Source organism: Magallana gigas, chromosome 1 (assembly GCF_963853765.1).
Source record: "Magallana gigas chromosome 1, xbMagGiga1.1, whole genome shotgun sequence".
Classification (NCBI taxonomy): domain Eukaryota; kingdom Metazoa; phylum Mollusca; class Bivalvia; order Ostreida; family Ostreidae; genus Magallana; species Magallana gigas.
The window spans coordinates 53,320,703-53,464,881 of NC_088853.1; the positions used below are offsets into that span (position 1 = coordinate 53,320,703).

The following is a 144,179-nucleotide window of genomic DNA, read 5'->3' on the forward strand; positions in this document are numbered from 1 at the left end:
GTTTTAAGATGATTTAAAAAAAAAGCCTTTGGTTTTTGATTTCTTCTGATAATTGTTGTCCTTTTGTGGGTTATTTTGTTTGTTAGTGTGAGAGAGCAGTTTTCTGTAAATTTATTTTCTTGCAACAAATACTGTCAAATAAAGTTTACATTATTTCATATATGAAGCTTGTTTTCATTCAAAGATCGTTTTAACCATGGAAAGCAAAAAAGAAACATGAACTTTTTGCACATGTTTAACTAGCAACTAAAAGTGATGACAAAAGAATGCAAAATATCTGTGAAATAGTATTCATCTATCTTTTTGGAATGCCAGTGTTTGATAAAAAAGATTTACATATATACTTGCCTCTAATCAGACTTGAGAAAGAGTCAAGAAGACTTATTAAATGTCATAAATTTGGAGGTGTTGAGATCTGTTAATTAGGAGTAAGTACACTATGGAGAATGAGAGGGCTTGTTTTGTCTATTTCCTAAGAATTCTAGCTTTTTTTCTATTAATAAGGGGTCAAAATAAAATTATTTTTGAAATGATGGTCATGTTTGACTTGTGTGCTAAGAGCCCAGGAATTCAACATACCGTAGTGAATTAAACACTAGATATAATTAAAGAAAATTAATTTAGCCTAGTAAAGTTATTTTTAATAAAGATATCTCAGAAATGTCCTATAAGGGAATTTATAAGGAAAATGACAAAAAACAGATGAGTTTCAAAAATTTATTAGGAATTGTGTATTTGCATCAAAACCCAAATATATTAAAACACCTACCATTCAAGGCATCTTCCATTTGCTGATCCATAAACAAACTGAAAGATAATTGACAAATCAAGCTCATAATGGTATTGTAGCATCTTTGAGTCATGATTTCCAAAAATATTTCGCTCCTGAAATATTTCCTAATTCGTGATTAATGTTTACATGACACATATGCTTCTATTTATTTTGTCATTATATAGTGTGTGGTCTTGAGTAAATTAACTGAATTTGAACTTAGTCTGTTTATACCAATTGACAGGCTGAAAATTTAATAGAATTATGAATTTGTTATTAATCTTGGGAACTGTTAATCTTATAATGCTTGCATGTTGATCCGTCCTTTAATTAAGAGGTAATTTACAAATAAAGCTCATAAACTATGAATGTAAGAACAATTTTGAATTGGAAACTATAATTAAGAGCTCTGAAACTCTTAAATCCTTCAACTCCTAATGTTTGTATGTTGGTCCGTCCGTCTGTCTGTCTGTCCGTCTGTAAACTTTTTACATTTTGAACTTCTTCTCTAAAACCACTTGACCAAATTCAACCAAATTTGGCACAAAGCATCGTTATAAGAAGGTGAATATAAATTGCAAAAATAAAAGACCAGGTTATATTCAAAGCGGAGAAAACCTCGAAACTGTAAAAAAGGGGGGTGCATTTTAAAAAATCTTCTTCTCAAGAACCAATGAGTCAAATTCAACGTAATTTAGCAAACATAATCCTTATGGAATGGAAAATATAAATTGCAAAAATTATGGGCTAATTGCTAATTATGGGCTAATTGCTAACATATCACATGACACTATTTTTCATTTGAGTGTATTCATCGATCAAGTGAGTAAGGTCATATAAAACATCCTATGAGTTCACGCCAAGTAAACAATCGTATTACAAACTCATTAAGGTACAATTTTCTTCTTTCACATATAGGATTTTTTAAAAATAAAATACAATAACTAGTAAGAAGTTGAAGAAGAAAATTACCTATATGCTCTAATATTTTGATCGCTTTATAAAGTGGGGGGGGGGGGGGGGCAGAACTAAAATAAAGGAACTTGGAAGTTAATATCCTTTGAACACCCATATAAAGCCATTGTTGCTAAGGTGAGCGATGTGGCCCCATGTGCGTCTTGTTTTGATAATGCTCTATGTGCATTGAGGAAAGATTGTGGATGCCAAACTACACTACTGCATCTCCTTTAAGATTGGAAAATACCTCCTCATCAAAATTCACATGTGGCTGCTATTTTGATGGATCTTTCTAAGACTTTTCACTGTTTGCCACCTAATATATTATTAAGTAAGATCTCTGCTTATGGTCTTTCTCCAAATTTTATATCCATTCTGAGTAGCTACTTAACGGATCATTCTCAGCAAGTAAAACTCCAGGCAGTTGTCAGTAGTTGGCTGTGGTTGCTCACCATGGTCTATGTAATATTTATATGTCAAATGTATGCACATATATATGTGTGTCTTGTTCAGATATGTCTTTCTAATAAAACTACATCACAAATGGGCATTAATATTAATTTACTATTTTCAGTCATTTTTACACCCCCCCCCCCCCCAAAAAAAAAAAAAAAAAAGAAATGAAAAAAACCACTTGTTGCATTTTATATCAATTTAAAAACACTGTGTAAATCTAAAATATGAAAAAGACTGATATTAATTTTTTACCAGTAGTATATCTTTGTAAGCTACTCGTACAGATGCACCATGAATCTTGTTTATGATAAAGCTCTATATTGGTATAAGGAAAATAATAGAAAAATGTGCACTTAAGGAGGCTGGCACCTGAAATAATAGTAATGTCAATCATCCGAAAACCACTTGGATATAAGGATGGGGACCTATAATGTTCATTTATTTTATTTTTGACCCATGTCACAATGCCACTTTTTGGAAATATTGGGCCCCAAACAAAAATGATAATTTTCCTGAAATTTTTGCTAAAATTTGACATAGAAATTGATAATTTGAAGAAATCAAACAAATATTTATAGTTTGAACTATTATTTAGTTATGATTTTAATACAGTATGAAGTTGAACACATGTAGTGACTATAAAAGTAAAATCTAAGTCAAAGTTTAAAAATTCTTGCTTTACTGGTGGCTTCAAAGGCCAGTACATAATGAACACAACAACAGATGTTACATGTCAAATTATAACGCAAATAAAAAAAATCATAGTAATGTGATCTTTCAAAAACTTTGCATACAAATAAACATACATTTAATGTCTCATTTAAAAGTAAAACAAGTAGGGGTCACATCTCAAAAATTTGAGATATAGCATGAAATAAGCTAATTTTTCTTATATTCTATGAAATATAAGCTAAATATGGCAAAATATATCGATAGAAATATCAAAATATTGTTTAAATATGTTTTTTAGAACATCATGAATATATCATAATACACAAACTATCTAGAAGTTAGGTCTGCACTGAAAATTAGGAAGCTAAAGCAACAGTACTCTAAAACTAGTGAGTTATGAAAAATGTTCATTTCCTTCTTGAAAACCTTCCGCCACAAAATATAGTCCCTTACTAAACTCTGTAAAACTGTATCTTTTTAAAAACAATTTTATTCAATATAGTTTATTTTGGCATTGTAAAACATAAATATACTACTAGAATTGATAAGTGATGCAGAATTTTCAGACTATAGGTGACCCAAAATGGCTACCCAAAACCTAAGGAGCGAACCTCTTTAATAGCTTGAAATTTTTTTATTAGCTCACCTGAGCTGAGAGCTCAAGTGAGCTATTCTGATCACATTTTGTCTGTCGTCCGTCTGTAAACTTTTTACATTTTCAACATCTTCTCAAGAAGCATCCTTAGCCTAAGGGAATTCAAAGTTGTGAAAATTAAGGACCAAGCCCTCTTACAAGGGGAGATAATTAAGAATTAATGAAAATTGTGAAAATCATGACTCCCGAGGGTAGGGATTGGCCCACAATGGGTGGGTCGAATTTTTACATAGGAATATATAGAGTAAATCTTTAAAAATCTTCTAAGAAATCATTTGGCCAGGAAAGCTGAAACTTGTGTGGAAGCATCCTAAGGTAGTGTAGATTCAGAGTCGTAAAATTCATGACCCCCAGGGGTAGGGTGGGACCACAATGGGGGGGGGGGTCGACTTTTTACATAGGAGTATATAGAGTAAATCTTTAAAAATCTTCTTCTCAGAAACTAATCAGCCAGGAAAGCTGAAACTTGTGTGGAAGCATTCTCAAGTAGTTTAACCCCTCCCCCCCCCAGGGGTAGAAAGGGGCCACAATTGGGGATCAAATTTCTACATAGGAATATATAGAGTAAATCTTTAAAAATCATCTTCTTAGAAACTGATAAGCCAGGAAAGCTGAAACTTCTATGGAAGCATCCTCAGGTAGTGTAGATTCAAAGTTGTAAAAATCATGATTCCTGGGGGTGGGATTTTTACATAGGAATATTAAGAGTAAATCTTTTAAAATGTTCTTCTCAGAAACTAATCAGCCAGGTGATTATTTAATATTGTTTAGACGATGGGTTCTGGATGATTCCTGGACGATTGGGCCTCACAAGGGGTTCAGTGTAGCTTTATATCCCATATATAAACAATTGTTTAGGATCTTTTTGAGAGCTGCAATGCTCAACATGTGATATTACTATAAAATCATCCTGTTAGAAAAGGGACTAAAGATAATAAACATAAGAATATCCAGTGGAAAAATTGATTTTTATTTATATACAAGATCTACATGCATTATACTACACTGTCTAGATAGTTTGTATTATGACTCCTTTAAGCTGATTTTTTCATACTTATTGTTCCTTAGGTGAGCGATGTGGCCCATGGGCCTCTTGTTAATTATGTGAAAGAGCATAAAATCTAGGAATAAAGATGTGTATCTTTAAAACTGAACTATGTTAGAAACTTCCACAAACATTACTCATTACAGCTAGACTACTCTTTCAAAATTGAGAATATCATCTTTGCGGGCACAGAACTAAATATAGTCCTTTACATAAAAATCTCATTTAACTTTAAGGTCCTTGACAGAGTGGACACTAAAATTGCTGATTCAGAAATTGCAACATTCCTTAATCCACCAGTCCAAGAAATTGCTGCAGTGAAAACAAAAGAAAAAGGACAGAGAGTGTCCATTAAAGGAACTGTTGAAAGAGTAAGTGTAGATAAAATGAACCATCACATCACTAGTCTCAAAATACAATACGTATAGAATGATCCATATCAGAGTTTCCGAGAACTATCTGTCCTACCGGCAAAACCGATAGAAAATCGAAATGTCCGATAACATTTCATATATTACCGGTCCGTGTGATCGGAAAGTTTCCACTTTCACAATCCGGAAATTTTCTGTTTCTACGTACCTTTTTTGTCTTTTAGTAGTAATCTCTTAAACGCTTTAGGGAGTGTTTAAGTTTCTTCTTACCGCTTATCTTGTACTGATATAGCATTCTGTCGTGATCGCGGTTCATCACTTTTCTGTTTGTACGAGGCTAACAGCTATGCGAGGATTGAGAATAAAGAAAAGTATGAAGATACTGTAAACCAGAACAGCAGGAAATTGTTGAAATGTAGCGAGGTTAATGGCAGGACTTGTTCCGTATCATAGAGAAGGGTCAATCATGGCCGTTTCATCAATCAACTCTCACTTTTGATTCCATTAATTTTCGATTGTCTATGATCATGAAAAATTATGTGTTTGTTTAGATTTAATGAAATTTATCCAGTCCGGTACAGCGGCTAACAATCTCGAGTTTGTGGCACATACACTACTCATTTGTATATCTGACATGGAGCAGAATAAAAACAAGGAGAGAATAAAATAAATTGTAAAAAAGTAATCAATAGAAACAAAGCAAAAATTAATTAAAGACTGCATATTTTGGCGTTTTTTTTTAGAAACAGAACAGAAATTAATTCTAGATTATATAATTTGGAGTTTTTTTTAGTAATAATTGAAAGCTTTTAATATTTTGTTTAGTAGTTACATAACACTGAACAACTACTGTAGCACTAATTATATAATAGTGTTGTGTTGTGCATGTACTATGCCTAAATAGTAGTCAGGGTTTGATACATTGTGCACGAGCCGGAGGCGAGTGCACTATGTATCAAACCCTGACTACTATTTAGGCATAGTACATGCACAACACAACACTATTGTTATTATTATGCCGACTGTTAAATATACTGACGTGCTTTGCTATAAGTAGCTCTGACGTTCGAGTGTTGACAAGTCCCTTAAAATAATCACCGGAAAAGCAAGCGTTTGTTGTTGTTTTTCAAATTACGTGTAATCAATTGATTTGATTGTTTATTTAATCAACAAGTTGTTGTACAATAAAAAGTCAACAAAGATTTATGTTCTTTTCAAGAAATAGAGAGACGTTTGGCCTTACCGAGAAAACTCGAAATGTTTAGCAGACGAAATCTCAGTGAATTTTTTTTCTTGAACATTCTTTATCAAGCGTCATTTAAAAAAGCGTTTTTGTGATTCTCATGTAGAATTTCTTTGAAAAATGTTCAATCAATTTGTTCAAAAGTTTATAGGAAACTTTAACTTTAAAATTACCGTCAATAATGAAGTTTTTTTTTTTGAAAAATGAATAATTTTAATTGCTTGATGTCAGTCGTATATATCTACGTTTTATATACCTAAATACCGGTGGTCATATTAACGGCTAATTTAGCGTAGCGGTAACGCGTTGGGCTTCATGCTAGAAACAATGATGTTAGCGTCGTGATTTCGAATCCCGCTGTCGGCGCTTGACAGATTTTCGTTGAAAATATTCGCCGTGCTCTATTTGGGCATAGTATGCTTACGCTATATAAATCCTTTGATACTATGCGAAAATAGATGAGTATTGAATATATAGTGACAAACTGACAGAAGGCATAATAATATCTGTTTTATTCGGACTGATAAAATTTGCTTCGGACTGGCAGAACATGCTAAGTCATCAGTCCGAATGACTGATAGAATTTTCTGGTTTTCGGAAACTCTGCCATATTATTTAACATTTAAAGAAAAAAATATTAAATGAGTATTTTATATTTCATAATATTTAATTTATTACGTAACCATGTAATATTATTAATTGTTTATTACTTTTCTGTTATCATGATAATACTGTAACAAAATTCAGCTTGGCTGTAGTTGTAAAGCACTCCCTATACAAACCAAAAAAAAAGTTTCGAAAAAAATGCAAATTGTTATGCTCCTGTTAAAGTGTATTAAACACGCAGCTAATCTTGTAAATCTGATGATTCAGATTTTAAAGGAAAAAATATTGATTTCAAGATATTATCTTTTTACAGATGTCAAGTGTCCTTGAAACAGGAACCAGCAAAAGAAAGATCATCACAATTAAAGATCAATCGGGATCGATAGAGATAAAACTTTTGGGGAATATGGTCAACCTGGCCATGGATTGTGAACTTGACCAAACAGTTCTTCTTTCCTGTCTAACACTAGACCTTTACTTAAACCGTGCAAGTTTGAACTCGAACCCCTCAACAACTCTAGAGGTATAACCATACTTCATCTTTTTTAATATGGACATTATCCTGTTTTTGGGTAGTCTAAATTTATCATAAACTTTAAAGACTTTTCCACCATGCCTTGGCAATAAGAGCTAGACCTATGATAAGAGGGAATTCAAATTTAAAATTAACATGAAATCTACTAACCACAAAATGAATGCAATAAATATTCAATAATTTATACCCCTCATATAACACTTCAAACCTTACATTACCCACTTATTTAAAAAAATTACCCAGATGTAATTTTCAAAACTTATCCCCTGTCATGCACCTCTAAAGTTTTACAAACTAGTCAAAAAATTGAAAATTAGAATAGAATTTACTAGATGCTTTCAAAAACTTTGAATTGGAAAATGATGATGTGGTCACTATTTGGTAAGTATTACATCATTAAGAATTCTGCTGCAATTCTATATTTTATGATACTGAACTCTATTAGTTACAATATTATTTAAACATATGGACAATTGTAATTCTTCATGCTGATCCTTTGTAGAAAAGAGTGTATGCACATATTAAAAGATTAAGGGGACCAGTTCAATATCAATTAAGGACTCTGATCTTACAAACTTACTAGTCAGCTTAAATGTATACATGTCCTTATTTATTATACATTGTAGGTATTCGAGACATATCATATGAAGTTTAAGGCGAGATACAAAGTGTTATATATCTTTTATTTGCTGGGAAGCAAGTATATGGGACGAATGCTATCGTTAAAAAGACAGTACAGCTGAAAACACATGTGTGAATAACTTTAGATTTACCAATATACTATTAGGAAATAAGATATATCGTTTATTGTAATAGTTGAAATACATAAAAATCCCTTTCACATACCTAATTAACGTAATTATGAGCTTCTGGAAATTTAATGGTCATACAAACCTGAATAATATTATGTCATTTATTTGCACGTGGACTTTGATTGACAGTTATTGATTGATGGTAATTGCTAAACAATACAAGATCTTCGTTCGACTACGGTCATCATATATGAGGTTAAAGGGACTCTCTTAACGGAACATAATATCACTTTCTCAATAATTTATTAATGGATTACAAATATCGGTTCATTTTAAAATTAACAGACATAAATATCACAAATAACCTCTAAAGAGGTCTCATTTACAAAAATGAACTTAGGTTGTAGCAACCCGTATGATAAACACGCAAAATTCATGCTTACAAAACAATAATTGTGGTTATTTTTTTACACTTTGAACAACTATTACCTACATGTAGAAGAAGTAGAGAAGACAAATTTTTATCAACAAAAATGTCCACGAGCCCTGTATGTGTTTTGGTACTGTCAATACGCATGCCTAATAGTATAGAAGGCTGAACCCCTTAACGTGTTGCGATGCAAATATGTTTTGGTTACACGTAGTTATCAATTTTGATGAGTTTTTTCAAGTCGTTTTTTATAAGATGCGCTGTACTGTCTCTTTAAAGTGGGTCCGTAGGACATCTGTCATTTTACAATTAAACAGTTTATCTAAGTCACAAATGCATTAAACTTGCAATGGCAAAATGAAAGACAAATGGACATTCAATCATTACGATCAATTGCAGCCAATTTGACTTCGTAATTGTTAATTTGATAAAACGATGAGACTTATTTTAGAGTTAAAAAATGTTATCATGTACGGAAGGTGCTTTCATATCATCTACAAATGTAATTGAGTAGTGCAAACATTAGTATGATTCAAAGAATTAAATGTAAATTTTTATGAAGGTTAACTTATAAAATGAATCAATGTTGAAAAAAGGCAACAGAAGTGAGTTAAAATCTATGATACAAGCTTATATTTTAAAAAGATAGGTGAACTAGTGCTGTAGCAATTTTTATACACACAGAGGGAGGTTTCGTTATCAATTGAATTATTTTGTTAGCCTTTCTCACTTGAAACTATGATGTTTCTTAATTAACTTGAATTTTTTGTATGATATCCTGAAGCCAAATTGACCAATGAGAAATTATCTTTCTTTATGCTTTGAAGCCCCTGTGACGTAAAATTTTCCCGCTTAAATGTTGTGTCAGTGTTAATAACAATCAGGCTTTTCCATCAAAAAAGGAGAAAAAAAATATGTTATCATACTGGTGTGATACTGCATTATTTGTATCAATCGCTTCTAATGTCTTTCCAACATAGAGTACTATGAAAAGATATCCTGGGTGGATTTTTTTTTCATGAGCTTGCCGGAAGTATCTATGAAGGATCTGTCCCCTCCTTTAAAATTATGTATCCTCTTTTTTCTCAGAAAAAAATATTTCTGGAATTTATTAATTTATAAAAAGCTGCATTTCATCTTAGTTTTAAAGATTTATTTAATTTTTGCTTGTTACAGCTAACATGCGAAGAAAAGGGTAAATCCCTTTGAAGAATCCCAGCTTTAGGTAAAAACAGATCAACCAGGATTTGAAATTGATGTGTTTGAAAACAAAGGTTAGAATTATTCGATTTCTTAGAATGTGATGAAGATATATGCTGATAAAATTTACACTTATATACTGTATGTTTCATCTTGACTTTTACTTACACTAAATAGCAGTTATTTTATGATTTTGTGATTCAGATTATTGCATATTAACACAGTTGACTATATATCTCTATGACTAAGTACTTTCTAAATGAAGCAAGAAATCAAGATGAATGTGCCCATGGAGTTTCTAGCTGTCAATCTGCTAAAACTATGCTCCATATATTCTTGTCACGCATGATTGCAAGTGTTCTTAAATACTATGATAAAAAAAATTTCTATGTATGTACATGTATGTTGAGCTGTAGTAAAATGAATATTATGATAAACATTCATATAGGAAGAGGAGTTAGGAGTACTATTCCCAGACAAAGGGGACACTTTTTACTAGTGTATTCAGGACAAATTATATCCAAAAAAAGAAGGCGAGAGAAGAGAGAGAAAAAACCCATCAGGATACCGATATTTTTACAGAGATTTATGGTAAGATGTGTCAGGTAGACAGGTACTTTAGTTTTTTAAAAAGCTTAAGCCCAAGTGTTGTTTAAACAATTTAATCTTCGATGCAACATTAATATATAATTGTTTTAGCATTGATGCAACAAAAGACGATGGAAGATTATGCAGACTCATCAACCATGGGACTAAAAAAGAGATAAACTGCAAAATGAAACTCTGTGGGGATTGTCTTTGTCTTTTCATGTGTAGATAATTAAATATCATTTCAATTATTTTATAGAGACATCCAGCAAGGAGAAGAACTGTTGTACGATTATGGGTTAAAATCTTACCCATGGAATTCCAATTTGACTTTGGTAAGTTTTTATGCTTCACATACATGTACACAATTTGGCTATTTCATGTCAACATCTTTCAAAAATATATATTTCTAAAATGAACTTCTTGTATAGATGGGCAAAAGTTCTGGTAAGTAAAATAACATTTCAAATAATTGGTTTATCTTGGTTGCATAAAAGTCAATTTCAGGTTGTTAATACACATACTTCTTTTTGTTGCCATTCTTGAACTTAATCAAGATGGTTTTTTTTTTTTAAATTCTGTTACTTTGTGTACAGATGATATTTTACCTTTAAGGTTAGAAAAAAATATTGCTAACTTCTTTGTAATGTTATCAGTATTGGTGAGTTATCAAAGATTTTTAGGCAAATTAAATTAACCCTCTAATGCTTAAATATATATCGATTTGTTTGTTTAAAAAGTTGTTAGTTTTCTTTCAATATCTTGAGTCCAGAAAAAGCACATGGCAATATTCATTTAAAACATCAATTGATACATATATTTGATGGTCAAATCAACTTCTTGAAAAGAATTAGTTGTTCCCAAAGAAGCAATAAAAATTAAAACGTCCATTTAAAGTTTCTTTTCTCACTGGTTTTCTTATGTACAATTTTTTACCATTAAGCCTCACTGCACTTGTTATAAATATAAGTAAAACAGATTCATTTTGTTTGTATGTCTATAAACTGGAATGTCCCAAGCAAGATCAAATATATCACAACAAACTCTATGCTTAAAGAAAACTATGTTGGTTTTGATCATTGTAAAGAAAAAAGCCCAGGCATTTAGTTGTTTTTTTTTACAACAAAAAGGTAAAGAGGATATTCAGGTGGAAGACACTTCTTGCATTGACCCACCATTCCTCAATAGCGCTTCCTGTGGACAAGTTGCTGGTATGTACAATACCAGTTTATCAATAAAACTCTTGTGATACATGTACTTCTGTTAACCATATGAGACATTTTGTCCTTTTTTCTCATCAATAAAGCTGAAGATGATATTCAGATGGAAGACACTTCTCGAATTGACCCACCGTTCCTTAATAGCGCTTCTGGTGGACAAGTTGCTGGTATGTACAATATTAGTTTAAACCGGATTTCATATCTAGAACGTAGAAGAGAAGAACTTGTTTCCAGACAGATATTCAAAGATTTCATCTTTCCTAGGCAGTGAGTAGTTACACCTTACTGTCCTCAGATTCAGCTGTCTGCAATCGATGCAAATTCTCAATGAGCCATCATGTTTCTTTACAAAGACGACATTAGACGAGAATGGCGAGTGTGATGGCTTTTTAATTCCAGGAGCTACATGTAAGAGTTCCTGTATATGCTGCGTCCTCTATCAAAGCGTTATCTGGTTAAGAGCATGTCTACGAGAAAACCATGCAAATATGGAAAAAAGCTGCGGCAGCAAGTCTCAAGAATGAACAGAGTTTTATCATAGATTTAAAGGATACCCATCTAGGGTCAGATATATGATGTTTGTTTTTGCACTGGATGTTTCTATTTATAGTAACGGCCAGTATTGCATTCTGGTTAATTAGCCTCTAAAATCCAGAAAAATTAAGAGAAAAATTGTCAAATTCAGTAATTAATTACAAAATGTATAAACAATGTTTGAAAAAAATAAGACTATATTCTAAAAGAGGATGTTCAAACCTTTAATCGTTGCATATTTTTTTTCATATATCTATTTACACCATGAAGTCCCAAGGGTGTAAATGTTGGCAGGATGCCAAGAAATGATAATTATACTTTTTTGTCAATTTTTCAGAAAGAATTTCTCAGAAAATGGCACGTTATTTTTTGAAATTTTGTGTTAATAAGAAACTGTTTGATGTATTGTTACAAATATATAAAATCCATCTTTGGACTCTCAAGGACTAAAAAGTAATAAATTAACAAAAACATCCCATTTTCAAATAAAATAAAAATTTGTTGGTTTTTGAAATTTTATTTTACAAGCGATTTTAATCCACTGAAGTCAATATTTGTAATTAAACATGAAAAAACCCACCCTATTTTGCTTTTAATTAAAAAAAAATTAGTGGATATCATTGTTTCTCATAGAATTCTTATTCATTACATTTGCATTTCATTACTACTGTTAGAATTGTCTCCCTTGTTGCGCTCTTCTGTAGAGAAGGTAAACTAGTCAGAATGTTGACAAAGCTATACAAGTTCAAGTTCAGGCTACATGTGTAAGTATTGAGAAATGATGTGAGTGTTGTTAATATATGTTATGATATTGAATGATTTTAATTGCACAAAAATTGCCCCATCTTGTTAGTGTTATTCACTATATCAGATATTGAAGTTTGATGGTGGCTTGTATCTATAATAGTCTATAAACTGCTATTTATTAAGCAGCACATTTGGACGAAATTTTAATCAAAATATTCAAACTTGTGATAGAAGTACAATTAAAATAGATGAAGGGGAAATTTTCCAAGATAATCTCATTCACAGATTATTATATTTTACTCGAAAAAATCCACAAAAACAAGAACTGATTTCTTACAAATATTTAATTTATAATGGGGTATGACCTTAGCGTAGCCTGGTCACGATAAGATTATTCTTTCTATGTTGAAATAATTCGGAATTCACTAGGAATGCCTCGTGCAATTTTTCATCGTTATCATGGGAGTCTGTTGCAATAGACATCACATATCTATACGTGTACATTTCACTGGCCATCTAAAAACTACCCTTTAGATGTTAAGGTTAGACTTCATGGAATCTTGAAATGACGGGGAGGGGGCCAGGGTTTTTTAAGTTCTTGAGAATGTAACACAGTAAGTACATCTGAAATTAATAGAGAGGTCTACTCCCTACCTCTCTATTAGCAGTTGATCTCCTCAAGATTGGAAAAAATTAAAGTTTGTACAGTCGTTTTACCGGTAACGAATATTTGCCAGTATCGAATAATTTTTAGAAAAAATATTGCTAAAAGACGAAGGGAATCTTTTAAAAAACCCTAGCTAGGTAATTATAATACAGAAAATAATATTCTATCAGTGTGTGAAGTTGTTTGACATTTGCACAATTATTTACCGAATTGTTTACAAATTAAAAAGGTGACCCAGGTATGAGCTGCCGGAAATGCAAGGCAGAAAAAACGAAAGTGTGAAAACAAATAAACCTAACTATGAAAATAAGTTTGTCATTGACCCCTATTTGGTGGTTAATTAGTAATTATAATCCATTTGATAAGATAATGCATCATATTAAATAATAATGGGAACCACGTGTAGTTGTCCTAGTTTCGGTTCACTGCAATAGAGGCATTATTTCGCTGGATATATTGATAGATATACGGGCAAAACAAAGGCAAATGACAATTAATTATCATCAATTACTATTATAGAGTGTTTTCGTGAAAATTCAATTTCATAAAGTAACGCAAATGAAAACTGTTTAAGTCCAGTTTCAATTTGACGGGAAAACGGTATAATAAAAATAACGATCATATTATTTGTTTAAATGACGTATTCCCCCAATTATTTTTCTTTCTTCATTTATGAGTCTATTAACATGTACCTCTAGTACATTTTTGAAATTAACTCGCCTCAAAATATTCGGTCAGAAGTAATAGAGGACACTTGTTTCGATACTGGAAAACGAATTCGAAACTAGGAAAATGGAGGGGGTGTTGAAATTACTATCTCCGTAATTCATCCTTTATATTTTCAGAAGTTTGATACTACATTTTAGAAGGACAAAGAAATGTGATTTAAACAAAAATAAAAACATTTGGAATTCCTATAATAATAGTCGCATGCACGACGAAACCGCATACTGATTCGTTACCGGTAAAACGACTGTACCTTTTCTTAAAATTAAAATATAGTTGTAAAGTTAGGTTACCCTTTCCCCAGGGGATCTCAACCTGCGAAAACCACATATGAATATAAACATAAACTACCGGTATAAAAAAGTTATCCCAAATATTAAAAAAGACATCATAACTTGTTTTTGTGGGATTGTTATTAGGGATGTTATTTAATTATAACCCATCATAAGAAGACCTGGTCCCAAAGTTATGAAGCAGTCTAATAAAAAAGTCAAAATTTTTACACTCTCTTATTGTCTTGTGATTAAAAAAATTGAAAAAATGAAATGCTAATAAAATGTGTCTCTATATTATATTACGCTGATATTTACTAATTTTAAGCGTAATTTATGATGTATCATATTTTTTATTAACATTTTTTCAGTCTTGATATCGGGTCCCTCTACCCCTCAAACAATAAAAGTTCAATTCTTTATACTGTCGGACAAAAATAATTACCAAATCTACCTTATTCTATGATCATTTAATGTGATGGACATTTAGTGGCAATTGATACAACACCACTTCCACATTTTTAAAAATATTCTGTTAAATTCAACAAAGATATGTTTAATCATTTTTTTTCATGGAGGTGATCCTTTTGTTTGTTTGTTTTTGTTTGTTTGCTTGTTTTCGGTTTTTTTTTTTTTTTTGTTTTTTTTTTTTTGGGGGGGGGGGGGCTTTGAAATTTGGTCCTTCTTCCTGAATTAAAAAATCACTAGTTCAAGTATAAAGAAAATGAAAAGATCAATTATTAATACATGCAGAGAGAGAGAAAGAGAGAGAGAGGGGAGGAGAGATTGTCAATCTGTGGTAAACAATATGTAAAATTACACACCAAAAGAGCCCGGCTTTAAGTATTTCAGTACATTGAATTTTGTAGTTTTGCACCTGTAATTATTCATTCGTGTATCTAATGGGCACTCTGCTTGTCTTAATGTGTAGCACTGGCAAATAAGTCCACTTCAGCTTACATGTATATTCAAATTCCCATTTTCCCATGATTTCTTGTGTTTTAATGACATTGATTTAAAAAAAAAAACAACCTGAAACGTGTTGAAGCAATCCCTCAGTTCAGTAAAATATTGTTTGGCTCGCGAATATGTTTGGTTTTTTCCCCATAATATACATGTTACAATGTAAAGCTAATGCCAAACTACAGATTCTGGAGAGTTTTAAAAGTAGAAAAATGTCCAACTTAATAAGACAATATATTTGCAATATTATTGAGAGTCCAAAGACAGATTTTTGATATATTGTAAAGATAAATGTCCTTTTATAACTAGAAACAGATTTAGTGAATTTAAAGTGCCATTTTCTGACTTTTAAGCATTTAAAAAATGTATATTTTCACTATTTTACAAAAAGTTGGAAACATGCCAGATTCGTGACCTATCTGCACTTAACAGAAAGAATATATGGGAATTCTCACAAAATGAATTACACAAGTGTACCTTGTTAGTGTTAACTCTAAATGACTTTTTGAATTCATATTTAAACTAAACTCAGAATTATTAACAATAATTTGGTGAATTATACAAAATTTTATTCTTAAAAGGGTCAAAATGCTATTTTTAGTAACAGTGCTGCAGAACCAAGTTAAGACTGACCACATCAAAATTTTTTTTTATGGCAAATTAGTTCATATAGATGCACACTGTTACACACAAAATATGAAGTTGATCAGAGAACCTTGCTCCCACCACCTTTTGCTTGTTTTCTCGTAGACATGCTCTTAAAGGGACTCGGAGTACGATCTGTCAATTCAAAACAAAAGGTGCACTTTGAACGACCAATGTCAGTAGAACCTGTTGAGGAAATGTCTTGGTATCTTGCAAAAAGTTCTTGACATTATAATGCTTCAAGTTCGAAGCACCACAGTAAATGGTGATTAGCATAAATTAAAGACACGCGAACTTGCAGCAAGTTTATTTGACGGCAAACTTCCGACAGCCTACGTAAAACTGCACGGGATTACAAGAACAGGATTGGATTTAAACAAGATCACACATTATATAAAGGATTAGGGTAAACAGAGTTCCCTCTTAATCACATTGCCCCCTCCAGACTCCTTAAAGTTCCTTAAAATTCAAGCCAATAAGGTGAATTAATTTGTCGCCCTGCTCTAGTCCGCTGGAATCCACCTGGTGTTTCTTTACTGCCAAGGGTCAAATCTCGGTCAGGTGTCTTGACGCAAATAGGATTGGAATCTTTACCTTCTGTGGCTGGCGCTCCGTAAACTTCGCACACCGCTAGTTAGACCATGATATCTGATTTCTTTCGATTCGGCCATCATAGCTCAGTGGTTAAGGTATTGGGCTACTGAACCACAGATCATGAGTTCGAATCTGCCTGATTCTTTTTTATGTTTACTGAATTAAATTTTTAAAAAAGGAATGTTTCATCCAAAGTTGCATATTCTTTTGACTATTTGACGTAAATTCTTCTTATCCATTATGATATTTAGCATCATTTTATCAATGTAAAGTACTTCTTGGAATCAGTACAATGATGAAATGAAAGCGCCAACTCATAAGGAATCAAACCCTCTAGTAGTACATGTACGTGCATCTTTGTGCAAAGATACCATGTCTACCAACACCCTTTTTTCTTCTTCTTTGAAAGAGACAGCCGCTTTATGTTCAACAGTTTAGTTGAAATGTGGGTCATCTCTCCGAGTCTTTCAAAATAAGCTTTGGTGCATCAGCATTTAGAGACAAATTGCGTTCTAGTACATCAATTGGCGTATTCGACTGGTAACTTTTTGATGAGTAAAAATAGGCTCCGCCCACATGCGCAGCGATCAGAAGTTTCTCATCAGTCTAGTGCCAGTCGAATGTATTATATGACCTAGAGTACCAGGCGAATGAAATGAGAACGAAGTAAAATCACTTCCGGTTGTGAAATGGAAAACAGAAAATATATAGCACAAGGGGATTTTTTATCACTCTTTTTTGATGACAGCAGTGACAGTGATGATAGTGAGGAAGATGATCTTGTCGTATATACTGCCATTGGCTTCGTAAGTATAAATGCAGTTTAGCTTATAACAGTAGATAAAGGGGTAGAAACTACAAACATGTCTGGTTACGAAAGGTAGATTTTACGAACTTAAAAGGAAATTCCCTATGACAAATGAAAGGTATATAATCAACTTGTTGGTTAATAGTATCATAGAGTAAACGTATTTTCAACCCGGGTTAGCCTTAGGGTCTTGCTCCTTGTGCAATGGTGTATAAAATATGCACGCACCCCTCCCCGAACGCACACGCCTAATAACAGGTGAACGTGAATTGTATGTCTGTGAATCGATAAATAACAACAGAGGTTCGAAAACGGTGGGGTGTAATCTCTTGGTTATGGGTCTCCTTTTATTTTGATAATGACCACCACCGCGCACACAAAAACAATGAAAATAATAATTTAACATAACCAACCCCCCCCCCCTCCCCCCAATCATTCTACAACAGTTTTTAAACATTTTATTCCTTGTTGTAGGTCATCATTAAAATGGCAAAATATACCTAGAGAAAGACACAGACAAAAGAAATATACCAGAAACGTGGTTTCCCACTTTCACTTAGATGAATTTAAGACTTTTTTTTAGAGTCGACAGAGTGAGTGTTCAAGGTCTGAAAGAGAAAATTTCTTCAATATGCACCAAACAGAATATATGGGGAATATATGTCGTACATCTACAGGAGGTTCAGCCCAGACTCCACTTGAGGACCGCCTACTAATGTTTCTATGGTATATGGCCAGCTTGGACAAGTATGCTGCCATTGCAGATCGGTTTGGAACAAGTGAAAGCACAGCTTTATACGCAATACGCAATTTCATAACTTTTATTATTGACTATTTATTAGATACAGTTATTCTGTGGCCCACACCTCCAGAAATGCAAGAAATCAAGGATAGGTATTATGAACTTAAAGGTTTTCCTGGCATTATTGGATTCATTGATGGCACACATATTCCAATTACCATCAGAAAGGGGAATTGACTATTACAACCGTAAAGATTTCTATTCAATAGTACTGCAAGCTGTTGTACGAGAAGATCTTCGCTTTATTGACATTTTTGCTGGTTCCCAGGAAAGGTCCATGATGCGCGAGTTTTTCGCCATTCAAAATTGTTTGAAAATGGACCAGAGTTATGTGGAGATGGTCATTTGTTTGGTGACTAATTGTTCATGGTTGTTAACGCCTCTTAGATACAATGGGCATCTTACTGAAGTCCAAACACATTATAATTACACCCACAGCAGCATTTGCAGTACAGTCGAACGTGCGTTTGGTTTACTAAAAGGACGATTTACCAGATTAAAGTACCTTGATCAAAATGATACAAAATTAATGGTATAAAACTCTAGTGACAGGGTGTATATTACTCTATATATGCATCCTAAACAATGATGATTTCCAGGATATTATCATAACGGAAATTCTTTAGAAATTGGTTAAAGTACATGCGTTAGATAGATAGCGTATGTTTATTTATGTTCATGGAGAAATGTGTTATTAAGTCCAGTGATGAGCCTGTCGACGCCGGGTCAGAAATCTAAATAAAACTCTACTACTGACCACGGTGCGTCAGATCATTAGTATGCACTTGATCGCATTTACTTATTAGGAGGAGAATGTTGTAGCGCAGTGTCCGTGCGTATAAAATTGGGGTGCGGGAAACACGGCTCTCCAGTAGTCATCTGGAAGCTGTCTTTCTGCCTCCTCTTTTATACACTATAACAGGTAAGATAAATTATAACGCTTGCGCGCATTCTCAAAAGTAAAGTTAATAGATTCAGAGGGTTCAACTAATATTTTATTTTCAGAGATTTTTGTAATAAATATTAATGTTGATAAATTTCATTGTAATTAATATTGATATTTATTGTTAAAATGTCATATTAAATTAATAAAAGAGTAGTCATCTGGAAGCTGTCTTTCTGCCTCCTCTTTTATACAGACTGGGACACGGGCTACTCCCCATGTAGAGGAGGAGACATTCCGGAAACACCTTGGCTAGGGCACCCGCCAAGTGTGGGGATGTTGGAACAAAGATCTCGAGGATCTAAATAAATTAAATATCATAACAGTCCATATAACCCCAAGTCGACTTTTATAAAATAGACTGGAGGAATTATGATATAGAAATGGACGTTATGATAATATGATGACAGATGAACAAGTTCCTCAAGTCATGCCCAGTGCAGGTGAATACGACCAGGCCTTGATGAACAGAGGGTCACTCAAAAGACTTCAAATTGCAAGAGCATTATCACATATCTAGAGTCCGAATCCTTCACTTATGATGCCATGCAAGATTTGTGTTTATGAGAATTTTGTTTATTTTTTATGAATAATAAAAACAATTACATGTACGAGGGTTGTTCGGAAATTATTGAGACAACTCCTCTTTCTTTCCTAATTGACGAATTTTGGTAAAAATTGGCATAGACACTGAAGTTACGCCAACAAATAATAAAACAAAGTGATAAAAAGAGGATATCTAATATTTTGTTTACGACGATAGATAAACAAGTCGGTGGTCGGGGAACCCGGCGCAGCCATGAACTCGGAGATTTAATAACTTAAACATCTACTTTATAAGTGTCCGTAGAATTACAGTTAATGATAAAAGAAATCAAATTAAATATGTTCATTTTGCTATTCTTTGCGATTAACTTCTGATTAAGTTTCACTGATGTTTGAGTTGAAATACGGATATGGTACACATATATTTACCAAACAATAGAAATCTGACAACGACTTTACATTGAATTTTGACGTCAAGGTGGCGCATTAAAAACCGTCAAACTGGTGGAAATCTCGGAAGAAGACCTTTTAAGGCCAAGCAATTGCTTAAAAACCAAGAGGCCCATGGGCCACATCGCTCACCTGAGGAACAATAGGCATGATAAAGTCAGCTTAATGGAGTCATAATACAAACAATCTGGACAATGTACAATAATACATGTAGATCCTGTATAAATAAAATCAATTTTTCCGCCTTGGAACTCGGATAGCCCTGATTGCTGCCAATATTTACAAGAGCAGACTTTAATCACCGTTCCTGCATATATATAGGGACTCAAAGTTACGAAGGGAGGGATGACCGCACACCTACGCAACTCAACAGGTACCAACGTTAACGCAAGCAGGGATGACTGCACACTTGCGCCAACAGCTCAACCTAACGCAAGCAGGGAGTGCCGCACACTTGTGCTAGAAAGGCCTGAACACCAGCATGGATGACCATACACTAGTGCTCCGCCGCAACCACCACCAATACAAGCAGGTATGACTGCACACTTGTATTTATGCGATACAGGGCAGGAATGACCGCACACTCTGTATCAAAGGTTAGAAAACACGAAGATTATATAGAGCTGGGATGTCCACACTTTCAATCTATCCGTACCTGTTCAAGTTTAACCCCAAACAGTCACTCATTGCAATGCCATAGACACTGTCCCTATATATGTGCCGGCCTAAAATAATTCATAGTATCTAAAAATTGGAAATCAAAAATAAACAAACTAATCCGGCCTAACCCAAAACTTCTTATGCAGAACAACTTATATACATTGAATATTTATATTATTGTATAAACATAATCATCACAATAATTGGTTAACAGTGGATGCATTAATTAAAATAATCAAGAATCAATAAATCAAGGGCAATAACTCAATACAGTAATACAAAAAGATTCTAATGACAAAAATAGCTGCCTGCTTCAATTTTATAGTCATATCACATGTTGAGTATTGCAGTTCTCAAAAAGATCCTTTACAACTGTTTATATATGGGATATTTAGCTACATCAAACTCTGAACCTTCTTGTAAGGCCGAAGAATTGTCCTGGAGCCAAAGTCTTAACAATTATAAAGAACCATCTTCCTGATTAGTTTCTGAGAAGAAGATTTTTAAAGATTTACTCTATATATTCCTATGTAAAACTTTAACACCCCCCCCCCCATGTGGCCTCACCCTACCCCCAGGGATCATGATTTTCAAAACTAAAACTAAAACTTCGACCCCCCATTGTGGTCCCATCCTAACCCAAGGGGTCATGATTTTCACAACTTTGAATTTACACTACCTGAGGATGCTTCCACACAAGTTTCAGCTCTCCTGGCTGATTAGTTTCTGAGAAGAAGATTTTTAAAGATTTACTCTATATATTCCTATGTAAAATTTCGACCCCCCATTGTGGCCCCACCCTACCCCCGGGGGTCATGATTTTCACAGCTTTGAATCTACACTACCTGAGGATGCTTCCACACAAGTTTCAGCTTTCCTGGCTGTTTAGTTTCTGAGAAGAAGATTTTTAAAGATTTACTCTATATATTCCTATGTAAAATTTCGACCCCCCCCCCCCATTGTGGCCCCACTCTAACCCCGGGGGGTCATGATTTTCACAACTTTGAATCTACACTACCTGAGGATGCTTCAACACAAGTTTCAGCTTTCCTGGCTGATTAGTTTCTGAGAAGAAGATTTTTAAAGTTTTACTCTATATATTCCTATGTAAAATTTCGACCCCCCATTGTGGCCCCACCCTACCCCCGGGGTTCATGAATTTCACAACTTTGAATCTACACTACCCGAGGATGCTACCACACAAGTTTCAGCTTTCCTGGTTGTTTAGTTTCTGAGGAGAAGATTTTTAAAGTTTTACTCTATATTTTTCTATGTAAAACTTCGACCCCCCCCCCCCCCCATTGTGGCCCAAACCTACCTCCAGGGGTCATGATTTTCACAACTTTGAATCTACACTACCTGAGGATGCTTTCACACAAGTTTCGGCTTTCCTGGCTGTTTAGTTTCTGAGAAGAAGATTTTTAAAGATTTACTCTATATATTCCTATGTAAAACTTCGACCCCCCATTGTGGCCCCATCCTACCTCTGGGGGTCATGAATTTCACAACTTTGAATCTACACTACCTGAGGATGCTTCCACACAAGTTTCAGCTTTCCTGGCTTTCTGGTTCTTGAGAAGAAGATTTTTGAAAATTTCTCGAAATTTTTCATTAATTTCTAATTATCTCCCCTTGAAAACGGGTGTGATCCTTAATTTTCACAACTTTGAATCCCCTTTGCCTAAGGATGATTTGTGCCAAGTTTAGTTGAAATTGGCTTAGTAGTTCTTGAGATGATGTTGAAAATGTGAAAAGTTTACGGACAGACAGACAGACGGACGACAGACAAAATGTGATCAGAATAGCTCACTTGAGCTTTCAGCTCAGGTGAGCTAAAAACAATACGATGACAAGACACGGTACAGAGCTTTAGTTCATCATATTTTTTTCACTGATTGTTTAACTAGAATTAGGCCAAAGGGATTAATTATCAAGTACTTTTGACACACTAACTGTTGTCAACAGTTCTAAAATATATAAAAAATAACTGCTGGAGACATTCGCAGTAATTAGACTTTCGGGAAAAATAACTCGATTTTCCCCCTGAAAATAACAAGAATGGCAGAAAATGTAAATGATGACATCTTGAAATGAAAACAAAAGATGATAAATAAAGAATAATTCTTATGTCCGTTCGTTTGTAAGGTGTTTAAAACGCAGGAGCAATAAGAAGAATAAGAATGCATGGGGTTGCATTGAGTGAAGTTTTCTGAATTTTACGTAAACAAATATTATTTGTGTAAAATATTCATTTCATAATGCATCATTCCCGGAAAAAAAAAATTGGTGCAGAGGATTGCAATGAAATATTATCACTGGTTTTTTAAGTTAATATTGTTGCATAAATTATTTATTTCATGACGTATTATTCCAAGTATGAAATAAACACACAGTAAACCAATCTAAATAAATTATAAAGTCTTCTGGGGACTGCATTAAGAGAATTCTCTGAATGATACTTGAACAAATATCATTGTGTAAAATATTCATTTTTATTGCACCATTTTCAGTATAAAATAAATATACAGTAAATCAATCTAATCAGATATTCAGGGGAGTGCAATTAGAGAATTCGCTGGACTTAAAGTAAAATACTGTGTTCTCTGTATAAAAATCGTAAATCAATCGCCAAAAAAAAACGCATATCGTGCCAAAGACTGTAAATAAAGAAATATCGAAAGTTTAAAACCAATTGATATGCTCCCTTTTTGTAAAATATTACTACCAATAATTAAAAGAATTCTTTAGGTTAATATTTTGGATTTCTTTTCTTTTTTTTAATTTGATGGTTCCTTATATAATGAATAAAGGTAGACAAATTATTAATAGCTTCGCGGTTTATAATGCGGAAACTGCCCAACCCAGTTTACTGATTCATACTAGTATAAAAGAATTTTGCAAATGTACCTGTAGTTATACGTCATTGAAATTTTTCAATTATGGAAGGTATATCGTTATTAGAACCATTTCATGGTGTTGAATTGTACTTTTTTTTTTTTAGTTTTTTTAGCTCTAAACTTTATCATTATTTGTTAATGCAATTATTTACGAAAACGGTTATGAAAATGTTTACATATAATAGTAGTAAAGGTTAACATCATTGAAACTTTACTTACTTGATTCTGGTGGTAATGCGATTTCCAACTAGCTAACAAAGTTATTTTATATCGTATAAATATAACCTGAAACAAAATGATGCCTTCTTCGTAATCACAGTTTTCTACTAAATTATTCAATGAATTTGTGATCCCCTTAAAGGAATTGTTATAGGGGGTAAAAAAGGGAAAAAAAGGTCAATAATTACCTTTAGTCTGTTTATTGTGTTGTATTTTCAAATTCGTACAAATAATTTAAGTTCAATTTAGAGAACAATGTTGTATATCTCATGAAATAATTCACCTATACTAGTATATTTTGTGTTTCACTAGGTTTTACATATTACTAGTACATGCATGCAATAATTTGTGATTTGAAGTTTTAGGGTTTGTTTTTTTTTTTGCTTAAATATCTATAATATAACATTTTCTCCAGAGAAAAGGAAGTCAATGAAAATGACATAAGGTAATAACTATAGTGGATGCTTGATCAAATAAATACATATACAAAGATGTATTGATTGCCTGACGTCAGGGGTTTTAAAGTTAAATTCTCCGAAACAGTGCAGACAATGGGATCAAGCAATATCATATTTCACAGAAAAGATTAACCGATGCATGTTTAAAGTGTCGGCATTTACATTCACAATTGATGAAAACGTTATATTGGATGTAATATAACAACATCAAGCAAGAGTTTTCAAGTAAAAGGGATGCTCACCATGCAGTGCACGTGTGTAATCCTGATTTAAAAATAGATCAGCATTCCACCATATTAGAACGGTGAAAAAGGGGGAGGGGGTCATCGCAACAAGTTGTGACATATTGCCTATTACGATTCAATGTAAGTAATACTTGGTGTTGGATTATCATTATTACAAGTGTGTCATCAGTCTGGATTAAAACAAATATATATTTATACAGCAGGAATGTTTACTGTAGGAACTAAATCACCAAAAACGGGTTGTGACCCGATTTCCGTTCAGTTGGGCGATTTCATTAATCTTGAAAAGGGGTTATAACTCGCGGGTCTTACTTAATGTACATTACTCCATTTAACAACTACTAATCAAGTGTGTTTAATTATTTGACAGATCTCTTCCAAAACATCCGATCCAAAGTATAATATACATGTATGTAGCTGTTACAAAACAAATGTCAAAAATTCATCTGACCCCCTCCCCATGGATCTCTGCCAATGGATGAGTTCATCAAGATCTCAGCCGTTGCGTGAATGGTAAAGCAGGACTTCGCGCCAAAATGTCTCATTCATAGTTTTTGCGCGCCGATTAGTGGACCAGTACGTTGGGATCATGCGAATACCACAGAGCACATCGTGCTTTGTAAATATCACAGGCACGTAGCATCGGGGGTTGGGTTGGGAGTGGGGGACTGCTTTCCCCCTCCCCTCTTTTTTTGCAGCAGGCACTTTTCTTAACTTTTATATAATAAATTGAAATATCATGGATTTGCCCCCCCCCCTTCACTTTTATAGAAGCATGTATTAAATAAAACTGCAAATAAGGAATTGAAGTTACAGTTAGGTTTCTTTTTCATGAATTTGAGAATTCACCCTTTTTTTAATTGCTTGTCAAGATGATTTTGATAAAGCTGCCTTACACACATTCAAAAAACAAAACGTGTTTGTGTACTCTTTCATATTTTATATGGTTGGAAATTTCAAAAAACGCCTTTCAGTTGATTTTACATCTTAATATAACAAATACAATTTTAAAATAAAAATGACTATTTAATCTCCAGCTTTCAAGCTGCACGTATATGATATGTGTACATTCCTTAAAAAAATAATGAATAAAACAATTGAATTTCAAGCGATACTAGTGTATATGTACATGATTGTACATGTTCTTGATCGAAAAAAGACTGACATTTCGTCTTTAATTTGCACGTTCCGTTTATAAATTTATGATCAGCAGCGAAAATTGAAATTCATTACTGATAAGGTAGCCTAATTGATACATGCATGCTTCCATTGAATAATTTTGTTTAATCAGGCAAGCTTTTTGGAAAGCTATTACTTGTATAATTCTATACAAATGTACGACTAAGTGATAAGGTTGACATTTTTACGTTATTGATTTTTCCTATAATTATTATATCCGCTTGCGTCCAACAGTATGTACGTTATACATTTGATTCGTAATGTTATCACAGAAAAAGGCACTTGGAAATTGTCAATATTTAAACATATCAATGTGAATAGGGCAAACATTTACTGACTGATTGGTCCTGAAGGATAAAGGAAGGTACTCCGGGATATAATCAAAGTTTAAGTCAGAATATAGTTGAAACGTGGTTATGTATTAAGGACCTGTAGATGGAAAGAATCTAAAATGAATTTCTGGGCAGCGGTCTTTTTTTTAAATGGTTTTATGATAGTACATTCTTATGAACAATTCTTCATTAAACGAGGCCATGTTTTGAAAACTAAGGATCTAAGTGTTTTTGCTGTCCACACCCTAGAAATCAAGTCTATTGTAGAATGTACATTGCATTGTGCCATGAATGTACTTTGTAACGTTTTTTACCTTTGCTTTCTTGACGGTTTGTACACTTGCCGCAGTGGACACACAAACCTTTCCAATACCACTACACAATGTGAACATTTTGAAATCAGAGCTGTAAGTATTATTCTCTTATTACGACCGTAATCTTTGAACAAATATACATTGTAGATGCTATTGAGATGGAGTTCAATTCACCTCATTATTTGAACTTGGCCTAATATTGTGTATCAAATTATATGTAGACTGTACCTTAAAGACTTCAATTGAAAGACTTAACTTTGACAGCACGGATAAATTATACCGAGTTAGGAAGAATGCCGATGAACTGGAATTATTTACCTCTAGAAAAAAGACAATCAAGTACTGTTAGTTTGTTTAGAGCGAATTTACTTGTACATGTCCTAATGGCGAACGTTGTTAGAATGTACTCCATACTGGACTTAATGAAATTGTGCTCTGTAAAAGACATTAAATTATGTTGTTTAAAATAGGGTATTACTATATTCAGTTTCAGATCCGCTCTTAAGTTTTCATAGGATGACGTAAATAAAATCGATGAAGGTCAACTGCATTTTCTAAGGCCTTTCTGGTTTTTTATGATCACCCCAATTCATAAATCAAGAAGGAATATTCATGATAGTCTTATAGTGATATAAAAAATATGTTCGCATTTCGAGTTTTGAATTAAATTTAAAATTTAGCCAAAACAAACCACAGAAAAGACAATGAAGACTAGGAAATGTTTGTATTTCATATATATGATAACCAGAGCTGCCAATATGAAATGATGAAGTAGTACATGAAAGGCGGTGGGGAATTTAAGAAAATGGGCGAGCGATCAGAATAATTTGAAGCAAATTTCTGGTTCTTATTAAACTCATAAATATTCCTACTGTACATCAATTTAATCAGATGTAATTTTTCATCAATTATTGCACATATTTATATGACTTAAATCTTTTTATTCATTATGACATTTATGTTAATCAAGTAAATTTTTGCTGATTTGAAAATATTTCAAGTGTAGTGAGCCACCTTAATATAAACCCACTTTTAGCATAATGCCTTCATTTCAACCATAGTAACCGGTTGACAAAATTGTAGTAAAATATTTCTCTGAATGTTTAGTAAAACAGTTTGTTTTCTGAATAGAATATTTATTTCATAAACCACCATTCCCTGTATATCAATTAATTTAAATAACCGATGAGGCATGGAAATGGTTGGAAGTCAATATGTCCCTGAATGGTAAATGAAGCTATCACGTTTCTTTATTGACTATTAACCATTACGTGTACATAAATCAAAATACATCTCACATTTTGCAAACATGTATTTGTTTGTCTTTATAAAGCAATGATTTTATTATGCAACATTCCATGTATATCAAAATTATTAGAGTTTTGCTTTAAAGGGGCATGGTTAGGAATTTTATTTTTTTTTTTGTTTAAAATACTTTAGAAATGTATTTCTAAAGATCAACCAAAGTTTGAGAGTCAGCCGTAAAGTCAAAAGCAAGATACAGAGCTCATAATAATGTGTTAAGTAAAAAAGGTGTGTGCCATGTTTGGTCCTCTAATTGCAAAACAAAACAAAAAAATGAGCCGAGCTTTGTTAACATAACAAAGAACTGTGAGCTCTGTAACTCGCTTATAACTCGACGACGGACAGTCCAAATCTTTAAACACCTTACTGAATCTTTGTAAACAGTAAAAACAAAAAACAAAAACAAAATAATAAATTTTAATCAAAAACGTGATAATGACCCTTTCAAGTTTTGTGCAGAATTTTCTGAAATTGTTTGACTATCAAATATTCATTTTTAATTCAATATACAATTCCTTGAAGACCAATCGAAATAAATTCGGGAAAATGCAATGGAAAAAAAATTCAGAATTTTATTTTCAACAACACGTTTTTTAAGATAAAATATTTATTTCGTGATATATAAAATATACTGTTAATCAATAAAATAACTCAATTAAGATGCAGATAACTGCAATGAAAGAATTATCTGGATGTTAAAAAAGATATACTATACGATTTGAGTCTTAAATCTTACACTTGCTGTAGCATCCTGATAATCAAAATCACTCTTTTATTTGAAGATAGTTATGGGTCATTTAATGAGTTTAATCAACCAAAATTTAGAAGTTCGTAGTCAAGTTAGAAGAGGTATACAGAGGTAAGTATTCATTGTTATATAAACAAAGCTCGAGTCTTATATTTGTTAACAATTGCAAATAATGAAAGATGTTGAATTACCATTTCTTTGACAAAATGACTCATGGCAAACAAGGTAAACTGATTCAATTTGTTCATAAATAATATTATCAACAAAAGAAAGCACCATTTGATTGAAACTTATACCAATAAAACAAATATGTAAACAATAGCAAGACTAGAGTTTTGTTTACATAATACAGAATTCCAAACTCTATATCTTGCTTAAAACTCAATAATTGACTTTGAAATTTTGACAAAGCATTAAAAATACCCATATAAACCATTCTAAACATTAAAATGGGAAAACAAAAATTGCAAATTTTGAGCTCAAATCGTGTCTAAGACCTTTTAATATTATATTTTACCTTATTAGATTTATTCAATTGTTAAAAAAATATTCTTATAGTCGAAAAGAATTTAAAGTATACGTTTATCAATTAATCATCATTACAAAATAACGATGTGTTGAAAAAATTCGAGGCTGTATGTGTGTATGAATCAGAAGAAATCAATATATCAGTGATGCATTTTTCATAATCACAGTTTTCAACAAAATACATGTAATTCAAAGAATCTGTGACCCCGCTTAAAGAAAAAAAGTCTAGAACACTGGAAAAGCCTATCTGTAACCTTTCTTCTTCAATAAGTTCACTACAGTACATTTACATATAACATGCAATCTGTTTATTATTCGTCTATTTTTAATTAACTTGTACATAAGCAATTTTAATGTAGATCTAGAATACTGATTATGTTATCTCCGGAAATAATTTATCAATAAATTTATCTTATAACATGCATCAAAAACTTATGATTGTAACTGCTATGGTTTTTCTTGCTTTTAAAATCTAGAGAATAAAATTGATTTTTTTAAACCACAAATCAATATTAAGTCGATGTACCATCCCTTCCATATCATGAGTTATTTATCAACATATTATGATGAAAATGACAAATGTATACGGATTGGTTGATCTGGAATAATGACTGATCAAACTTTTGTATAAATTCTATGTTCAAGTCAAATATCGTTCAAAACTATGATGAAATAAGAAGCTGCACAATGAACTTCTTTGCAGCGAGATCATATTTACTTTGTTTTATCTTGATGTATAGTTATGGACAACTGTTACCTTTAACTTCGGACTTTATCAAGCAAGGCTATGTGTCCGAGAGCATGGATGAAGGTGTTTTTGCTGTACACACCCTGGAAATAAAGTCTCTTATAGAGTGTGCATTGCGTTGTGGCATGAATTTACTTTGTAACGCTGTGGACTTTTGCTTTCTTGATGGTTTATACACCTGCCGATTCCGTTCTGGACATGCTAACCTTTCAAACACCATTACACAGTGTGAGGCTTATGAAAACACAGCTGTAAGTACAATTATATTAAGGGTTTTAGAACATAGATAGATAATTTTTGAGATTAAGTACACCTTACTCACATTATTTGAATTTGGCGTAGTTTGTATCTATATGTTAATAATCTTCTGAAAACTTATTGTCTAAGCCATTAATTAAATTAAAAAAAATCATTCAACATAAAAATCTTCAGAAATAATTTAAACGTTTTTATTTTAATATATAATTAAGAAATAAAATAATTTCAGTCATAAGAGGAATTAAATCTGAGGAAAGAAATTCTGACTTAATAAAAATCGTCATTTTATTGCAGACCTCTCTCTCAAAAACTTTTAAAAAAGCAAACGTTGGATAGAAAAAAATGAAATTAGAATTTTCAGCGACAATGCACATCTAAATATGTTTTATTTTTTTTATCTTTATGTCTATTTGGTAGTGAAAGAAAAAATGTGCTGAAATTTTTTTTAGTATTTTATTTTTCCGTGTTAAACATTTTTGAAAGGGAATAGTGAATGGGGAGTGGAAACTTAAAGAATCAGAATTTTCGGTTGGGCCTTGTGTCCATAATAATGAAAATAAGAATGTAACCTGATTTGAAATGTTACTTTTTAAAAATTTTTAAGTACTAAAGGGTATATCGAATTGTCATAAATCCTGTTTGATCCTATTGGCGATAAATGTTTTTATTATTATTTTTTTTAAAATAAAGCAATCAAATGTTATTAGTTTGTTAAACTCAAATTTATATTTAAACTAAAATTTAGTATACATGTATCATTATTGTTCGCAGAGCGATCGCTAAGTGAATGTAGTCCATACTGGGCTTAACATACTTGAGCTTTGCTTGTGATTCTGGTATTTAAAAAAGGGGGTGGCTCTATATTACAAGCTCATGAACCGCTCCTGAATTTTCATTGTTTGTTTCAAGTTAAAATCGACCAGGGACAATTTCACTTTCTCGGGCCTTTCTGGTGGAGGCATTTATGACTACCGCTATTCGTAAATAATTTTATATATAATAGTATATTCTATATATATATATATATATATATATATACACAGTACAGCTCACGAGTATCCCCACAAAAACACCGACCACCGTGTGTGAAAGTCCACGCTGAGCGTGGAAGTGTCGGTCCCTTTGATCTATTGTTCTCTGTTACGGCCACAGAACGAGAAAAAACACGGTGCGACACGGTGCAACGCGATGCAACACGGACAATAACACGGTGTAACACGCGGTATTTACCTGTGAAAAAAGGAGGATTTAGGAATAAAACTTATAAAGAATAAAATATCTATTGATGTACGTAAGAGAATGAAAGAAAAAGACGAAGAAATAGAAATAAATAAAATTTTTAGGCACGCAATTTTCAGACGTATGTGATTGTTACGGTTGATTTTTGTTGATATTAAAAATCGATATCGCCCACATAAAGGTTTGATCAATTAAAACACTAACACTTTCTTTTCCTTTTTAACATTCAAATAAACGGTTCCATAAAGAATGTGGGCGCTTAAGACGTAGATTCGGCAGGAATTTGGGCGCACAAGGAGTGTGAAAATTTCATCAATTAATTATGAATATTTTTCGAATTATAACCGTTATTTGGTTTCTGTTGGATGTGGAATGAGTGGAAAAATATTTGAAATGCAAAAGGTTTTATTATAATATGGGTCTAAATATAGCAACACGATGCAATTCATGCAAAATCCTACTTATTTACAACTGTTTTTAAATGATTTTGTTGTCTCTGGGTCTTCTCTCAACTAATTTGAAACGTGTAAAGGTAACATATTTCAACATTAAAAATGTCGCATTTAAAAAAAAGATGGAGAGATGACCCAGAGATGACTAATTATGTACTTTTCAAATTATTTTTTGAAGGATAAAAAACAAAGTCCATTGATATGACAGTGGTGTTTCAAACAGTACTTTATAGAGCATATATTGACAAGTCCCCGTGGCTCAGTGGTTTCGTCCTGGATTAAGTGAATACATACACTCAGTGTTTTGGGTTCAAATCCAACTGGTGGTCTTTTTAAAAAAAATTAAACTTTTTTGTTTTAAATGTATGTTATTATAACATGATGTTGAATTATAATATACCGGTATATATTAAATTTGTTTTTATTGATTTCTAGATCTGCTGTATGAACACTATAAAAAAATTCTTTTCTTATTACTAGTTTTTTAGGATAACACAATATAACTTCATTAAATAATGTTTTCATTAACATTTCCAACTAGTTATCGGTTTACCTCTCATTGCCATTTTTTGAAAGCTTTGTGAGTTTTTTAATAACCGGAATAGCCATGTACTTCGACTCTCAACATAATATATTTTTGTTGAAACCTGTACATAGCCTTTCGAGGTTATAGACATTTAAATCCCAATTGATTCGTGTCGAGGATTCCTGCAAACTTACAATCTTGTGCGCTCACTTTCTTTTTGTTTCAGTCCGTTTTTAAACGTAGTAGTAATCGTAGTGACTGTAGTTTGGCAGTTTCAATAGTGCATAGAACCATAACTGTGATCTTTTCTCACTTATACTCTATTCAACGATAACAAATCTAACGGGTTGTCGAAAACAAATGTACTTTCTCTAAGTAATATAATTATACAACTTTATATCTAATATATTTTCAAATTTTCTTTCTTTTATACATATGTGTGATGTACTTGTCTATGTAGACTAAGTACCGCACGGTACATATTCATAGCGCTAAGAATCCGTGGATCGGTACTTGATATTTTTTTATTTCATCTTTATAGCAACTTGAGTTTAGAAATTATTTGTGTTCCAAGGAACTACAGTTTACTCAGTATTGCAATAATTACTGTTTGATTGTTTAATGATCGTCATATAAGAGAGAGAGAGAGAGAGAGAGAGAGAGAGAGAGAGAGAGAGAGAGAGAGAGAGAGAGAGAGAATACCCGTATGAGTTTGATTTAAGTACATTTTACTTGGAATTCAGTGTAATAAGTTAGATTAATAGTTTCCATTATTTCTAACCCTTTTTCTAAAATTGCAATAGAATATATGCAGTCAGGGTCAACGTGCTATCCCTGTCAATCAAATCAGGCCGCGAGATAGACCACGTGCTCTTTCCATGATATCGAAAAATGCCGTTCTAGTGTTTTTTTAAGTCCGCAAAATAGAAAAATGTTTAACAATGAAGTATTCAGTGTTTGAAATGTTTAGTTTCTTTATTCTTATACTGCATATATGAGGGTTGGAATATTACGTTGTAAAATCTCTCTCTCTCTCTCTCTCTCTCTCTCTCTCTCTCTGTACTTTTGTGCAATCATTTTAGAATTATCAGAGTTCTATTTGTATGAATTTAATTAATTTTTTTAGATTCATGGTTTTAGTAAATAACGATTTCAACACAATGACTAAAAGTCTGTAAAGTTCACGATGTAATAAGATTTTTCGTTAAAATTTCGACGCTATTTCACATCAATAAAGTTGTGTGTTCTAAATGCTTGCAAAAAGTGACCGGTATTATCTCATTCATCTTTTTAATCAATCAGGTTTTTTTCGTACATACATGTATGTGTACCCGGTCAATGATTTCTTATCGTAAGTTAATACTTTGAAATTTCCGCATTTATAGAGTTGCTGAATTGTTCCCCGGATCCACGCGCCGATAGTCTTACGTGTAGTGGTTTGTGTACATATCTACAGACAATTTTTTTTGTTTGTTAGAGATTAGGAAAAATCATTGAACTAACAAAGTAGAAGTAAGATATATTCAGACCATACACACGACGGGTTGTGATGAGTAACCAAACAGAGTAACGGAGATGAGTAACGGCATCTCGAGTACACCTGTTCAGACGTCCAAATATACACAAAGTTATTTGTAAATTCCAATGACACCTAACAAGACAGACAATAACACCTGTTGTGTATAGAACCCAAGATGAAAGACAATGCTGTGTATCTGATCAGCTTCCGTATATCGCACGAGTGATTTTTTTCATGTGAAATCACGAGGCCATTACCAGCTATACGGAAATAAAGTTGAAAAACATTTTATGAAATGCGGGTATATTTTTAATACATGTACAATGCTTGAATATAATTTAACAAGAGTTTGTTCATGTATTTATCTATAATTATAATATAAAAGTGATTTTTTGTTTATTTATTGCTACATAAATTGCTGAAGTCCAAATTATTCGAATCACCGGTAATATGGGGTTGTTATTTACAACAACACATCAACAGCACATGTTTTTAATTGGTTTAAAGTAAGGCTGTAAATTAATTGATAAATCAGAAAGTGTTTACAGATAACAGAAATAAGACGTTTAAGCTCCCGACATTTTAATAGGATCGTCAGTAACATCACGTGTGTTTAGAAAAAAAAACACAAGATGAATTAAATTGATTTTAATTTTGTTTATATATTAATTGATTATTAAATATTTTTGGTGAATTTATTTCAATTTATTTAAGTACAAATGAATTAAAAGGTACCCATTTACGTCGAGTTTTCAGATCACAAAAAAATTAATTTCACATTGACAGCCTCGACAATTTTCTGGGTCCGTGCAACTTAAGTCGACATTCTTTTTTTTTTAAATGTGAAAAGGATATATATGTTTCAACCCTTGTTTGGCCATAATTTCTTTATTTCTAAACATACGCTATTTCTATCAGCGTCTCAGGTAACGATATCCACGGATTAACACAGTGGCCACGGAGTTACACAGGCGGCCACGGTGCGACACGGTGCTTTTTCTTGAATTTTCCAATACACATACACGGTGTCACACCATGTGCACGGTGCGACACAGACCGTTTTCCACCGTGTTTTTTACACGGTGGGTGTCGGGATACTCGTGAGCTGTACTGTATATGAAATAAGGACAATATATTATCTAGGTGTTTGAACGAAACTCAATGATACAAGCTAAAACGGAATCATTAACGTCTCATTTCCTTTTTTGTACTTTCACACAACCACATAACGATCCTAAACCAATTATAAACATTCAAGACTGTCGAACCAGTTCTTAAAACGATAAGAAGCTACGCCATTTTGTATGATTTCTTGATATACCATGAGGTTAAAGTATTTGATGTGTTACATGTATCAGAGCTCTATCGGAAGTTCTGTAAAGGGTCGACGACTGGATCAAGGTTTTTTAATCATGGCGTACAAATTCAATTTGTGATGTTGTCATACGCAAAAATGACATTAACATTAATTATTCGTGATATTTTTTAATCAAGACAGATCTTACACATTTACAACCGCATTGTTTGATTTAATGTAATTAATGCTAAGCTATGAAATTTATTCATCATTTGCGCGATAAAATTCAGTCATTCGCTTAAGCAGTGGGATCCTATGGAGTTGAAGCCCCCTCAAAAAATTAAATGATTACAGCTGAAATGACATCTATTGTGGTGCTAGACTGAAAATATTTTCTTTAAATCGTTCATAGAATTAAATTTGGGGTGTTTGATAAATGTTTTGTACAATTAGAAAGCATTTAACAGAGTATTAAGTTGTAGTTTCATTCATTTATACTGTTTTAACGACTTTCTCAATCATTATACTTGATTATTAAATCCTACTTTTTGTGTCAGTTGCTGTAGTAGGGACGTTATATGTTTTCAGAACAAAATACACATGATAACAGCATCCTGACATAAAAAGGTATCTAAACTTGTAGCCACAGCAGGGTGTGTCGCGGATGTAGTACAATTGTAGTACAATACATAGGCCAACAACATTATACACTGTTATCTTTCTCCTTTTACTCTCTAAAATCAAGTTTTATAATACTTTTTTTTTTAAAGACATCCAAACAATATGTAACCAAAACAATTGCTGTCTGCAAAGTTTGTTTACCTGACATGAATCAGTTTTAATATCTAAACTCAATTTACATGTATATGACAAATAACTGTAATATATCTCAGTGATATATTTGATAACAATTACTTCAAAAAACAGTGCTTAAACGTTAACCTGTCATTAAATTTTGATTAATTAATTAGTATTTCATTCGTTTATATATCTATGTTTAATGTGTTGACATTGTTTCTATTTTTACAGAGCAAAGACTGTCCGGATGGATTATTCTTAAGAGCTCAAGGAATATGCAAAATCAGTAAGTGGATGCCACAAAGTAACAATACCATAATAAAAGTGATGTGTTTATCTTTATATAGTTAAGTAACAAGACCATAAAAAAAAACTATGTGTCTGTATTTCATATGGTTAAGATATATCTTAGCTCAATAATAAACTATCGGTGTTGCCGTTTCTGGTAAGACGAGGTTTAGCGGTTTATATTAGTGTCAGGTGTATGTATATATAATTTATATTTCACCTCTCTTTCATTTTGATATACCAGTATTATAGAAGCATACTATAGAAATGCCATAGGTGTTAATCTGGTTCTAGCATTTTTTAGTTTATAAGCAAAACGTCTTAATTTATAAGATTTACCAGTCATACTTTTTTAGCTCACCTGAGCCGAAACTCAACTGAGTTATTCTGATCACATTTTATCCATCGTTTGTTTTACATTTTGAAGTTCATTCTAAAACCGTTTGACCAATTTCAACCAAATTCAAAACAAAGGATCCTTAGGGAAAGACAAATATCAATTGCAGAAATAAAAGACCGATCTTTATTCAAAACTCGAAACTATTCTAATCACATTTTGTCTATCGTTCGTCTGTAAACTTTTTACATTTTGAACTTCATTCTAAAACCGTTTGGCCAATTTCAACCAAATTTAAAACAAAGCATCCTTAGGGAAAGACAAATATAAATTGCAGAAATAAAAGACCGAGCTTTATTCAAAACTCGAAACTGTGGAAAAAGGGGGGTATATTTTTTAAAAAATTCTTCTTAAGAACTACTGAGTCAAATTTAATGTAATTTAGCATAAATACTCCTTATGGAAAGGAAAATATAAATTTCAAAAATTATGGTCTAGTTCTGTTTCAAATCTGAGTTATGTGAAAAAAATAAAGGGCGTGTTGCAATCAGTTTATAGCTTAATTTTCGGTATTCATAAGTCTAGCTAAAATGGGTAGGCAAAACCGGGCCGGGGCAAAACAAAAAATGGCAGTTGGCCCGGGGAAAAACAAATGATTGGCAGTTATTAAGCTACCAATCTCATTTAAATTTTCAGGAAATTTTAAGAACCAGTATATTTGTTTTCGCTGTATATATTACTGCAAAACAAAGCGTATTTTGAAATTGACGATTGCCGATCTACCCCGGCTTTTTTTGCCCCGGCCCGGTTTTGCTTATCAATTTTACCAAGACTCGTATTCCATACTTCTAAAACGAGGTTCTTTGTTCAAAGCAGCCTTGACAATAAAGCGACAATGGTCGATCTGAAAATGATGAATTTGTTTGATATTGTTGAGCAACAGTTCGCGTACGAAAGGAATCTTTGAAACATGCAAAATACATTAGTGTCGATTTTGAAAAGTAAATTGAGGCTAAATATTTTAATGCGTTGACAGTTTTCACATATGACGGTGGTGTTAGCTTTTTTGATTTTCGTTCCGTTTTCACTATTTATGATATGTAACCTGGGAACTATCGCCTGTATTTTGTGATTTTTACGTATCAAATTAAATTTCGGTAAATCAGACAGCTAACTGTTTCCCTGCGCAAATTTAAGCAAAATCTGAAGTATTAAAAAGTACTAAACTACAATTCATTCTATCGATAAATCGGTATGCTCTTTTGTGTAATGGAAGACTAATGCAATATGTTTTGTTGAGATGCTTAGCATTTTCTCCAGTTCTGAGGCCATTCTTTTTTTCCCATTTTAAATGCTGAATAGGAAATACCAAGTTAAAAATCTTAAACTGAATGTAAACAACTCATGTAAACAAAATGACTCAGAATTGTGAGCTCTGTATCTTGCTTAATATTCTACGATTGACGCTGATATTTTGGTTGATCATAAGACATTTTATATGAATTATAGTATATTAAATACTTGTACAAAAAAAATAAAGGTTGATATGCTGTATATATAACTTCTCTTTGGGGCCCATCTTTATACAATGAATAATGTAAAATCTACAATATTTTTGATAGTTTTTCAGACACGAGTAAATAAAAACGACACCATTAAAACAGTTTCCATAGTTCTGACACATTTTTGTTGCGGGGATAAAGGAATTATCGTTATTCTTAAGAAAATATTACTGCGAAAAATTATCCTGGTTTGTAACCATTTGTTTTTTATGAAATAAGACGAAAATAATAGATGGGCCTCAGTAAATTAGAGTGATGTGCCTGTCAATACTGTAGTTCTTTTTATGTCACGTGTAAACTTTTTTCATTCCAATGTATTCATCAATCAAGTGTGAACAAAGTTATAAAAGTCACACGAGTTTACTCGAGGTAAACAACAGTCATTGAATTATAATAGAGAAGACAAATTAAATTTTTAAATGTTTTTAATTTGAGGAATTGAGTGAATTGATGTACAATTTTCTCTTTACATCTATAGGATTTTTTAAAAATGAAATACAATAACTATTATATTATATTTTTTTTTAAAAATGCAATAACTAGTAAGTAGTTGAGGAAGAAATGGTCACATTTGCATCTCGTATATTCTGATCGCTTTATTAAGTGTGGGGGGGGGGGAGCAAAACAAAAAAATGGGGAATATGAAGTTAACGGTGAACCCTTACTAAATGTTAAGTTTTATTTCTTGCGTAGGATTTTCTTATTCTATGTAAAAATGGTATTCATTGAAGGTACAATGTCAAAAATTACGTGTATGCAAAAATAAGTGTAAAATTCCAATACATTACAATATTTGTTTTGGTTATTCTATCGATGGGCTATATGGCGCAATATCTTTTAACGCCTATTGTTTCTCAGGTGAGCGATGTGGCCCCATGGGTCTCTTGATTTATTTATTTTTTCTTTTAAAATGGCCAAAATGATTATAATGAATCACGTCCAGTTAATTTTAACATTCATACATTTCAAGATACTGATGAGTGCCAGAATGACCCTTGTCTTAACGGAGCCACATGTACGAACACACCCGGCTCATTCAACTGTACATGTGACGCCGGATGGACCGGGATAGTTTGTGATGAAGGTAAACGACAATAAAATGCGTAAATTTTCACGTTTGTTTTTTAAAATCAAATGTAAAATAAGCATGTCTATAGTTGTGGAGGCAGCAAATGTTAAAATGTTCCTTCCGTTAAAATAAGGATAATTTTTTAAATCCAACTTAAAACCAAATTCTCCTTTGCAAAATTGTTATACGTTTAAGCTGATATGAATGCATAAAGCATTTGTTCGCCATACTAGTTTCGATCGCTCCTCTACTGCCACTGGGGTATCTACAGTAGTTGAGAAAGTTACGGTCGGTTGCTTTCCGATCGAGGCATGTAGGTTGCACGGACTTGTAAATGCATGAACTACACATTGTAGTAAAATGTTTGTGATAAAGAATAAAGGAAACAACAGTCAATAAAATACAAGTTTTATTTATTCTTCAAAAGAATTTTCCAGGTATCAAGGTATCATTTTGCACAGATTGCGCTCCCTTATGCATATCGAACATGTCTGCCGTTCATACGAATGCATAACGTATGCGTCTTTTTGAAACCCCTGGCGGAACTACATCCAACTCAGTAGCTAAATAATAGTAAATCCATGAAAGTAACACGTAACATCGTTCCATCGATTTCTACTAAAAGCTCAGTTTCTAAAATCCATCCTGTTATTGACATTGCTCGATCTGCCATAGTGTGTGGTTTGCGCATATGCGATGTTTAAACAGAAACAACACAGGAAGCGGTCTACAATTATCGAGGATTTTTTAAGTATCTGTACCTTGGTTTCAGTCTGTCTACTTCGTTGTTCGCTTAGATATACCTTGCAAGTTTAGTGGTTGTCATATTATTTTTGTTCAATACGTTTTTCTACACGTCTTTTCGTCCAAGGTTCGGGTGTATGGAATGCCTGAATGCAGTTATATAGGGGGTGTGTATCGATGAGACACAACTAATATGGCGGTAGTCGGAGATAAAAGAGAAATAATGCGTATTTATGAATTCATGTCAGCTTTAAATACGAGGACTATTACATGCATTTTAATGTATTAATTGATGTTGCTGTGTTGTATTTTTTTATTGAAAGTTTTGATGTAATATTGTTTTTCTAGGGACATAGAAATGCCGGGCGTCCGTCCGTGTGTCCGTGGGTCCGTGTGTCCATGGGTCTGTGTGTCCGTGGGTCCGTGCGTCCGTGTGTCCGTCCGTCACACTTTTTTGTAAGCGCTCTCATGCCTACAAATTTTGACGGATTTTCATTAAATTTATACCAAATGTTTATACTACTAATAACTTGGTCAAGTTCGAAAATCAGCATTGGTCGATACTTTTTGTTTAAGTTATGGGACTTTGACCACAATAATGACTCCGTTTTATCCAAAAATTGACCTTGTAAGCGCTCTCATGCCTACAAATTTTGACGGATTTTCATTAAATTTATACCCAATGTTTATACCACTAATACCTTGGTCGAGTTTGAAAATCAGCATTGGTCGATACTTTTTGTTGAAGTTATGGGACTATGACCACAATAATGACTCCGTTTTATCAAAAAATTGACCTTGTAAGCGCTCTCATGCCTACAAGTTTTGACGGATTTTCATTAAATTTATACCAAATGTTTATACCACTAATACCTTGGTCTAGTTCGAAAATCAGCCTTAGTCGAGAGACTCGATACTAGTATACTGCTTGACCGGCGGGGGACCCAGGAATTCTATTCTTGTCCCTCTATCAATATAAATATGTATGCCTTGCTCCTCTTTTTCTGTGTTTCTTTCCGACTCTCTTAATTTAAGTTGATGTTTATCAACTCTGATTGCTATTTCTGTGTATCTACCCTCCTCTCTCATGTTTGTCATTATCTCTCTAAATCGATACTTATCTTTACAGTGTTCGTACTTTTAAATACCAACATGTTATTACATCTTTATCTTTTCTATACGTATAAAGAAAGAAACTGTTATTTGTAGATTATTTTTGTTGGATATAGTTTCATTTTTATATCAATACAGGCATGCTTGACGTTTATATTCTCTGTAAAGAAGAAGTCAGATCTAATTTTTAAAAGGTTTACAAATTCATTAGCTTTATTTGATTTTGACGTATTTGTAATTATACCTTATTTCAAAACATTCAAATAGAAGGAAGTGTTGTAGAGTACATCAGGTATTTTCAAATTTTAGTCACTTGAGGCACTCTGATTACTTATTAGAATTAGTATTTCACCGTCGTCGTCCGTGTTAATGCGACGCTCGTCGTGCGTTAACATTTGCCCGTTTATAACTTCGTAAAAAAATTTACTTTGGCCGTTTCTATTAAAATGTGGCATGATGCATCATAAATTGTACATTTTATGACTCTTTGCTTCGATTGCCTATGGGCAGGACCAAATTTGCTAAGTTGGACCATTTATAATATTTTACTTTTTCTCTGCGTATCTGAGAAAATCTACTAAAAATACTGCATTCATATCTCTACAAAAATTGTAACTTTCATTTGTTCAAATTTATGGGTTTCACCTCTAGGTCCATGCAAAAATGCTAGATTAGTATCGCTGCATATAATGTTAAAAAATCTTCTTTTCACGTGCTGACACTGAGTAGAATCTGACTGTATATTAAGAAAGACAACAAAACTTTTTTACATAATTTTTAACATTTTATGACCTCTGGGTTTAGGTTTAATAATCCAAGTCGGGGTAAAATGCTGATATAGTATGATTTTATACACACACGTATTAAATGTTTTTAGCTCACCGAGCTGAAAGCTCAAGTGAGCTATTCCGATCACATTTTGTCTGTCGTCCGTCTGTCTGTCTGTCTGTCCGTCTGTCTGTCTGTCCGTCTGTCTGTAAACTTTTCACATTTTCAACATCTTCTCAAGAACCACTGGGCTAATTTTAACCAAACTAAGCACAAAGCATCTTAAGCCTAAGGGGATTCAAAGTTGTGAAAATTAAGGACCACGCACTTTTGCAAAGGGAGGTAATTAGGAATTCATAAAAATTTTCGAGAAATTTTCAAAAATCTTCTTCTCATGAACCATAAGACCAGGAAAGCTGAAACTTGTGTGAAAGCATCCTCAGGTAGTGTAGATTAAAAATTGTGAAATTCATGACCCCCGGGGGTAGGGTGGGGCCACAATGGGGGGTCGAAGTTTAACAAAGGAATATATAGAGTAAATCTTTAAAAATCTTCTTCTCAGAAACTAATCAGCCAGGAAAGCTGAAACTTGTGTGGATGCATCCTCAGGTAGTGTAGATTCAAAGTTGTGAAAATCATGACCCCCGGGGGTAGGGTGGGGCCACAATGGGGGTCGAAGTTTTACATAGGAATATATAGAGTAACTCTTTAAAAATTTTCTTCTCAGAAACTAATCAGCCAGGAAAGCTAAAACTTGTGTGAAAGCATCCTCAGGTAGTGTAGATTCAAAATTGTAAAATTCATGATCCCCGGGGGTAGGGTGGAGCCACAATGGGGGGTCGAAGTTTAACAAAGGAATATATAGAGTAAATCTTTAAAAATCTTCTTCTCAAAAACTAATCAGCCAGGAAAGCTGCAACTTGTGTGGATGCATCCTCAGGTAGTGTAGATTCAAAGTTGTGAAAATCATGACCCCCGGGGGTATGGTGGGGCCACAATTGGGGGTCGAAGTTTTACATAGGAATATATAGAGTAAATCTTTAAAAATCTTCTTCTCAGACACTAATCAGCCAGGAAATCTGAAACTTGTGTGGAAGCAACTTCAGGTAGTGTAGATTCAAAGTTGTGAAAATCGTGACCCCCTGGGGGGGTAGGGTGGGGCCACAATGGGGGTCGAAGTTTTACATAGGAATATTAAGAGTAATTCTTTAACCAATTTTAACCAAACTTGGCACAAAGCATCCTTAGACTAAGGGGATTCAAAGTTGTGAAAATTAAAGACCACGCCCTTTGAAAAGGGAGATAATTAGGAATTTATGAATTTTTTCGAGAATTTTTCAAAAATCTTGTTCTCATGAACCATAAGATCAGGAAAGCTGAAACTTGTGTGGATGCATACTCAGGTACTGTAGATTTAAAGTTGTGAAAATCATGACCCCCGGGGGTAGGGTGGGGCCATAATGGGGGTCGAAGTTTTACATAGGAATATATAGAGTAAATCTTTAAAAATCTTCTAAGAAACTAATCAGCCAGGAAAGCTGAAACTTAAGTGGATGCATCCTCAGGTAGTGTAGATTCAAAGTTGTGAAAATCATGACCCCCGGGGGTAGGGTGGGGCCACAATGGGGGTCGAAGTTTTACATAGGAATATATAAAGTAAATCTTTAAAAATCTTCTTCTCAGAAACTAATCAGCCAGGAAAGCTGAACCTTGTGTGAAAGCATCCTCAGGTAGTGTAGATTCAAAATTGTGAAATTCATGACCCCCGGGGGTAGGGTGGAGCCACAATGGGGGGTCGAAGTTTAACAAAGGAATATATAGAGTAAATCTTTAAAAATCTTCTTCTCAAAAACTAATCAGCCAGGAAAGCTGCAACTTGTGTGGATGCATCCTCAGGTAGTGTAGATTCAAAGTTGTGAAAATCATGACCCCCGTGGGTATGGTGGGGCCACAATTGGGGGTCGAAGTTTTACATAGGAATATATAGAGTAAATCTTTAAAAATCTTCTTCTCAGACACTAGTCAGCCAGGAAAGCTGAAACTTGTGTGGAAGCAACTTCAGGTAGTGTAGATTCAAAGTTGTGAAAATCGTGACCCCCTGGGGGGGTAGGGTGGGGCCACAATGGGGATCGAAGTTTTACATAGGAATATTAAGAGTAATTCTTTAACCAATTTTAACCAAACTTGGCACAATGCATCCTTAGACTAAGGGGATTCAAAGTTGTGAAAATTAAAGACCACGCCCTTTGAAAAGGGAGATAATTAGGAATTTATGAATTTTTTCGAGAATTTTTCAAAAATCTTGTTCTCATGAACCATAAGATCAGGAAAGCTGAAACTTGTGTGGATGCATACTCAGGTAGTGTAGATTTAAAGTTGTGAAAATCATGACCCCCAGGGGTAGGGTGGGGCCACAATGGGGGTCAAAGTTTTACATACCAATATATAGAGTAAATCTTTAAAAATCTTCTTCTAAGAAACTAATCAGCCAGGAAAGCTGAAACTTGTGTGGAAGAATATTCAAGTAGTGTAGATACAATGTTGTGAAAATCGTGACCCCCAGGGGTAGGATGGGGCCACAATGGGGGGGGGGGGTTGAAGTTTAACAAAGGAATATATAGAGTAAATCTTTAAAAATCTTCTTCTCAGAAACTATTCCGCCAGGAAAGCTGAAACTTGTGTGAAAGTATCCTCTGGTAGTGTAGATTCAAAGTTGTGAAAATCATGACCCCCAGGGGTAGGGTGGGGCCACAATGGGGGGTCGAAGTTTAACATAGGAATATATAGAATAAATTTTTAAAAATCTTCTTTTCATGAACCATAAGATCGGGAAAGCTGAAAATTGTGTGAAAGCATCCTCAGGTAGTGTAGATTCAATGTGGTGAAAATCATAACCCCTGGGAGTAGGATGGGGCCACAATTGGGTCGAAGTTTTACATAGGAATAAAAAGTAAATCTTTAAATATCTTCTTCTCAGAAACTAATCAGCCGGGAAAGCTGAAACTTGTGTGGAAGCAACTTCAGGTAGTGTAGATTCAAAGTTTTGAAAATCGTGACCCCCAGGGGTAGGATGGGACCACAATGGTGGGGGGGGGGTCGAAGTTTAACAAAGGAATATATAGAGTAAATCTTTAAAAATCTTCTTCTCAGAAACTAATCAGCCAGGAAAGCTGCAACTTGTGTGGATGCATCCTCAGGTAGTGTAGATTCAAAATTGTGAAATTCATGACCCCCGGGGGTAGGGTGGAGCCACAATGGGGGGTCGAAGTTTAACAAAGGAATATATAGAGTAAATCTTTAAAAATCTTCTTCTCAAAAACTAATCAGCCAGGAAAGCTGCAACTTGTGTGGATGCATCCTCAGGTAGTGTAGATTCAAAATTGTGAAACTCATGACCCCCGGGGGTAGGGTGGAGCCACAATGGGGGGTCGAAGTTTAACAAAGGAATATATAGAGTAAATCTTTAAAAATCTTCTTCTCAAAAACTAATCAGCCAGGAAAGCTGCAACTTGTGTGGATGCATCCTCAGGTAGTGTAGATTCAAAGTTGTGAAAATCATGACCCCCGTGGGTATGGTGGGGCCACAATTGGGGGTCGAAGTTTTACATAGGAATATATAGAGTAAATCTTTAAAAATCTTCTTCTCAGACACTAGTCAGCCAGGAAAGCTGAAACTTGTGTGGAAGCAACTTCAGGTAGTGTAGATTCAAAGTTGTGAAAATCGTGACCCCCTGGGGGGGTAGGGTGGGGCCACAATGGGGATCGAAGTTTTACATAGGAATATTAAGAGTAATTCTTTAACCAATTTTAACCAAACTTGGCACAATGCATCCTTAGACTAAGGGGATTCAAAGTTGTGAAAATTAAAGACCACGCCCTTTGAAAAGGGAGATAATTAGGAATTTATGAATTTTTTCGAGAATTTTTCAAAAATCTTGTTCTCATGAACCATAAGATCAGGAAAGCTGAAACTTGTGTGGATGCATACTCAGGTAGTGTAGATTTAAAGTTGTGAAAATCATGACCCCCAGGGGTAGGGTGGGGCCACAATGGGGGTCAAAGTTTTACATACCAATATATAGAGTAAATCTTTAAAAATCTTCTTCTAAGAAACTAATCAGCCAGGAAAGCTGAAACTTGTGTGGAAGAATATTCAAGTAGTGTAGATACAATGTTGTGAAAATCGTGACCCCCAGGGGTAGGATGGGGCCACAATGGGGGGGGGGGGTTGAAGTTTAACAAAGGAAAATATAGAGTAAATCTTTAAAAATCTTCTTCTCAGAAACTATTCCGCCAGGAAAGCTGAAACTTGTGTGAAAGTATCCTCTGGTAGTGTAGATTCAAAGTTGTGAAAATCATGACCCCCAGGGGTAGGGTGGGGCCACAATGGGGGGTCGAAGTTTAACATAGGAATATATAGAATAAATTTTTAAAAATCTTCTTTTCATGAACCATAAGATCGGGAAAGCTGAAAATTGTGTGAAAGCATCCTCAGGTAGTGTAGATTCAATGTGGTGAAAATCATAACCCCTGGGAGTAGGATGGGGCCACAATTGGGTCGAAGTTTTACATAGGAATAAAAAGTAAATCTTTAAATATCTTCTTCTCAGAAACTAATCAGCCGGGAAAGCTGAAACTTGTGTGGAAGCAACTTCAGGTAGTGTAGATTCAAAGTTTTGAAAATCGTGACCCCCAGGGGTAGGATGGGACCACAATGGTGGGGGGGGGGGTTGAAGTTTAACAAAGGAATATATAGAGTAAATCTTTAAAAATCTTCTTCTCAGAAACTAATCAGCCAGGAAAGCTGAAACTTGTGTGGATGCATCCTCAGGTAGTGTAGATTCAAAGTTGTGAAAATCATGACCCCCGGGGGTAGGGTGGGGCCACAATGGGGGTCGAAGTTTTCAATAGGAATATATAAAGTAAATCTTTAAAAATCTTCTTCTCAGAAAGTAATCAGCCAGTAAAGCTGAAACTTGTGTGGAAGCATATTCAAGTAGTGTAGATACAAAGTTGTGAAAATCATGACCCCCAGGGGTAGGGTGGGGCCACAATGGGGGGGTCGAAGTTTTACATAGGAATATATAGAATAAATCTTTAAAAATCTTCTTTTCATGAACCATAAGATCGGGAAAGCTGAAAATTGTGTGAAAGCATCCTCAGGTAGTGTAGATTCAATGTTGTGAAAATCATAACCCCCGGGAGTAGGATGGGGCCACAATGGGGTCGAAGTTTTGCATAGGAATAAAAAGTAAATCTTTAAAAATCTTCTACTCAGAAACTAATCAGCCAGGAAAGCTGAAACTTGTGTGGAACCAACTTCAGGTAGTGTAGATTCAAAGTTGTGAAAATCGTGACCCCCTGGGGGGTAGGGTGGGGCCACAATAGGGGTCGAAGTTTTACATAGGAATATAAAGAGTAATTCTTTTACCAATTTTAACCAAACTTGGCACAAAGCATCCTTAGCCCAAGGGAATTCAAAGTTGTAAAAATTAAAGACCACACACTTTTGCAAAGGGAGATACTTAGGAATTTATGAAAATTTTCGAGAAATTTTCAAAAATCTTGTCCTCATGAACCATCAGATCAGGAAAGCTGAAACTTGTGTGGATGCATCCTCAGGTAGTGTAGATTCAAAGTTGTGAAAATCATGACCCCCAGGGGTATGGTGGGGCCACAATTGGGGGTCGAAGTTTTACATAGGAATATATAGAGTAAATCTTTAAAAATCTTCTTCTCAGACACTAATCAGCCAGGAAATCTGAAACTTGTGTGGAAGAAACTTCAGGTAGTGTAGATTCAAAGTTGTGAAAATCGTGACCACCTGGGGGGTAGGGTGGGGCCACAAGGGGGGTCGAAGATTTACATAGGAATATTAAGAGTAATTCTTTAACCAATTTTAACCAAACTTAGCACAAAGCATCCTTAGACTAAGGGGATTCAAAGTTGTGAAAATTAAAGACCACGCCCTTTGAAAAGGGAGATAATTAGGAATTTATGAATTGTTTCGAGAATTTTTCAAAAATCTTGTTCTCATGAACCATAAGATCAGGAAAGCTGAAACTTGTGTGGATGCATCCTCAGGTAGTGTAGATTCAAAGTTGTGAAAATCATGACCCCGGGGGTAGGGTGGGGCCACAATGGGGGTCGAAGTTTTACATAGGAATATATAGAGTAAATCTTTAAAAATCTTCTTCTCAGAAACTAATCAGCCAGGAAAGCTGAAACTTGTGTGGAAGCATATTCAGGTAGTGTAGATTCAAAGTTGTGAAAATCGTGACCCCCTGGGGGGTAGGGTGGGGCCACAATAGGGGTCGAAGTTTTACATAGGAATATAAAGAGTAATTCTTTTACCAATTTTAACCAAACTTGGCACAAAGCATCCTTAGCCCAAGGGAATTCAAAGTTGTAAAAATTAAAGACCACACACTTTTGCAAAGGGAGATACTTAGGAATTTATGAAAATTTTCGAGAAATTTTCAAAAATCTTGTTCTCATGAACCATCAGATCAGGAAAGCTGAAACTTGTGTGGATGCATCCTCAGGTAGTGTAGATTCAAAGTTGTGAAAATCATGACCCCCAGGGGTATGGTGGGGCCACAATTGGGGGTCGAAGTTTTACATAGGAATATATAGAGTAAATCTTTAAAAATCTTCTTCTCAGACACTAATCAGCCAGGAAATCTGAAACTTGTGTGGAAGAAACTTCAGGTAGTGTAGATTCAAAGTTGTGAAAATCGTGACCACCTCGGGGGTAGGGTGGGGCCACAATGGGGGGTCGAAGATTTACATAGGAATATTAAGAGTAATTCTTTAACCAATTTTAACCAAACTTAGCACAAAGCATCCTTAGACTAAGGGGATTCAAAGTTGTGAAAATTAAAGACCACGCCCTTTGAAAAGGGAGATAATTAGGAATTGATGAATTGTTTCGAGAATTTTTCAAAAATCTTGTTCTCATGAACCATAAGATCAGGAAAGCTGAAACTTGTGTGGATGCATCCTCAGGTAGTGTAGATTCAAAGTTGTGAAAATCATGACCCCGGGGGTAGGGTGGGGCCACAATGGGGGTCGAAGTTTTACATAGGAATATATAGAGTAAATCTTTAAAAATCTTCTTCTCAGAAACTAATCAGCCAGGAAAGCTGAAACTTGTGTGGAAGCATATTCAGGTAGTGTAGATTCAAAATTTTGAAATTCATGATCCCCAGGGGTAGGGTGGAGCCACAATGGGGGGTCGAAGTTTAACAAAGGAATATATAGAGTAAATCTTAAAAATCTTCTTCTCAGACACTAATCAGCCAGGAAATCTGAAACTTGTGTGGAAGCAACTTCAGGTAGTGTAGATGCAAAGTTGTGAAAATCGTGACCACCTGGGGGGTAGGGTGGGGCCACAATGGGAGTCGAAGTTTTACATAGGAATATTAAGAGTAATTCTTTAACCAATTTTAACCAAACTTGGCACAAAGCATCCTTAGACTAAGGGGATTCAAAGTTGTGAAAATTAAAGACCACGCCCTTTGAAAAGGGAGATAATTAGGAATTTATGAATTTTTTCGAGAATTTTTCAAAAATCTTGTTCTCATGAACCATAAGATCAGGAAAGCTGAAACTTGTGTGGATGCATACTCAGGTACTGTAGATTTAAAGTTGTGAAAATCATGACCCCCGGGGGTAGGGTGTGGCCACAATGGGGGTCGAAGTTTTACATAGGAATATATAGAGTAAATCTTTAAAAATCTTTTAAGAAACTAATCAGCCAGGAAAGCTGAAACTTGTGTGGATGCATCCTCAGGTAGTGTAGATTCAAAGTTGTGAAAATCATGACCCCCGGGGTAAGGGTGGGGCCACAATGGGGGTCGAAGTTTTCAATAGGAATATATAAAGTAAATCTTTAAAAATCTTCTTCTCAGACACTAATCAGCCAGGAAAGCTGAAACTTGTGTGAAAGCATCCTCAGGTAGTGTAGATTCAAAATTGTGAAATTCATGATCCCCAGGGGTAGGGTGGAGCCACAATGGGGGGTCGAAGTTTAACAAAGGAATATATAGAGTAAATCTGTAAAAATCTTCTTCTCAGAAACTAATCAGCCAGGAAAGCTGAAACTTGTGTGGATGCATCCTCAGGTAGTGTAGATTCAATGTTGTGAAAATCATGACCCCCGGGAGTAGGATGGGGCCACAATCGGGGGGGGGGGGTTGAAGTTTAACAAAGGAATATATAGAATAAATCTTTAAAAATCTTCTTCTCAGAAACTAATCAGCCAGGAAAGCTGAAACTTGTGTGGATGCATCCTCAGGTAGTGTAGATTCAAAGTTGTGAAAATCATGACCCCCGGGGGTAGGGTGGGGCCACAATGGGGGTCGAAGTTTTACATAGGAATATATAAAGTAAATCTTTAAAAATCTTCTTCTCAGAAACTAATCAGCCAGGAAAGCTGAAACTTGTGTGGAAGCATATTCAAGTTGTGTAGATACAAAGTTGTGAAAATCGTGACCCCCAGGGGTAAGGTGGGGCAACAATGGGGGGGGGGGTTGAAGTTTAACAAGAAATCTATAAAGTAAATCTTTAAAAATCTTCTTCTCAGAAAATAATCCGCCAGGAAAGCTGAAACTTGTGTGGAAGCATATTCAAGTAGTGTAGATACAAAGTTGTGAAAATCATCACCCCCAGGGGTAGGGTGGGGCCACAATGGGGGGTCGAAGTTTTACATAGGAATATATAGAATAAATCTTTAAAAATCTTCTTTTCATGAACCATAAGATCGGGAAAGCTGAATTTGTGTGAAAGCATCCTCAGGTAGTGTAGATTCAATGTTGTGAAAATCATAACCCCCGGGAGTAGGATGGGGCCACAATGGGGTCGAAGTTTTACATATGAATAAAAAGTAAATCTTTAAAAATCTTGTACTCAGAAACTAATCAGCCAGGAAAGCTGAAACTTGTGTGGAAGCAACTTCAGGTAGTGTAAATTCAAAGTTGTGAAAATCGTGATCCCCCGGGGGGTAGGGTTGGGCCACAATAGGGGTTGAAGATCTACATAGGAATATAAAGAGTAATTCTTTAACCAATTTTAACCAAACTTGGCACAAAGCATCCTTCGCCCAAGGGGATTCAAAGTTGTAAAAATTAAAGACCACACATTTTTGCAAAGGGAGATAATTAGGAATTTAAGAAAATTTTCGAGAAATTTTCAAAAATCTTGTTCTCATGAACCATAAGATCAGGAAAGCTGAAACTTGTGTGAATGCATCCTCAGGTAATGTAGATTCAAAGTTGTGAAAATCATGACCCCCGGGGGTAGGGTGGGGCCACAATGGGGGTCGAAGTTTTACATAGGAATATATAAAGTAAATCTTTAAAAATCTTCTTCTCAGAAACTAATCAGCCAGGAAAGCTGAAACTTGTGTGGAAGCATATTCAAGTAGAGTAGATACAAAGTTGTGAAAATCGTGACCCCCAGGGGTAAGGTGGGGCAACAATGGGGGGGGGGTTGAAGTTTAACAAGAAATCTATAAAGTAAATCTTTAAAAATCTTCTTCTCAGAAACTAATCCGCCAGGAAAGCTGAAACTTGTGTGGAAGCATATTCAAGTAGTGTAGATACAAAGTTGTGAAAATCATCACCCCCAGGGGTAGGGTGGGGCCACAATGGGGGGTCGAAGTTTTACATAGGAATATATAGAATAAATCTTTAAAAATCTTCTTTTCATGAACCATAAGATCGGGAAAGCTGAATTTGTGTGAAAGCATCCTCAGGTAGTGTAGATTCAATGTTGTGAAAATCATAACCCCCGGGAGTAGGATGGGGCCACAATGGGGTCGAAGTTTTACATATGAATAAAAAGTAAATCTTTAAAAATCTTGTACTCAGAAACTAATCAGCCAGGAAAGCTGAAACTTGTGTGGAAGCAACTTCAGGTAGTGTAAATTCAAAGTTGTGAAAATCGTGATCCCCCGGGGGGTAGGGTTGGGCCACAATAGGGGTTGAAGATCTACATAGGAATATAAAGAGTAATTCTTTAACCAATTTTAACCAAACTTGGCACAAAGCATCCTTCGCCCAAGGGGATTCAAAGTTGTAAAAATTAAAGACCACACATTTTTGCAAAGGGAGATAATTAGGAATTTAAAAAAAATTTCGAGAAATTTTCAAAAATCTTGTTCTCATGAACCATAAGATCAGGAAAGCTGAAACTTGTGTGGATGCATCCTCAGGTAATGTAGATTCAAAGTTGTGAAAATCATGACCCTGGGGGTAGGGTGGGGCCACAATGGGGGTCGAAATTTTACATAGGAATATATAGAGTAAATCTTTAAAAATCTTCTTCTCAGAAACTTATCAGCCAGGAAAGCTGAAACTTGTGTGAAAGTATCCTCTGGTAGTGTAGATTCAAAGTTGTGAAAATCATGACCCCCAGGGGTAAGGTGGGGCCACATTGGGGGGTCGAAGTTTTACATTGGAATATATAGAATAAATCTTTAAAAATCTTCTTTTCATGAACCATAAGATCGGGAAAGCTGAAAATTGTGTGAAAGCATCCTCAGGTAGTGTAGATTCAATGTTGTGAAAATCATAACCCCCGGGAGTAGGATGGGGCCACAATGGGGTCGAAGTTTTACATATGAATAAAAAGTAAATCTTTAAAAATCTTGTACTCAGAAACTAATCAGCCAGGAAAGCTGAAACTTGTGTGGAAGCAACTTCAGGTAGTGTAAATTCAAAGTTGTGAAAATCGTGATCCCCCGGGGGGTAGGGTTGGGCCACAATAGGGGTTGAAGATCTACATAGGAATATAACGAGTAATTCTTTAACCAATTTTAACCAAACTTGGCACAAAGCATCCTTCGCCCAAGGGGATTCAAAGTTGTAAAAATTAAAGACCACACATTTTTGCAAAGGGAGATAATTAGGAATTTAAGAAAATTTTCGAGAAATTTTCAAAAATCTTGTTCTCATGAACCATCAGATCAGGAAAGCTGAAACTTGTGTGGATGCATCCTCAGGTAGTGTAGATTCAAAGTTGTGAAAATCATGACCCTGGGGGTAGGGTGGGGCCACAATGGGGGTCGAAATTTTACATAGGAATATATAGAGTAAATCTTTAAAAATCTTCTTCTCAGAAACTTATCAGCCAGGAAAGCTGAAACTTGTGTGAAAGTATCCTCTGGTAGTGTAGATTCAAAGTTGTGAAAATCATGACCCCCAGGGGTAAGGTGGGGCCACATTGGGGGGTCGAAGTTTTACATAGGAATATATAGAATAAATCTTTAAAAATCTTCTTTTCATGAACAATAAGATCGGGAAAGCTGAAAATTGTGTGAAAGCATCCTCAGGTAGTGTAGATTCAATGTGGTGAAAAACATAACCCCCGGGATTAGGATGGGGCCAAAATTGGGTCGAAGTTTTACAACGGAATAAAAAGTTAATCTTTAAAAATCTTCTTCTCAGAAACTAATCAGCCAGGAAAGCTGAAACTTGTGTGGATGCATCCTCAGGTAGTGTAGATTCAAAGTTGTGAAAATCATGACCCCCGGGGTAGGGTGGGGGCCACAATTGGGGGTCGAAGTTTTACATAGGAATATATAGAGTAAATCTTTAAAAATCTTCTTCTCAGAAACTAATCAGCCAGTAAAGCTGAAACTTGTGTGGAAGCATATTCAAGTAGTGTAGATACAAAGTTGTGAAAATCGTGACCCCCAGGGGTAAGGTGGGGCCACAATGGGGGGGGGTTGAAGTTTAACAAGAAATCTATAAAGTAAATCTTTAAAAATCTTCTTCTCAGAAACTAATCCGCCAGGAAAGCTGAAACTTGTGTGGAAGCATATTCAAGTAGTGTAGATACAAAGTTGTGAAAATCATCACCCCCAGGGGTAGGGTGGGGCCACAATGGGGGGTCGAAGTTTTACATAGGAATATATAGAATAAATCTTTAAAAATCTTCTTTTCATGAACCATAAGATCGGGAAAGCTGAATTTGTGTGAAAGCATCCTCAGGTAGTGTAGATTCAATGTTGTGAAAATCATAACCCCCGGGAGTAGGATGGGACCACAATGGGGTCGAAGTTTTACATAGGAATATATAGAGTAAATCTTTAAAAATCTTCTTCTCAGAAACTTATCAGCCAGGAAAGCTGAAACTTGTGTGGAAGCATATTCAGGTAGTGTAGATTCAAAATTATGAAATTCATGATCCCCAGGGGTAGGGTGGAGCCACAATGGGGGGTCGAAGTTTAACAAAGGAATATATAGAGTAAATCTTTAAAAATCTTCTTCTAAGAAACTAATCAGCCAGGAAAGCTGCAACTTGTGTGGATGCATCCTCAGGTAGTATAGCTTCAAAGTTGTGAAAATGATGACCCCCGGGGGTATGGTGGGGCCACAATTGGGGGTCGAAGTTTTACATAGGAATATATAGAGTAAATCTTTAAAAATCTTCTTCTCAGAAACTAATCAGCCAGGAAAGCTGAAACTTGTGTGAAAGCATCCTCAGGTAGTGTAGATTCAAAGTTGTGAAATTCATGATCCCCGGGGGTAGGGTGGAGCCACAATGGGGGGTCGAAGTTTAACAAAGGAATATATAGAGTAAATCTTTAAAAATCTTCTTCTCAAAAACTAATCAGCCAGGAAAGCTGAAACTTGTGTGGAAGCATATTCAAGTAGTGTAGATACAAAGTTGTGAAAATCGTGACCCCCAGAGGTAAGGTGGGGCCACAATGGGGGGGGGGGGTTGAAGTTTAACAAGAAATCTATAAAGTAAATCTTTAAAAATCTTCTTCTCAGAAAATAATCCGCCAGGAAAGCTGAAACTTGTGTGGAAGCATATTCAAGTAGTGTAGATACAAAGTTGTGAAAATCATCACCCCCAGGGGTAAGGTGGGGCCACAATGGGGGGTCGAAGTTTTACATAGGAATATATAGAATTAATCTTTAAAAATCTTCTTTTCATGAACCATAAGATCGGGAAAGCTGAATTAGTGTGAAAGCATCCTCAGGTAGTGTTGATTCAATGTTGTGAAAATCATAACCCCCGGGAGTAGGATGGGGCCACAATGGGGTCGAAGTTTTACATATGAATAAAAAGTAAATCTTTAAAAATCTTGTACTCAGAAACTAATCAGCCAGGAAAGCTGAAACTTGTGTGGAAGCAACTTCAGGTAGTGTAAATTCAAAGTTGTGAAAATCGTGACCCCCCGGGGGGTAGGGTTGGGCCACAATAGGGGTTGAAGATCTACATAGGAATATAAAGAGTAATTCTTTAACCAATTTTAACCAAACTTGGCACAAAGCATCCTTAGACTAAGGGGATTCAAAGTTGTAAAAATTAAAGACCACACACTTTTGCAAAGGGAGATAATTAGGAATTTAAGAAAATTTTCGAGAAATTTTCAAAAATCTTGTTCTCATGAACCATAAGATCAGGAAAGCTGCAACTTGTGTGGATGCATCCTCAGGTAGTATAGATTCAAAGTTGTGAAAATGATGACCCCCGGGGGTATGGTGGGGCCACAATTGGGGGTCGAAGTTTTACATAGGAATATATAGAGTAAATCTTTAAAAATCTTCTTCTCAGAAACTAATCAGCCAGGAAAGCTGAAACTTGTGTGAAAGCATATTCAGGTAGTGTAGATTCAAAATTGTGAAATTCATGATCCCCGGGGGTAGGGTGGAGCCACAATGGGGGGTCGAAGTTTAACAAAGGAATATATAGAGTAAATCTTTAAAAATCTTCTTCTCAAAAACTAATCAGCCAGGAAAGCTGCAACTTGTGTGGATGCATCCTCAGGTAGTGTAGATTCAAAGTTGTGAAAATGATGACCCCCGGGGGTATGGTGGGGCCACAATTGGGGGTCGAAGTTTTACATAGGAATATATAGATTAAATCTTTAAAAATCTTCTTCTCAGACACTAATCAGCCAGGAAATCTGAAACTTGTGTGGAAGCAACTTCAGGTAGTGTAGATTCAAAGTTGTGAAAGTCGTGACCACCTGGGGGTAGGGTGGGGCCACAATGGGGGTTGAAGTTTTACATAGGAATATATAGAGTAAATCTTTAAAAATCTTTTCTCAGAAACTATTCCGCCAGGAAAGCTGAAACTTGTGTGAAAGTATCCTCTGGTAGTGTAGATTCAAAGTTGTGAAAATCATGACCCCCGGGGTAGGGTGGGGCCACAATTGGGGGTCGAAGTTTTACATAGGAATATATAGAGTAAATCTTTAAAAATCTTCTTCTCAAAAACTAATCAGCCAGGAAAGCTGAAACTTGTGTGGATGCATCCTCAGGTAGTGTAGATTCAAAGTTGTGAAAATCATGACCCCCGGGGGTATGGTGGGGCCACAATTGGGGGTCGAAGTTTTACATAGGAATATATAGATTAAATCTTTAAAAATCTTTTCTCAGAAACTATTCCGCCAGGAAAGCTGAAACTTGTGTGAAAGTATCCTCTGGTAGTGTAGATTCAAAGTTGTGAAAGTCGTGACCACCTGGGGGGTAGGGTGGGGCCACAATGGGGGTCGAAGTTTTACATAAGAATATATAGAGTAAATCTTTAAAAATCTTTTCTCAGAAACTATTCCGCCAGGAAAGCTGAAACTTGTGTGAAAGTATCCTCTGGTAGTGTAGATTCAAAGTTGTGAAAATCATGACCCCCGGGGTAGGGTGGGGCCACAATTGGGGGTCGAAGTTTTCAATAGGAATATATAAAGTAAATCTTTAAACATCTTCTTCTCAGAAACTAATCAGCCAGTAAAGCTGAAACTTGTGTGGAAGCATATTCAGGTAGTGTAGATTCAAAATTGTGAAATTCATGATCCCCGGGGGTAGGGTGGAGCCACAATGGGGGGTCGAAGTTTAACATAGGAATATATAGAGTAAATCTTTAAAAATCTTCTTCTCAGACACTAATCAGCCAGGAAATCTGAAACTTGTGTGGAAGAAACTTCAGGTAGTGTAGATTCAAAGTTGTGAAAATCGTGACCACCTGGGGGGTAGGGTGGGGCCACAATGGGGGTCGAAGTTTTACATAGGAATATTAAGAGTAATTCTTTAACCAATTTTAACCAAACTTGGCACAAAGCATCCTTAGACTAAGGGGATTCAAAGTTGTGAAAATTAAAGACCACGCCCTTTGAAAAGGGAGATAATTAGGAATTTATGAATTTTTTCGAGAAATTTTCAAAAATCTTGTTCTCATGAACCATAAGATCAGGAAAGCTGAAACTTGTGTGGATGCATACTCAGGTACTGTAGATTTAAAGTTGTGTAAATCATGACCCCCGGGGGTAGGGTGTGGCCACATTGGGGGTCGAAGTTTTACATAGGAATATATAGAGTAAATCTTTAAAAATCTTCTTCTAAGAAACTAATCAGCCAGGAAAGCTGAAACTTGTGTGGAAGCATATTCAAGTAGTGTAAATACAAAGTTGTGAAAATCGTGACCCCCAGGGGTAGGATGGGGCCACAATGGGGGGGGGGGGGGGTTGAAGTTTAACAAAGGAATATATAGAGTAAATCTTTAAAAATCTTTTCTCAGAAACTATTCCGCCAGGAAAGCTGAAACTTGTGTGAAAGTATCCTTTGGTAGTGTAGATTCAAAGTTGTGAAAATCATGACCCCCAGGGGTAGGGTGGGGCCACAATGGGGGGTCGAAGTTTTACATAGGAATATACAGAATAAATCTTTAAAAATCTTCTTTTCATGAACCATAAGATCGGGAAAGCTGAAAATTGTGTGAAAGCATCCTCAGGTAATGTAGATTCAATGTGGTGAAAATCATAACCCCCGGGGTAGGATGGGGCCACAACTGGGTCGAAGTTTTACATAGGAATAAAAAGTAAATCTTTAAATATCTTCTTCTCAGAAATTAATCAGCCGGGAAAGCTGAAACTTGTGTGGAAGCAACTAACTTCAGGTAGTGTAGATTCAAAGTTTTGAAAATCGTGACCCCCAGGAGTAGGATGGGGCCACAATGGTGGGGGGGGGTTGAAGTTTAACAAAGGTATATATAGAGTAAATCTTTAAAAATCTTCTTCTCAGAAACTAATCAGCCAGGAAAGCTGAAACTTGTGTGGATGCATCCTCAGGTAGTGTAGATTCAAAGTTGTGGAAATCATGACCTCCGGGGGTAGGGTGGGGCCACAATGGGGGTCGAAGTTTTCAATAGGAATATTTAAAGTAAATCTTTAAAAATCTTCTTCTCAGAAACTAATCAGCCAGTAAAGCTGAAACTTGTGTGGAAGCATATTCAAGTTGTGTAGATACAAAGTTGTGAAAATCGTGACCCCCAGGGGTAAGGTGGGGCCACAATGGGGGGGGGGGTTGAAGTTTAACAAAGGAATATATAGAGTAAATCTTTACAAATCTTCTTCTCAGAAACTAATCAGCCAGGAAAGCAAAAACTTGTGTGGAAGCATATTCAAGTAGTGTAGATACAAAGTTGTGAAAATCATGACCCCAAGGGGTAGGGTGGGGCCACAATGGGGGTGGGGGTCGAAGTTTTACATAGGAATATATAGAATAAATCTTTAAAAATCTTCTTTTCATGAACCATAAGATCGGGAAAGCTGTGAAATTGTGTGAAAGCATCCTCAGGTAGTGTAGATTCAATGTTGTGAAAATCATAACCCCCGGGAGTAGGATGGGGCCACAATGGGGTCGAAGTTTTACATAGGAATAAAAAGTAAATCTTTAAAAATCTTCTACTCAGAAACTAATCAGCCAGGAAAGCTGAAACTTGTGTGGAAGCAACTTCAGGTAGTGTAGATTCAAAGTTGTGAAAATCGTGACCCCCCGGGGGGTAGGGTGGGGCCACAATAGGGGTCGAAGATTTTCATAGGAATATAAAGAGTAATTCTTTAACCAATTTTAACCAAACTTGGCACAAAGCATCCTTAGCCCAAGGGGATTCAAAGTTGTAAAAATTAAAGACCACACACTTTTGCAAAGGGAGATAATTAGGAATTTAAGAAAATTTTCGAGAAATTTTCAAAAATCTTGTTCTCATGAACCATCAAATCAGGAAAGCTGAAACTTGTGTGGATGCATCCTCAGGTAGTGTAGATTCAAAGTTGTGAAAATCTTGACCCCCAGTGGTAGGGTGGGGCCACAATGGGGGTCGAAGTTTTACATAGGAATATATAGAATAAATCTTTAAAAATCTTCTCCTCAGAAACTAATCAGTCAAGAAAGCTGAAACTTGTGTGGAAGCAACTTCAGGTAGTGTAGATTCAAAGTTGTGAAAATCGTGACCCCCTGGGGGTAGGGTCGGGCCACAATGGGGGGTCGAAGTTTTACATAGGAATATACAGAGTAAATCTTTAAAAATCTTCTTCTTAGAAACTAATCAGCCAGGAAAGCTGAAACTTGTGTGAAAGCATCCTCAGGTAGTGTAGATTCAAAATTGTGAAATTCATGATCCCCAGGGGTAGGGTGGAGCCACAATGGGGGGTCGAAGTTTAACAAAGGAATATATAGAGTAAATCTTTAAAAATCTTCTTCTCAGAAACAAATCAGCCAAGAAAGCTGAAACTTGTGTGAAAGTATCCTCTGGTAGTGTAGATTCAAAGTTGTAAAAATCGTGACCCCCGGGGGTAGGGTGGAGACACAATGGGGGGTCGAAGTTTCACATAGGAATATATAGAATAAATCTTTAAAAATCTTCTTTTCATGAACCATAAGATCGGGAAAGCTGAAAATTGTGTGAAAGCATCCTCAGGTAGTCTAGATTCAAAATTGTGAAATTCATGATCCCCAGGGGTAGGGTGGAGCCACAATGGGGGGTCGAAGTTTAACAAAGGAATATATAGAGTAAATCTTTAAAAATCTTCTTCTCAGAAACTAATCAGCCAGGAAAGCTGAAACTTGTGTGGATGCATCCTCAGGTAGTGTAGATTCAAAGTTGTGAAAATCATAACCCCCGGGGGTAGGGTGGAGCCACAATGGGGGTCGAAGTTTTACATAGGAATAAAAAGTAAATCTTTAAATATCTTCTTCTTAGAAACTAATCATCCAGGAAAGCTGAAACTTGTGTGGAAGCAACTTCAGGTAGTGTAGATACAAAGTTGTGAAAATCGTGACCCCCAGGGGTAGGATGGGGCCACGATGGGGGGGGGGTTTGAAGTTTAAGAAAGGAATATATAGAGTAAATCTTTAAAAATCTTCTACTCAGAAACTAATCAGCCAGTAAAGCTGAAACTTGTGTGGATGCATCCTCAGGTAGTGTAGATTCAAAGTTGTGAAAATCATGACCCCCGGGGGTAGGGTGGGGCCACAATGGGGGTCGAAGTTTTCAATAGGAATATATAAAGTAAATCTTTAAAAATCTTCTTCTCAGAAACTAATCAGCCAGGAAAGCTGAAACTTGTGTGGAAGCATATTCAAGTACTGTAGATTCAAAATTATGAAATTCATGATCCCCAGGGGTAGGGTGGAGCCACCCAGGGGGATCGAAGTTTAACAAAGGAATATATAGAGTAAATCTTTAAAAATCTTCTTCTCAGAAACTAATCAGCCAGGAAAGCTGAAACTTGTGTGGATGCATCCTCAGGTAGTGTAGATTCAAAGTTGTGAAAATCATAACCCCCGGGGGTAGGGTGGAGCCACAATGGGGGTCGAAGTTTTACATAGGAATATATAAAGTAAATCTTTTAAAATCTTCTTCTCAGAAACTAATCAGCCAGGAAAGCTGAAACTTGTGTGGAAGCATATTCAAGTATTGTAGATACAAAGTTGTGAAAATCGTGACCCCCAGGGGTAAGGTGGGGCCACATATGGGGGGGGGGGGGTTGAAGTTTAACAAAGGAATATATAGAGTAAATCTTTAAAAATCTTCTTCTCAGAAACTAATCAGCCAGGAAAGCTGAAACTTGTTTTAAAGTATTCTCTGGTAGTGTAGATTCAAAGTTGTGAAAATCGTGACCCCCGGGGGTAGGGTGGGGCCACAATGGGGGGTCGAAGTTTTACATAGGAATATATAGAATAAATCTTTAAAAATCTTCTTTTCATGAACCATAAGATCGAGAAAGCTGAAAATTGTGTGAAAGCATCCTCAGGTAGTGAAGATTCAATGTTGTGAAAATCATAACCCCCGGGAGTAGGATGGGGCCACAATGGGGTCAAACTTTTACATAGTAATAAAAAGTAAATCTTTAAAAATCTTCTTCTCAGAAACTAATCAGCCAGGAAAGCTGAAACTTGTGTGGAAGCAACTTCAGGTAGTGTAGATTCAAAGTTGTGAAAATCGTGCCCCCCGGGGAGTAGGGTGGGGCCACAATAGGGGTCGAAGATTTACATAGGAATATAAAGAGTAATTCTTTAACCAATTTTAACCAAACTTGGCACAAAGCATCCTTAGCCTAAGGGGATTCAAAGTTGTAAAAATTAAAGACCACACACTTTTGCAAAGGGAGATAATTAGGAATTTATGAAAATTTTCGAGAAATTTTCAAAAATCTTGTTCTAATGAACCATCAGATCCGGAAAGCTGAAACTTGTGTGGATGCATCCTCAGGTAGTGTAGATTCAAAGTTGTGAAAATCATGACCCCCAGTGGTAGGGTGGGGCCACAATGGGGGTCGAAGTTTTACATAGGAATATATAGAATAAATCTTTAAAAATCTTCTCCTCAGAAACTAATCAGTCAAGAAAGCTGAAACTTGTGTGGAAGCAACTTCAGGTAGTGTAGATTCAAAGTTGTGAAAATCGTGACCCCCTGGGGGTAGGGTGGAGCCACAATGGGGGGTCGAAGTTTTACATAGGAATATACAGAGTAAATCTTTAAAAATCTTCTTCTTAGAAACTAATCAGCCAGGAAAGCTGAAACTTGTGTGAAAGCATCCTCAGGTAGTGTAGATTCAAAATTGTGAAATTCATGATCCCCAGGGGTAGGGTGGAGCCACAATGGGGGGTCGAAGTTTAACAAAGGAATATATAGAGTAAATCTTTAAAAATCTTCTTCTCAGAAACAAATCAGCCAAGAAAGCTGAAACTTGTGTGAAAGTATCCTCTGGTAGTGTAGATTCAAAGTTGTAAAAATCGTGACCCCCGGGGGTAGGGTGGAGACACAATGGGGGGTCGAAGTTTCACATAGGAATATATAGAATAAATCTTTAAAAATCTTCTTTTCATGAACCATAAGATCGGGAAAGCTGAAAATTGTGTGAAAGCATCCTCAGGTAGTGTAGATTCAAAATTGTGAAATTCATGAACCCCAGGGGTAGGGTGGAGCCACAATGGGGGGTCGAAGTTTAACAAAGGAATATATAGAGTAAATCTTTAAAAATCTTCTTCTCAGAAACTAATCAGCCAGGAAAGCTGAAACTTGTGTGGATGCATCCTCAGGTAGTGTAGATTCAAAGTTGTGAAAATCATAACCCCCGGAGGTAGGGTGGAGCCACAATGGGGGTCGAAGTTTTACATAGGAATATATAAAGTAAATCTTTTAAAATCTTCTTCTCAGAAACTAATCAGCCAGGAAAGCTGAAACTTGTGTGGAAGCATATTCAAGTATTGTAGATACACAGTTGTGAAAATCGTGACCCCCAGGGGTAAGGTGGGGCCACATATGGGGGGGGGGGTTGAAGTTTAACAAAGGAATATATAGAGTAAATCTTTAAAAATCTTCTTCTCAGAAACTAATCAGCCAGGAAAGCTGAAACTTGTTTTAAAGTATTCTCTGGTAGTGTAGATTCAAAGTTGTGAAAATCGTGACCCCCGGGGGTAGGGTGGGGCCACAATGGGGGGTCGAAGTTTTACATAGGAATATATAGAATAAATCTTTAAAAATCTTCTTTTCATGAACCATAAGATCGGGAAAGCTGAAAATTGTGTGAAAGCATCCTCAGGTAGTGAAGATTCAATGTTGTGAAAATCATAACCCCCGGGAGTAGGATGGGGCCACAATGGGGTCAAACTTTTACATAGTAATAAAAAGTAAATCTTTAAAAATCTTCTTCTTAGAAACTAATCAGCCAGGAAAGCTGAAACTTGTGTGGAAGCAACTTCAGGTAGTGTAGATTCAAAGTTGTGAAAATCGTGCCCCCCGGGGAGTAGGGCGGGGCCACAATAGGGGTCGAAGATTTACATAGGAATATAAAGAGTAATTCTTTAACCAATTTTAACCAAACTTGGCACAAAGCATCCTTAGCCTAAGGGGATTCAAAGTTGTAAAAATTAAAGACCACACACTTTTGCAAAGGGAGATAATTAGGAATTTATGAAAATTTTCGAGAAATTTTCAAAAATCTTGTTCTCATGAACCATCAGATCAGGAAAGCTGAAACTTGTGTGGATGCATCCTCAGGTACTGTAGATTCAAAGTTGTGAAAATCATGACCCCCAGTGGTAGGGTGGGGCCACAATGGGGGTCGAAGTTTTACATAGGAATATATAGAATAAATCTTTAAAAATCTTCTCCTCAGAAACTAATCAGTCAAGAAAGCTGAAACTTGTGTGGAAAGTTGTGAAAATCGTGACCCCCTTGGGGTAGGGTGGGGCCACAATGGGGGGTCGAAGTTTTACATAGGAATATACAGAGTAAATCTTTAAAAATCTTCTTCTTAGAAACTAATCAGCCAGGAAAGCTGAAACTTGTGTGAAAGCATCCTCAGGTAGTGTAGATTCAAAATTGTGAAATTCATGATCCCCAGGGGTAGGGTGGAGCCACAATGGGGGGTCGAAGTTTAACAAAGGAATATATAGAGTAAATCTGTAAAAATATTCTTCTCAGAAACAAATCAGCCAAGAAAGCTGAAACTTGTGTGAAAGTATCCTCTGGTAGTGTAGATTCAAAGTTGTAAAAATTGTGACCCCCGGGGGTAGGGTGGAGACACAATGGGGGGTCGAAGTTTTACATAGGAATATATAGAATAAATCTTTAAAAATCTTCTTTTCATGAACCATAAGATCGGGAAAGCTGAAAATTGTGTGAAAGCATCCTCAGGTAGTGTAGATTCAAAATTGTGAAATTCATGATCCCCAGGGGTAGGGTGGAGCCACAATGGGGGGTCGAAGTTTAACAAAGGAATATATAGAGTAAATCTTTAAAAATCTTCTTCTCAGAAACTAATCAGCCAGGAAAGCTGAAACTTGTGTGGAAGCAACTTCAGGTAGTGTAGATTCAAAGTTGTGAAAATCGTGCCCCCCGGGGAGTAGGGTGGGGCCACAATGGGGGTCGAAGTTTTACATAGGAATATTAAGAGTAAATCTTTAAAAATCTTCTTCTCAGAAACTAATCAGCCAGGAAAGCTGAAACTTGTGTGGATGCAACTTCAGGTAGTGTAGATTCAAGGTTGCGAAAATTGTGAACCCCTGGAAGGTAGGATTGGGCCACAATGGGGGTCGAAGTTTTACATAGGAATATTAAGAGTAATTCTTTAACCAATTTTAACCAAACTTGGCACAAAGCATCCTTATCCTAAGGGGATTCAAAGTTGTGAAAATTATACACCACGCCCTTTTGCAAAGGGATATAATTAGGAATTTATGAATATTTTCGAAAAATTTTCAAAAATCTTGTTCTCATGAACCATAAGATCAGGAAAGCTGAAACTTGTGTGGATGCATCCTCAGGTAGTGTAGATTCAAAGTTGTGAAAATCATGACCCCGGGGGTAGGGTGGGGCCACAATGGGGGTCGAAGTTTTACATAGGAATATACAGAGTAAATCTTTAAAAATCTTCTTCTCAGAAACTAATCAGCCAGGAGAGCTGAAACTTGTGTGGAAGCATATTCAGGTAGTGTAGATTCAAAAATATGAAATTCATGATCCCAAGGGGTAGGGTGGAGCCACAATGGGGGGGTTGAAGTTTAACAAAGGAATATATAGAGTAAATCTTTAAAAATCTTCTTCTCAGAAACTAATCGGCCACGAAAGCTGAAACTTGTGTGGATGCATCCTCAGGTAGTGTAGATTCAAAGTTGTGAAAATCATAACCCCCGGGGGTAGGGTGGAGCCACAATGGGGGTCGAAGTTTTACATAGGAATAAAAAGTAAATCTTTAAATATCTTCTTCTTAGAAACTAATCAGCCAAGAAAGCTGAAACTTGTGTGGAAGCAACTTCAGGTAGTGTAGATACAAAGTTGTGAAAATCGTGACCCCCAGGGGTAGGATGGGGCCACGATCGGGGGGGGGGGGGGGTTTGAAGTTTAAGAAAGGAATATATAGAGTAAATCTTTAAAAATCTTCTACTCAGAAACTAATCAGCCAGTAAAGCTGAAACTTGTGTGGATGCATCCTCAGGTAGTGTAGATTCAAAGTTGTGAAAATCATGACCCCCGGGGGTAGGGTGGGGCCACAATGGGGGTCGAAGTTTTCAATAGGAATATATAAAGTAAATCTTTAAAAATCTTCTTCTCAGAAACTAATCAGCCAGGAAAGCTGAAACTTGTGTGGAAGCATATTCAAGTAGTGTAGATTCAAAATTATGAAATTCATGATCCCCAGGGGTAGGGTGGAGCCACCATGGGGGGTCGAAGTTTAACAAAGGAATATATAGAGTAAATCTTTAAAAATCTTCTTCTCAGAAACTAATCAGCCAGGAAAGCTGAAACTTGTGTGGATGCATCCTCAGGTAGTGTAGATTCAAAGTTGTGAAAATCATAACCCCCGGGGGTAGGGTGGAGCCACAATGGGGGTCGAAGTTTTACATAGGAATATATAAAGTAAATCTTTTAAAATCTTCTTCTCAGAAACTAATCAGCCAGGAAAGCTGAAACTTGTGTGGAAGCATATTCAAGTATTGTAGATACAAAGTTGTGAAAATCGTGACCCCCAGGGGTAAGGTGGGGCCACATATGGGGGGGGGGTTGAAGTTTAACAAAGGAATATATAGAGTAAATCTTTAAAAATCTTCTTCTCAGAAACTAATCAGCCAGGAAAGCTGAAACTTGTTTTAAAGTATTCTCTGGTAGTGTAGATTCAAAGTTGTGAAAATCGTGACCCCCGGGGGTAGGGTGGGGCCACAATGGGGGGTCGAAGTTTTACATAGGAATATATAGAATAAATCTTTAAAAATCTTCTTTTCATGAACCATAAGATCGAGAAAGCTGAAAATTGTGTGAAAGCATCCTCAGGTAGTGAAGATTCAATGTTGTGAAAATCATAACCCCCGGGAGTAGGATGGGGCCACAATGGGGTCAAACTTTTACATAGTAATAAAAAGTAAATCTTTAAAAATCTTCTTCTCAGAAACTAATCAGCCAGGAAAGCTGAAACTTGTGTGGAAGCAACTTCAGGTAGTGTAGATTCAAAGTTGTGAAAATCGTGCCCCCCGGGGAGTAGGGTGGGGCCACAATAGGGGTCGAAGATTTACATAGGAATATAAAGAGTAATTCTTTAACCAATTTTAACCAAACTTGGCACAAAGCATCCTTAGCCTAAGGGGATTCAAAGTTGTAAAAATTAAAGACCACACACTTTTGCAAAGGGAGATAATTAGGAATTTATGAAAATTTTCGAGAAATTTTAAAAAATCTTGTTCTCATGAACCATCAGATCCGGAAAGCTGAAACTTGTGTGGATGCATCCTCAGGTACTGTAGATTCAAAGTTGTGAAAATCATGACCCCCAGTGGTAGGGTGGGGCCACAATGGGGGTCGAAGTTTTACATAGGAATATATAGAATAAATCTTTAAAAATCTTCTCCTCAGAAACTAATCAGTCAAGAAAGCTGAAACTTGTGTGGAAGCAACTTCAGGTAGTGTAGATTCAAAGTTGTGAAAATCGTGACCCCCTGGGGGTAGGGTGGGGCCACAATGGGGGGTCGAAGTTTTACATAGGAATATACAGAGTAAATCTTTAAAAATCTTCTTCTTAGAAACTAATCAGCCAGGAAAGCTGAAACTTGTGTGAAAGCATCCTCAGGTAGTGTAGATTCAAAATTGTGAAATTCATGATCCCCAGGGGTAGGGTGGAGCCACAATGGGGGGTCAAAGTTTAACAAAGGAATATATAGAGTAAATCTTTAAAAATCTTCTTCTCAGAAACTAATCAGCCAGGAAAGCTGAAACTTGTGTGGAAGCAACTTCATGTAGTGTAGATTCAAAGTTGTGAAAATCGTGCCCCCCGGGGAGTAGGGTGGGGCCACAATGGGGGTCGAAGTTTTACATAGGAATATACAGAGTTAATCTTTAAAAATCTTCTTCTCAGAAACTAATCAGCCAGGAAAGCTGAAACTTGTGTGGATGCAACTTCAGGTAGTGTAGATTCAAGGTTGCGAAAATTGTGAACCCCTGGGGGGTAGGATTGGGCCACAATGGGGGTCGAAGTTTTACATAGGAATATTAAGAGTAATTCTTTAACCAATTTTAACCAAACTTGGCACAAAGCATCCTTAGCCTAAGGGGATTCAAAGTTGTGAAAATTAAAGACCACGTCCTTTTGCAAAGGGATATAATTAGGAATTTATGAATATTTTCGAGAAATTTTAAAAAATCTTGTTCTTATGAACCATAAGATCAGGAAAGCTGAAACTTGTGTGGATGCATCCTCAGGTACTGTAGATTTAAAGTTGTGAAAATCATGACCCCCGGGGGAAGGATGGGGCCACAATGGGGGTCGAAGTTTTAGATAGGAATATATAGAGTAAATCTTTAAAAATCTTCTTCTCAGAAACTAATCAGCCAGGAAAGCTGAAGGTTGTGTGAAAGTATATTCAAGTAGTGTAGATACAATGTTGTGAAAATCGTGACCCCTAGGGGTAGGATGGGGCCACAATGGGGGTCGAAGTTTTACATAGGAATATATAGAATAAATCTTTAAAAATCTTCTCCTCAGAAACTAATCAGTCAAGAAAGCTGAAACTTGTGTGGAAGCAACTTCAGGTAGTGTAGATTCAAAGTTGTGAAAATCGTGACCCCCTGGGGGTAGGGTGGGGCCACAATGGGGGGTCGAAGTTTTACATAGGAATATACAGAGTAAATCTTTAAAAATCTTCTTCTTAGAAACTAATCAGCCAGGAAAGCTGAAACTTGTGTGAAAGCATCCTCAGGTAGTGTAGATTCAAAATTGTGAAATTCATGATCCCCAGGGGTAGGGTGGAGCCACAATGGGGGGTCGAAGTTTAACAAAGGAATATATAGAGTAAATCTTTAAAAATCTTCTTCTCAGAAACTAATCAGCCAGGAAAGCTGAAACTTGTGTGGAAGCAACTTCATGTAGTGTAGATTCAAAGTTGTGAAAATCGTGCCCCCCGGGGAGTAGGGTGGGGCCACAATGGGGGTCGAAGTTTTACATAGGAATATACAGAGTTAATCTTTAAAAATCTTCTTCTCAGAAACTAATCAGCCAGGAAAGCTGAAACTTGTGTGGATGCAACTTCAGGTAGTGTAGATTCAAGGTTGCGAAAATTGTGAACCCCTGGGGGGTAGGATTGGGCCACAATGGGGGTCGAAGTTTTACATAGGAATATTAAGAGTAATTCTTTAACCAATTTTAACCAAACTTGGCACAAAGCATCCTTAGCCTAAGGGGATTCAAAGTTGTGAAAATTAAAGACCACGTCCTTTTGCAAAGGGATATAATTAGGAATTTATGAATATTTTCGAGAAATTTTAAAAAATCTTGTTCTTATGAACCATAAGATCAGGAAAGCTGAAACTTGTGTGGATGCATCCTCAGGTACTGTAGATTTAAAGTTGTGAAAATCATGACCCCCGGGGGAAGGATGGGGCCACAATGGGGGTCGAAGTTTTAGATAGGAATATATAGAGTAAATCTTTAAAAATCTTCTTCTCAGAAACTAATCAGCCAGGAAAGCTGAAGGTTGTGTGAAAGTATATTCAAGTAGTGTAGATACAATGTTGTGAAAATCGTGACCCCTAGGGGTAGGATGGGGCCACAATGGGGAGGGGGGTTGAAGTTTAACAAAGGAATATATAGAGTAAATCTTTACAAATCTTCTTCTCAGAAACTAATCAGCCAGGAAAGCTGAAACTTGTGTGAAAGTATCCTCTGGTAGTGTAGATTCAAAGTTGTAAAAATCGTGACCCCCGGGGGTAGGGTGGGGACACAATGGGGGGTCGAAGTTTTACATAGGAATATATAGAATAAATCTTAAAAAATCTTCTTTTCATGAACCATAAGATCGGGAAAGCTGAAACTTGTGTGGATGCATCCTCAGGTAGTGTAGATTCAAAGTTGTGAAAATCATAACCCCCAGGAGTAGGATGGGGCCACAATGGGGTCGAAGTTTTACATAGGAATAAAAAGTAAATCTTTAAAAATCTTCTTCTCAGAAACTAATCAGCCAGGAAAGCTGAAACTTGTGTGGAAGCAACTTCAGGTAGTGTAGATTCAAAGTTGGGAAAATTGTGACCCCCCCCCCCCCCGGGGGGGGGGGGGAGGGTGGGGCCACAATAGGGGTCGAAGATTTACATAGGAATATAAAGAGTAATTCTTTAACCAATTTTAACCAAACTTGGCACAAAGCATCCTTATCCTAACGGGATTCAAAGTTGTGAAAATTAAAGACCACGCCCTTTTGCAAAGGGAGATAATTAGGAATTTATGAAAATTTTCGAAAAATTTTCAAAAATCTTGTTCTCATGAACCATAAGATCAGGAAAGCTGAAACTTGTGTGGATGCATCCTCAGGTAGTGTAGATTCAAAGTTGTGAAAATCATGACCCCGGGGGTAGGGTGGGGCCACAATGGGGGTCGAAGTTTTACATAGGAATATACAGAGTAAATCTTTAAAAATCTTCTTCTCAGAAACTAATCAGCCAGGAAAGCTGAAACTTGTGTGAAAGCATATTCAGGTAGTGTAGATTCAAAATTATGAAATTCATGATCCCAAGGGGTAGGGTGGAGCCACAATGGGGGGTCGAAGTTTAACAAAGGAATATATAGAGTAAATCTTTAAAAATCTTCTTCTCAGAAACTAATCGGCCAGGAAAGCTGAAACTTGTGTGGATGCATCCTCAGGTAGTGTAGATTTAATGTTGTGAAAATCATAACCCCCGGGAGTAGGATGGGGCCACAATGGGGTCGAAGTTTTACATAGGAATAAAAAGTAAATCTTTAAATATCTTCTTCTTAGAAACTAATCAGCCAGGAAAGCTGAAACTTGTGTGGAAGCAACTTCAGGTAGTGTAGATACAAAGTTGTGAAAATCGTGACCCCCAGGGGGGGGGGATGGGGCCACGATCGGGGGGGGGGTGAAGTTTAACAAAGGAATATATAGAGTAAATCTTTAAAAATCTTCTTCTCAGAAACTAATCAGCCAGGAAAGCTGAAACTTGTGTGGATGCATCCTCAGGTAGTGTAGATTCAAAGTTGTGAAAATCATGACCCCCGGGGGTAGGGTGGGGCCTCAATGGGGGTTGAAGTTTTACATAGGAATATATAAAGTAAATCTTTAAAAATCTTCTTCTCAGAAACTAATCAGCCAGGAAAGCTGAAACTTGTGTGGAAGCATGTTCAAGTAGTGTAGATACAAAGTTGTGAAAATTGTGACCCCCAGGGGTAAGGTGGGGCCGCAATGGGGGGGGGGGTTGAAGTTTAACAAAGGAATATATAGAGTAAATCTTTAAAAATCTTCTTCTCAGAAACTAATCAGCCCGGAAAGCTGAAACTTGTTTTAAAGTATTCTCTGGTAGTGTAGATTCAAAGTTCTGAAAATCGTGACCCCCGGGGGGGGGGATGGGGCCACGATCGGGGGGTCGAAGTTTTACATAGGAATATATAGAATAAATCTTTAAAAATCTTCTTTTCATGAACCATAAGATCGGGAAAGCTGAAAATTGTGTGAAAGCATCCTCAGGTAGTGTAGATTCAATGTTGTGAAAATCATAACCCCCGGGAGTAGGATGGGGCCACAATGGGGGGGGGGTTGAAGTTTTACATAGGAATAAAAAGTAAATCTTTAAAAATCTTCTACTCAGAAACTAATCAGCCAGGAAAGCTGAAACTTGTGTGGAAGCAACTTCAGGTAGTGTAGATTCAAAGTTGTGAAAATCGTGACCCCCCGGGGGGTAGGGTGGGGCCACAATAGGGGTCGAAGATTTACATAGGAATATAAAGAGTAATTCTTTAACCAATTTTAACCAAACTTGACACAAAGCATCCTTATCCTAAGGGGATTCAAAGTTGTAAAAATTAAAGACCACACACTTTTGCAAAGGGAGATAATTAGGAATTTATGAAAATTATAAAAGTAAAATTAAGCTACATGTGTATTCCGAAAACAACAAAACATTGCAAATTATGCTATTTGATGCATGTTGTAGTTTCGGCATAACAATACCTTATTTCATAATACTGACAGTTTATATCAAATGCTGATCATTTCTTAAAAGGAGTACTTTGTTGCTGTACTGTTTACCGACAACTTTACAATTATAGCGCCTATGAACTTATATGTGCATATGGCATGGAATCCCGATCCAGATTCAGATAAAGGTGTGCTAGCCTGGTTCCCTTAGCTAAACATTACGCACAGGAACCAGGATAGCTCATGCGCAGGTTGAATTTTCCCCATAGCATCCGGCTTGACCTCAGGGTCCATGCAGTTACATGCTTATCAAAACATGATCGTGCAAGTTAAAGTTGATTTAGGTTTTTTCCAATAGAAATCATGTTTTGCTTACTGTATTTAATATTTTATATAAATGGCGAATTTTAATATTGTACCAGTACTGAAACATCGGATAAAAACGTTATATATACATGTATTTTGTAACTAGTCGTCTTTTTTATGTAATACATATACCTTTCTTCTAATTGTTAAAAATTAATTTAATCGTAAAAAGTACATTGTATATCATTTCTTCTACATTTTTTTTTCATGAAAATACCTACAAGAGAGTTTTACCAATCACAAACAGTTTTAAGTAATGTAAAACACCTCAGTAGTAGTACGTTTCAGGGTCTGTAAATTCTGTCAGCACGCAACAATTCTACATTGCACATAGTCTTCAAAAATTTAGAAATATTTAGATAAAGAAGTTATTTAAGAGAAAAGGTTACGTGTTTTGTAGGCGGGTTCGGTTTTTAAAAATCACAATTCCTGAAATGAATCATGAGTACATACTGTTTTTAACAACGCATGCTACCCTCTGAAAATTTAACTCGCCAATAAACATCTAATTTTTTAAAGAGTGTTTGTTAGGATTACATAAACTGTGTTCGACAAATAGTTTTCCTAAAAAATGTTCTTCCTTTTAAAAACACGTTTTATATACAGGCATTCAATCACAACACGTTTTTATAGCAAAAAAGAACTGAACGTTTAGTCATTATAATCGTTTGACACCATATCACATATATTTTCAACTCGCAGCAACAACGGAAGACCTACTCGAAGCTTTGCCACGAGCGCTGCTCTAGTTTTTTTTTACAACTATATTATTAGCTCACCTGAGCCAAAGGCTCAAGTGAGCTTTTCTGATCACAATTTGTCCGTTGTCTGTCGTCGTTGTCGTTGTCGTCGTCGTTGTAAACTTTTCACATTTTCATCTTCTTCTCAAGAACCACTGGGCAGATTTCAACCAAATTTGGCACAAAGCACCACTAGGTGAAGGGGATTCAAGTTTGTTCAAATGAAGGGCCACACCCTTTTTAAAGGGGAGATAATTGAGAATTATTGAAAATTTGTTGGTATTTTTCAAAAATCTTCTTCTCAAAAACTATTAGGCCGGTAAAGCTTAAACTTGTGTGGAGGCATCATCAGGTAGTGTAGATTCAAGTTTGTTCAAATCATGGTCCCCGGGGGTAGGGTGGGGCCACAATTGGGGGATCAAGTTTTACATAGGAATATATAGAGAAAATCTTTAAAAATCTTCTTCTCAAAAACTATTTGGCCAGAAAAGCTCAAATTTGAGTGGAAGCATCCTCATGTAGTGTAAATACAAGTTTGTTCAAATCATGGTCCCCGGGGGTAGGGTGGGGCCACAATTGGGGGATCAAGTTTTACATAGGAATATATAGAGAAAATCTTTAAAAATCTTCTTCTCAAAAACTATTTGGCCAGAAAAGCTCAAATTAAAATGGAAGCATCCTCATGTAGTTTAGATTCAAGTTTGTACAAATCATGGTCCCCGGGGGTAGGGTGGGGCCACAATTGGGGGATCAAGTTTTACATAGGAATATATAGAGAAAATCTTTAAAAATCTTCTCAAAAACTGTTTGGCCAGAAAAGCTCAAATTAAAATGGAAGTACCTCAGGAAGTGTAGATTCATGTTTGATCAAATCATGGTCCCCGGGGGTAGGGTGGGGCCACAATTGGGGGATCAAGTTTTACATAGGAATATATAGAGAAAATCTTTAAAAAAATTTCTTTTAAAAACTATTAGGCCAGAAAAGCTCAAATTAAAATGGGAGCATCCTCAGGAAGTGTTGATTCAAGTTTGTTCAAATCATGGTCCCCGGGGGTAGGGTGGGGCCACAAGATCTACTGTACTCAGTTGTCAAGATATTTTGGTACTGTAATGCTAATTTGATCAGAATTAAGGCAATTGTTGCTCAGGTGAGCGATGTGGCCCCTGGGCCTCTTGTTAAATCATACTTTGCATCAAATGTTCAGAAGAAATGTTTTGAATTAATATATACATTTATACACACTTGAGTTGTAATTGCTTAATGCGCATTTAGTACACCTTTTAAAGATGAATGAACTCGCGAGATTGATCGAAAATCGAGTCACACCACGCTTCGGCAAATTCGTTCCTCCAGCAAATACTCCAGCTACATGAATACATATTGGTTGAATTCAAACTGATGATTCGTTGTTAGTGATGTTAATCCAACATCAATTATACTTGCTTTGTACATGTACCGTAATGTGTAACAACTTGTTCCGTTGACACCCCTGCCATATGGCAATCTATTTTTAAATCAGGATAACACCATATACACAAGTTCATGGTGTACAGCCCTTTTACTTGAAAATTCTTGCTCACTGTTGCCAATTACATCCTATATGTAACAAACGAGTATGGTATAGATGTACTTCGTTTATTGTTGATATTATTATTATGGTGACGCTCCTACAAAACATAATACACATATAAACTTCACAATCATAAAGCATCACAATTGATTCAATTACTATAATGACACATATGTTCAATTACGAAATATTGTTTTTCTAATTATCTTATATTTAATAAATGATGGTCATAAAAAGAAATAACCCTATTACAATATTGAATATGCAATGTTGCAGATTAAAAATATACTCTGACAATATGTAAATGCCATAGTCAATAATTTCTCAAGTACACATGTACCAACCCTAAATAAGGGTGAAAGGAACTGTATTACATGTACTGGTAGATAATATCTGAAACAAACCATTTAGACATGTAACTATGCAAAATATGCATGTCTATAATTGTATAAAAAATATATGTAAAATCAATATCACTGTACCCTTTTCAAACATTAGTCTGTATTCAAATCATGAGTACAATTCACTGTGAAACCTTTAAACTTTGTAAACTTTCTTGATAATTTCAACATATACTCTCATCTGTGATACAATGATTACTTTGATATAATTACTGATAAAAAAAACTAACTTTACTTCAATACAATATAGTAGCAGTACAATTATTTTACTTACAAAAGTTTTCTCAACTCACAACTGGCCTCGGCAATGGTCACAAACAAAATGGCTATTGTCCGAAATTTATAATCTCTATGATAATTGAAAATCTAACAAAATCAATTTCTTTATAAAATTGCTTTCAAGAAAAACTATTAATATCCATACACTATATGAAAAGTACCTTACATTATCATTATCAAAATAATACTAATTCACATATGTGTTCAAAATGTTCAAACCATTTTCCTATAGATTAACTAACAATAGTATGATGTAATAAAATAAAACACATCTTGTTACATAAGCATCCGTAGCCTACTGGATAAGACAGTGGTCATCACTTCCAGCGGCCAGGGTTCAATCCCCAGTGGAACCTCTATTTTTTTTATTTGAATTTTTAATCTTATATATAAAATATGTATTAAAAAAATATATAAGATATACAATTCTTCATCTCACATATTCCCCCACTTTGTTATTGCTGCCCTCAGCAATGGAACAAATTTTGTTATAAAACAGGATGAATACATTATGAGGTGAGAAAAAAATATTTCCAGTCAGTCATAAAAAAATTCATTCATATGAACAGTTTATACAGCATGAAAGTAATACACAATTAATACTGTTTCCACGCTTCATTCAACTTTGTTGCCAATGCAGTTCCTAAGTTAACAACTGTTTTGAATCACAGTCCTTTGTACAGACACAGCAGATTTAGGAAGACGATTCGGATTTGAATGTTTTCCAGCGGTAGCTCGCGTGGAACGTCTTGGCAGAACAGTTGGCTGTTCTGTATCACTTCCTGTATTTACTGTTTCTTCTTCGATATCTTCATTTTGGTCGCAATGCATCACCTTGAAATAGGAATCTTCCTCATCGGAGTCATCAGAATTTGTAACTGGAATTTCCACATCTGGTTCCTCTGTAATAATTTCACCGGTGTTAAGAATTTCTCTTCTGTTCAAATTTTTCACTGGTCCTGAACCATCTGCAAACTGAATAGAATATACGTTATCACTTAATGCACTAATGACTTTATAAGGAGTGGGGTCCCACACATCTTGAATCTTATTTCTTCCTTGCACACGATTTCGGGTTAAAACTCGGGTTCCTACAGGAATAACACTTTCTTTTGCACTTTTGTTATAATGTTCTTGTCTTCTCTCTGCGTTTTCCTCTAAATTTTTCCGTGCGTGATTAAATGCAATTCCAAGTTTCTCTTTATGGTTGGAAAGGTACTTATCGATGCTGTCTGGGTCTGGAGTAGATATTCCTAACAAATGGTCAATGGGTAACACTGGTTCACGACCGAACATGAGAAAATATGGCGTATATCCAGTTGACGAATGAATCGTTGAATTGTAAATGTACACTAATTCTGGTAGATGTTCTGTCCATTTCCGTTTCTGTTCTGGTGATAAGGTCTTTAACAAATTATGCATAGTTCTGTTATATCTTTCAACTTGTCCGTTTCCTTCCGGATGATATGGGGTGGTTCTACTTTTGGAAACATGATACATATCACAAAGTTCTTTGACGATGGAACTCTCAAATGTTCTCCCTTGATCACTGTGAATTCTCCTTGGTATGCCATAATGGAAAAACCACTCTTTGATAAGAACTTTTGCCACTGTCAGTGCTTTTTGGTCTTTCGTCGGAACAGCTTGTGTGAACTTACTAAAAATGTCTGTCATGACAAGCACATTCTCTTTGCCATCAGATGAAGGTTCCATTATAGTAAAATCTATCGCTAAAATGTCCTGTGGCTGATATGCTAGTAAACTAGTTATCGGTGTTCGTATAGATGGAATAGGAGCTTTGGCTACCATGCATCTTTCACAGCTTTTACAATACAGTTCTACATCTTTCACCATGGTTGGCCAGTAGCACCGTTTCTGAATTAACGATAGTGTTCTTTCACATCCCTGATGTCCTGCATGGTTATGGAGAGATTCTAACACATGATCCTTCAATATGGTTGGAAGCACAAGTTGAGTTATTAATCCAGTTTCCATTTCTATGGTTCGATACAAGATATCTTCTTCAAACTTTAATTTGTCTCTTTGTTTCAGAAGTTTCCTAACGTCTTTGTTTTCTTGCTTCAACTGTACTGTAGTCGGTTTGGTAGAGGACCTCAACCAGTAAATAACACGGCTAATCAATGAATCATTCTGTTGTAATGACGCTATTTCTGCTGTTTCATATCCTGGTAACGTTGATGTAGCATCTATTCTTGATTCTGCATGTATGGCGTTAACAGAAGTAGGCGTAACAGATATTTCCTTCGATAAATCCATCAATGGGGAACTACACACGATACTCTGAACTGCAGTTTCAGAATGACATGTCACAATCCTAACTTTTGGAATAGGTTTTCGACTTAATGCGTCAGCATTTCGATTCGATTTTCCAGATCGGAATTTCACCTCAAAGTTGAACTGTGCTAATTGGCTAGCCCATCTCATTTCCGTAGCTCCTAACTTTGCAGTCTGAAGATAACTCAATGGATTGTTGTCCGTATAAACTATGAATCGAGATCCAAGTAAATAATCACGAAACTTCTCTGTTACGGCCCATTTCAGAGCAAGTAGCTCTAACTTCATGGAACTGTAGTTGTTCATGTTTCGTTCTTGCGGTCGAAGTGTTCTTGATGCATAGGCAATAACAACTTTGCCATTTTCTTGTTCTTGTGATAACACGGCACCAAGACCATCCATACTTGCATCAGTTTCTACGATGAATTCACGTTTAAAATCAGGATATCCAAGTACTGGCGAAGATGTAAGTTTCTGTTTTAGAGTTTCGAATGCATCATCACATTATTTTGTCCACGACTCTGGAATGGAAATCCGTTTCACTTTCTTTTTCTTTGTCGACTTCTTTCCACCAGATGTAAGTTCATGTAAAGGTCTTGCGATTTTGGAAAAGTCTTTCACAAAGCGGCGGTAATAACCAGCCATTCCCAAGAAAGATCTCAATTCTTTTTCTGTAGTTGGTTTAGCCCACGATTTCACAGCTGCTGTTTTATCTGGGTCAGTAGAAATTCCCTCAGATGATACAATATGTCCTAAATATTTAACAGATTTTTGGAAAAACCAGCATTTTGAAGGTTTCATTTTGAGTCCATGCTGTTTAAGTTTAGAAAACACAATATCGAGTCTAGCAAAATGTTCTTCGATAGATTTTGAGAAAACTAAAATGTCATCAAGATATAATAACAGAATTTCAAAATTTTCTTCACTAAAGCAAGCCTCCATCAGTCGCTGGAAAGTGGCTGGACTGTTGCACAGGCCAAAAGGCATGCGAAGGTATTCATAGAGTCCTCCGGTTCCAAATCTGAATGCTGTCTTGGGAATTGATTCCTCATCCATCTCCACTTGATAGTATCCTTGTGCCAAATCTATGGAACTAAAGTACTTAGCACCATGTAACATGTCAAGAGTCTCTTCTATCCTCGGAAGGGGGTATGCATCTTTGATGGTCTTCTTGTTCAATTGTCTATAGTCGACACATAGCCTTATACTTCCATCCTTCTTGCGGACAATAACAATGGCTGATGCGAAAGGACTGTTACTTTTTCTAATAATTCCTTGATCCAACAGCTTACTCAAATGTTGTTTCACTTCTTCCAGTTGATTGGGTGGAATTCTTCTATGTGGTACACGAATGGGTATTTCGTCAGTTAATTTGATAGAATGTTTAACTAGAGATGAATGTCCCAAATCAGAATCATTTTGACAAAATGCATTGGAATGTTTCTTTAATAGGGCGTCAAACTGTGCTTTCTGTTTTTCAGTAAAGTCTACATCACCAATGTGGAATTCTACATCAGATTTCACATTAATATTGTCTTCTGCTTTTTCATCGATATCACAATGATCCTCTGTTGACTTTACTATTTCTACTTTATGCAAAGTTCCAATTCTGCTTTTGGGTTTTAGCCAAATATCTTCGTTTCCTAAATTTAAGACACGAACAGGAATCTTTCCATTCTTTACCTCACTTAGTGTGTCTATTACAGAAATATTTCGTGGTAATGATCCAGTTGCTCCTTGAATCGCTTGAACAGCTGCTACCATTTCTTCTCCTCTCCGATTTTGACGCGTTGAACCAATGACGACTTTCATTGAACAAGCTGGAATTAAAATGTCTTCTTTTCCTGCCACTTTCACAAATGATAACCGATCACAGTTCTCTGTTAAATCAAACACTGTTGATATTCTGTTCCAGTTTTCTTCTTCTTCTCTGTTAATGTACGCAGGTGTAGTGTTATCAGTTTTCAAAACACGGTTAACATATTTCAGAATATTGCATCCCAGAATTCCTTGGACAGAACTGGAATTAGTATTTTTGGATACAAGAAATCCAACACTATGAAATACACAACCAAAAAGTTCAATGTCAAGTTCTACATAGCCTAGGTATGGAATGACAGTATTATTTGCAGCAACTAGTTTCAGGAGTCTTTGAGTATCTCTAAGTTCAACGTTTGGAAAGAATTTTCTATATACAGTTTCACTCAATGTAGAGACTTCTGATCCCGTGTCTAATAAAAATGTTACATTAACTAGTCCATTCAGTTTTACTTTTGTTGTAGGACACTTTGAAATACTGATTTCACGTTGAATGCTTTGGTGTTGCAAATCTGTTTCAGAGTCTTTCCTGAGTGGCCCCTCATCAGTTAGACTCCCCACTGAGAGGGTGTGCCTTTTGGGTGATTCATTGGTCCTTCTTCTTTTCCACGATTATAATATCCTCTTCCGCTATTATAATATCCTCTTCCATGTCCTCTTCTGTTAGAATAACCTCGGTAGTTTTGGCCCCTGTATCTTGGAGAATAGTTTGGTTTCTGTTTTGTCATGGACATCAGCATATCTATTTGTTTCTGTTGGTGTTCTAACATGTTTTGTTGACATTTCACAAGTTCTAACAGATCTTCGCTGATCGGAGTTTCAGTTGATACTTTGTTGACTTTAACTGATGGTGTATCATCAACCCACTGTAGCATCCTCTGTCTGAATTCAATAAACGGTAATTAAGGGTTTTCAAATGCAAATCGACGCACTTCTCTCTTGATCTGTGAATCCATGATACCATCTATGAATTTATCTGTCACAACTTTGTCCATGGTTTTCATATCACAACCCTCTTTCTTCGCAATCAATGACGCTAATTTCATGAGAGCCAGATAATATATTTCTAATGTTTCACCATCGTTCTGTTTTCTCTCGTAAAATTTATGACGAAGTTGAGTTACAGTATCTTGCACTTTATAAGTGTCTTCAATGATTTTAAGAATATTCTCTGGAGTTTTCTTCAGTTCTGCTGGTCTTAGACGAACTTCTGTTTTAGCAGATCCAATGAGGTGGTCATTGATGAATTCAATTTTTCCTTCTGTTGATGGAATACTCAGTATATGTTCTCTCATATCCATTAGCCAATCGTCTACATCCGGATCACTGTCATTTTCAGGTCTTCCTGCAAACTTACTCAGTTTTCGTTCAGATTTGATGTATACGGTAGGCTGTTTCTGCTTCAGTTGACTTTGGGCAAGCTCCATAAGTGTAAACTTCTCTTTCATTTTCTTAAACTCGGCCTCAATTGCAGGATCCATCGCTGATTTCACATACACTATAAACTATAGTAACGAAATGTTCCTCGACGTCACCAAATCTCTATCCTGATTCGATGTCCCAGCTCTTCATAAAATGTTGTAAGTTCCTCTCCTCAACATCAGTGAAGAAGTCTGGTGAGCCATCATCGAAATCCCACTTCTGACACCATTGTAACAAACGAGTATGGTATAGATGTACTTCGTTTATTGTTGATATTATTATTATGGTGACGCTCCTACAAAACATAATACACATATAAACTTCACAATCATAAAGCATCACAATTGATTCAATTACTATAATGACACATATGTTCAATTACGAAATATTGTTTTTCTAATTATCTTATATTTAATAAATGATGGTCATAAAAAGAAATAACCCTATTACAATATTGAATATGCAATGTTGCAGATTAAAAATATACTCTGACAATATGTAAATGCCATAGTCAATAATTTCTCAAGTACACATGTACCTACCCCAAATAAGGGTGAAAGGAACTGTATTACATGTACTGGTAGATAATATCTGAAACAAACCATTTAGACATGTAACTATGCAAAATATGCATGTCTATAATTGTATAAAAAATATATGTAAAATCAATATCACTGTACCCTTTTCAAACATTAGTCTGTATTCAAATCATGAGTACAATTCACTGTGAAACCTTTAAACTTTGTAAACTTTCTTGATAATTTCAACATATACTCTCATCTGTGATACAATGATTACTTTGATATAATTACTGATAAAAAAAACTAACTTTACTTCAATACAATATAGTAGCAGTACAATTATTTTACTTACAAAAGTTTTCTCAACTCACAACTGGCCTCAGCAATGGTCACAAACAAAATGGCTATTGTCCGAAATTTATAATCTCTATGATAATTGAAAATCTAACAAAATCAATTTCTTTATAAAATTGCTTTCAAGAAAAACTATTAATATCCATACACTATATGAAAAGTACCTTACATTATCATTATCAAAATAATACTAATTCACATATGTGTTCAAAATGTTCAAACCATTTTCCTATAGATTAACTAACAATAGTATGATGTAATAAAATAAAACACATCTTGTTATATAAGCATCCGTAGCCTACTGGATAAGACAGTGGTCATCACTTCCAGCGGCCAGGGTTCAATCCCCAGTGGAACCTCTATTTTTTTTATTTGAATTTTTAAACTTATATATAAAATATGTATTAAAAAAATATATAAGATATACAATTCTTCATCTCACATATATAACATTTTCACCGATTGCTAATGTAAATGTTGACACATTAAACATGCATTGGTTACTTTTTTTCATGAACAATATTGATATATTTGCTTGCTACCATTGCCTGCACTGTTTCGGAGAATGCAACTCTCAAACCTTAGATATGCCTGACGTCAGACAATAATGTTAATACTACTATATCTTATACCATGAAACCATTTATGTTTAGAAATAAAATAGTTAAATGAAACCAAATTTAAGACAATAATAATTTTATCAAAAAATAATCGAGTAATGTAATAATAAAAATGTTTAATACTCTTTTGAACGAGGTAACTTAAATATATGTGCAACGGGAATATTAAATCGTACGCGGAGTGTAAACCATTACGTGAATGAACAGATAACCGATTACATTAGATATATGTATTATAACAAATAAAGCAGTAAAAGAACTTTTCTGTATTTTTCAACCCACATTTACATAATTTTTTCCCTAATTTATAGTAATTAAATGAGTTTAACCGTAATCGGCTGAGTTGTTCGGCAAAATATGTAAACACGATTTGAGAAAACTATAACTACTTTATAAATCACTTTAAACAAATTGCATTTACAGAAAAATCGTTTGGATTTATTGCTAATCTAAAAAATTACATGGATCTTTAGTAAGCTTACATTTGTTAAGTTGATCTGTTCAGTTTATTGTCGAGAATGGATACGTTTGTATTCGGACATCGGAGGAATTAAATAAATCGTGAAAAGTACAAAAATACGACGCCCGTTTCTTTTTTTATAATTTTCTTTATAAACGTTTCGAATCGTTCGTTGATTGAATTCTTCTGTTTTAAACGACTGAAGTCTTTAAATGAATCAATAAATATATTTGTGTAGTAATTAATCGATGTATTGTGTAACTTAAAATTTTCACAGTAACTGCCTACTTACATATTTACGCCATTTTCAAATCGACAAAAATCATGAAAATAATGCCTGTTTGGAAGTGTGACAGTTGAAGCTGACACCCCGAGAAAACCATTGTCAAGGAATGTATTACTAAAGAAAACATTCCTACCTTTTTTTCTTATCAATTATTCGCATCATATTTCTTCAAACATATATTAAATGACTTCTGTATAGGAATGATAAAAAACATAAAACGGTATCAATTTTTGAAGTCATAAAAAATAACAACTAAAATCGGACACTGCCTGCTCAGAAATGTGAACTTTAAATTCTCAAGGACTTAATTCTTCTTAAAATTATGTTTTATGTCTAATGTAAGTTTCCACCTTTTCGCTCGGGTTCTTTTCTCATTTGCTGTGACTAGCAAAGACCGATCCTATCATTTTGGAGTTCCGATTGAGAATAAATGAAAACGGACCAAACGATAAGTGAACGCACAGTGAACCCAATGTGAGCGTCTTGTAAACGGTGAGCGCGAAAGGAGCGGAGCGATAGTGAACGCAGGGTGAGCGCACTCTAAACGCACAAAAAATTGGGAAAGTAGAACGTAATCAACAACACACTGTAATCAACAACACAGAAGGCAATTAAATTGTTTTAACACAAATCTTGTCAACACATGAATTTAATTACTTGAGACTAATTTGACCCTCACTTTGACCTCTACGGAGATTATTCGCTCTATAAATTTTTTAATCATTTGATCTAAAACTTCAAACTATATATCAATTATGTTCAATTGTTTCCTTAATTAACTGTCATGCATAATTTTTATTATAAGTACACATGTATTTAAACTGAACACATTTTATTATAACCCGGGCTTTGTTAAAATAATATGGAGGGTAATCGTGTTCAAAAATCCAGACATGTAATCTTGTAAATCCGAATATGCAATCGTGTTGGTGTGTGAACCTGAGTATGAATGTGTATAATTCTAATCGTGTAACCTATAAACCTCGGACATAAACACATGTAAGATTTGACTCGGTTCCTTCGTAAGATGCACATTTCGCAGCTTAATTGTTTTCATTAGTTAATTAAACCTTTAACTCTGCACACATTTAATCCGTAGTTTCTGCATTTGAAACTTCATGCTTGGCAATAGCACATCAGACGTGATACAAGTTGAAAAATGTAAAGTCTACAGGTTTGTCGAATTTTGACATAACCGTACATGGCATTTGCCTTGCTGCGGGGAAAAGGCATGCCGTAATCGCCAGAATGGACGAAAAACATGATATTCAGCTAAACTTTTGCACTAAGTTATTAATGAACGACAATTTTTCTATTGAAAATACCGGCATTATTTTTAGAAAATATTTGAGTTATAATTAAAACTAAACCAAACAAGAAGAGGTTCATGTATTTAAAATTCGTTTCGATATGACGAATGTGCTGATTTCTGTAATATAATTATAATGGTACTGTACGATAAGGGTTAAAAAGAAATATTTAATATCTTATTTCTTTAAAAAAAATTGACATGTAGACTTGAATATTATATTTTGCTGTTTTTTAGGTCAATACGATGATTTAGCTATCCGAGAAGTACAATATTCACCGAACCCGAGTACGATATTCACCGAGCCGGAGGCAAGGTGAATATTGTACTTCTCGGTTAGCTAAATCATCGTGTTAATCGAAAAAAAACGAGCAATAATTATTTTTTTATATAATTCATCGACGAATTGATACAGACATATATTAATTGAATGTCATCAAGCAAAGTTCTAGTTTAAAGCCAAAGCAGAACAAATTGAGAAATGCGATGTTTCATTTGGCTATCTTCTTTTAGTCCAATGTAGAGAAAATGAAATGTTATATTGACCTTCTTGGTTACGTGCAGGTGAAATAACGTTTTGTTTTTTCGATAAAGTTGGATATGAGCCAATCAGAAAGCTAGGAATTAATCAATTATATAACAAATGTTAATGTGTACTCCTTTCTAGAGATGAGACGGATCAATAGGTTTCATAAGGGGGTTAAATGTTTTTATCGGCATGGGGTGCGGAGACCGCCGTGAGGTCCCATGTAGCTCGATTGCTTCTACTGTGTTCTAAGAATTTTGAGAGAAAATTTTTAACTCGGTTTTCCGGTTATTGAAAAAGTGAAAACGGCGGGCGGGGGAGAGGCTGCCATAAAGGTATCCTTATTGTATCGATTACTCCTCGCACAGGATAACTCCTAGTACAGGATAACTCCTCGTACAGGATAACTCCTCGTACAGTTTTTTAGACGGAAGCTGATTAACAGCCTCCGTATATTGTGATTGACTTGCCCGTGACGTCAAATTATGAGGATTCCTTAAGCACCATCTAGCGGTGGACGAAATAATGAATAATTATAAGATTCGATGAATAAACATGGTGTGCTTCTTTGTCTCTGTCGTATATCGTTTGCATATTATCAATTAATATCCCGCGGAAACGTATCTCTCGTTACAGCCCCCCCCCCCCCAACCGAAAGTGATTTGGGAAGTCAGTGTGATTTACAGGCTGATAAGAGTGTTGCGCATGAAAAAAACCCAGATAGAATTGACAAGAAAATCTTTTATATGATGCAAACAATAGCCGTAATATATATCATTAAAACTGGTACCTTATAACTGAACTTGAGTTCTCCGCAAATTCAAAATAAATAGCAAAATAAAGTACGTATGTTTATTGTGTCCATAGTCTTAACGAACGAGAGAGAGAGAGAGAGAGAGAGAGAGAGAGAGAGAGAGAGTTCTGTTGAGAAAAAAAAAGTATACGAACTAAACTTCACAAACACAAAATATCAATCTTTAGATCAAACAACAGTGTATAATACGTCATTGTTAAGTATGCTTCCTTTCTCTTATTTGAAATCAAACATCAGAAACAGTGTAGAATACATGAACTTCATTGTTATACATACTTTTTTTCTCTTTGCTAGAAATCAAACATCACAAACAGTGTAGAATACCTATACTTCATTGTTAGGCATGCTTCCTTTCTCTTTACTTGAAATCAAACACTGTAGAATACTTTATTGTTAGGCATACTTCTGTTCTCCTTTCTTGATATGAAAACTATTAAAACTTTTTTCCCTTATCTTGGAAGGAACACTTGGTGCACCTCGCGTGTTGATTTGATTAACAGGGGTAAAACGTGGAATCGGACTGAAACTGCATGCTGGATTAAATCACATTGGACTATATTCTTTTGTGGATACTAATTTATAAATATAAAATATTACTATATTTCAAATGAATGTACGTAAAATTATGCCTTAAACGCGCGCTCTCGCTCTCTCTCATAACGATCATATTAAGAGAATATATAGGTCGACGACACTCATTAATCAAGAAACCCCTTCTGTAGGATAACAAAGGAGAGGGGGGGGGGGTGTACAGTTAGACAAAATAGTTTGCAATTTAGAGGTTATCTTTTGTCTTGAACAGGTGTGGAAACTTCTAGAATATGGCGTTTTCTACCTTGGGTTTGCAAATCATTATACACAGGAAATAATATCAACTTAAACTAAATATACACAAGAAAAGAAATGTGTACATAAATAGTTTGCATTGTATTTTTAAGTTCGATTGTAGGCATTTAATTACATGTACAGTTTCCCATTTTGTTTTTGTGATGCAAAATAATTTCCTCATTCCTTTTTTGTAAAGAATAAACACCTTTAAGTAATAATATAACAGGTTAAAATGAGAGAACCGCACTAAATATTTTAATTTATCTACCTAACTCTGATGTCAACCTGAAACATATCCTCGCGACCTTAAATTGCCATAATACTAAACCGCTTCGCGTATATTCCAACATGAGAAGCGGTATGCGCGCTGTTTTTCCTTAAATAAAAAAAAATCATATACATTTTCATTAGTTAAATTTCCGCCGAAATGATGCCTCCGTCTATCAGTAGTTTCAGTACTTTGATTAAGATAGGAAGTTGTTCTTTTGCATATCAATTAAACACATATCAGAGGTATGCAGAATGCTAGGATTATGAAAAAATAACTTTTGGCAAAAACATTGCATATAGAGTACCCCATTTTTCTGAATAGGTAGTTTGTATCAATTCAGTATGGACAAATGGATTATGGATACTGTTCACACAAAATTAAAACCCGGTTTGCTGTCACATTGACAGTTTTTCTCTTGTTTTAACTAATAACTAAACGATTTGCAAAGACTTGGTAATTTTTCGCTGAAAACGTTATGTATAACTATACATGTATTTATACTTTTTTAAATATCAAAATGATTTTGTTGTGCAAGTGAATGATAGATAGTAAAACAATCTAAAACTGTAAAAAATAGAAGTTTTATATTAGTTAATTAAAGCTCAAAGTACTACTACAAGCATGTTTACGTTTTTGTAATGATGATTTTGTTTTCTTCGGAAATTAGATTTCTAAAAGTATGGAACGGGGTTGGTCAGATGAGTTTGAGCGTATATGAACTGGTAGAGTTTTAATTATAAGATATTTTAAAATATATACTGTATTGACGATATTTTACAAAATTCAGTAGCTGCTTTATGTTAAACAGTTCACGTTCACAAGTGGCTGTAAAGTTGTATTATAAAAGCTCTCCGAAAATTTTTATTCAAAAAACTTCAATAAGTGATTCTGTATTGAACTGACATTTAGGACGTCATACTCTTATCCCGTAAAAATTGCTTGAAATAAAAAATGCCAATTTTAACGAGCATGATAACCCTTTTTCCTATGTATTGCCGACAATGCAAAATAAATAATTTTAAAAAATAATTCATACACATTTTAATATCACGACCGTTAACCTTAACTTTAGAATTTCTATTTATTTTTTAAAGAGGGGGTTTGCTTCTGATTTCTCATATTAATCAAAATCTCAAAACCAATGTCTTTATATATTTCGTTTTTCTTATCGATTACTTTGCAACTAAGTTATTTAATTGACTAGCTGGCCGCCTCCGTGTAATTCTTCGAGGGGGGGGGGTGTCTTGTTTCAACTTTGTGGTAGCGATTAGAAGCTTTTGGAGATATTTTCTTAATTCAACCTAGCTCTAGACTTTACCAATTTGTTGAATGTTTTTATATCTATATACATGTATATTCAAACAAAGTCATTATGTGTAGTTTTTTTCCACTTCTTAGAAGATATCAGAAGCCGATCGAATTCTTTACTCGCATTTTTTATACATTCTCTTGTTAAAATGTACACCAAGCTCATAATTTATTTTTCCGAAAAATCATACTTCCTACGAAAGGTTGTTATCCAGAGATGATACGATTTTAGGCCTACCTAATATATATATTTTTTATTTATTCCGTCCCCATTCCGGCGATAACAGCATGCCTTTACCTGCAGCTAGCCTTTTCTATCGTTGACGTCACTGTTTCCAAATATGGTCATGTCAATATTCGACAAACTTGTAGACTTTACATTTGTTGATTTGTAACATGTCAGCCGTGCTATTTCGGAAAATTGATATACAAATGCAGAGACTACAGATAGAAAGTGTGTATTATAGTGGCAGGTTTCATGTAAATAACAGACAGCATTTTATAGCTGTAATTAAGCATAAGGAAACATTCGATTGAAGGCCTGCGGGGTCAACTTTAAAGTGTTTATTCCTGTGTTTTATAGGTTACACGATCAAAATAACACTCATTCATACTCATGCTCACACACCAACACGATTGCATATACGGATTTACAAGTTTACATGTCTGGATATTTGAACACGATTACCCTCCATTAAAAAAAACAGATTCATAAATTTTTCACTCTAATGCCAGTAAATTTTAGAATAGATGTTGACAAAGTTTGGATGCTAAATAATTTTGTATGTGTATTTTAATAATGTCTTAAGTCATATTTAATATGAAGTCATTTATGAAAGACTATAGTCTATAGCTTAATATTTCAAAAGAAATGAAATGAGACAAAATTTTGCAGATCGGCTTCATTTTTGATTAACAAACTGTTTTTTCATTCCATATTTAAATTGTATTGTTTTTTCGTTACGTAATCACTAGACATCGGCATTTTTCTCTGTTTTATTGTCAATAGTTCTACCGACCATCGCATTAGTTAAACCTGCCGAACAGTCGTCATCTTGCTATTTAATATATGGACTCATTGCGGCAGTAAATGGCTTAAATATTACATTTACAGTTCAGTTTAATAACTTAATAACAACTATCACAGCTATTTTTCTATTGTAGTTATTTATATCCTCATATCTTTATAACGCAAATATTATCATTTATTGTAATATCGTTGACAGTTCTGCCGAACATCGCATTAGGTAAACCTGCCGAGCAATCATCAACATTTAATGACTATAATGCCTCGTATGCAGTGGATGGTGACAACGGTACATACGTTGGTGTAGACAAGTGTGCAGTCACACGTGATGGCGACAGAAATCCGTGGTGGAGTGTGGATCTGCAGGCTGTGTACAACATCACATCTGTCAGAATACTCAGTAGCAGAATGGACATATACGGAAGAGGTAAGTGTAAAAAGAAACAACATTGCAAGGCTTGTTTGTTTTTTTATCCAAACTTTATATATGTATAACATCACAACTGTCAGAATTCTTAACAAAGGAATAGACAGTTAAACACAGGTAAGCGTATCTAACAACAACATTACAGAATCGAAGTATAGCAAATGTAGAGGAAAAAGTTGTTTAAATTCTAGTTAATTGGTTCATAGCTTCGACCGAATAAAGCCCCCAAAATATTGATTTACTATTTTGTTATATCCAAAACTCTTTAAATTCCTCTTTTATTTTACACAGTATCTATCTTAATCATGATTAGGGTGTCCTATAGATGTGCAAAAAGGTTTCGGAAATTTAATTTTCGGCCAAGGGGTTAATTAAATGCTGAAAAGTGACGTTTATTTTGTTTTCAAAAAAATGTAGTTTCAATAAATTAACTAGTTTATGCATAGGCCAAACCAACTCCTGGCATATAATTGGAGGCGTCCTGTTAATGTATAAGGTCATTGAAATTTTATTTTAACCCTTGGGGTAAAAAAGGTGGGTCTTTTTTTTTTTTACAAAAGAAATGGTTCTAAAAACTCCTAGAACTGAGTTTTCTTTGGAATTATGAAATGGGATATCGGTTAGATGCACAAAAACCTTTTGAAAAATTGTCATATTGATAAATAAGTAAAAGTTAAAATGACATTAGTTCCCCCAAGATAAATTTTCTTTTTCAACACACAAATAAAAACAAGAGGCCCATGGGGGCCACATCGCTCACCTGAGTAACAATGGCTTTATATAGGTGTTCAAAGGATATCGTGCCATATGGCCCCTCGGTAGAAAAAGAAAAAAAGAATACCATAAATAATTTGTATCCAAATTTTACACTTACTAAGGTCTTCCGTTTCCAACGGAAGACCTTATTGTTATTCTTCGGATTCTTTTTTAGGGTCTTCCGTTTCCAACGGAAGACCCTCTTGTTATTCTACGGTTTATTTTTAGGGTCTTCCGTTTCCGACGGAAGACCCTCTTGTTATTCTATTGTTTCTTTTCCTTATTATTATTTTATTTTTTATTTTTTTTCTGACTTTTTTCGAACGCTATTTCTCGTGAACTACATTACCGATTTGCACGAAATTTACAGGACACATTAAGCATCAAATATACTTGATATTATAAAATTTCTGGTTGATGACGTCACTTCCTGTTTGAGATTTTGAGGATTTAGTGAATTTTTAAGGACCATTTTGTCCACGTAACTTCTCAAAAACTAATTGCGATAGAAACGTGAAACTTTCAGGGATAGTAGATGAATGTCTGTAGATGATCCTATTTATTTGATATTTTGAAAAATGCGCAAGGCCGCGAAGCTCGCCCGAGCTCAAAAATAGGCACCAATTTTTTTCACGAAATTTTCGCACATTTTCGGCCCTAGCTTTTAATGTGTAAATATTTTGTTAAGACATGTAAAGCAAAAGTTGTTTAGATTAACTAGGACTTGCGTTTGATTTCAAGAAAAAGGGGCTGGCCCCTCAAATAAGGGGCCAAAATGGCTCTTAAGTCTTTTTGCAATAACTCTTTACTGAAAAATAATTTGTTATCAATTATAGAACCAAAAATGTTCATTGTATATCTTTTTATTTATACAGTACCATGCCAAAGTCATATGTAACGTTATTATGGGCTTCAAGGGGCCAGAAGTTCAAAACTTTGATCTTTAGTATCTAGAAAAGGAGAAATATTTTGATAAGCATTATAGAACAAAAAATGCTTAGAATAATGTTCTTAACAATATGCTACCTTAATAATTTTTGTTGGTGGCCCCAGTAAGGATTTTAAGGGTCGGCCCCTAAAACACAATTGTTCAGATATCTTTAGAACGGTCAACAATTTCTGAACACTTGGTGAGCAAAATGTGTTTATATTTACAAGACCTTTTATTTGATATCAAGGAATAAGGGCTGGCCCCTCAAAAAAGGGGCCAAGAGGGCTCTAAAGTCTTTTTATAATAACTCTGTACTGAAAAATAATTTGTTATCAATTATAGAACCAAAAATGTTCATTGTACATCTGTTTATCTATACGGTACCATACCTAAGACATATGATACGTAATTAGGGGTTTCAAGGGGCCAGATGTCTTAAAATTTGGTCATTAATATCTAGAAAAGGAGAAATATTTTGAAAAGCCTTGTAGAAGAAAAGTTGCTCAAAATAATGTTCTTAACGATATGGGATCTAAAAATATTTTTTGGGTGGCCCTGGTAAGGAGTTTAAGGGTCGGCCCCTAAAACACAGTTGTTCGAATATCTCTAGAACGGTTAACAATTCGTGAATACTTGTGTAACAAAATATATTTATATTTACAAGACCTTTCATTTGATATCAAGAAAAAGGGGCCAGTCCCTCAAATAAGGGGTCAAAAGTGCTACAAAGTCTTTTCATAATAACTTATTTTTTAGCGATAATTAGTTATTAATCATAAAACAGAAAATAAGAGCTTATTATTCATAATTCAAAACTGAAATCCGTTCTAAAATCGACCGATGCAATACAAAGATAAAGGGGTTTAAAATTTGATTTTTCCGGAAATTTTGATTCCACATTCTTGGTTAAGAAAATAGTTTTATGTTCAGAGTTAAATTAACTCGTACCCAAAATTATTCGATAATTGTTAAATCGTACTTTAACAGATTCGGATTTGTATTTGCTAAGTCGTTCTTGAAATCGATAAGGTTTGTTAATTCATACTTGGTATCATTCGGATTTTGTTAACTCGTACCAAGAATAATTCGATTTTTTTTGGTCTTACGTTTGTTGGTTTAAGAACCCTGCTTCTTACAGGAACTTCTAACTTTACTTTCGACATTACCGGAAGACCCACTCGTTGCTTTGCAACGAGCTTTGCTCTAGTTATTATTATTCTACATTTTTCCTCTGACATTTTTCGAGAGCTATAACTCAAAAACTATTTGGTCGATTTTCACCAAATTGACAGGACTGATAGAACATAAAACGTGCTTGCGAATGTAAAATTTTGAGCTGATGACGTCACATCCGGTTTGAGATTTTGAGGATTTTGTGAATTTTTAAGGACCATTTTGTCCACGTAACTCCTCCGAAACTAAAGGGTATAGAAAAGTGAAACTTTCAGGAATATGTAGATAAATGTCTGTAGATGATCCTCTGTATTTGACATTGTGGAAAATGCGCACGGCGCCGAAGCTCGCCCGAGGTCAAAAATAGGCAGTAACATTTTTGGCAAAATTTTTACACGTTTTGCAAAATATCTTTTAACCTGTTGATAATTTGTTAAAACATGTAATGCAAAAGTTGTTAAGATTTACACGAGCTTTTGTTTTGTTTTAATAAAAAGGGGCTGGCCCTTTTAATAAGGGGCCAGGAGGGCTCTCAAGTCTTTTAATTTTAACTCTTAACTGAGCAATAATTTGTCATTAATTATAGAAGCAAAAATGTTCATTGTACAGCTGTTGATCTACACAGTACCTTCTTTTAAACATTTGTTACGTAATTAGGGGTTTCAAGGGGCCAGAAGACCAACACTTTGATCATTAATATCTTAAAAAGGAGAAATATTTTGAAAGGCAATGTTGAACAAAAGTTGCTTAAAATAATGTTCTTTAGAACATGGTATCTTAAAATTTATGGTTTGTGGCCCCAGTAAGGAGTTTAAGGGTCGGCCCCTAAAACACTGTTGTCAAGATATCTCCAAATCGGTCAACAATTTCTGAACACTTATTAAACAAAATATGTTTATATTAATAAGATCTTTTATTTAATATTAAGAAAAAGGGAATAGCCCCTCAAATTAGGGGCCAAGAGCGCTCTAAAATCTTTATATAATAACTCTTTACTGAAAAATAATTTGTTATTATTTATAGAAGCAAAAATGTTCATTGTACAGCTGTTCATCTATTCTGGACCATACTAAAGTCATATGTTACATAATTAGGGGTTTGAAGGGGCCAGAAGTCCAAAACTTTGATCAATATTATCTTGAAAAGGAGAAATATTTTGAAAAACATTGTATAACAAAAGTTGCTGAAAATAATGTTGTGAACAATGTGATACCTTAACATTTTTCGTTGGTGGCCCCAGTAAGGAGTTGAAGGGTCGGCCCCTAAAGCACAGTTGTTCCGATATCTCTATAACGGTTAATAATTCGTGAACACTTGTTGAATAAAATATGTTTATATTTGCGAGACCTTTAATTTGATATCAAGAAAAAGGGGCTGACCCTTCAAATTAGGGGCCAGGAGGGCTATGCTACAAAGTCTTTTTATAGTAACCTTTTTTAGAGCGATAATTTGTTATTAATCATAAAAGCAAAAATAAAAGCTTATTAAGTTTAATGTAAAACTGAAATCCGTTTTAAAATCGGCCGATGCATTACAAAGATATAGGTGTTTGAAAATTGACTTTTCTGGAAATTTTGATTCCACATTCTTGGTAAAGAAAAGAATGTTATGTTCATAGTTTAATTAACTCGTACCTAAAATATATCGATAATTGTTAAATCGTACTTAAACACATTCGGATTTGTATTTGCTAAGTCGTTCTTGAAATTGATAATGTTATTGCTAATTCGTACCTAGAATCATTTTGATTTTGTGAACTCGTACCAAAAATAATTCGATTTTTTTTTCTTTTTGTTTTATTTACTTATACTTATTGGTTTAAGAACTCTGCTTCTTAGAGACAGTTTTAGCTTTACCTTCGACATTATCGGAAGACCCACTCGTTGCTTTGCAACGAGCTTTGCTCTAGTTATTCTTTTTTTTCTTTTTCTGACTTTTTTGGAACGCTATTTCTCAAAAACTCTGCAACCGATTCGCACAAAATTTTCAGCACGGATAAAACATGATCGGCACTACATATTATAAAATTTTTAAATGATGACGTCACTTCCGGTTTCAGATATTGACGATTTTGTAAAGTTTTAAGGGTCATTTTGTCCACGCATCTCCTCCGAAACTAATCAAGATAGAAGCTTGAAATTTTCAGGGATTGTAGATGAATGTATGTAGATGTACCCCCATGCTTCCAATGATGAAAATTTGTAAAGGCCTCAAAGCTCGCCTGAACCTGAAAATTGGCACCAAATTTGTTCACGAAATTTTTGCACATTTTCTGTGATATCTTTTGATGTATAAAAATTTTTTTAAAACATGTAACGCAAAAGTTGTTTCAAATTACACGGGCTTTCGTTTAATATCAAGAAAAAGGGGCTGGCCCCTCAAATTAGGGGCCAAGAGGGATGTACCCTCTTCTTATAATAACTTTTTACTGAATAATAATTTGTCATTAATATAGAAGCAAAAATGTTCATTGTTGGGCTGTTTATCTATACAGTACCATACTTAAGTCATATGTTACGTAATTAGGGGTTTCAAGGGGCCAGTAATTCAAAATTTCGATCATTAATATATGAAAAAGGAGAAATATTTTGAATAGCGTTGTAGAACAAAAGTTGCTTAAAATATTGTTCTGTACAATATGCCACCCTAAGTTTTTTTGTTCATGACCCCATTTAGGAGATAAAGGGCCGGCCCCTAAAACACATTTGTAAAGATATCCTAAGAACGGTTAACCATTCGTGGACACTTGTTGAACAAAATATGTTTATATTTGCAAGACCTTTCATTTGATATCAAGAAAAAGGGGATGGCCCCTCCAATTAGGGGTCAATAGGGGTCTTAAGTCTTCTTACAAGAACTCTTTACTGAACAGTAATTTGTTATTAATTATAGAAGCAAAAATGTTCATTGTACAGCTGTTTATCTATACAGTATCATATATAAGTCATATATTACGTAATTAGGGGTTTCAAGGGGCCAGAAGTTCAAGACTTTGATCATTAATATCTAAAAAAGGAGAAATATTTTTAAAAGCAATGTAGAACAAAGGTTGTTCAAAATAATGTTCTGAACAATATGATACCATAAATTTTGTTGTTAGTGGCCCCGGTAAAGAGTTAAAGGGTCGGCCCCTAAAATACAGTTGTTTAGATATCTCGATAACGGTTAACCATTCGTGAACATTTGTAGAACAAGCTGTGTTTATATTAGCAATACCTTTTATTTGATATCAAATCTGACCCCTCAAATTAGGGGCCAGACGGGCTATTAAGTCTTTTCATAATAACTCTTTTCTGACCAATAAGTTGATATAAATCATAAAACAACAGAGGACCTTTTATTTAACTTAATTTAAAACTGAAACCCGTTTTAAAATTGGACGATGCATTACAAAAATATTGGGATTTAAAAATTGAGTTTTCCTGAAATTTTGATTCCACGTTCTTGGTTTAGAAAATAGTGTTATGTTAAAAGTTAAATTAACTCGTACCTAAAATAATTCGGAAATTGTTAATTCGTACTTGAAGACATTTGGGACATTTTTTATAAAGTCGTTCTAGAAATTGTAAAGGTTTTTGTTAATTCGTTCTTGAAATCATTCAAACATTGTTAAGTCGTACTAAGAATTATTCGATTTTAAAAAATATTTTTTAAAATTTTCTTTGTATTTGGTTTCAAAACTCTGCTTCTTACAGGAACTTCTATCTTTACTCTCGACACCACCGGAAGACCCACTCGTTGCTTTGCAACGAGCTTTGCTCTAGTTATTATTCTTTTCTTCTGACTCCTTTTTTGCTTCATAACTCAAAAGGTTTTAAACTGATTTTGATGAAATTTTCAGAGATTTTTGCAAGTTGGCGTCCCTTCAGAATGTTAAAATTTGAAGAGAACGTCACCTCCGTTTTGACGTGACGTCATTTTTAAAAATTTAAAAAAATCATTTTGTCCCGGACTTTTCTCAAAAACGCTTTAAGATAGAGGCTTGGAATTTTTACTGGTTATGATTTGGTCGATTTACCTCTGTAATAAGGCTCGAAATGAAAATATGTCACTTCCGGTCGAAACCGGAAGTGAAACAAATTTTTCGAAAAAATGGATTTTCTGATCAAATCAAAAATGAATATGTGTTTTATAGAGCTTATCAAGCTGAATCTAACACTGAAAGCCGTTTTAAAATCAGACGATGCAATACAGAGATATCGGGGTTTAAAAATTGATTTTTCCGGAAATTTTTATTCCGCGTCCTTGGTTTAAAAAACAGCGTAATGTTAAAAGTAAAATTCACTCGTACCAAAAATAATTGTTAAGTCGTACTTGAACAATTCGGATTTTTTTTGTTAAGTCGTTCTTGAAACCGGAAAGGTGTTTGTTAAGTCGTACTTAAAATCATTCGGATTTTGTTAAGTCGTACCAGGAATAATTCGATTTTTGAAATCTTTTTATTTTAGTTACTATTGTTGTTAGTTTAAGAGCTCTGCTTCTTACAGGAACTTCCAGCTTTACTTCCGACATTAACGGAAGACCCACTCGTTGCTTTGCAACGAGTTTTGCTCTAGTCTTCTTCTTTTTTTTCTTAACACTTTTTGTGCACGGGATATCTCAGAAATGGTTCGACCGATTTGCACGAAATTTTCAGATCTTACTACCTATGTCCTGAACCTTATCGGAAATGTTTTTGGTTGATGACGTCATTTCCGTTCTTGAGATATTGTCATTTTAAGGATTTTTAGGGTGTTGGTTTGTCCAAGAGTGTTCTCATAAACTACAAACGATATCGATTTCAAAATTTCAGGGATGATAGACAAAAAATTGTTTGTATGCACAAAAGCATTCATGTTAGCCTACCACAAAAAACGCCGGAGCTCGATAGGGCTCGGAAATTGAGATAAAAAAGCGTTGTAATTTTGCTTGGTTTTCTTAGTTTATCTCTTCTCTCGCAAATGTTTTGTTAAGACATGTAGAATAAAAAATATTTTAAGTTACAAGATCTTTTGTTTGAAATCAAGAAAAAGAGGCTGGCCCCTCAAACTAGGGACCTAGAACCCTTGAACGTTTTCACTGTATAACTCAAAAGCGGTTAAGATTTCGATATGGCTGTCGCTGCAAAAGTTGTTCATTATGACTTTATCAATGTCGTAACAATAATATTTTGTTCGGGTATTGCGTAATATGAGTGTAAAAAGCTAGACTTGTTACCATGTATTTGTGTTTTATTTGGCAAATAAACGGGGTATTTGTGCGTATAACTGATACAGAGGGTACCAGATTACATACGGAAAGTGTTTAAACATTTAGTTATTAAGTTATGGACATTATGGACAAAAGAACTGTTTCCGTGCAATGCATTTGAGTCGCATTTAAAATCTAGCTGGGTACTGAGCTGTGTGTGTGAACAATTACGTAACCGTTCTCTTGCCCGCGGCCGCATGACTATTTAAAAGAACAAAAATAGAGCTGTGTACATTTGTACACAAATAGTTTTGAACTTTACATATTTATTTGTTATAATAGATCATATGAAAAGGACAGATGTCAAAGTCGTAATACAACCATACTAGCTACGACGTAAGGGGTCAGTTTATCGTGTGTTACTAGTTGTTTTTAGAGGTCAAATGTCTGTAAAATTAATCACCCATATATCAGAAAGTAAAAATCTTTTGAAATGCAGTAAAGAAGAAACATTTCGTTAAACAGCCCCTATAAGGGGATAATGGATCAGCCCCTAAAACATTTTTTCACATAAATTTTATGAGCAGTAAGGAATTTCCAAAGACTTGTTGAACCAAATATGTTTAACATTTAAAGACCTTTCATTTGATATCAAGAAAAAGGGAATGACTCTTCAAATTAAAAGTCTTTTATCTATATAGTCGTTTACTGAAAGATGTTTTGTAATAGGATATAAAAGCAAAATTAAGTATAATACGTTTATATATCCTGATTTTCTCATGCATTACCTAACAAGGGTTTTTAGGGGCCAGAGGTAAAAAAGTTTAATCTTTTCTATCTTTATTGGAAGAAATGCAAGTATTTAAAAAAGCAACATAAGAGAACTTATAAAAACATTGCAGAAAAGCAGTAGTACTCAACTCCTATTTCGAAATCATGTTTTGTTTTCGAAAGTTAAAGTCCATGAAATCATATCACCTTCTGAAAATCGGACGGAAGACCTCCTCGTTGCTCGCAACGAGATCGTGTCTAGTTTTCCTACACTTATTCTATGACATTAAACCCCCCCCTTTTTTTTAACCAAAAATAAGATCCTATGCAAGATAGAAAACAACATTTTGGTAGGGGTACACTCATAACTTCCAATTCTCTTTATTTCAGTTCTGCCCCCGCACTTTATAAAACGATCAAATTATATATGAGAATATGCACATAGGTACATATTCATCTTCAACTACATTGTACTTGCTAGTTATTGTATTTTATTAAAAAAGATTCCTATATGTGAAAGAGAAAAAGTGTACCTCAAGGTGCTCAATTAAAAACATTCAAATATTTAATTGGTCTTCCACATTATAAACCATTGTTGTTTACAAGGCGTGAACTCGTGCTATGTTTTATAACCTTACGCACTTGATCGATGAATACACTCGAATGAAAAATGTTGTCATGTATTATGTTAAAGAGCTATTACATGTATAATCAATGCATAGGTGTCGGAACTGGGTGGAGGGGTAAGGGGTCCCCCCCACACACACTTTTTTTTGCAAAGTTAGACATAGCCGCACTCAAATTCTTTTTTTTTTGCTTGTCAAGATTTCTGATAAGGTCTAACCCCCCCCCCCCCTTCAATGAGCCTCAGACTGCAATGTATTGACAGGCATATCGCTCTATTTTACTAAGGCCCACACTTTATTTTCATCTTTATTCAAGATCACATTAAAAAATGGCTACAAATCAAGATGATTTTCCGCTGTAATTTTTTCTTAAGAATAGCGATAATAGATTTATCCCCGTAACAGAAATGTTTTAAACTGTTTTAAAGAGATCGTTTTAATTTAATTGTGTCTGAATAACCACCAAAGTTGGTGTAGATTCATTGCATAAGAAGGTGGCCCCAAAAAGTTGTTATAGCATATTATCCTTTTAATTTTTTCTGTACAAGTATTTACCGTTTAGTGAGACATTTCTAGTGATAAATCAAAATTTCAGCGTCAATCGTAGAATTATAAGCAAGATACAGAACTCACAATTCTGCTTGGTTTGAGTCAATTTTTTGTTCACATGAGTTAATTACATTCAACTTAAGATTTTTAAACTTGGTATTTCCTATTCAGAATGAACAAAAGCATGACCTCAGTTCTGGGAGCAAAGCTCTGTATCTTGCTTATAATTCGAAACTTGACTCAGCTGAAAATGATTAGTAAAGAGAAAATTGTAAATAAACAATAAAAACAGAAGAAACATGCACTAAAACAAAGAAAGAGCACAATTTATTTTTCATAATATATATATACCTATATATTTCTAGCAGCAAAAACAATCTCCGTTTAGACTGAAAATGCTGAGCATTTTAACAATACATGTTGTATTATAATCAACCATAACGTAGAGATCGTTCCGAATTACCAATAAAATGTATAGTATTTATAATATGATATGCTGTTAGTGCATCAAATTATGCTAATTTTGCGCAGGTGAAATATTAACTGTCTGATTTACCGAAGTCTATATTTGATTTAATACATAAAATCCCAAAATACAGGTAATATTTCCTCTCAAGTTAAAAAGCATAAACGAAATTCAAAACAACGTAAAACCACGGTCAGGAGTGAAATGGTCAACGCATCGAAAGATTGAATATCAATTGACTTCACTAAATTGGCACAAATATATGTAGCATGTTTCAAGTATTCCTTCGCATGTAAACTGTTGCACAACAAGCAAATACATCTTTGTCAGTGTGACCCGTTTACCATGCGTCAACATTCAAACTTGGCTGCCTTACACAATGAACTTTCGTTTTCGATAAGGAATACCGAACCCGAAGTTATAAACTGATTGACAGCGATTATCTCTTTATTTTTATTTTCGTTAATTACTCAAAATTGAAACAGAGTTTGCCAATAATTTTTTGCAATTTATGATTTCCTTTCCATAAGGATTATTTTTGCAAAATTACGTTGAATTTGCTTCAATAGTTCTTGAGAAGAAGATTTTTTAAAATGCACCCCCTTTTTCTACAGTTTCGAGGTTTTCTCCGTTTTAAATAAAGATCGGTCTTTCATTTCTGCAATTTATAATCACCTTTCTAAAGGGATGCTTTGTGCCAACTTTGGATATAATTGACGAAGTGGTTTTAGAGAAGAAGTTTAAAATGTGAAAAGACGGACGGACGGATAGACGGACGACGGACAAAAGGTGATTAGAAAAGCTCACTTGAGCTTTCAGCTAAGGTGAGCTAAAAACCAAAAAAAAAAACAAGAAAAAAAACCAACAAAACATCCGAACATTCATATTTAACATAATGGTCAAAATTCTAATGAAATATAGATGGTGGTTTTAATATTAACTGGTAGTAATGACCATTTTTCTTTTAAAAAAAATATAAATAATATCAAATTTTCTAACTTTAAAGAATTTATAAACGATTTATCCAGATAAGATCGTTGTTCCAGAATTTTTTTAAGGGGGGATCAATAACATATACTCAAGTTATATTTATTGACTATATACGGTTAGAATGATACACCTTTATTCCCATCCTACAGTATCGATCAGACCAAACCAAACAGAAGGTAAACCCCAACTAAACCCTGGGTTTACTTTCTGGGATTACTCCGGGTTTACTAGAGTAAACCAAAAGTAAACCCATAGTGGAAACAAAAAGTAAACCCCGGTCAGAAAGCAGACGGTACATGTGTATTCATAATATACATGTACAAGGGGCGGGAATTACAGGCAGTAGGATAGTAAGATAAATCAAAGTACTGACGGGAGTTGATTTTATCGATTATCATTTATTTTAAAATCAACTTATCTTGCGTGGCAATTAGTTTCTAGTTTTTATTTAAATTACGCACTTTTTTTTATAATTAGACTTTTCAGACAAGAATTAAGAGAAACCCCATATGAATCATGTTGTGTAATATTTAAAGATGGATTTTAAACTATGTAATAACAATCGAAACAATTCTAAAAAGTTTACGGATCAAAGCAATATTGATATTGAACTCCAGTCTCGTTCAACCAGACGCTTAGCTGTCTCCGTTAATCTCCGACAAGCAAGAGAGCCTCTCTGTTTGTCGAAGATTTACGGAGACAGCCGAGCTTTTGGTTGAACGAAGTTAAACTCTGGCGTAGGAATACAAGAGAGTACATGGATATCTAAATTGTTCGTATTATATAAAATCTTACTATTTTCAAAGTGTTTATATACAAGTACCACTGACGAAATCCATGATCATCTTTACGAAGTCTTGTTGCATCTTCTATTTGCAAACATGTCCCGCTATTGTAAATATCATTTTACCAAAAAGTAGCATCTTTTAATTGGACCAATAACGTTGTGGATTTTATGTTATGTTTTATATTTCCTCTAATATCGGCGTTCGTTTTCTACATTTTGTACCGTTAATAATACCTGGTTTTAGTAAAATTAGTATTTTAAGCAGTGCAATTATTTAATACGTTTCCATTACTTGACAGTTGTTCATTCCTGCAGCTATATACATAAGATCTGAATATAGAGATCTAGACGTTGTCTGGTTTGATTTTCCGATTATAAATTGGGACTATGGTGTGCTGATTCCAAAATATTAATAGTTATACAACACATTTGGACGATTTTTAAAAACAAAATGTACATACCTGTGAAAGATGCAATTATTTCAGATAAAACGAGAAATATCCAAGAAAACTTCATTGACACATTATCATTTTTTTTAATCGGAAAAATTCACAGGATCGAAAACAGAATTCTTACGGAGATTTATAATGGGAAATGTTGACATCTTTTATCCATTCGTAGGTCACTCAGAAGACCTCGCACAATTTTTTAACGTTATCATCCGGGTCAGTTGAAATGCAAAACCCTGTAGACTTCTTTATTTTTAGCTGTGTATTGAACCTAATGAGCTAGAGAGGACGTTTTAAAGAAGAAATCATGAAAAATGTTCATGCTTCTTAAAGAACATCGCTTGAACCCTGAGGTACATAAAAATATCGAGCTATTCAGCAAAATGTGAATCGAGGATATTTTAGGACAGGGTATGGTGGTCAATGCATGTACTGTTGATTTTGGGGAAATAATTATTCTTGAATAAATAATCTCGGATTGATAATCTTTCAAAAAAATTAAATATTAGACAAAGGATATCGGTTTTAGCATGATAAACAAATCTATAAAGTAAATAACATTAGATAAGATTTTCCGTTTTCTGTTCCGTTCCGTTTTCCGTTCCGCGTTTTAGCAACACACCGTTTAGTTGACCCCAATCGCAAATCCCGAGTAAACCCAAAGTGGACACAAATTCTTAAGAAGTAAACCTATAGTAAATCCAAGGAAAACCTCAAATGTAAGCCCAGGGTTCAGATGGTGTTTACTCTGGTGTTAGGTTGGGTATAATCAATACTGTAGGGTTTTTTTCTTCCAAAACAAAATATATTTCAGTTGCAAAACCATCTCATGGAATTGGATTGGTATTGTCATACCCCCGCTTCAAATGAGATTGGGAGTATACGTCATATACTCGTCTGTCTGTGTGTTTGAATGTATTTGTGTTTGTCTGTCTATAACACATTTATGTTCGATTTTTCCCGTAATTTAATGCTTGAAATTTTAAGTCTTTGAATAGGTATGTCATGTGGTGGGATTCATTTTTATCATTGTCAATCTGAAGAATCAATATTGAAATATGAGTAAAAATGGATTAATAGAGATGTGGATCTTCATAATCATTAAAATATTTTATCATTTTCTATTTGGCAACTCCTCGGGATTACACCATTTGATGCCCCCGACATAAAAACACATGAATATATATGGCTACAGTGTAGGCGGTAAGATGAATCTCAACAGTTTTCAAGATAGTCAGCCTTCACAGGATTAATCTCTGCCATTCAGTTAACTGAAAGATGACTGAAACGAAACTGAAATGTGGCTGAATGGCATAGCTATGCCATTCAGCCACATTTCCAGACCATTCAGTTATCATTCAGTTGACTGAATGGCAGAGGTTCATCCTGTGCTTTTTTCCGTTTCATGAGGGTAAAAACCATCCACAGGATTATGATATACATAGTACTTGATATGCCATAAAACAGAAAAACAGAAAAAAAAAATATAATTGATGAAGAATGCATGTTTTCAAGATACTTAGTCTTTTTGAGTTTGTTGGAGGGTAGGGTGAAGGGTAAGGTGATGACCCCAGGTTTAGGGGCTATGTCTGAATTGCGTCTTGACATGATCAACGGGAATATATATGGGTAAGGGATATCAAAAAATTTTATGGTTAAGGGATAAGGATTAAACCATATACAAGACATTTCAATAATTTGTAAATACTTGATAAAGAGGGGTGGATAAAGCCCCTGAGCTTTGATAAATGTTATAAACATAAATCAATTTCAAGTCAGTTCCACAGCCTTTTAATTTGGCAATATTTGGAGGGGAGTTATCCATAACTGTTTGTTCTGCAGATAGTTTACACATTTGTATACAGACATTACTCTTGTGCGATTGTTTAGTGTAAAGTTACTGATAATAAATTTATTGGCTACTACGCAATGCAAGTAAAAAAACTAAAAATTTCTCAGTAGAATTTCAACACATTGTCATAATATACAAGAACTTTTAAATGGCGGTGGGTTTGTAGCAAACATACAGTTAGATTCATAAAGTGGAAATAATATCAGGTTTAGCACGATATTTTAATTTATAAAATCCAGTGCAATTATATGCTATTAGTTATAGGTTATACGGATGTTATTACAAAGTAGTTATAATAATGTGAGCTATTCAGATCTTTGTTTTTGTAAATTATTGAAATATAAAAGCGTTACGTCTAGGTTGTTTCCTACGATTGTCATAGAAAACATTACATATAATGTATAAAATATCAATAATCTTTTAAGAGAACTTTGCCTTGACCTTAACCCTTGACTTAAGCAATCCAGTTCATGCAATTCGTTTCTTTGTAATAAACATGGATTATTTATTTGTGTAGTATACAGGAATTTAAGCTGAACACCGCTCCTAAATAGGCACTGTCCGCCATATTTCTCCTTAATCACTGCTGTCCCTACAACCCTTATATAAGGGGCAAACCTCTAAACAATTCAAAGTACTTCGCTGTAGAGGTCTCACCTGTGTGGACGTACATTTTGCCTCGCCGTGTTACTCGGTCGCGATGAAATTATCAAATTTTACGCACCTTTTTGAAGCCAGTAGAATACTAACATCAAATAAATTGGTCAATGCAATATTTACGAACAGAAAATGAACATAAGATAAGAAAAAAAATGCATAAAATCTAAAGACCACAAAAGGAATACTACATGTCGGCCACGAGGTTCAGGTGTGCAATCGGGTGTAACGAAATCGAAGGGTTTATATACCAGGTATCTGTGTGACGGTGCCTATTTACGAGCGGTGTTCAGCTTTAAGTTAAAGAGGAGAAAATAAGTCAAGACGAGGATTATGCAGTGAGCTTTCACATAGAAACTTTACGTAAAGTCACTGCATAGAATATAATAGAGTGATTACTATAGGGCAACTGCATAGTGGGGCCTCAATTAAACTGCTTAGAGTAACAAAAGTCTACGACATTATAAAGTTTTCCGTTGTCATCAAGATAGTTTTAAATAGCACGTGATATCAAGGATTTACAACGATAATAATATATTTACATCCACCAAGTATGATTCCCTATATTAAAACTAATAGTTAATTCATAACTCTATAGAAACAACAATACTGAAATCTACACGCCCCGTTCATCGATTGGTCGAAACCTACATGTACAGCAACCTACGTAATACCATGAACTGCACAAAACAATCAAGATGATGTCTCAAACTCAAATTCCAATAGGAGACGATCTGGCTGTTACTTTTAGATAACGTACTGATGTACATAATGTACATTAACAGCACTGAAGTGGATTTTACCAACTTTTTACAATCAATTTATTAATTTCTTAAAGATAGATGTAAATATGTATGTGTCATAATATAAAATCTTGTTTTGAGATTCATGCGGGTTTTTAAGGTAGCCATCATTGCAGAAAAAACAACTTAACCCGCTAAAGAAAATGAATTAGCATACTTATTCCTGCCACATCCTACAATTAAGCTGCTTAACATATGTTAACTTTCAACATTCATTGTAATTATGACCCGTAACAATATTAAAATCGCCAAAGCAAGATATCGTCAAACTTTAATCATTCTTATTGATCACATTTTTCTTGAAAAATTATCACAGAAAAATTTCAACCTTTTCTTTTTACGTTAAAAACAAAATAATCATATTTTGCTTAATATGAGCCTTTTTGTATGAATTAATCATGCAAAACAATAAAAATTAAAACAAGTACAGGGAAGTGTAGTCTAGGGGAAACACTTTGGTTAGGTTTTTCCTGTGTTATATTTATATATAAATATATTGTGCATATTTTTATGACAATTAGGCCTATAAAACAAAACATAACGGCATTTAGTTTACACATGTTATTTGACTTTTATTTAGATTTTTCGTCCCGGCTGCGTGATGTCACCGTCACTGTAGGACTGACAGAATCTGATGTCAACACTCTCTGTGGTTTCTTTGCTGGTCCCGGTACTGCGTCACAGCCTGTCGTCATCGACTGTTCGACGCCACCACAAGGGAGATTTGTTAAAATCTCCAAGACAACAGAGTATCTCAGTCTCTGTGAGGTTGATGTGTTTGGCGTCCCTGTCTAATATTTATTAAAGCGGATGACTAAGCTGAATTGTTGCCGACTTCAGATACATGTATATGTTTGCGTATCCTGAGGAATTGATTATCTGTTCCTATTTAATGTGACTTTTTAAATCGCTTCAAGTTACAATTCTACAGCTGTTGCCCTCTTTATACCTATATATGTTTTTGCTTTTAATGTTACATGTCTGACTTATTTAAAATGCTACTTACATTGGATGTAACTGTTAAGCTTGTTAATGTACCTTTATATTTAATTCAACATTTTTTAAAATAACTTTGATCAGTACGTATTGGTTTTATTTCTGTTTAATTACTGTGGTGTCAATAAATTACATTTAAGGTATATTTTGTTTTCTTTTAATAGAACATTAATTAGGGCATGGTAAATACTTACACAACAAAATATATAACTTTTTTCTAATGGAGTCGTTTAGATTTGAAATCATTGAAGACATTTTGAAACCAGAACTTATTTTGATTGCTCTGTGCAGAAAATATAACATTTAAAATTGTGTAAACTAAAATATAAACAAATTAGAATTCAGTACAACCCGTCGCTAACCCAAAGCTTTTCAAAGCTGAACATCGCTCGTAAACAGGCTCTGTCCGCCTTATTTCTTTTTCATCACTGCTGTCCCTACAACCCCTATATAAGGCACAGACAGCTAAACAGTTCGAAGTACTTCGCTGTAGAGGTCTCACCCGTGTGGACGTACATCCTCGCCGTGCTACTCGGTCGCAATGAAATTATCAAATTTTACACACATGAGAATACTTGCATCAAATTAATTGGTCAATTTATTATTTACAAATAATATATGCACATGAATAAAAAATAAATGCATTAAAGACCACGAAAAGAATACCACTCGTCGGCCACGAGTTTCAGGTGTGCAATCGGGTGTTCCGAAATCGAAGGGTTTATATACAAGGTACTTTACATTGTGTGCCGGTGCCTATTTATGAGGGCGTTCAGTTTTAAAGTAAATCTGTGTGAAAAAATGTCACACTGAGTTTGCAATATATTTTCTTATTGACTTTGCAAATATCCATACTAGATAGAACTATCGGACGATATCATAGCATCATACTCTATCATTTTATTGGAAACATTAATCCATTATTCTTTGAAGAATAAGGAATGTATTAATTTACTTAATTCCCGTATAAAATCGTAATTACGTTGATTTAATTCTCACGTATGCCGTTAAAATCCCCTTTTCTTATTATACTTCATTCACTTTTGAACATGATAATTCAAAATTTATGAAGAATAAATCAGCAAAAAAAAAAAACCCAAAAAAACTGACGCAAATAAAAAGTACACATTTCACCCATGTTCGCAAATATTGTAACACGCGAACCTAACTAAATATTGGATATGTGTGAATATCAGACTTTAAGAGTCTTAAACCCAACTCAATTACAAAATCAAATATATTTAAATCAATGTTGCATCAAATGATTTCAGTTGGTTATATTAAGAATTTTGTAAAATAACAAAGGTTAAGGCTGTTCTATTGTTATTTTAAAATCTGAGTTCAAACCTAGGAAAATAGTCAGTGTGCATTAAAACTTAACAATAACAAGCTGGTACACGTTATTACTTGATTTAAAGCTATGAGGTCTGTTTCAAAGACACTTTCTTAAAAGGTGTCATAATCGCAAGTGGTACATCTGTATCTCCTTCATATATATAGTCCGGCTGATTGGTGCAAAATTGCTCACTAAATGAAGAGAGCACCAACTTTTGCAAGTTTGTATATTTCAGTGTACTAAGCATAATAAACAATGGACCAACTCTCAAAAATCAATGTGGCCGCCATTTTCAGGATATCCGCCATATATTTTATCGTTAATAACTTTGTTTAAAGAATAACTTTTTTGAGTTCAAATTTTACACAGTTGATAGGTTGTGGATGCTTTAAAAGACGTTCTAACATTCCAAATAAAAAGAATACTAATATGGCCGCCATATTTAAAATGGCTGCCAAGTAGATTACACAGGATGAACCTCTTCCATTCAGTCAACTGAAAGGTGACTGAATTGTAACTGAAAGGTGACTGAATGGCACAGCTGTGCCATTCAGTCATCTTTCCAGACCTTTCAGTCAACATTCAGTTCAGTTGACTGAATGGCACAGCTGTGCCATTCAGTCATCTTTCCAGACCTTTCAGTCAATATTCAGTTCAGTTGACTGAATGGCAGAGGTTCATCCTGTGTTATCTGTTACATCTCCGTGTTTTTTTTCAAACAATATTACTTTTGATAATAATTCAAAATTCAACAAAATTTATTAATTTTTATTAAATTTGGACCCTTAATTAATAGTTAAATTTGATCTTTCAATATGATTATCAGGTTTTGAAGGCAGTTTTACCAACCAATCAGGAAAACGCACGTGTGCCACTAGTTTATATCAAAGTGGATTAGATGAGCAAATGATTATGCACAGAACGGGTCACCAAAGCATCAGTTGAGTCCGTAAATACAGAGAGAATCCAAAGAGCGACTGAAGGATGTGAGCAACATTTTATATCCTCCATCGAAAAAAAAAGAAAACTGAAACCGATAACAATTTATTTAACCTTGCAACAGTTACTCCTTCATGCGACAGTGTGCCCATTCCTTCTATCAACAAAGAAAATGTTTCTGTTCCTTCATCAAGTTCATGCAACAAGTCTTACTCAAATTGCAACTTTACTTTTAACTTTACCCTGTAGGGTCTTCAACTCTTGCATCCCTGATGTCAAATGAGTTTATTAACTCCAAAAGATGTGTGTTATTTGTTTTTTTGGTATGTGTACTAGTTGTTCGAGGGCTGTTCGGAAATTATTGAGACATTTATTCTTACTACCGTGGGAAAAAAGATAAATCATTGGCATTTCACAAGAAAGTACACCAGGATACCTTTTATTAACGTGAAAATTTTGAAGTTAATGACATCAATTGTTCATTCATGGCAAGCTAACAAAAATGCCTACATCTCTTGACCCGGAGCAACCAAAAGCTTATAGCAACATCATTTTAACGTTTCTCCTTGCTCATATGCTTTAACATCCTTACATACTAACGGAAGAAGAACTATTCTTCATTTTCATCTTTTCTTTTCTTTTTAAAATTGCAACAGTTACATATTGTCCATTCTTGATTTTTTGTGAATAAAATCGAGTTATTTCTTCTGCAAGGTCAACTTACTGTAAAACGTCACTTGCATTCTTTCTGTGTATATATCTTATAACTGTTAAAATCAGTTTGTGTTTAAAAAGTACTTGATATTTAGTCCCTTAGTTACTACTGAACTTCACATTCACCTTGATACCGTCGCCCTCGGAAAGTTTGGAACTTTGGATTTCTCCTAGAAATGAGGTCGCCATTTTTAAATCCAAGGTTCCAAACTTTCCGAGGGCGACGGTATCAAGGTGAATGTGAAGTTCAGTATTTGACCCCTGGAAAGTACAGCTACCAATTAACTTATGGCAAAAAACAACTTTCTAAAACACAGAAAGAAGAGCTGTCAAACATATCAATATGTATGGATCAGAAGATGATGTGACTCAAGAGATGTCATCCAAGTAGGTGTTGATAATCAAAGCATACAAACCTGTGATAAAAAAAAAAACAACAACAACTACAACATCAAAGTTACTGCTCAATTAAAATGGAATAATTAAAAAAAAACAACCTCGACGAAGCGCTTTATCCCCACATTATCTTCTGCAGGGGGAATATGCTAAAATGTCCAGATGGCGTGGCAGAGGGCGGGGGCGTAGTAGAGGAACTGTTTCTAAAAATGATACATTTTTCAGTTTTTATTGATTATTGTTTTGAAGACTTTAAACACAACACATCTTTCTCATTTTCATGCTATTTGGTAAATATGTGAAACAGAATACCCATCCTGAACATAACGTTTGTTGAAGTAACGCTGATGAGCTGTTCAACTTTTCCACTTACAAATAATTTCTTAGATTGTTTTGCGTTACGTAATTAGTTGATTTTTTTTAAGTTATTGACAAAAAGAGATCCTATGAATACTTTGTTGATTTCAGTGTCATAAAAAACACCAAAACCTGATATATTGAATGAACAACTTTCTCATTAATTTAAACATATGAAACAAGTATCATTCGATTTTAGAAAATCCAATTATTGAGCTTATTTTCTGTACATTCTTCTCTTAAATCCTCATGTATCACCTTTTATTAATTGTTTCTTACACATAAACCCTGTTCTTTAGAAAAAATCCAGCACAAAGTTATACATTTGTGCCTCTAAAAACTGTGTTTAAATTTCTGCATTTCGTTGTAAAAACAAATTATGTATAAATGCTTATGCTCTTTTTTGCTTTCTTACACTATCATACATGATGCATTTGGTAGTGGTTGTAGAGCTTGGAAAGTTTTTGTTAACTTCTCATAATGAATGCCAAAATTGTTTGATTAGCTTATAGTTTTTAAATCATAGTTTGTTAAACTATTTGTGTTTTCTTTACTAATTTATTTTACATTCAATTACTGTAAACATTCCAAAAATACCACATCTAACGTTTAGCTTTTTAACAGCACTGTAGTTATTGGATATGTTTCAATATTTCATAGATTTTTTTTTTCAAACAGACATGCTCACTGCAGACTCACTTCTTTAATGTTCTTTTGCAATACAAAAGTGTCAAATTTTTCTCGTATTCAATAAAGGTCGAAATAATCAGACAAATTACAAATAAACAGGTGTACGTTTTGTTCGCTAATATTTCTGAAGTTTGTTTTCTTTACAATCAATGCATAGCATGCGGGTTGAATACTAGAAACCCCAATCATTCGGGGGGCGAAACCAAACGGTTTGCTTTTCCCGTGATGCACTTTGGTTTCGTTTGCCCAAAAAGAAATTATTTTTATTTCCTTTGAATATTTCTAACTTTGAAAAGAGACTTATTCTGCTCGTGTAAATAGGAGAAATTCCATAAATTTCTAAGATAAATAATAAAAAAAAATCTTTTGCAGTACAAAAGTGTCAAATTTTTCTAGTATTAAATAACGGTCGAAATAATCAGACAAATTACAAATAAACATGTGTACGTTTTGTTCGCTAATATTTCTGAAGTTTGTTTTCTTTACAATCGATGCATGTTGCCCAGTCACTTTAGAGCTATATACTCCCTTTACCAGTCAATCAACTCTGCAACTACAAACTATCTTACAGTCTTAGATCATGTTTATACAATTATTAATTAGAGTTTGATAAGTATCTCTCGAGTTTTGGAATCATAATTTTCTTATCATAAGCCTGTCTTTATTGCTTTACAATGGATTTTGCAAAATAATAATGAACTGTGGCATTGGGGAAATGAACAACTACAGAAATGCTAATGGAGAGCAAAGGCAGTCAATGACTGTTGATTTGCCTACCATACACTGCCTACAAAGGGGTATCTTGTTCTGTTCGATGTTTCCAAAGCCAATGTTCTCAGGAATGAAAGTACTAAAGACTGACCCGTTCTAACAGGAAGTACCAGAGTACTTCCTGAAACAAGGACAAGATTCAGCATGCCCGCCACCTGCTGCATTAGTGGCTATTAACAAAATTAAGACGTTGCCAGTGAAGACGATTGTAACCATAAGAGGACAAGTTGTTTTTGTAAGTATATTTATATTTTCAAAACTGTTAAAATTGCTTTTTGCTAGCGCTCTCGAGCGCTAGCAACTACGTTAGTCTATACCTCTGAAATACGCATGCTCGAGTTCACGGTCGGGCATTCTGGGAAAACTACTATAATTAGACTGTACGATGACAATTTCGTTTTTCATAAAAAAAGAAGATATCATCCGAATTTAATTCATTGTATAACCTACACTTAAAAGTACAAAAATCTAAGGTCATGGATGCAAGGATTGTAGACATCACCCGGTAAAACATATATAACTACCTCCGAAATAATTTGGGAAAACCCGGTGAAACATAGCTATACACCAACTTCCTACGAAAAGTTTAGAAATAAAGTTTAGCATGTTGGAAAGTCAAGAATGAAGCGATTGATACAATGCAGTACCACACTGATGTAATTTCTTTTTTTTCCTTTGTTGACGGAAAAGCCCGATTGTTATAAACAAAGAAACGACATTTAAGCGGGAAAATGTTACGTCGAAGCCAAAAAAGATAATTTCTCATTGGTCAATTACCATACAAAAAAAATCCAAACAGAGAGACGACATTTACGCGCGAAAAGTTTATGCCGAATCACAAGCGATAGCTAACAATATGGCGGAGACGGACCAAACAGACTCTGGTATGTAATATTTTTCTCTTGATGATACTCAGTCATATATAAATATATATTATCGGTCTAACGTTATATCTGCAGACATAATTGATATTAATGTAATATTTTTTGTCTTTATACATAGGTCTATAACTATTTTATCTGCAAAGAAAATTGATATAAATATCAATATGGGTCGAATTTTGAGGGGTAGAATTCATCAAGGATATCCCTATTTCTCCGGGGAATTTGCCCGTAGACAGTGTACTGCCATTGCTTTTCTGGCCCTTTGTTTGGCGACGACCAAATTGGGTAGTCTTTGGACAACTGATGATATTGATAATATAATATATAGAGGGAATATGTAAACACTATTCGTAATCGCCTATGTCTAGCACATCCAAGAAACTTGCAGCATAACGAACTTCCACAATCTATATCAAATTTTCTGAATTCTAATATAGACTATATAATTGCACCACATCAAAACATTTCTGGTGTTGTGGGTAGACAGAGTAACCCATGTGCAGGTAGTCATAATTTGCAAACGGCTTTGCTAATGGGATTTTCTGGATCTAATTATCTGCTAGCAACATTTGCTGATTATACAACTGCTTTATTTTATGATGAAGTGTCAAATTCTTATTATTTATTTGATTCGCATGCTTGTAATGAAAGTGGACAAACAGATGCTAATGGCTATGCAATTCTCTTGGAATTCTCTACTGTTCTGCAAATCTTGCAACATTTACAAGAGAGACATTTAAATCAAGTGTTTGAAGTAATAGCATTCAGTTTTACACAAACAGTTATAGCTGATTCGTCACAATTATCAGATTTGACAGACTGTTTACAAGATGTGCCTCGCCCATTGCCTAGTAATGGGGATTCTAACACACCAACATCTATGAATACTTCTGACTTAAATATTGAAGATCATTTTTGTAACAATTCATATGTTCAGCAAACTTCTGACACATTCTACAACCTGAATCACACTTACTCAAGCTCAACACAAAAGATGCACGATTCCAACACACAGTCATCTGTGAATGCATCCAATTTCAACTGTACAATTCAAGATTATTTTTGTAACCATTCAAATTTTCAGCAAACTTCTGACACATTTTACAACCTTAATCACACTTACTCAAGCTCAACACAAAAGATGCACGATTCCAACACACAGTTATGTGTGAATGCATCCAACTTCAGCTCTACTTTTGAAGACCATTCATGTAATCATTATGATTTTCAGAGATATTCAAACAAGCATTGTAACCTTTTCCACACTTACTAATCACAATTGCCTGCAAAGAAAAAACTAGAACATATTTCAACGTCTCCTATATCTCATGATCACTGTTATAACAACTCGTTGTCTTTAAATTACTTTGAGTTTAATACATCAAACATGTGTCATATTGTTCAATTGCCTCACCAACCTCTTTAAGATATGTGTGAGACTATATCACCTACAGTAAACATTCAAACACAGAATGAATACATGTGTAACAGTCATGAAGTTTCAACAAGTATATTGTCAAAAGAATATAGAGACTACAATAACATGGAACCAGAAATTTCCTGTAAAGCCACTAATTGTACATGCTGTAGATGAAAAGGATTCCTGTTTTTCAATTTGAAACCAAAGTAGGTTTATTTGCTTTCTTTTTTTTCATTGTTGTTATCATTGTTATTTTGCCTAGTTATTCCATATAACTTAATGTTCCTTTATTGGACAGTATCGCATGTTCCATTATTGACAGCTATTTTTGATGAGACTTGTACATTTAAGCAAGCTACTCCAGACTAAGGAACATTGATCCTGTAAAATGTGTAAGCTACTATATAGGTACAGTGTTTTGGTCAAATACATGTACATGATTCATGTTTTTAAGAGTATAATTTTATTGTGTATATCCTCCTCTGCATTGCTTATGTCGAGAATGACAACAATTGCAAAAAATGTTGCAGTTAAATATATATGTTGCAATTTCAATCTTCTTTTTTTTATTCTTTCAAATGTTTAAAACAATATACTTGAAACTTGATAGCATATTACATAGGCTTCAAGCTCTACTAGTGTGTTACCAGTTCTAGCTGGACTGGTCACACGCCAGTAGAGTGAAAACAATTCAAGGAGGGTATTGCATTTACCTATTCTCTTCTTACCATGTTTACGACGTTTTACAGTTCCCCTTATTTCTAGCGGACATTATAAAAGTTAAGAATTTATTTAGTTTCTTACATTAACTTACATTAACAATGACGATAAGTTTAACAACATTTAAGCAAGCGTTCTGTAATCTGCTCTTTGAGAAACACCTGTAGACTCTAGTTAGCATGTCGCACATATATTTCCATCTAAATCGTTTAACCAGCAGAATTATTATTTAACGAATGTTGACAATATTCGGCGAAGGACCTGTTCTACTCTTAATTACTTAGGAAATATAACACCAATATTCGGCTCGAACGGCTGCTTGGTCTGATAAAACCAATTTTTCTCACTTTGGAAAAGCCATAAGGCCTACCATTAAAAGTTGGTTTCTTGAAATGATTACCATAATTTCACTTTCATACCGGAAATGCCTATTGTCAAGTCGTACATAACATTTCTTCCTACGATCTTGTTATTTAAACGATATGTTAATAATTTTGTAACAAATTAAACAAAATATACTTGAATATTATTGGGTTTGTTCTTTTAACATTGTAAAGAAGTGTACGAACTGCGATAAACATTACTTCAGTTGTACTAGGGTTTTTCGCCTTCATATAAGATATTTGCACCAGTCGTGCTACAATGTAAGTTGTGCGAGATGATAAAGAATGATTACTAAATCTTAACTTTAACGTATACAAACAACAACTCATACGTGTATGTTATTTCCTTCACCCTACCTAAGCACGCAATCGACACTTCTCGGGCTTTTATGCTCCACAATATATACTGTCTACTTTTTAATCGTTAAAACGATCAGCAAAATAACCCAGTTAATCACTAATCTTCCTTTGTGTATATAAAAATAGCTACAGCGCTAGCTCACCTATCTTTTAAACTTTAAAAGATAAACTTGTAATATATCTATTATAATATAATTTATTATATATATATAACATACTATTACGTTATAATTTTGTAATAGGAGGAGATTTCTTCGGAAAAGCTTATTGCCATAGGTAACAAGGAACAACAATAGCTTAATGAAATGTAATCTTTTAATTAAAACATGAAAGAACATTCTCTTACACATACGGTACCCAAGGGCTGAGTATCGCGGAAAAATACCACAACGATCAGCAGACGTACCTGCAGACGAATCATCAAAATGAGTTGAATGAGTTGAGGAGTTGAATACTAATGCTTTCCTGTAATGCTTTTTATAAGTTCCCTTACGTTGCTTTTTTTAAAAATACTTGCATTTCTTCCAATTGAGAAAAGATTAAAAATTTTTACCTCTGACCCCTAAAATCCCTATTAAGGTAACGCATGAAAAAATCATTATATTGTTAGGATATATAAACGTATTATACCTAATTTTGCTCTTTTATCCTATCACAAAACATAAAAGACTTAGGCCCATCTTGATCCTTAAACTGGAGGAGTCAATCCATTTTTCTTAATATCAAATGAAAGATCGTTTAACTTTAAACACATTTTGTTCAACAAGTGTTTAGAAATTTATTACCGTGTGAGAGAAAGTTTTTTGGGCCGATCCCTTATCCCCTTATAAGGGCCGTTTAAGGACATTTTGAAAGTTGAATATTGTTTAGTATAGCATTTTGAGCATCTTTTTTCCATACTGCATTTCCAAAGATTTTTTTTTGATATATGGCTGATTAATTTTTCGGATATTTGACCTCTGGAAACCTATAATTACATAACGCATGCTAAAATCATTACATTGCTTGGATACATAACTGTAAGATAACATATTTGCTTTTATGAGCTTTCACAAATTATCTTTCAGTAAAGAGCTCAAGATGAACAACTTTAGAGCCGTCTGGTCCTTTTACTTCATAGACAAGCCCCTTTTTCTTGATATCAAATGAAAAATCAAATATCAAATTATATAATTTTGGACGTTTGACCCCTTAAAAATTAATCACCTAACTACGTAACACAGGATAAAATCAATAGATTCCTTGGATACATAACAATTGAGATTAATTCAAAAATTTTCTTTAACTCTCGTGATTATGAATGATAACAGTTGTGAATTGAATTAGTGACCCTTTTTTTTTTTATAGAATAAACATGTATTGAAAATAATTCATGTACAGGATCATGTACAGGATCATGCACGTGACAAAGAACGTGTCTTACACATGTAAATCTTAATGTTAAAGCTGCTTAGTCCCGATTTTCAATAAAATAAGTGTACGCTACTAAACGATGGTTTTAACAGGCTAAGTATGTGGGCAATAATATACGTTGCAGTAGTTTTTTCCCATAAATTAAGTCATATTTCAATAACAAAAAATAATGTACATGTTGAACCTCGTTGAATCCGGATATGTGTATTCCAGAATGCTGTCCAATCCGGCGACATTATTTTAACATTTTCCTTTCATTTTTGTTTCAAATGTTGTGCAATCCGGATCCTGCCTATTCTCTAAACCGGTGTTATGAAAAAAACTCACTGCTAATAATTAGTTAGCTGCAGGTCTGTAGCTCCCAGTCTCAAAAAATTCGGATGGACGACCTGGGCGCTACAATGCCTCCCATAATAAAAAAAAACTGCAATTTACGGCGCACAAAAAATTGCGCTAGTTTTGGACTGATTAATCTCATTTCCGAACATATTCTGTACAATTATTTGATTTCAAAAAATTCCTTGGACAATTTACTACAGATATCGTCACTTCATTGCCTCTGATATTCTTTTAAACTCGATCACCAGCCATGTAAAGTGAAGTGGTGCAGTTTGTTTACATCTAAAATATGGCGACTCTCGATCTCGACGTGAATTAATATACTTTATTTTCCGAGGTCGGTTAGCATGTTTCAAAGAAAGTCTGAGGCAAGTAAGACAACAATATCAGTAGTAAATTGTCTGAAGAATTTAATGGTACTAATTATTTTCACAGAATTTGTGTGAAAATAAGGTTAATCAGTCCAAAACTAGCGCATTTTTTTTGTGCGCCGTAAATTGCAGTGTTTTACTATGGAGGGCACTGTAGCCCCCAGGTCGTCCATCCGATTTTTTTCAGACCGGGAGCTACAGACCTGCAGCTAATAATTAGTAAGAGTTATCTCCCCGGCCACTTATCGATTGATCGGCCTTCTGCGAGATAGTTAATGCTCAATTAATTTATCGACCAATTTTTCTGTCGTTGCTATTGATTTAAACAATGTGAATATAAATCCAAACTAGCAACTCATTTCAGTTTATACCGTTAAGTCTTGTTATATAAAATACCCATTTTTGCCAAAATTAGATAATTAGGTTATAGTTCATCCCATTTTTTTAGGCCTTGATTTAGGATACTGCGGGAGTAAGACTGCTGATATCGTTTGTTATCCCCGTTGCATGGTTACACATACAGAGTTGCATATTATTTTGTCAAAATGCTCAATTTTGTTTTATAAGATTCTCATTCTTATTAATATTTATCCATTGTTCCCTATATCAAAACAATTCTCGCCATTAGGTATTTCAGCCATCCGTTGACTTGTTAATGTTTGTTTAACAACTTCTGGTTAGGCGTGCACTATTCAGGTTAATCGAATGTTTTTGAATTTATCAATAAAGATGATTTATCAATAAAGATGATTTGATTAAAAAAGTATTTCCATCGTATGTATTCCGTAATGGATTTATTGCCCGGGTTTTCCGAAAAAAATTAAAATGAAAATTGGTACCGTTAATAAAATCGATGAAATCTAATATATTTCAGAAGAATTGAAAATTTTACAAGAATATGCACGATCGAGACCTACTGCATTTAATACTAATTAATTTGCAACAATGTCCTCTAAACCGAGCGTTGCCTTATCCGGCCAATTTTTTAGAACCCCCCTCTGAGACAAGGTTTGCTGTACAATGTACAAATTTATTTACAAAATATTTCGCCTTGTGTTTAGACTAGCTCCTTACGTCGAAGCTAGTATGCTTGTATTACGACTTTGACGTCTGTCCTTTTTATATGATCTATCATAACATAGAAAATATACAGCATGACTATTTAAAAGAACAAAAATAAAGCAGTGTACATTTGTTGATTAATAGTTTTTAAGTTTACGTAGTTTATAATCGATGCTAAACATACAGAATGAATAAAACCAATCATTCGAAAGATGAAACCAAACGGTTTTCTTTTCTAAACAATAACATGATGTATTTTTGGAGGGTTTTTTTTGTATACCAAATTTTTTAAAATTACTTTGAATATTTTAAACGTTAAAAGGAGAGCAATTCCGTGTAAATACGTCTATAACTTTGTAAGATCATTCATTTGGCTTGCATGGAAACTATTTGATTCTGTAATGGCCGACAAATTGGAACATGCAACTTAAATAGGCACCTAACATTAAAGGGAAACGGAAATATTCAGCGGATCTAAATGTTAAAATATTCTTATGATAAAATTTTGTATTTATGGCAAACATAGATTTATTATTTTTTTATCTCCTTCAATATATAATTGCACTTTTGTTTGTATCAATCTCTTTTTAACTCTTTGTCGCCAAATCTGTCAAAATACGTGGTCGTTTTACCCTCTTGTGTAAACCACGCTGAAATGTTCACAATCCTTGTACCACTTAAGCTGCCTTTTCTCGAACGCTTTTCATTAAATATATTTCAACTGTTACTTTCTACACCCTGCTTAATGCTCTCTCTCTCTCTCTCTCTCTCTCTCTCTCTCTCTCTCTCTCTCTCTCATAACTCATAAAAAAATCTAATATTTTGTTAGCCAAATGAATTATCACAGATTACAGATATTTAAGATGTTCGATTGGAATAATCCTGTTGTGAATAGCGCCCTTTTTGTTGAAATGGGTAGTGTAATGCATTATATTCTCTGCAGCAAAATGTCAGAAATGGACACAGGTGAATGTATTTACATTTCAACTCGTACAACAGTAAAACGCTGTATTATATTCATTGGTGGCAGTTTTTCTTTATTTTATGCACTATGATTTTAATCAATGGTATGATGCATCGTTAACCAATATAATTGAAAATTTAAATAATTTAACAACGAATCAATGTGTGATAAAGTATACACGTAAACACGAGAAGCATGTGCCCTAGACTACAGCGAATCGGTTGTCCACTTGCGCGGCGTCTCCCAGCCCGTGTTATGTAAATGTACCCTCAACGTTCTGGGATTGAAATGTTTTCAGTTTAATAACTGAATTTTATCTTCCAACAATAACACTATTTTATGACATAAGAAGATCACAATGAACGCCTTATTTCATTGACAGTCATACTATCTATATATTTTTTTAATAACGAGGCCAAAACAGCATTACTTCGTAGGTAATGGTATAATATTTTTTTCATTTACTCTTTTAATATATGGTTAAAATTCTTTGTGTTTTCAGCTACATAAAATAAACACATGTGTGCATTACAGCAAGGCGCAAATTTTGTGTATTGGATAACGGTAGACCGTTCGCTAGTCCTGCCGCGACCTGTTTCCTCGGCCGCGGATCGGATACGTATAATTGTTTACATACATGCAGCTCGGAATCCAGCTAGATTTTAAATGCGACTCAAATGCATTGCATGAAAGCGGTTCTATTACCCATATCATGTTTCCCTAGAAAAGAATTAAACTGTTTAGACAGTTTCCGAATGTAAGCTGGTACACTGTCTATGGTAGTAGGTAGAGGTATAATCTTCTTTTTTTATTTACTATTCAAATCGTTAAAATCGGATTTATTGAGTTTGCAGCTACATAAATAAACCCATGTGTGCATTACAGCAAGACGCAAATCTTGTGTATTAGAAAACGGCAGACCGCTCGCTAGTCCAGCTAGCCGCGACCTATTTCCTCGGCCGCGGGCAAAGATGTTTACATACACAGCTCGGAATTCAGCTAGATTTTAAATGCGACTCAAATGCATTGGATAGAAGCATTTTTTTATCCATAATGTGTTTCACTAGAAATAACTAAACTGTTTAAACACTTTCCTTATGTTAACTGGTACCCATTATGTCAGTTATACGCACAAATACCACGTTTATTTGTCAAATAAAACACATATACATGGTAACAAGTCTAGCTTTTTACTCTCATATTACGCAATAACCGAACAAAATATTATTGTTACGGCATTAATAAGATCATAATGAACAACTTTTGCAGCGACAGCCATATTGAAATCTTAACCGTTTTTTAGTTACAGAGCGATTACTTTCAAGAACTCTAGGTCCCTGATTTGAGGGACCAGCCCCTTTTTCTTGATGTCAAAAGAAAGATCTTTTCAGCATAAATCTTTTTTGTTCTACATGTCTTAACAAAATATTTCCGAGAAAAAAGATAAAGTAAGAAAATCATGCAAAATCACAACACTTTTTAAATTTTATTTTTGGAGCCCTGACGTGCTTCTGCGCTTTTTGCGCTGATCAATTATAAATGCCCTATTGCAGATCTACATTCTTTTGACTATCATTCCTGAAATTTTGAACTCAAAATCTTTTTAGTTTATGAGATCCTTCGTGGACAAGCCGACCCTCTAAAAATCGTTGAATTGTTAATATCTCAAAACCGGAAGTGACGTCCCGATTAAAAAACAATTCCAATAAGGTTCAGAGCAATATCTATTAGATCTGAAAGTTTCACGTAAATCGGCCGAGTAGTTTTAAAGAAATCGTGTACACAAAATATGTAAGAAAAAAAAAGAATAGGGAAAAAGAAACCGAACGAAAACAATAAGGTCTTCCGTTGGAAACGGAAGACCTTAATAATAATAGGGAAAAAGAAACCGAACGAAAACAATAAGGTCTTCCGTTGGAAAACGGAAGACCTTAATAATAATATAGAAGAATGAGAACCCGTAGAAAAACAGTAAGGTCTTCCACTGAAGACGGAGGACCTTAATAATAAGAAACAGTAGAATAACAGAAGGGTTTTCCGTTGAAAAATAAGGAAAAGAAACAATAGAATAACAAGAGGGTCTTCCGTCGGAAACGGAAGACCCTAAAAATAATAATGAAGAATTTCCAACATAATCAGTACAAAAAAATATGAGAGGATGATTGTACATTTTTATTTGAATACAACTTTGAAAAGGCTAGTATTGTACATGTACGGCATTATGAAGACAAATGGGGCAAAAAATTCCAAAATGTTAAGTCTTATAGAAACTGAACTTATCATGAAAATTTCAATTAACACTGTGCAGGGAATATATATAATGCTTTGTTATAATTCATGAATTTGATAATTATTCTAAAAAAGATTGGATATTGTTATATAAAACTGAAGCTATCTCATTCAACACAGGAATGATATGAATTGTGTTAAAAAAAAACAACAAGAAAAAAACAACAACAAAAAACCGATTTAGCTTAATACAACATAGTGGAAAACAGAGAAAACAAAACACGAATAGCTTATATGTAAATCACTTAAAGTATGGAGAAATTGATCAAACCTTTCACTATGATTTAAAAGACATTACTAAAATATAATGATATAAACCAAGGGAGTACTCGTTGAAATACCTGAATTCAGCTTGAATAAGATTATTAAAATCTTAACAATGTTCAAATGCATTTTGATAAAATTATAATAATGAAAACACTATATGACTGATCAATGATAATTTTTCTGAATGTTATAAGTAAGTAAGTAAGTAAATGATTCATTATAGCGATATATGTTTTATAAACAAATATAGAGACATATAATAACTTGATGAATAAACAACCGGTCCATCGAACGTATATGTCACTTTATAAACTTGAGTATAAAAATAAAATTAGTTTACGCATTGTTATTTTTTTTAAAATACAGAATAGATTGTCTTTTACAAAGGGGAATTTTTTTGAACATGAAATGAATGTATTGGAAATTGAAAATTTATAAAATATCTGAAGGTCATATTTTTATTTAATAAATGGTATATTATAATTAAGCACTTTAAAAAGAAATAGGAAAAAAGTTACACAAAACATAGAAATAAAGTTTCTTCAAACAGGAGTCGATCATTCCCTCTTTTGTCTTGTCTTACCAAGGGTGGTCTGTCTTTGTCTGCAAAATGAATAATAATCTATGATGCATGTAATGGAAACTTGCAGCATGTTTGTACGAAGGATTGTTTTTGAAAGTTGGGGGGGGGGGGGGGAAGGGGCACTCATCCCAAAAATATTGACAAGCCCGAAAAAAAAACCCTCCCAAAATTAGAAATATAACTACAGTATACCTCAAACTTCAATTTCACTGTTCATTTTTTTTATTTTTAAGTCAATTTTTCACATGGTCACAAAAAAGTACGTAAATTAAAAGGCTTTGCTGCGACAAAACTGGGTGCCCACTGCCCCCTCCCCCAAACGTTTCGTTACCCCCCCCCCCCCTCCCAGTGTAGGTGCCTGTGCAGCATTATCAATTTAATAAGCTTATATTTTTGAGACGTATATAATGAACAAAAATCCAAAGTAGGAAATCAATGAAGTATTTTAGAATTTAATAAGGTAGTTATATGGATTGTTTTGGGGGGTTTTGGGTTCATTGTGGTAAATAGACACATACAAAATATTGACGACAGTTTCGCATTTTCGAATAGTAGAGAAAAATATCATGATGCAGAGGAGTAAAAAATGGTCTGAATATTGATTTTTAAAAACATTATTCAAACGAAATATTCAATGAATTTTTTTACAGATCTCTTATTCGAACTATCTGTCATTCTATCCATTCCACCATTGTGCGCGGGAAATGAGTAGCAGAGGCAGAAGTCATGAGTAAGTGGGTTTCAGTCAGTTTGTGATCATGATTCTAGAGATACTATATTTTAAGATTTTTTTCTTTTATTGAGATTTTTCATTTATTTTAAGTACATCATGAACATCTTTTACGGGAATGTTTTTATTACTGAAAAAATGGATGATCTCGCTTTAGCAACATTGTCTCGCTAAGTATTGCTAAAGGGAATTCATCAGGTTTGGACTACTCGTCAATTTTGAACAATTAATATTTTACCCAACGCATAATTTAGACTGTCTCGATAAAGGGGAATTGTTCCAAACTTATATAAATGTATACATCAGAGTTTGGACTACTCATCAAGTTAGAAAAATCTATATTTTACCCAACGCAGAATTTAGAATGGTTAGAAACTCAACGTATTTTTCTTTTTCAGTGTCCACAAGATGTATTAACGACACAGTTGGTTCATTGCAGTAATGAGTGAAGAGTGTTGGCCAGAGAGTGGTCGGAAAGATGTCAATGTCGCCGGTTATGGGTAAAGAAAAACACGTTGATACTAGATTTTAATATGTGGGTTGGAGTGCATAAAAGAATTTTTTAATGATGGCTTTATAAGATAGTTATCTGCATTTCTCTTGATAAAAAGAAAATACACAGAATTGACAGTTCTGGAGTAATATTGATTATAGTGTTCTGATTTCTTTAGTAAAATGTTGGGAATGGGAGTTTGGATTACAATAAAGTACAGATTATGATTAAGATTCATTCTGTAAAGCAGATTACAAATTGCCAGATCTTAGCTACGATAAATTTTCAATATGAAACTTAAATTTGCCTACACTTATTGTCTAAATGCGTAATGTTGCTAATGTATATCGCTGGATAAAAAGAATTTATAAAACTATATTACTAAAGGACAGGTTAACACTTTTGTTGTGTGTTTTCGCTAGTAATGGGAGGAATTGAACAACCACGTAAATGCAATTATTCCCCATGAATACACCCCAGAGCGTGCATGGAGATAGGAATAAAGGAAATATTTTAATTCAAATTTGTTTTTAACTAGCTAAATATTTCATCTCTTCAATTACATGTTTTTGTAAATAATGCGTGGAAATTTTCCACGCACAATATTTTCATTTCACGAGAAGATGCTCTTATTTTTAATAATTTGAAACAATATTCATTAATGATTTAAAATTATTTCAACTTACATTCTAACAATTGTGTTCCCCACTTTAATTCCAGTGAGTGGTAGTCTCGTGGAGAACACACTGGTTGGAAAGAATTCTTGGAGGAGTGCAGGAGGAATTAAAATCGATTCCTCAATCCCCTTAACATCGACATCAGAAAGTCCACTGAAAAAAAGAAAAAAAGGTGTGTACACTTTTGATTAGCAAAGAATGATAAGCTCATCATTTTGAAGGTTTATATTTTATTAAACAATATCATAAGCACGGTTGTCTCTAAATATTGTAGTAGAAGACGGAAATTAAAAAGTAAAAGGTCTGGGGGGTCTAGCTTATAGCTAGATTGTGTTTGAAATGCAATAATAGCCGGGTAACTAACGCCATTTTAGGCGGGGGAATTCTCCGCCCCCCGGGTCTTAGAGACAACCCTGCAAAAGGATATGAAATGACAAGTACATCACATGTATAATATGTTATACAGAAATGATTTAAAGAGATATTATTTTAAAAACATTAACTATACCCCCATCTCCTAAGGAAAAGGAATAGATTGTTTTATCCTTGTGAACCTGTCAGTAACAAAAAATGTGATTGTCACATTTATTTCCATGAACTATTTATCGGAAACTTGAAGTTTATCACACTTTTTGCCATAAAGTGGGATTTATTTTTGTTAATTCTTAATCAAAACAACGTCCTCAAGTGGTGTTTGTTCAAGTTTGTTGAAACTTTAAATCCCAGTGTAGGGTGGAGCCACAATAAGGGCGGGGATGGAATTTTTATTTAAGAATATGTTAAGAAAATCTTTAAAAATGTCTTGTAAAAATATGATTACCTAGATAAGCTGCAACTGTTATGAAATTATCCACAGATTGTTTATAGATTCAAATTTCTCAAAAGTGTGCCCTTTTTGTGTTAAGGTGGGACTAAAATTGGAGGATTCCATATAATACATTGGGAAAAAAGTAAAATATTCTGAAAAACTCAAACCCAAAACCTTTATGTTTTTCATTTTCAGTTGCTTAGACTGTGGCCCCATGACTATTTTTGGCCGTAAATGGGTGTAAAGTTTGATTTAAGTTTAAAGATATGATCTTCTTGAGAACTGGAGTACTCAAAAAATGGTATGACTATAAAATTATTCTGTAATAAAAGGGGATCGTTGTAAAACATAATATCTGGATAAAAATTTGAAATTTTTTTTCTCATGGTCATATAGAATCTATTCTACCACATTCTCCAGATGTATAATTCTCTCAAACGAAGTTTGGAGACTTATTGTTTGTGTACAGTTAGTTGTTATTCTTCTTCTTTCCCACTCTGATCTAGTTCGTCGTGTTCCTCAGAGACGGCTGAACAAAATTGTACAAAATTCTAGGATATGATAGGCCTGCATAGCTAGATCTGCATCCTGGTTTGATTTGTCTCATTTGGGGTTGGCCAACCCCTTTTCTGAAGGGGGGGGGGGGGCAATGGGTGTGGGGTCTAACATTGAACCTTATTGGAAAAAACGTGGACTTCAAATTGTTATAACTTGAAACTAGACAGATACAATTTAAAAAGTTTTTTGGATTATACATTATATTGACTAGTATAGGTATTATATGGGGTTTATTAGATCTGACCCATGGAGTCATCCCCACCCCCAAGGAATTGGAAGTGCCCAAATATCTTGAAAACGGTTGACTTCCCTATCCTTAAACTATATATATTCTTGTTCCTTGTGTCAAAGGGCATCAATTGGTATGTAAGTCATGGGTCCCTGGGGTGGTCCTGACCTCACCCCCCCCCCTCGAACAGGAAGTGCCCAACTATCTTGAAAATGGTTGAGATCCCCACCCCTAAACACCCTTTAACCATATATATTCGTTTTCCTTGGTTCATGTTGGTTTACCTGATGTATAGTAAATGACTTCCTACAGAAATAAAAAAAATCAAGTTTTAAATCTTTTTGTCTGTAAAGTTTGACCCAGGTGAGTCATCCCTACTCCCTTTTATTTCGGAAACATTTGGACCCATGTGTTTTTTAAATCAATTGAGTTTTTATCATGCAGCAATATACAATATTATAGAATTAAATACAACCATACTTTAAATACTTAATCATACTATTTAAATAATGAAAAAAATATCTACATTTTTTTTAACTTTTAAGATATTTTAAATTAAAACTTTTTAGGAATTTGGTAAGTCAATTTGCAATTAATTTTAATTTAATTACCGGTGTAAGACTAAAACTAATAAATTTTATTTACTACAAAGTAGTCAACTAACATATTTGTCTTTATATTTTTTTTTTAAAGTAAATATTTCGAAGTGAATGGTAAATAACGAAATTGGAATGATTTCTGGAAAAAAAATCACACTTCATTGTGGTTTGTGGGGGGGGGGGGGGGGAGAGAGAGAGAGACATTTTCATTTATAGATGTTTTCTGGGTTTTTTTAAGATTGAGAGTCTAAAAACTGGTGGCATCTAACATCAACATGGTTTTATTGGAGTAGACTTTTGGTGATCAAGGTAGTCTTGAGCTTTTTTGTTTCTGTATTGCATTTATTCACACTTTTAGTTCGTGTTTTTTTTTAAATAGATGCATATTTAAAGAAATTATATTTCAAAATGTTTGTCAAATAATATATTTCTTACTTTGATGGTAGTGCTTTAGGTAGAATGGAATTCTTTTTTTATGTATGACGCCACCTTCAAGCATTTTGCCTAAATACTTGAGCCTACTGCTAGGGAAAGGGATGACTTGGTTCCCTACAGCTTAATAGCAACACCACCCCCTTGGTCGAGTCTAACCACCCTGTGGGTGGAGGTTTTTGACATAAAGACATCAGAGACCTCAGATACAATCATCACCAAAACCATGAAAGTATGCTATAAGTATACATCAATCATAAACAAGAAAAAAGTTTATTTTGAATCAATGTCAGAGCTGATGTTTTGCAGTTAAGATTTTCAAGTTTAGAATTTGCTTTAGATGTGTTAAAAAATGATGTTAGAATGATTAAAACGTTTATGCAGCCCAAAACAAATTTGTTTATGTAGAGTCATTTTTAGCTCATCTGAGCTGAAAGCTCAAGTGAGCTTTTCTGATCACATTTTGTCTGTCTGTCTGTAAACTTTTCACATTTTCGACATCTTCTTAAGAACTACTAGTCCAATTTCAACAAAACTTGGCACAAAGCGATTCTAAGTTGTGAAAATTAAGGAGCAGGCTTTTTTTAAAGGGTAGTTTATTTGAAATATTTATAAAATAACATCTTAAAAAATGTTCTTTTCAGAAACTAATTTGCCAGGAAAGCTGAAACTTGTGTGAAAGCATCGTCAGATAACGTAGATGTAAAGTTGTGAAAATCCTGACCCCTGGGTGTAGGTTGGGGCCGAAATGAGGGGGTTGAATTTCTAACATAGGAATGTATAGAGGATATCTTCAAAATTCTTCTCAGAAACCTATTAGCCAGGAAAGCGGAAGCTTGCGTGGTAGCATGCTCAGGTAGTGTAGATCCAAAGTAGTGAAAATCATGACCTCCCGGGGTAAAGTTGGCCACAATGGGGATAGACAAAGAATTATTGAAAATTTTGCAAAAATCCTCTTCTCAGAAACTAATTTGCCAGGAAAGCTGAAACTTGTGTGGAATCATTTTCAGGTAATGTACATTCAAAAATTGTGAAAATCATAAAACCCTTGGGGTAGGGTGAGACCACAATGGGGGGGGGGGGAGGGGGGGGTGAATCTTTAACGTAGGTTTCTATAGAGAAAACCTTTTAGAATTTTCTCAGAAACTTATCAGCCGGATGATTCTTTTAAATTGTGTAGATGTTGGTCCCTAGACAGTTCTTAGCGTTCAGAGTTTGATGTAGGTTTATATCCCATATACTGGTACATAAAGAATTGTTCAGGATCTTTTTGAGAACTGCAATGCTCAATGTGTTACATGTACAATTGAATTAAACTATCATGACCAGATGATTTAATGCAGTGTTAAGGTGTTTGTCAAATGTTACCACCAATACAGTTATCATGAATGTTCACATTTATATATTTTGTGTATGAAATCATGCATTAAACATCTTCCTTACTTAAAACTGAAAAAAAAATATTATCTGATATAAACTGATTAATGTTGTTTTACCATCATGGTATAAAGGGGGGGATACATAAGCTGCTGTTTATATTTGGCATAAGAACAGATAGGACCAAGGGTTTGTCTTGACCTTTTGGTATTACTTGGACAATGTCACCAGGTGAAAAATCATTTTTGGTTATGACCTTTATCAGGTATTAGGACGAGATCACAAGGAGAACATATATGGAATTTTGGTGTGTCCTACGCTGTAACAGATATAAGTTGTTCCCAGCTTAAATGCTTTCTAAGATGATTGCTTTTGATTCTGCATTTGACCTGCGCAACAGGCGTTAATGAATTAAAGAACATTAAATTTGGTATCAAGATCTATGCCACCGGTGAAGGAAAATGATTGGTCTGTTTAAGCTTATCAAAAGGGTCACTCAAACCAAACTTCTCCTGAGGTGCATCTACTTATCATTGATCATTTAAATGCGTGCTTTAATTTGCATGCTGCTTCTGACATAATGCATTCTTATGTGATTCATTAAGCACATTATTTTGTCAAAACTCGCCAGTGCATCTTTGTGTGTTCTGTTTAATGTATTACACATGGAGTACAAAATTAATCTACCTTCTAATTGAGTTTGACCCAATGCCCCATAGCGTTCATTTTTTCTCTTAGAAGAAAGCTCTTGTTCTTAGGTGCTTTGACAAAGCCCATATTCATACACGAGTCTTTACAAATAATATCTGGGGTTTTTTAACTCATAAACATATCAAATGTTCATTTGTATGCTATATATATTTGTTTCTGCACCAACATATGGTTTGTTGGATACAACCCACAAAAAATATATATATATACTGCTATGATATGGTTTGTGGGTTCCTACCCACAAGTATGTTATATATATTATCTACTATATATCACTGTGGGTATGTATATCCACAATGTGGTGACCCACAACGTTATCTTTAGCTTTGAAACCAAATATGAGTAATCTTTATATTTTTCTTATATTTAAATTCCTCATCAAAAACTATTCCTAAAAATGCTTTTCCTTTTGAAATAAGCCTACCACAAATGCAGGGTCCCATAACCCATGTTTATGGATCATGACCCGCAAACCATGTCAAGTACCTAATATATATATATAACACATTATGCGTGGATCCATTGTTTTGACCATCTCTTTACATTGGCAAATAGAAAAATTGAAAATTAATAATTTTTTTTTTTAAATATGCCTTAAAATTGAAAAATTGACCTCAAAACTCACTTGATAAATTTCCTGGATCCACGCATGAACAAAAATTGATGAAAATAAAATAAATAATCATAGATTAATTTCAAAACGGCTGGAAAAAACCTTTATAGTCTCCCCCCCCCCCCCCCCCCCCATCTCTTATAATTACTAATTTGCTGTTTCACTCTGCATACTCATCGCTCCTCACGAATTGTGGGCATCCCTCAAGGGCCTTCCTTCTTGATGATGTTGTCGCCAGCTTTCTTTTTTTCAGTTGTCGCTTATGCTGGGGGGTGAGGATTTCCTTGTGGATCTCCTCTAGCCTGTCTTTTAGATTTTGGAAGGCCTCTTTCTGCCATGGCAGGCGTCGCACACTGAAATGGGAGAACTCCCCGGCGTCGTCCTCCTCACTCACATGTAATGTAGTCTCCTGTGAATACTTTCATCACATTCTCCTTGTCAAAATCTCCCAACTTGTCATCTCCTACACTCTTTAATGTTTTCTTCAGCCTGGCTGCTCTCTAAAAATGATATTAAAATGTTAAGTTATAATAAACATTTATTTGATAATCAATTTAAGTATATTTTTGATGTAACACTGAATTATTGGGAAAGGTAACAAGATGCCACTATGTCATTCCATGTCATTATCTTTGATGTTTTAGCAATAAGAAACTTTTTAAGACTTACAGATGTAGAAAGATTTAAGACTATTCATTCAAGGTTACTGGGTCGCTCAGTAAAGTAAATTTGCACCTTATTAAAATTGACCCTAGATGTCAAGGCAGGTTTGGGTTTGATTGGATTACAATTTTGAAATTTAAAAGAGACTGCGATAACTGATGAACAATAATGATGAAAGTAATATAATAACTGTAATACTATAAGCAATATTCATTAGTGACAAAAAAGTCAAGAATAATGGCCTTCTTTTTCTTGAAAAAGACTGAGGAGGCAGCTAGTGTTAGAATTTGAATACTTTTTATCCCCTTGCGCAACCTATACGATAAAGAGTTACGTCCCTTGTTGAATGGCTGTGTTCTGTTTTTGCTCTCCGTCGAAAATGTAGATTCTTCCATTAAAAGTGGTATTCGGGTGAGATGATCGACTCACATCGATGGGAACACGAAGGAACTAGAAGGAACTTCATTATGGAAACATCGTAAGTGTTTAAATGAAAATTAAGAAGGTTTCCGGAAAGTTTTATTTTGTTTTGTGATTGACTGAGGTATGTGAACTCTTCTCACATTCTGTTATACCAGACTTAAACTCTGCAGTAACGTTCAGTATTATGAGTGATAAAAATAAACGTAACTTAAGTGATATTTCTCTGCCATATTCTGACGTTGCAACCAAAAAAACTCGAGAAGGATAACTAAACAACCTAACACTTAACAACTCCGTAATGGAGGGGGTATCACAACAACCCGGGGCGCCAGTATGCAGTTCCACTCCAGACACCCACCACCCCCCGACGATGCTGCATCATCCACCCCCACCCTTTGGTTACCCAGCTCAGTACTTTGTCAATCCCCAGCCCCTGACACTATCCAGCGATGACCTACATAAGATAGCAGACGTTGTCAGCGCATCCGTCAGAGCTTCGATCAGAGAGGAGGTCCAGGACTTAATCCAGCAGATGGTAGAACCAATACGGGCTTTTGCGCCAGGAAAACCAAAACCTACGTCTGTCTCTCATTCTTCTCCTGTCAGGCGATATTGAAGTGAACCCAGGACCCTTCCCAACACCAACTGTCACACATTGAACATCCACGTGTAATTCATCAACAATTACCCCAATCAACACATCATTCGATCCACATAGATTTACTTTCGTTCATTTAAACGTTCAAAGTCTAACACATAAGGTCCATATACTCGAAACAGAACTTCACAATTATACCATCCTTTCATTTACTGAAACATGGCTTCACGAAGATAACATTACCTCGGATATCGATATACATAACTTCCAGACTCCGTTCTGTCGTTGTCGTAAAACTAAAACAGGAGGGGGCGTGGCAGTATATGTAAAAGATAATATTTTCGCAAAACGCAGAGTCGACCTTGAACCAACCACGGTTGAGTGCGTTTGGTTGGAACTTTTTATGGGTGGTCAATCTTATCTGTACGGAACGTTTTATCGACCCCCAAACTCTCCAGCATCTATATGGAGCGATATTGAGTACTCCATAGACTTAGCTTTTAACACCAAAATTAGCAAAATAATAATCACAGGTGATTTCAACGCAAACTTACTGACCAACAATTACCAATCCGAGTATCTTATCAATATAATGAGTATGTACAACATGACCCAACTAATTGAAGAACCAAACCATTTTACTGAAGAAACTTGTACACTTCTAGATGTTATTATAGTCAGTGATAGTAATATTCTTGAAAAAGCTTATGTTGGCGATTGTTTTCTGGACCAAAATGTACGTTATCATTGTCCTGTTTATGCGTCGTTAACTCTATGTAATCAAACCTCCCACTCATTTAAACGCGAAATTTGGTTATTCAACCAAGGCGATTACGTTTCATATAGAAATAGCCTTAACTCAATCGACTGGGAAGAAATATTGTCTGATTCTGACATCGACACCAATGTTAAAAGATTTAATGAAACTATTATAAAACAACGCTAGAAATAACATTCCCAATAAGATAGTGACTATTAGAAAATCCGACCCTCCTTGGATGAATAATGAAATTCGAACACTTATCCGTCGACGGAAACGATTGCATTCAATCGCTATTGTAAGACCAGTCATTGAATACGCAGATGATGTCTGGGACAATATCTCAAACGATTTAGCCGATAAACTCGAAAAAATCAATATTGAGGCAGCTCGCATAGTCTCAGGTGCGACAAAACTCGTAAGTTTAAATGATCTGTATCGAGAGGTTGGATGGGACACTCTACACAATCGTAGACAAAAACATAAACTAATCAAATTCCACACCATGGTCCATAGAAGTGCTCCAGATTATCTATCTTCTCTAATCCCCTTAAGAATCAGTGAAACACATCATTATCCCACAAGAAGATCGCACTGCATTACTCAACCAAAATCTAATACAAACCACTATTAACAATCTTTTCTACCGTCCACTACAAAGCTTTGGAACGATCTTCCGATAAGTGTCCAAGAAAATCCTTCAGTATCCAATTTGAAACGTGTGCTTAACTCAAACTGTTGTAAAACCCCAAGACACTTTCTATTTGGTAAGCGCACAGAACAGATCTTACACACACGACTTAGACTCAATTGTAGTATACTTAATTCGCATTTATCCAAAAAACATATAATAGATAATCCTAATTGTGCCTGTGGACAAATTGAAACAACAATACACTTTTTATTAGAATGTCCTCTATACACTGATGCAAGGAAAAATTCATTGACCCATTAAGACCGGTCACTTTAAACATTCTGTTATTTGGCGACCCAGATAGAAATTATTCCTATAATACAAACATTTTCAAACATGTACATCAATTTATTTCTGCTACTAAACGATTTGTAACTTAATTCCACTTGCTACCGTATTGTTGATTTTGTTATTTTTGCATCGTACGACTGTTTATTACTCGGTCACTTTTAATGTTAATTCAAATTATGATATCTCTCTCTGTATTTTTTCTATCATATTTTTCCCTTTTCATTTTTTTTTTGTTAAATTTTTCCATCAATTCCATCTTTTTTTTCATTTGTTGTTCCTAATATACTTGCCATTCAGCAAGGGCAACTATCGTTTTTAATAGTTGAAAGTCAATTTAAGGAAACGGATTAATATAAGTTGTAACAACTTGTTTCCGAATCCTGTTTGCATTATTTATTGTTTATATTGATGTTCAATTCAAAATGAAATAAAGTTTAAACTAACCTATACGAGTGCACAAATATTTATCAAACTTTGTACAATTATTTGGTATATCAAAGGACAAACCCTATTAATTTTCAGGTCTATTGGTTAAATACTTTTTGAAATATCACTATTCAACAAAATATTTTTAAGTATGACTCCATTTCACTAATGTGAAACTTAAAGGGGCAATTTTGGTTGCTTTTTTAAAATGCCTTACTGAAGCATTGTAAACACTTAAATTGAAAAAAATAATTTTTGACCAAAATTGTGACCATGACCCTTAAAGTAAAAAAAAAAGCAGGGGAAGCATATATATAATCGCACAATATATGTATGTTTTAATGATTGTCATTAAATAAAGCCAAATTTTTTAACTTTAAAGCATGTTTTTTATTTCTGCTACGAATAAGTGAAATGTACAATCAAGTTAACATACTCCCTTTTATTTACACACCCAAAGGCTTGGGGTAGGGATAAAAGAGATATTATTTATACAGATTGATTAAAAGTAGATAAATACAAGTCATATCAACTCTGTTTAAAATTATAAGCATATAAGTCTAATTAATGTCAAAATTTTCCACATACAATGTAATTTGGTCACCAGAAATTACATTTCCCTGAAAAATAATTCATGTCTCAATAAGACTTGAGGTTCAGAACTTACCCTTCTTCTAAACTTAGTTCTATGCTATTAACTGTTACATCATTTAAAAATATTTACTTACTTCCTTTCTTCTGCTTTGGCGTCTGCTTCTCTGGGTATGTTCTTTTTCCTTGCCAGACAGCTTTTGCCTCTCTGTGTCCCTTAGACACGTATGTACAGAGGTACATCTCCTTATAAATCGAACTGTTGACTGTCGGCACAACAAAAAAGGAACATTACTTGGTCGTTTTCCTCTCATGTCTTTAACAAAATCTGAATCAGCTATTAAAGTACATGCTTTATTTATCATGTCTGCCAGCGACTTATTTACGCTACCTGAAGTCTTACTTTGACGATGGCTAAACCAAATCGTTTTACTTCGTCTTCTATTTCTACGTCCGAGTTATCGTGCTCGTTTTCTGATTTAGCATGATCTAATTAGATACGTTTTGTTGGCCGACAGTCATCATCATTTCTTTCTTTTCATCCCTATGCATCAGTTCCGTCTAATTGAGCTCACGATGACATCGATTCAAATGCCTGATATAAACAAATGACTGTGTTTTGATCGAGCAAAGGCGCCGCCATCTTTGAAGTGACATCACTCCAACTTCCGGTAACACGTGAACCCGACTGTTCGAGGAATCCGGAACGTTGTTAGGCCTAGACGCCGTACTTCCGACTTTGTGCATTTCTGTAACTTGTCTGACTGGTGTTGCCAACAAAGACTTTGATGTTGTTGACTGGCGAAGTCAACGTATGGGTAAAACATGCGCCAAAACAGAGTCATTATGAAGAGGCTAAGAGGACAATGGCTGGCGTATCAAATTACCACTTATGGGTCTATCAGCGACTTCGAAGTCAAATTGTTTTCAGTCGGCATCAACAGTAACAGGGTGTGGCAATGCCACAAAAAAAGGTGGAATAAGAACCACAAATGGTTGGCATTGAAGCTTCTGTGCGCACGATAGTAAGCTGATCAGAGGCAGCGTGCCTTCCTCTGATCAATGGCGTCAGCGTGGTCAGCATATCCTGTAACCAGATAGCCGTATATATATGAAATATAATTTTATGATTGCATTCTGCTTTACGTTAATTGGTCATTAGCTTGTTGTGCACTCGATACGAGTATAATGAACAACGTTAAATGTCATCGACCGAAAAGGACAACTGCGTAGTTAGAATTCGTGGTGTTAGCGGAATGACCAAGAAGAATAAAACTCTCGATGATGACTTTGGAAAGCAGTCAACGGATACAAGACTCTTAATTGTAATTAACCTTTAACAATGGACTTCGTTGATAAGTCACTTATGAACTGTGACCCGAAAGGATGTATTAACAATTGCTTATTCTATGTTACTGATTTTTATGCTTACGATTTGATTAATAATTGGTAGATTGATTTTAGACCACTATACGATTACAATGCTTAATAAATATCATAAAACATGATTTGACTTATGATTTCAAAATCCTAGAGAATAACAACAGAAGGATCACACTCCGAAGACGATGTCGATTCTTTCGCAAAACGTTCGCTAGAGGAGCCCGGGCACTGCTGGATGATAATACATTTCTGTTTTTATATCATATAAATCCAATAAAGGCCAAAAAGAATGAACAGTTCTCACAAAATATAAAAAGGAAACAACAATAATAAACTACACGGGTGGTCTTCTCCGAGCGAGCACTGAATTAACTAATACGGGTAGTGGCGCGAAAGCTTCTCGATATTTTTTGTGAATTAATGGTCATTACTGAGCATGCGCTAGATATACTGAATATTTAGCTCTGTATGTACGACAAGGACGAGGGATGAACCAAATAACCAACAAGAAAGTACTTAACTTTGTCCATTTGTTAATTATAAAAGGCCTTATTAGTGGTGTCGGCCATTTCACTGTTCGACCATAGATATCATCAGGCCTTATTTTGTGACACGGCTCGAAACGTCAACAATGAAATGTTGCAACCTTCATTTCTTGCATGAATCACCCAAGCCTTTAATTTTTTGAACATTTCTTTTCTTTTTCAAGAAGATTTATGTATTGTATATTTTATATTCTTTTTTGTAGACACTGAAAGAACACAACTGACTTTGACAGGCAGTACAGGAAAAGGATCAGTTTCTATAGAAAAGACTACCAATACTAAAGAAAAGAGAAAATGGGATAAGAAAATTTTAGCATGTAATGCAATGAGCCAAAACCCAAACTCCAACGACATTTTGTCGAAAAAACATGCATATGAGCTGCTGGTCGCCAAGTTTTTCTCTCTCCGCATACGTTCTAAGGAGGGGAAATAATTACTTGAAGAAATGACCAACAAAGGAAATTTTATTAAAAATTCTAAAGTTTTAGACAGTGGGCATGGAGAAATCATACATGTACCTTTTAAGTATCAAGCACAAAAAGTGTCAGTAAATGAGTTTTCTCCATTTGAGTACTGTCTGTGGTTTTTCATAGAAACTGATCTTTGAAAGCATCAGAAGAATTGTCATGGTTAGCCCAAGAATGAAAAAAAAACACTAAATCGTAGTGTTAAAGAATACTAAATCGTAGTGTTAAAGCAAGAAGTGCATTGCTTTTGCCTGTATGTGATTCTGGAAATGAGAAACTACGAGATATAGTGACACATGGTGAGAAAAGATCCATTTATTCTTCAATATGGAGAAAAACTGTTTAAGATAGAAGAGAGAAAAAACAATAGACATTTTTTAAGTCAAAAGATCAGGGAATTGGGAAGATTTCTGCGAAATGTTGCAAAATTATAAAGGCTCAGACCTAATTCGATGGTGACGCAAACAGAAAACAAGAAGTTGATGACATTTTTGAGTTACGCAAAATGAAAGGAAGTGATAGAGTATCGATTTTAGCTTACCAATCACTTCAAGGAAAAATGTTAAGTATTAAAAATCATCTAAAGAAGTTCTCTTAAACTGAATGTCACAGAAAAGGTATGGTATGAACTGGCTAAAGTTATTTCATGTCAAATAACACTTCTTAATCGTCGTCAAAGTGTAAAAACATCAAGGATGAAAGTTGCTGAATATTCGTTTGCACCAAAAAGACAGATGAAGAAACCAGCAAGTACTTGACCCCGTGGGATTATAAATATGTAACAAATTCTTTCGTCTAGAGGTGAAGGAAAAGAGGGGAAACAAAGTGCGTATTTTGTTGACTGATGAAACAAAAAGCATCATAGATTTGTGAATGAAAACAAGGAAGAGCGAGGAGATTATCCCTGAAAACCTTTATATGTTTGCTGTTCCAAAGATTGTTCATTACATCAGATGCAGGTTAATTACAACCAAATTGGACATAAAGCATCCTTATGGAAATGTTAATATAAATTGCAGAATTGAAGTGCCAGTTTCTGTTCAAAATGGGGAAAACCTCAAAACTATTTAAAATGTGGGTGCGTTTTTGGAAGTTGATTTTAATCAACTCTCCTATGCAGTTACTCTGGCAAACCGAAACTGAAACAGTGTTTGGACCTAATCACAAATAATCACCGCTGACAAGAGTTAGTTCTTGAAAATAATCGATAAATTCGATGTAATGTACGCTGAGGCATTTTTTAAGGAAACCATACAAGCACAGTTATGACCATTGTTATTATAGTCTGTCCCAAGATATTTATGCTGCATATTTGAACAATTTTTAATAAAAATACACATACTTGTGACAGAAGTGCAATTAAAATTGATGAAAGGGAAAATTCCCAAGATAACTTCATTCACACATTATCATTTTTCCCTCGTAAAAATTCACAGGAACGAAAACAGATTTCCTACGGAGATTTATAATGGGGAATGTTGACATCTTTTCTCCATTCGGAAGTACTAGTACTCGGGACACCTCGTGCAATTTTTCAACGTTATCATCCGGGCGTCTTCATCTCCTTGGCAATGGAACCCCCCCCCCCCCCCCCGACTTTTTATTCTTAGCCGTGTATTGATACCCGACAAGCTAGAGGTGGCGTTTCAAATGAATGAACATCGTCTGAACCGAAGTATTAAATCTGCAACAATTTTTACAATGATTTTTTAAAAGAAAAATTTAAGTGTTATTTAATCATTCTCATTTTACTCCATATGGTGAAAAACATTTACTTTATACCGTATTGCAAGATTATATCCCCACCGATGGAAGTATATGCATATTGTAGATTGCTAACTGTACAAACTGGTGCATACTATATTTAGAATGTAATGCATGCTTTTTACGCTGTAGCCAAGTGAACATCTTAATAGCACGATTTTGTACAGTTAGCAGTCTACAATATGCATATACGGTGGTTTCATCAACATTCGTTGAATACCAATTTTCGTGGATTTCTTGTTAAGTTTATCCATGAAATTAAGTGTTCATTGAAGTGCAATTTCTACTAATAATTTGTATAAATAGGATCATTGGCCACGAATTTAAGTATCCCTGAAACCATGATTTTCACTTTATCCACGAAAATTGATACTCTTGAATATAAATGAAACCACAGTACTACAGTTAGCAAACCCCATTATCTATATTTAACTTTTCTTTTAAATGGATTATAAACCTTTCCTACTTTGACCATTTTTACATAAAATCTGCTTTTCATAAAAAATAAATTGCTAGCACAAACATTTTTTTTTTAAAGTTTTGAAAAATGTAATGTTTCAACGCGTCTTTATGTATTCTTAATCTAAAGACAAAAGCTATAAAAGACTATTCTCTTGGTCAATGGTTACAATGTCCTATCCACTGTCCTATTTAAAAAAAACCCGAAAAAAACGCAGTTGTTGTTTATTGACACAACATTAATAACACAGAATAAGAAACAAACACGAATTGATTCGAACGAATTTTGTAAATGTTGATACATATTAAGGTACATGAAAGATTCACAGTCAATATATCCAGTGTATGTAGTATTATACATGTAAATGAGATAAGATAGAGTCATCACGCAACATACCTAACATATACATGTATACAATCATTTCATACATATCTTTTACAATTATAATTACGCTATGCTTTGGTTATGATTTTAATGATATGCTATACTATTTTAAGGATATGCTATACTTATATAATAATATGCTATGAAAATTTGAAATGAAAGGCTTAATGATAAGATATGTTATGGTATGCTATGACATTTGCACGAAAACGTCTCTATGTACTGTAGAGTTCAACACATTTGAATTAAAATGATAAGAGGCTAAAGCCCACCACTGGTATGTATTGTTAACAATATTTCTCGAAAATATAATAAATTAAAAGCGCGTTGAATCATGTTGTATGCTATGTTATGGTATGATATGATGATTGGCAATCATGAGATTATATGTTATGGTATCGGATTCCAAAGCAGTGGTATAAGATTTCAGTGCTCTGTTACATTGTATGCTGTGGTATATGTTGTAAACGATTCATATATGCTTGAACTGACTGAAGGCATAAGTAGGAATTGTCAATCTGAACTATCAAAAACAAGATGCATAATAAATTATCCGGGGATGCACAAACAACTGCATGTATTTTTATACGCGGTACGGTAACTTTTCATCTATGACACCAAATAATTTGATGATTAGACGGGAACGCCAAACACGTCAACTTCACACAGAGCGAGAAACTCAGTTATCTTGGAGATCTTTACGAATCTTCCCCTTGTTGATGTCGGACAATCGATGACGACCAGCTGTGACGCAGTACCGGGACCAGCAAAGAAACCACAGGGAGTGTTGATGTCAGATTCTGTCAGCCCCACAGTGACGGTAACATCATGCAGCCGGAATGACATATCTAAAATAAGTCATATTTTGGTCATAAGGGTATGTACAGAACACTAGAACAAGCTTCTACACCAGTTGTACGGATAAGTTCAGTAAGCTTTTTAAACAAAACGCTTCACTTTTTGCACGGTTCTGTTTATAAAATACAGCTGCAAGCTTTGTGAATGGTTTGCTTGCTTTTATTATGAGGTGGTCGTGGCCTGAAGCCTTTTACTTTTTGCGATAATGATTTTAAAAGTAACATACGTGTACATCATTACAGGGGAATATTATATTTATAATCTTTGTGAAAAAAAAATGGCTTTTCACTCCTAAAGTCTAGACAGTTATCAACTGTTATAAATTTTTCAGCTTTCCTGGTTTTATGGTTCATGAGAAGAAGATTTTTAAAGATTTACTCTGTATATTCCTATGTAAAACTTTGACCCCCAATTGTGGCCCCATCCTACCCCCGGGGGTCATGATTTTCACAACTTTGAATCTACACTACCTGAGGATGCTTCCACACAAGTTTCAGCTTTCCTGGCTGATTAGTTTCTGAGAAGAAGATTTTTAAAGATTTACTTTATATATTCCTATGTAAAACTTCGACACCCCATTGTGGCCCCACCCTACCCCCGGGGGTCATGATTTTCACAACTTTGTATGTACACTACCTGAGGATGCTTCCACTCAAGTTTCAGCTTTACTGGCTGATTAGTTTCTGAAAGCAAGATTTTTAAAGATTTACTCTATATATTCCTGTTAAACTTCGACCCCCCATTGTGGCCCCACCCTACCCCCAGGGGGTCATGATTTTCACAACTTTGAATTTACACTACCTGAGGATGCTTCCACTCAAGTTTCAGCTTGTCTGGCTGATTAGTTTCTTAGAAGAAGATTTTTAAAGATTTACTCTATATATTCCTATGTAAAACTTCGATCACCCATTAAGGCCCCACCCTACCCTCGGGGGTCATGATTTTCACAAATTATAATTTACACTACCTGAGGATGCTTCCACACAAGTTTCAGCTTTCCTGGTCTTATGGTTCATGAGAATAAGATTTTTAAAGATTTACTCTTTATATTCCTATGTTAAATTTCGACCCCCAATTGTGGCCCCACCCTACCCTTGGGGGTCATGATTTTCACAAATTATAATTTACACTACCTGAGGATGCTTCCACACAAGTTTCAGCTTTCCTGGTTTTATGGTTCATGAGAAGAAGATTTTTAAAGATTTACTCTGTATATTCCTATGTAAAACTTTGACCCACCAAATGTGGCCCCATCCTACCCCCGGGGGTCATGATTTTCACAACTTTGAATTTACACTACCTGAGGATGCTTCCACACAAGTTTCAGCTTTCCTGGTCTTATGGTTCATGAGAAGAAGATTTTTGAAAATTTCTCGAAAATTTTCATAAATTCCTAATGATCTCCCTTTGCAAAAGGGCGTGATCCTTAATTTTCACAAATTTAAATCCCGTTAGGCTAAGGATGCTTTGTGCCAAGTTTAGTTGAAATTGGCCCAGTGGTTCTTGAGAAGATGTTGAAAATGTGAAAAGTTTACAGACAGACGGACGGACAGACAGACAGACAGACAGACGTACGACAGACAAAATGTGATCAGAATAGCTCACTTGAGCTTTCAGCTCGGTGAGCTAAAAAATGATACACTTCCTGAACCAAACGAGGAGTTATAGTTCTCCGATGCATACTAAACTCGAACTACAATTTCATTCATTAGCCAACCCGCGTTCGTAGTTCCCCCGTTCCTATTATTTATGTATAACAGTGGAATGGACCTTTTCCGAATGGACATACACTGCAAACATACATGTACTATCGACCAAAGTTGGGAATGTATCAAACAGTGGATTTTTTTAAAATTCTAAATGAATTTTTTGGAAAAATGAAATATTTTGAGGTGTTTTTTTTTTATATTTGAATTCAAAAGTTCATGGGATTTTAGTTTGGTAAAATATACCCCACAAAAAATGTTCATGCAAATCCCATTTGTTTTTGCGATAAAGCATATATACAGCAGCCCAGATAAAAACTAAACATGCCTAATGCCAATTCTTGATAAGTACCTCTTCATATATTCTAACAATTACATAATTTCATTAGTTAGCTTAAATAAATTGTAACCTTTAAATTGCAATGGCAAAATCAATGAGCACTTTTTAAGATTGGTCAGCTACGACAGTATAAGATGTACTCTGTAATGTTGCAAACAAATTGTGTGATGGCAATGGAAGTTTTAAAACAACAAAAATATTTTAATCGCAAAACAATTTGGAAAAATTCACAAAAAGCAAAATTTGCAATGTCATAATACAGCGTACAAATATGGTATGCGGTTCTAGATGACGAACTCGTGTATTATGAGAGCGAGTTTGACACCCAAAAATCTACAATCCTTCATTTTCTGTATGATACATGTACTTACAGCAATTGAATTCTTTAATGCTTAGGTAATGCTTAGCGAACTAATTCACGACCAAATAATTAGATTATCGGACAACTAGCAACACGAGAAACAATTTAGAAATGCATGATTTAGTCCTAAAGGTGTTACAGAGCATGATGTCCGGAGAATGAAAACTCCCTCAAAAAGTTTTGGATGGAACAATAATGGTGGTTTTGAAAAAATAGTTTGAACAGTTAAAGTGCTACTCTACCCGGATATCATGATTTTAACAAAGTTAAATCTGCACTACTTGAGAATGCTTCTACACAAGTAACAGTATTCTGGCCGATTGGTGTTTGATAAGGTTTTTTAACAAATTTTCTTTGTATTCCTATATTAAAATTTAACCCCCTCATTGAGGCATACTCCTACACATGGAACGTGGCTGGCACGATTTTCATGCGTGTTACTTTATAGAAAATCATGCAAAAATCCGATGAAAAGTTTCTCATGCGAATAAGTTTTCATGATATTTGCATGAAAACTAATTAATTTTAATGCGATTTTTTGGGGCATGTTTTACATGCAATAAGATATTTAGTGTCAAAATTATATAAAAGTATGCTAAATTCACATGAAAATTGCATGTTTTTTCATATAAAAATTATTTATGACAAATCAATCCATAACACTTTTAAAACATTCTTTCATTCATATATATTCACATAGTAGTATTTTTTTCAAACAATTATTGTTAAAAAAGTTGACATTAAGGCAATAAAAAAATTAAGGTATAAATCAAACATTAGAATGAAGTTTAAATTTTATCAGAAAATACATGTGTTTAATACCTTTTTATGTCTTTGTTCATGTAAACATGCAAAACTTTGCCATTACAATAGTCATTTTTACCCACTGAGTTATGCCCCCATTTTTAGATGGTCACGAAACATTAGGATTTTATTTTATATATGGTACATCCTGATTGGGTTGGTAATCATTGTAGACACATACTTTATGTCTTAGGTATTTTAAGTACAATTTAAGAGTTTGCGTGTACATGTATCAAACCTGTCGTATGCAGTTACTGAATTATATATAGTTTAATTTACAGCTATGTTCAGAGATGTATTTATTTCTTTGCTAGACAATAAAAATTCGCTTAAAAACCATAACAATGTGATACACGTTTTCCATGATTCCAAGTGAGAAATGCACAGACCTCTCATACTATTTCAGAAGGAGTGAGAATAGCAGTACTTAACCTGTTGGCATCATTAGTATTATAACCATGAACCTGTGTTTACTTTTAGAGAAATCATTGTTAAAGTACATATGTATTGTCATTTTAAAGACAAAAGCGATTACTTACTAACCACCGCTATAAAATAAGTTTTCTGTTCCTGACTGAACCCCCTTATATTTTACATAACGTGTGTGTTGGGTGTATTCCTCATACTCAATAGTACAGTATTTAATAAAGAGGGTTAGAGGCAAAGGAATCTCGAATTCATTATAATATGTCATAAAAAACTGTACCTTTAATGTTACGATTTTCAATATACTTACGAGCGTATTCAAAATCTGATTTAATCCTATCCGAATATTCTGACTCTATAAACTGAGCTGATATATTGTCCCATTCATGTATGTTATCCTCACTTGGATGAGCAAGCCACTCAATGGGTTTAAAACAGTTCATAAGACATCGCAGGTCATATTTATGGCAGTGTTTTGTAGTAAAAATATCGTCGTTTTTTTGTAGTTTTTATTAAATTAACAAATCCTAAGATTCAAAAACAGATTGTGTACAGGTCAACCAAAGTTTATTCTGTTATTAGTAACGATTACTAAACTACCAGTGATTTCTGAACGCAGATAAATGACAGAAAACGGATGAAATTTTCTGACGCGAGGAAGTTCACATAATACTATTTATGTACTTTTGTTCAATAAGTAGCGTATGGTCCGACGAACATTTTTTTGGTGTGGCCTAACATACGCTTAGTTGAATTCTGTGCAAAGGTATAAGAGTTGCGTTTACAACCTATCCCCAGCCCCGGAGGGGGGGGGGGGGGGTGTAAAATACAATACCCCATCGCAAGTTATTCAGTGGAGTATAATAAAAAGAAGTATTTAGAGAAATCCGGTAAATGTTCACACATTAATTTCTTTATCGTTTTACATTATTATGTCTATTCACTGCATTTATTAAAGCATAGATAATTCAATGATGAAAATGTGTCCGGCAAAATAAAACCATTTATACAACTTCTTTTTGCAGACAATACAAAAGAACAAATTAACAATTATTTCTCTTTTTTTTTTTGGAGGGGGGGGGGGGGGGTGACCATTTTAATTTCACTATATTGATCAAAGGTA

General features: G+C 34.6%; 1 protein-coding gene and 1 long non-coding RNA gene across 2 annotated transcripts in view; one reads left to right on the top strand and one right to left on the bottom strand.

Moving 5' to 3' along the window:
• Positions 1-29,692: 29,692 nt before the first annotated feature.
• LOC117685257 (uncharacterized) lies at positions 29,693-105,691 on the top strand. Its single transcript, XM_066079668.1, has 5 exons — positions 29,693-30,083; positions 36,153-36,207; positions 39,079-39,192; positions 88,425-88,652; positions 105,212-105,691. The coding sequence occupies exons 1-5, from the start codon at positions 29,721-29,723 to the stop codon at positions 105,424-105,426; spliced, it is 975 nt and encodes a 324-aa protein (XP_065935740.1). The 5' UTR covers positions 29,693-29,720; the 3' UTR covers positions 105,427-105,691.
• A 32,695-nt stretch (positions 105,692-138,386) lies between these two features.
• The window catches only part of LOC105348038 (uncharacterized), a 6,884-nt gene continuing 1,091 nt past the window's right edge, over positions 138,387-144,179 (bottom strand). Inside the window, exon 2 of the long non-coding RNA XR_010709179.1 lies at positions 138,387-139,409. This is a non-coding gene — a long non-coding RNA (uncharacterized lncRNA). The remainder of the gene's footprint in view (positions 139,410-144,179) is intronic.

Bases quoted from the DNA above. Each gene is read 5' to 3' on its own strand.
- LOC117685257 (XM_066079668.1), top strand. From the start codon at position 29,721: ATGTTCAAGTCAAATATCGTTCAAAACTATGATGAAATAAGAAGCTGC. The intron at 30,084-36,152 runs GTAAGTACAATT...CTATTTTTACAG, and splicing joins AGGCTTATGAAAACACAGCT to AGCAAAGACTGTCCGGATGG. The intron at 39,193-88,424 runs GTAAACGACAAT...TATCGTTGACAG, and splicing joins CGGGATAGTTTGTGATGAAG to TTCTGCCGAACATCGCATTA.